This window comes from Triticum aestivum, chromosome 6A (genome assembly GCF_018294505.1).
Source record: "Triticum aestivum cultivar Chinese Spring chromosome 6A, IWGSC CS RefSeq v2.1, whole genome shotgun sequence".
NCBI classification, from domain to species: domain Eukaryota; kingdom Viridiplantae; phylum Streptophyta; class Magnoliopsida; order Poales; family Poaceae; genus Triticum; species Triticum aestivum.
In genome coordinates, this window is record NC_057809.1 from 104,944,579 (window position 1) to 105,088,757 (window position 144,179).

General features: G+C 46.9%; 3 protein-coding genes, 1 long non-coding RNA gene and 1 pseudogene across 10 annotated transcripts; 4 read left to right on the forward strand and 1 right to left on the reverse strand.

Annotated features, from left to right (window-relative positions):
- Positions 1-45,234: 45,234 nt before the first annotated feature.
- Positions 45,235-46,924, forward strand: LOC123130401 (AP2-like ethylene-responsive transcription factor CRL5). The gene has a single exon (XM_044550305.1). The coding sequence runs from the start codon at positions 45,240-45,242 to the stop codon at positions 46,599-46,601; it is 1,362 nt and encodes a 453-aa protein (XP_044406240.1). The 5' UTR covers positions 45,235-45,239; the 3' UTR covers positions 46,602-46,924.
- Positions 46,925-50,646: 3,722 nt separating this feature from the next.
- LOC123132338 (uncharacterized) lies at positions 50,647-55,341 on the forward strand. Of its 7 annotated transcripts, XR_006464647.1 has the most exons (8): positions 50,648-51,062; positions 51,246-51,329; positions 51,450-51,582; positions 52,077-52,224; positions 52,298-53,574; positions 53,685-53,837; positions 54,702-54,794; positions 54,950-55,341. It is a non-coding gene; the product is annotated as an uncharacterized lncRNA (long non-coding RNA). The 7 variants fall into 7 exon arrangements; XR_006464645.1 differs by having other exon boundaries at positions 50,647-51,062; positions 53,685-54,794; XR_006464643.1 differs by lacking the exon at positions 54,702-54,794 and having other exon boundaries at positions 50,649-51,062.
- A 434-nt stretch (positions 55,342-55,775) lies between these two features.
- LOC123130402 (probable coatomer subunit beta') lies at positions 55,776-65,978 on the reverse strand. The gene is made up of 9 exons (XM_044550306.1): positions 65,820-65,978; positions 64,205-64,336; positions 63,976-64,103; positions 63,542-63,610; positions 63,070-63,255; positions 62,617-62,673; positions 59,384-59,417; positions 58,660-59,097; positions 55,776-57,510 (listed from the first exon to the last, which is right to left on the reverse strand). The coding sequence occupies exons 1-8, from the start codon at positions 65,976-65,978 to the stop codon at positions 58,849-58,851; spliced, it is 1,014 nt and encodes a 337-aa protein (XP_044406241.1). The 3' UTR covers positions 55,776-57,510; positions 58,660-58,848.
- Positions 65,979-74,742: 8,764 nt separating this feature from the next.
- On the forward strand, positions 74,743-92,256 carry LOC123129512 (tRNA ligase 1-like; annotated as a pseudogene).
- LOC123132340 (tRNA ligase 1) lies at positions 91,895-94,503 on the forward strand. The gene is made up of 6 exons (XM_044552114.1): positions 91,895-92,051; positions 92,287-92,363; positions 92,571-92,636; positions 92,784-92,877; positions 93,627-93,784; positions 93,951-94,503. The coding sequence occupies exons 2-6, from the start codon at positions 92,359-92,361 to the stop codon at positions 93,994-93,996; spliced, it is 369 nt and encodes a 122-aa protein (XP_044408049.1). The 5' UTR covers positions 91,895-92,051; positions 92,287-92,358; the 3' UTR covers positions 93,997-94,503.
- Positions 94,504-144,179: the final 49,676 nt, after the last annotated feature.

Consider the following 144,179-nt stretch of genomic DNA (forward strand, 5'->3'; position numbering starts at 1 on the left):
TGTGCAGCCTGTCGAAAGTTCTGGTCTTGAGCCCGCGCAGCACTTCAGCATTTGCCCTCTCCTCTTGACCGTTGCTTCTCGGGTGAGCAACAGAAGCGAAGCAGACCTTGGCGCCAAGATCTTGGACGTACTGCATGAAGGTGCGGCTCGTGAATTGCGTTCCGTTGTCGGTGATTATCCTGTTAGGTATCCCGAAGCGACAAACAATCGACCTGAAGAACTTGACTGCTGACTGTGCTGTCACCTTCCTCACTGGTTCCACTTCCGGCCACTTTGTGAACTTGTCGATTGCAACGTACAAGTACTCAAAGCCCCCGACTGCTCGGGGGAAGGGACCGAGGATGTCGAGCCCCCAGACCGAAAATGGCCAGGATAAAGGGACCGTCTGGAGAGCTTGAGCTGGTTGGTGTATCTGCTTGGAATGGAACTGGCACGCTTCACACTTGGTTACTTGTGCAGTTGCATCCTGGAGGGCCGTCGGCCAAAAGAAACCTTGCCGGAATGCTTTGCCGACAAGTGCTCTTGCGCCAATGTGGTGTACACATATGCCTCCATGTATCTCTGCGAACAGCTTTTGTCCGTCTTCCCGGTGAATACACTTTAATTTCACACCGTTGAGTCTTCTTCTGTACAGTGTCTTGTCGACAAACTGGTACATACTTGACTGCCGGGCTACTCTTTCCGCTTCTTCTTGCTCTTCGGGAAGTTCTCCTGTCTGAAGGAAATGGACAATCCGCTGTGCCCATGCTGGAGCTTGTGGCTCGACAACAAGGACTAAAGGCAAATCTGCGGCTGCGGGAACATCCGCTTCTACGGCGAGAATCTGTGGCTCTGCCGGAGCTTGACGTTCCCCGGCAAGCTTGCCGGAGCAAAACTTGTCGGGAGCTTCTGCTTCAACGGAATAAACCCTAGGGCTTACCGGAGCAGATTGCTCCTCAGCGCAGGGTAAATCTTTTGCTGCGGGAAAGTCCGCTTCTATGGCAAGAACCTGCGGCTCTGCCGGAGCTTGACGTTCCCCGGCAAGTGTGCCGGAGCAAAGCTTGCCGGGAGCCTCTGCTTCGACGGAACAAACCCTGGGGTTTGCCGGAGCAGATTGCTCCTCAGCGCTCTTAGCGTTGATCTTGGGGACCTTCTTGGCGGCGGCTTCGGGAAGCTCTGCCGGAAAATAGTCACCAAAAATTAACTTCCTCTTCTTGCTCTGTCCAGTTGGTGGCATTACGGATGGTTGAGTCAGCTTGAGCACAAAGATCCCTGGTTCCACAGGTAACTTAAGTGCAGCGCACTTTGACAGGCCATCGGCAATGGCGTTCTGAGCTCTTGGAACATGTTCCATCTGTAGGCCATCAAAGTGCTCTTCTAGCTTTCTCACTTCGTCGACGTAAGCTTCCATCAACGGACTCTGATAATTCTTGTTCACTTGGCGGACGACAAGCTGCGAGTCACCCCTGACAATGAGCTTCTTGATCCCAAGGTCTGCCGCGATCTTGAGGCCGGCAAGCAAGCCTTCATATTCTGCAGTATTGTTTGTTGCTTGCTCCTTGGGAAAGTGCATCTGGACTACGTACTTGAGGTGCTCTCCGGTGGGTGCGACAAGCAGCACGCCAGCGCCGGCGCCTTGCAGCGAAAAGGCACCATCAAAGTACATCAGCCACTCTTTGTTTGCTTCCTTGACGGGGATGCTTGTTTCTGGAATTTCTTCATCTGGTGTTGGTGTCCATTCTGCTATGAATTCTGCCAATGTTCTGCTTTGGATAGTTGAAGTACTTTCAAACTTGAGGCCAAAGCTTGACAGTTCCAGTGCCCACTCAACAATCCTGCCTCTTGCTTCTGGATTCTATAGTATCCTCTTCAGCGGAAAGCGAGTGACAACCGTGATCTGATGTGCTTGGAAGTAATGGCGCAGCTTTCTCGAGGCCATGAGAAGGCCGAAAAGCAATTTCTGCACACCAGAGTACCTTGACCTAGCCCCCTGCAGAAGGGAACTGACAAAGTAAACTGGGCGCTGCACCATTCTCTTCTGTATCTCCTCGCGAGCCTGTGCAGATCCATCCTTGTCGGGACCAGAGCTTGTCGGGGAAGCCCCCTGCTTGTCACTGGATGCGCCTTCCGTGGTTGCTGGCTCGTCATCTGCCTCCCTCTCTGCTACTAACGCAGCACTAACCACTTGATTGGTTGCCGCTATGTATAGCAGCAACTTCTCTTGTGGCTTAGGTGCGACAAGTATTGGAGGGGAGGACAGGTATCTCTTCAAGTCATGCAGTGCAGCCTCCGCTTTCGGAGTCCATTTCATTGGACCTGCCTTTTTCAATAATTTGAAAAATGGCAGGGCGCGCTCAGCAGACCTAGAGATAAACCTGCTGAGAGCAGCCACGCAACCGGCAAGTCTTTGTACATCCTTGACGCGCTTTGGTGCTTCAATCTGCTCAATGGCCTTGATCTTGTCGGGATTGGCTTCGATTCCCCGCTGAGACACGAAGAACCCGAGGAGCTTGCCGGAGGGGACTCCAAACACACACTTCTCGGGGTTGAGCTTGAGGCTGATCTTGCGCAGATTTGCAAAGGTTTCGTCTAAATCTTGGATCAGGGTTGCCCTGTCCTTGCTCTTGACCACTATGTCATCCATGTAAGCTTCCACATTTCTGTGTATTTGCGGCTCAAGAGCGACATGAACTACCCTTGCAAATGTTGAACCGGCATTCTTTAATCCGAAAGGCATCCGTATGAAACAGTACGTGCCACATGGAGTAATGAATGCGGTCTTCTCCTCATCTTCTTCTGCCATGAAGATCTGATGGTATCCTGAGTATGCGTCAAGAAATGAAAGCAAGTCACATCCGGCCGTGGAGTCAACAATCTGGTCTATGCGCGGCAAAGGAAATGGGTCTTTGGGACAAGCTTTGTTAACATCAGTAAGTCGATACAAAGTCTCCATTTCCCGTTTGCCTTGCGCACGACTACAGGATTGGCCAGCCACGTAGGATGGAGCACTCCTCTGACAAGGCCTGCTGCTTACAATTTCTTGATCTCTTCTGCGATGAATTCTTGGCGCTCCACTGCTTGCTTCCTAACCTTCTGCTTGACGGGCCGCGCATGAGGACAAACGGCAAGGTGGTGCTCAATTACTTTCCTGGGAACACCGGGGATGTCAGACGGTTTCCACGCAAACACGTCGACATCCGCCCGCAGGAAAGCAATGAGCGCGCTTTCCTATTTAGGGTCGAGAGTGGCACTGATGGTAAAGGTACCACCAGTGCCGTCCTCCTTGGCGGACACCTTTTTCGTCTCTGGCGGAGCTGCCATCATCTTCTTACACTTGCCGGTGGAGCTTGATGGTGCCTCCTCGACGGCAGCGCAGCACTCCGAAGAGGTGCGCTTGCCAGAGTGGGCATCAGAACTCTTGCCGGACTTGGTCTTCTTCCCCCCGGGAGCTTCAGCGGCAAGTGACTCGTGTTCTGCTGCGGCTGCTGCTTCCCGGTAGATCTTGTCGGCGCAGATAAGAGCATCCTTCTTGTCGCCAGGGACAGAGATGACGCTCATCGGGCCTGGCATCTTCAGCATGTTGTATGCATAGTGAGAGGCTGCCATGAACTTGGCGAGTGCTGGACGGCCAAGTATCCCATTGTAAGGCAATGGAATATCAGCAACGTCAAAAGTGACCCTCTCAGTCCTGAAGTTCCTCTCGCTGCCAAATGTTACTGGCAACGTGACCTTCCCCTTCGGAATGTGCCGGTCTCTTCAAGCTCGTCGTCAGGGATCTGGAGTTTCTGGAGTACAGCGGAGGAGATCAGGTTCAAGCCGGCCCCGCCGTCAACTAACATCTTAGTGACCTTGAGGTTGCGGATAGTTGGTGAAACCAACATCGGCAAGCACCCGACCGCGGTTGTGCGATCAGGGTGGTCCTCAATATCAAAGATGATAGGCGTGCTGGACCATTTCAGAAGCTTGCGCGATTCGACGGGTGGTTCTGCTGCATTGACTTCCCGCACCCACTGCTTGAGCTGGCGGTGCGAAGTATGCAGAGAAGCACCATCGTCAACGCACAAGACCTCTGTGGCTTTCTGGAACTCCTGCTCACTGGTCTCGACATCCTCCATGTCTTCGTCATCGTTGTCGTCTTCATCCTTGTCGCGGCCGCGGGGAGGTCTGTCTCCTTGCCGCTGCTTGGCCTTGCCGCGGCGCCCTCCCCAGCCGGCGCGCTTCTTGCCGGATTCTCCATCGCCACCTTGGGCCCTCTCCTTGTCGCGTCGCTCGTACTCAGCCTTTTGTTGCTGGACAAGCTGTTCGACCTTCTTGAAACTCTGGAGGTCATGACCCTTGGTGCGGTGGATCTTGCAGTACTGCTTGTCGGAGCCGTCCTGCTTGTCGGCGACCGCCATAGCCTGGCAGTTGGTGCATGCGGCAATCTCCTTGCCGGAGCTACCAACTTTGCCTTTCTTGGCGCCACCTTCGTTGCCGGACTGCTCAACGACTAGCATATCTTTGCCTTTCTTCTTCCTGTTCTTTCGCTGCCGGTTTTTCTTTGCCGGGGCAGCATCCTCGCTGTCAGATCCTTCTGTTCCTATATTCTCTCCGGGGAGTCTCCTCCCTTCCTCAGCACGGGCACACTTGTCGGCCAGGGCATACAGTTCACTGACATCTCTGATCTTGCACATCGCCATCTCCTCCCGCATCCTGCGGTTACGCACGTTCTGATGGAACGCGCTGATGACCACGGCAGGGTGGACATCTGGGATGTTGTGCTGTACACGGCCGAATCTCTGAATGTATTTGCGCAGGGGCTCTCCTTCCTTCTGGGTGAGCAGATGAAGGTCACTCTCTTGGCCATGAGGTTTGTGGCCGCCTATAAAGGCGCCGACAAACTGATGGCAAAGGTCTGCCCAGGAGGATATGGAGTTGTCCGGCAAATGCATGAGCCAGGATCTGACGTTGGGCTTGAGCACCAGCGGGAAGTAGTTGGCAAGGATCTTGTCGTCCCGTCCCCCGGCAGCCTGCACCGCGATGGTGTAGATGCTGAGGAACTCCGATGGATGCGACTTGCCGTCGTACTTCTCTGGTACGTCTGGCTTGAAATTCTTCATGCTGGGTCACTGGACTTGCCGCAGCTCATGGGTAAACGCAGGGCAACCTACCGCGTACAGCAGGTCGCCTGGTTCCCCTGGCGCATGCATGTCGACAGAGGGCCCAGCGTGCTGGCCGGATTGATGTCACGCTTCTCTTCGGCGCTCGATGCGAGTACGAGCGTCTTCTTGCTGTTGTTTGTGAAGAACTTGGCGCTGATCGCGACGAGCTCATGGATCTGATGACGCGGTGGAGTCACTGTCGAGGTGGATCCGGCGAGTCGGCGATCTTGGCCTTCGGGGCGGAGAGTGCACAGTGGTTGCACCCCCACCGGTCTTGTCGCCACCGGCTCGTGCCTGGCTGACTTGCCGCGGCTGCGACGTGCTCGGCTGCCGTTGAGTGTCGCCGTTGGCGAAGCCGATGAGACTCTGAATGGTGGCCCTCCAGTCGTTGATCTTGTCCGCCGCTGGAGGGTAGTCCAGGAGCAGTTGAGCTCGCGCCAAAGCTTCTGCTGCAGTGGCGGGTGGCGGTGGCGAACGGTGCGAGGAGCGGGATATGCTCGGACTTCTAACTACGTTAGAAGGAGCAGTATCCCGTCCAGGCGACCGTGCCTCGCTCGTGCCAGCGTGTTGGCGTGCATGTTGGTCTTGAGCGCTCCGAGATCCACCAGCTCGATCTTGGTCCAGCAAACGCATGGTGCCATGGGTACCATGACGCTGCCGGTCCCGCGCCTCCTGAGATGGGCGCGGTGCATGTACGGACGCCGAGGTCTTGGAGTGCGCCCGGTCGTTGTGGGAGCCGGCTACGCCGCCGATGGGCAACGCAGTCTTGTCCTTGGACCTGGCAGCACCGTGATCTCCCTCGTCGACATGCGTTCTTCCGCCGACACCTGCCCCATCAGCCGTTTGCTCCGGCGATGGTGGGTTCGGCGCGGACGGAGCAGCTGCCTCCGAAGCCTTCTTCTTCAGCGGCATGTCGATGAAGATGATGAAGATGTAGCTCGCGTGAACGCCGGATCTGGTTCACACAACCTCGACGCCCCCTACCTGGCGCGCCAAAGATGTCGGGTGGCTGATCCACGAACACCTATGGGACCGGCAGGCCGAGTCCCTTTCGATTCGGTGAGGGCGGAGGTCGTGCAAAGAGCGGATCGAGGCGAAGCACGTGAGCAGTTTACCCAGGTTCGGGCCGCACGGATGCGTAAAACCCTACTCCTGCTTTGTGGTTTGTATTGAGTTCTTGCTCGGGAGCGCGGAGTGCTACGGTACACTCCAGCAGCTAACGAGACCGAGCGTGGGTGTTTCCTAAACTGGCTAACTAGCTAACCTGCTAACCAGCCAACCACCCCTCTACGTTGCGCATGGGCCTCCTTTTATATGCTCAAGGGGTCACCGACAGGTGGCAACGTAGACAAGGGTAAAAATGTAAAGGTGCTGCGGTAGGTACAGCTACCTACTACAGTGTATCATACCTAACCCGGACGGCAGGGGACAAGGGCATTAAATGCCCATCTGTGTCGCCTAAACAGTGTAAAAGGGACCGTCAGGGACGCCACCGCTCGCCACGATGGCAAACTTGTCAGCGCCGCTTGCCACTGCGCACCGCTGGCTGCACAGCCTCCCGCCATGCACGCCTGGGAGGGTCCTAGAGTGACACGTTGGTGGATGTGCTGGAGCGCGGGCATAGAGTGGTGGCTTGCCGCGGTCGTTGTCTTGTCGCGTCCGGGAGCTTGTCGCTCACCGGGCCTTGCCGGGACTCGAGGTGTGCCGCGACAAGTTCCTTGAGATGCCTTGGGTGGCCTTCCCGGTAAGCTCCTCTTGCCGGGGTCTTGTCTCCTTAAGCGCCTTGCCTTGGTTGGCCTTCCCGGCAAGCTCCTCTTGTCGGGGTCTTGTCTCCTTGGCTTGGATACTTTGTTCTTGAATGGCTCCAAAGGAACCACGGAGGACCTTGGCGGTCACCTGGCAAGCCTTGCCGCGGGATGCTGCGACTGCCCGTGCACAAGTTCGGGATACTAGGGTACCCCTACTCTAGTACACCGACACAAAGTATGGACTTTGGTTGACTTGCCCGTTGATCGGCAAGCAATTGAAAATAAATGGATCTTCAAGAGGAAGACGGACGCTGATAGTAGTGTTACTATCTACAAAGCTAGAATTGTCGCAAAAGGTTTTTCGACAAAGTTCAAGGTGTTGACTACGATAAGAGTTTCTCAATCGTATCTATGCTAAAGTCTGTCCGAATCATGTTAGCAATTGTCGCATTTTATGAAATCTGGAAAATGGATAAACAAAGCTGCATTTCTTAATGGATTTCTTAAAGAAGAGTTGTATATGATGCAACCAGAAGGTTTTGTCAATCCTAAAAGTGTTAACAAAGTATGCAAGCTCCAGCGATCCATATATGGACTAGTGCAAGCATCTCAGAGTTGGAATATACGCTTTGATAAGTTGATCAAAACATATAGTTTTATACAGACTTAGGGTGAAGCCTGTATTTACAAGAAAGTGAGTGGGAGCAATACAACATTTCTGATAAGTATATGTGAATGACATATTATTGATCGGAAATAATGTAGAATTATTCTGCAAAGCATGAAGGAGTGTTTGAAAGGAGTTTTTTTCAAAGAAAGACCTCGGTGAAGCTGCTTACATATTGAGCATCAAGATCTATAGAGATAGATCAAAACGCTTGATAAGTTTTTTCAACGAGTAGATACCTTGACAAAATTTTGAAGTAGTTCAAAATGGAACAATCAAAGAAAGAATTCTTGCCTGTGTTACAAGGTGTGAAATTGAGTAAGACTCAAAGCCCGACCACGGCAGAAAATAGAAAGAGAATGAAAGTCATTCCCTATGCCTTGGCCATAGGTTCTATAAAGTATGCCATGATGTGTACCAGACCTATTGTATACCCTACACTAATTTTGGCAAGGGAGTACAATAGTGATCTAGGAGTAGATCACTAGACAGCGGTCAAAATTATCCTTAGTGGAATAAGGATATGTTTCTCGATTATGAGGTGACAAAAGGTTCGTCGTAAAAAGTTACGTCAATGCAAGTTTTGACATAGATCTGGATGACTCTAAGTCTCGATCTAGATACATATTGAAAGTGGGAGCAATTAGCTAGAGTAGCTCTGTGCAGAGCATTGTAGACATAGAATTCGCAAAATACTTACGGATCTGTATGTGACAGACCCGTTGACTAAAATTATCTCACAAGCAAAACATGATCACACCTTAGTACTCTGTGGGTGTTAATCACATAAACGATGTGAACTAGATTACTGACTCTAGTAAACCCATTGGGTATAGGTCACATGATGATGTGAACTATGGGTGTTAATCACATGGTGATGTGAACTATTAGTGTTGAATCACATGGCGATGTGAACTAGATTATTGACTCTAGTGCAAGTGGGAGACTGAAGGAAATATGCCCTAGAGGCAATAATAAAGTTATTATTTATTTCCTTATATCATGATAAATGTTTATTATTCATGCTAGAATTGTATTAACCGGAAACATAATACATGTGTGAATACATAGACAAACAGAGTGTCACTAGTATGCCTCTACTTGACTAGCTCGTTAATCGAAGATGGTTATGTTTCCTAACCATGAACAAAAGAGTTGTTATTTGATTAACGGGATCACATCATTAGAAGAATGATGTGATTGACATGACCCATTCCATTAGCTTAGCCCCCGATCGTTTAGTATGTTGCTATTGCTTTCTTCATGACTTATACATGCTCCTATGACTATGAGATTATGCAACTCCCGTTTTCCGGAGGAACACTTTGTGTGCTACCAAACATCACAATGTAACTGGGTGATTATAAAGGAGCTCTACAGGTGTCTCTAAAGGTACATGTTGGGTTGGCGTATTTCGAGATTAGGATTTGTCACTCCGATTGTCGGAGAGGTATCTCTGGGCCCTCTCGGTAATGCACATCACATAAGCCTTGCAAGCATTGCAACTAATGAGTTAGTTGCGAGATGATGTATTACGAAACGAGTAAAGAGACTTGCCGGTAATGAGATTGAACTAGGTATTGAGATACCGACGATCGAATCTCGGGCAAGTAACATACCGATGACAAAGGGAACAACGTATGTTGTTATGCGGTCTGACCGATAAAGATCTTCGTAGAATATGTGGGAGCCAATATGAGCATCCAGGTTCCGCTATTGGTTATTGACCGGAGACGTGTCTCGATCATGTCTACATTGTTCTCGAACCCGTAGGGTCCGCACACTTAAGGTTTCGATGACAGTTATATTATGAGTTTATGAGTTTTGATGTACCGAAGGAGTTCGGAGTCCCGGATGAGATCGGGGACATGACAAGGAGTCTCGAAATGGTCGAGACATAAAGATCGATATATTGGATGACTATATTTGGACATCGGAAAGGTTCCGAGTGATTCGGGTATTTTCGGAGGTACCGGGGAGTTATGGGAATACGAGGAAGAAGCAATGAGCCTTAATGGGCCTTAGTGGGAAGGACCAGGAGGTGGCGCGCGCCCCTCCCAAGCCCAGTCCAAATTGGACAGGGGGTTTGGGGCGCGGCCCCTCTCTCCCTTCCTTCCCATCTTCCCCCCTTTCCCCCTTCTCCTAGTTGGACTAGGAAAGGAGGAAACCTACTCCAACTAGGAGTAGGAATCCTACTCCCTGGCGCGCCCCTCCTAGGGCAGGAGGGCCGGCCTCCTTCCCCTTGCTCCTTTATATACGGGGGCAGGGTGGCACCTCTAAACACACAAGTTGATCCACGTGATTGTATTCTTAGCCGTGTGCGGTGCCCCCTTCCTCCATAATCCTCGATAATATTGTAGCGGTGCTTAGGCGAAGCCCTAGGACGGTAGTACATCAAGATCGTCACCACGCCGTCGTGCTCACGGAACTCTTCCCCGACACTTTGCTGGATCGGAGTCCGGGGATCTTCATCGAGCTGAACGTGTGCTAAAACTCGGAGGTGTCGTAGTTTCGGTGCTTGATCGGTCAGGCCGTGAAGACGTACGACTACATCAACCGCGTTGTGCTAACGCTTCCGCTGTCGGTCTACAAGGGTACGTAGATCACACTATCCCCTCTCGTTCCTATGCATCACCATGATCTTGCGTGTGCGTAGGAAATTTTTTGAAATTACTATGTTACCCAACAAGTTTCATATCATAATTTTATTTTATTTCTTGGAAAGTGTTACATGCCCTTTTTTAATGGAAATTCAAATCTAATATTCCCTTCCTTCATATCAATAATCGCACTAACCGTTCTAAGGAAAGGTCTACCAAGAATAATAGGGCAAGAATGATTGCAATCTATATCAAGAACAATGAAATCTACGGGCACATAATTCCTATTTGCAACAATAAGAACATCATTAATCCTTCCCATAGGTTTCTTAATAGTGGAATCCGCAAGATGCAAGTTTAGAGAGTAATCATCAAAATTACGGAAATCTAGTAAATCACACAAAGTCTTGGGAATAGTAGAGACACTAGCACCCAAATCAAACAAAGCATAAAACTCATGATCTTTAATTTTAATTTTAATAGTTGGTTCCCACTCATCATAGAGCTTTCTAGGGATAGAAACTTTCAACTCAAGTTTTTCTTCATAAGATTGCATCAAGGCATCAACAATATGTTCAATGAAGGCTTTATTTTGACTATAAGCATGTGGAGAATTTAGCACGGATTGCAACAAGGAAATACAATCAATTAAAGAGCAACTTTCATAATTAAATTCCTTGAAATCCAATATAGTGGGTTTAGCAACATCTAGATTTTTATTTCTTTCAATCCCACTTTCGTCAATTTCATCATTAAGATCTAAATACTCCGAATTTTTAGAACGCCTTCTAGGTAAAGGAAGATCATATTCAGTTTCATCAATATTAATATTGCAAAATAAAGATTTAATAGGAGACACATCAATAACTTTTAGATCTTCATCTTTATTTTCATAGGTGTTGGAAGAACACGCTTTAATAAAGGCATCTTTGGAAGCACGCATCCTAGCGGTTCTTTCCTTGCACTCATCAATGGAAATTCTCATGGCTTTGAGAGACTCATTGATATCATGCTTAGGAGGAATATATCTAAGCTTTAAAGAATCAACCTCAAGAGAAATTCTATCAACGTTTCTAGCCAAATCATCAACTTTAAGCAATTTCTCCTCAAGCAAAGCATTAAAATTCTTTTGTGAATTCATAAACTCTTTAACACTATTCTAAAATTCAGAGGGCGTCTTATTATAATTTCCATAAGAGTTGTTGTAGGAATTACCATAATTATTAGAAGGATTACTAGGATATGGCCTAGGATTAAAATTCCCTCTATAAGCGTTGTTACCAAAATTATTCCTACCAACAAAATTCACATCCATATATTCATTGTTATTCTCAATCAAAGTAGACAAAGGCATATCATTAGGATCAGAAGAAACACTCTTAGTAGCAAATAATTTCATAAGTTCATCCATCTTTCCACTCAACCAATTAATTTCTTCTATCGCATGCACTTTTTTATTAGAAGATCTTTCGGTATGCCATTGAGAATAATTAACCATAATATTATCTAGGAGTTTAGTAGCATCTCCTAAAGTGATTTCCATAAAAGTTCCTCCCGCGGCCGAATCTAAAAGATTTCTATAAGCAAAATTCAATCCAGCATAAAAAATTTGTATGATCATCCACAAATTCAAACCATGAGTAGGGAAATTACGTATCATTAATTTCATTCTCTCCCAAGCTTGTGCAACATATTCATGATCAAGTTGTTTAAAGTTCATAATATCGTTTCTAAGAGAGATGATCTTAGCGGGAGGAAAATAATTAGAGATAAAAGCATCTTTGCACTTGTTCCATGAATCAATACTATTCTTAGGCAAAGACGAAAACCAAGCTTTAGCACGATCTCTACGCGAAAAAGAAAATAGCTTCAATTTAACAACATCATTATTGACATCTTTTTTCTTTTGCATATCACATAAATCAACAAAGCTATTCAAATGAGTAGCGGCATCTTTACTAGGAAGTCCGGCGAATTGATCTTTCATAACAAGATTCAACAAAGCAGTATTAATTTCACAAGATTCAGCATCGGTAAGAGGAGCAATCGGAGTGCTAAGGAAATCATTATTGTTGGTATTGGTGAAGTCACACAATTTAGTAGTATCTTGAGCCATCGCGAGAAGCAAGCAATCTAACACACGAGCAAACAAAAGCAAACGGGCAAAAGAGGCAAATAGAGAGGGAGTGTCGGCGTTCTGGGAACGGGGGTCCCCAGACTTGCCTGCCTGCGACCTGCGGCGTGGCTCAGGTGGGGGCCCAGTGCGGCCCATCTTCATCAGCCCAAGCTCAAGACCCTCGGGAGGGGCCAAGCCTCGCGGGGCGGACGACAGGAAGCTTCCTCAAGAGCGGCCTCATCAGGCAGGATCACGAGGAGGTGGATAGATCAATGCAAGGGTGCCTCGCGAGGATCCCATGACGCAAGCCATGACGATCAAGGCCAGGCGGGCGCCAGGCGGGCGTCGACCTGCGCAGGGTCCTTGTTTCCCCTTTGGTGCAAAGGGGGCAAGCACAGGCCAAGGTATCAGGCAAAGGTTACCATTCTGGTGCAACGAGACCAAGACCAACCGGACGGCCGGATGGAGGTCACGGTGGAGCCCAAGACGGCGTCATCACCAGTGCTTTTGGCAGCCGAAGACCACCTTTGGTCAGGATAATTTGTACTAAGATGTTCCCCTTCAAAATGGCCAATTGTTGGGGCCCTTCCCACTAAATTATTCGGGGAGAGGCCCAGGGCCTCTATAAATAGAGGTAACCTCCACAAAGGGAGAGAAGAGGGGGAGAAACCCAGTAGACACTAAGTAGAACACACCGCACCAGCTCAAGAACACCCCTCGTGAGGCTGTTCTTCCCTTGTACTGTCCATCATCAGCCCAGAGGCAATCCACCACACCACACATTGGAGTAGGGTATTACACCACAACGGTGGCCCGAACCAGTATAAACCTCGTGTCTCTTGTGTTGTTCATCATTTTCATCTTAGTTCGCACGAGAGGATCGGACGTAGATCAGTAGGGGAGAGATCTCCACGCGCACCCCAGTGTTCGAACCTCAAGGGTCTGCCGGAACCCGAAATCCAACATTTGGCGCGCCAGGTAGGGGTGCGCCGGAGTTCCCTCCTGATGGCCCACTCTCCACCAACACCGCATTCCGTCCTCATGGCGGACAACGTGCCGCCCGCTCCGGTAGCAGACGCCGGCGCTGGGGCCAGGGGGCTCCAGGCCTTGGCCCCCGCCTTGCGACAGGTGAATTTGCCGCGCAAGTTCAAGCCTGAGAAGCCGCCGCGCTACGGCGGCGCGACGGACCCGCTGGTTTTCCTGCTGGCGTATGAGGACGCCGTCCCCAGGGCCGGGGGCGACGACCGGGTGATGGCCAACTGGTTGCCCATGGCCCTCACCAGTGTCCTGCGCATGTGGCTCCTCCACCTACCGATAGCTTCTGTGACCTCTTGGGAGGAGCTACGCGACCTCTTCCTCGCCCGTTTTGCCGCGCCAGCGCCGCCCGTCGTCGCGGCTCTCCTGGGTGGTTCCCAAGCACCACCCTCGAGCCACCACGTCAAGCCATTCACCCGTCAGATCAGCGCTGCATCCAAGCGCCAAGAGGCCCTCCGGGGCTGGGCGGCGCCTGAGGCCGATCTGACTTTCGACGCGGATGATCACCCCTTCAACCCCTCCGGTTCGGGCGCACTCCCGATGCTGTGCACCCCCACCATCTACCAAAGTGGCCGTCACTAGGACCCTCATCGACGGTGGTGCCGGCCTCAACATGCTCTCGGTGGAGGCCTTCAGCCTCCTTCACGTGCCACCGGAGCGCCTCCAGCCCAGCAGGCCCTTCTCACGCGTCGGAGCCGGTTCCACCGCCTCCTTGGGGCAGATCCGCCTCCTAGTGACCTTCGGCACCTACGACAACTTCTGCACAGAGCTGATCGACTTCGACATCGCCCCCATCGGCCTCCCCTACAACGCCATCCTTGGCTACCCGGCCTTGGCCCGGTTCATGGCGGCAACTCACCCGGCGTATGTCACATCCTAGTTAGCCATGCATTAGAGTGTTGCATCATGTCTACTTTTTCATCAGAAACTTGAAATGGGGATGACAGAACCCCCAGTCCCCTCTGAAACCAACTAGGGTTTACTAAAAAACTTTTCAATGAACCTGAAATGCCCTTCTAAAATGCCCATCATTTTTGTCTTGGTTCAGAACCTCTGCCAAAAGTGGTGCACATTTTCCTAGGCCATCTTAGGGTTTTTGAATTAAATCATAAATATTTGAATTTGGGCATTTAAAATTATATAAAATATTTAAGTGCTCAAATATCTCCAAACTAAAATGTTCCATGTTGGAAATAATCCAACTATGGACCAGGAGTAATTTGGTGATTTTAGGAGTTGACTAAGTATTTTATTTAATTCAACAAAGTTGCAGAAATAAAAAAAAACAGAAACAGAAAGGAAAAGGGAAAACTTACCTGGCTCCACCACAGGCCCACCAGCCAGCCCACCTGGCCGGCCCAGCCCGGCCACCGCTCCAGCGAGCTGCTTGGCTTGCCAGGCAGGCAGCCAAGGTGCTCGGCGGCGGCACCGCAGCTCGCCACGCAGCTGCACGCCGCCCTGCTTCCCCTCTCGTCGCCCTGATGGCCTGGACGAGCTCCACGTCGCGCCCCGACCCCCTGGACACCTCCATTCGCCCCCAGTTCCTCTCCCTCGCGCTCCCACGCCATGGCCGACGCCACCGTCGCCGCACCGCCGCCGTAGCTGTGCTCCCGTCATCTCGACGCCGCGCCACCGTGTCCAGAAGCTCCGCCGTCCTCTACTTCTTCGAGCTAGCCGAGCCCCGAGCGCTCGCGTGCCCCGAAGCCGCCGCACCAACCTCGCCCGAACCGCCATCGCCGGAGATCCCCTTCGCCGTCGCCGCCGCAGCAGCTCGTCCCGACCACGCCGTCCTTTCCATCAAGACCGCAGTGAGCTGGGCTAACTTCCCCTTCCTCTCTTTCTCTCTCTCGTGCACCACAGCGAGCACACTAAGCTCACCCGCACGCACCGTCGCGGACCTCTTCGCCGACGTGCTCCCGGCCATCCTCCGGCCACCTCGCCTTGTCCATCGCACTCACCACGCCGCGTTGGAGCTAACCATGCACTCCCCGCACCTCACCGCACACTCTAGCCACGAGTTCGTCTTCAACCGAACTCCGGCGGCCGCCAAAGTCGCCGCCGGCACCAACTCCGGCCACCCCGAGCCCAACCACCACCACCAATAGTCGCGGCTCAACCTCAGCAACATGTAGATGCCTTCCGCCGTCCATTTGGTTGCCGGAATGGCAAAAAGCATTTTCGCCGCCGCGTCGGGCTCGCCGGCGGCTAGACGCCGGCGTGTTTGACTCTGACTTTGACCACGGGTGGGCCCCGGTTGACCCCCTGGGTCTATGACATGTGGGGCCCCCTCTGCTAATTAATCCAGTTAGTTTAAATCTAATTTAATTAAACTAATTGAATACTGACATGCGGGACCCACTGGTCAGTTTGACCTGGACCAGCCCGTTGACCACTGACGTCATCATGACGTAGTGCTGACGCAGTAATTTAATTACTGGAATTATATTTTTACACAGGAAATTCCAGAATATTATTTAAACTTCAAAAATTCATAACTTTTATTCTGTAACTCCAAATTGGACAAATTATATATGAAAAATGATCAGAAAAATCCAATCTATCCATCTGTACTATTTTCATGCATGATCAAACAATTTAAATTGATGTTTCAAGCAGAACAAGGAAAAGCACTTTAAAGGGCCATGTTTGAGTTTGAAATTTGAATCTTTGATTCAAATTTGTTCAAACCCTTCTGGTTTTAGTTGCATTAGCCCAACACACTCATACTGCCATGTTTCATGCATGCATCATATTGTTGCACATTGTTTGGTGATGCCTGTGTATCGATGTCCTTGCGACAGGTTCTGCCCCCGAGGAGTACCGTGATTACCCTAACGAAGAATCATATCCATGCATCGAACCATCAGGCAAGCAACCAACCATTTGATCATATCGATACAATCCCATGTTCTCGCTCCTGCTCTCTTTTACTGCATTAAGACAACGCGTTTCAAACTGCTGTGTGCTACGGTAGTTGAACCCATTTCCTCTGCATGACCTGTCATTGCCACAGTAACTAGATGAAACCCACTAGCATGTGTAGGAGTTGATTGAGCCATATGTATGTGTTGTTCCTACCTTGCTATGCCTGCTATGCTTAGAGTCGTGTCAGGTCTGGTTCATCTGGGTGATGGGCTAGAGTGAAATGATTATGTCGGTAATGAGAGTGGTGTGGTGAACACGATTTGGTAAAGGTATCGATGAGAGGCCATGTAGGAGTACATGGTGGGTTGTTTCATTGAAGCCGACCTTAAGCACTGAGATCTGTATACGTGATTTAAGATACAGCTACTACCATGCATTGGGCCCTGAAATATGACCCCGCTCGACTTCTTATTCACCCTAGCCCTCTGTCCAGGAGTTGCACGTAGTTTCTGGTGTTTGTAGCCTACTGGAGGCCATGGACAGCGCTGACCGTAGGGGTGGGCTGTGATGCGGTAGGTACGTGGCACGGTGTACCGAATACCCGTTAGGTATCTCGGGAACCCTGTTCACATCGTTCGGGGCCGTATGGGAAACCTCGGCCGGACTCCCTGCGGATGGAACCTGAATAGGCGATAAACCTGGACTAGAGGCTTAAGTGTTTAGGTAGGTCGTGGTCTACACCCACGTCGGCTTTCGCTTGAAGTCTGCCGAGCACATGTCGTGTGCAGACGCTAAGTGGTGGAAACATGTATGAATAAGTACACCCCTGCAGGGTTATCATAATCTATTCGAATAGTCGCGTCCGCGGTAAAGGACTACTTGGTTGCCGATACAGTTCATAGACAAGTAAATGGAAACTACTAAAAGCCTCAAGATAAGTGTGAGTGCCGAGGATGGCTCTTCCGTAGGAAGACGGAGGTGGATCCTCGGTAGTGTATTGAAGTGGTGAGTAGTGGACTCGTGTGCGCAAAACCATTTCAGGTTGGAGTACCGTAGGATAGTCTAGCCAAGAGTCAAAGCTGGCTTGCTGCAATAACTCCACCAACCCTTCTTGATAATATGCATGTATGTAGGATCTGATGTAAGTCTTGCTGAGTACCTTTGTACTCATGTTGCTATAATCTACATTTTTACAGAAGACGCTGCAACCCCTTCTGATGGGTTCTATGTAGACGTTGACATCAACGAGTAGGCTAAGGACCCAGGTGGTGACCCTGAGCTTGTGATGGACCACGTAGTATAGCTAGGCTTTCCAAGCCTCTTTTATTTTACTAGTTGTCTGTACTCAGACGATGTACTTCCGCTGCTGGTTTGTATGACTGTATGACTTGTATGTTGGGTCGTGAGACCCGTACCTTTGTGTATGATATGTATGGCTCCCTGGGCCGTAAATAAAGTACTTGTGTCGTAGAGTCATGTTGTGATGCTTCGTTGTATTTGCACATATCGAGCATATTGTGTGTATGATTGAAATGCTTGGTATGTGTGGGATCTGACTATCTAGTTGTTTATCTTTAGTAGCCTCTCTTACCGGGAAATGTCTCCTAGTGTTACCGCTGAGCCATGGTAGCTTGCTACTGCTCTGGAACACTTAGGCTGGCCGGCATGTGTCCTTCTTCGTTCCTGTGTCTGTCCCTTCGGGGAAATGTCACGCTATGAGTACCGGAGTCCTGTTAGCCCGCTACAGCCCGGTTTACCGAAGTCCTGCTAGCCCAGTGCTACAGCCCGGACCCACTTGCTGATGACCGACACGTTCGAAGCTGGGTCATGGATGCCTGTCCCTGTAAGTCTGTGCCACTTTGGGTTTACGACTAGTCATGTCAGCCCGGGCTCCTTATCATATGGATGCTAGCGACACTATCATATACGTGAGCCAAAAGGCGCAAACGGTCCCGCGCAAAGGTAAGGCGACACCCGTGGGAATACCATGCGTGAGGCCGCAAAGTGATATGAGGTGTTACCGGCTAGATCGATGTGACATCGAGTCGGGGTCCTGACAGCGTTGGTATCAGAGCTGAGTTGTCACATCCTAGTTAGCCATGCATTAGAGTGTTGCATCATGTCTACTTTTTCATCAGAAACTTGAAATGGGGATGACAGAACCCCCAGTCCCCTCTGAAACCAACTAGGGTTTACTAAAAAACTTGAGTTGTCACATCCTAGTTAGCCATGCATTAGAGTGTTGCATCATGTCTACTTTTTCATCAGAAACTTGAAATGGGGATGACAGAACCCCCAGTCCCCTCTGAAACCAACTAGGGTTTACTAAAAAACTTTTCAATGAACCTGAAATGCCCTTCTAAAATGCCCATCATTTTTGTCTTGGTTCAGAACCTCTGCCAAAAGTGGTGCACATTTTCCTAGGCCATCTTATGAATTTTTGAAGTTTAAATAATATTCTGGAATTTCCTATGTAAAAATATAATTCCAGTAATTAAATTACTGCGTCAGCACTACGTCATGATGACGTCAGTGGTCAACGGGCTGGTCCAGGTCAAACTGACCAGTGGGTCCCGCATGTCAGTATTCAATTAGTTTAATTAAATTAGATTTAAACTAACTGGATTAATTAGCAGAGGGGGCCCCACATGTCATAGACCCAGGGGGTCAACCGGGGCCCACCCGTGGTCAAAGTCAGAGTCAAACACGCCGGCGTCTAGCCGCCGGCGAGCCCGACGCGGCGGCGAAAGTGCTTTTTGCCATTCCGGCAACCAAATGGACGGCGGAAGGCATCTACGTGTTGCTGAGGTTGAGCCGCGACTATTGGTGGTGGTGGTTGGGCTCGGGGTGGCCGGAGTTGGCGCCGGCGGCGACTTTGGCGGCCGCCGGAGTTCGGTTGAAGACGAACTCGTGGCTAGAGTGTGCGGTGAGGTGCGGGGAGTGCATGGTTAGCTCCAACGCAGCGTGGTGAGTGCGATGGACAAGGCGAGGTGGCCGGAGGATGGCCGGGAGCACGTCGGCGAAGAGGTCCGCGACGGCGCGTGCGGGTGAGCTTAGTGTGCTCGCTGTGGTGCACGAGAGAGAGAAAGAGAGGAAGGGGAAGTTAGCCCAGCTCACTGCCGTCTTGATGGAAAGGACGGCGTGGTCGGGGACGAGCTGCTGCGGCGGCGACGGCGAAGGGGATCTCCGGCGATGGCGGTTCGGGCGAGGTTGGTGCGGCGGCTTCGGGGCACGCGAGCGCTCGGGGCTCGGCTACCTCGAAGAAGTAGAGGACGGCGGAGCTTCTGGACACGGTGGCGCGGCGTGGAGACGACGGGGAGCACAGCTACGGCGGCGGTGCGGCGACGGTGGCGTCGGCCATGGTGTGGGAGCGCGAGGGAGAGGAACTGGGGGCGAATGGAGGTGTCCAGGGGGGTCGGGGCGCGACGTGGAGCTCGTCCAGGCCATCAGGGCGACGAGAGGGGAAGCAGGGCGGCGTGCAGCTGCGTGGCGAGCTGCGGTGCCGCCGCCGAGCACCTTGGCTGCCTGCCTGGCAAGCCAAGCAGCTCGCTGGAGCGGTGGCCGGGCTGGGCCGGCCAGGTGGGCTGGCTGGTGGGCCTGTGGTGGAGCCAGGTAAGTTTTCCCTTTTCCTTTCTGTTTCTGTTTTTTTTTATTTCTGCAACTTTGTTGAATTAAATAAAATACTTAGTCAACTCCTAAAATCACCAAATTACTCCTGGTCCATAGTTGGATTATTTCCAACATGGAACATTTTAGTTTGGAGATATTTGAGCACTTAAATATTTTATATAATTTTAAATGACCAAATTCAAATATTTATGATTTAATTCAAAAACCCTAAGATGGCCTAGGAAAATGTGCACCACTTTTGGCAGAGGTTCTGAACCAAGACAAAAATGATGGGCATTTTAGAAGGGCATTTCAGGTTCATTGAAAAGTTTTTTAGTAAACCCTAGTTGGTTTCAGAGGGGACTGGGGGTTCTGTCATCCCCATTTCAAGTTTCTGATGAAAAAGTAGACATGATGCAACACTCTAATGCATGGCTAACTAGGATGTGACAGCGTACAACCTCATGAAGATGCCCGGGAGCAGCGGCATCCTCACCGTGCCAGGAGACGCGAGGGATGCGCTGCAGGTGCTCCAACTCACCTTCAAGGCGGTCGCGGTGGCACAGCCCACCAGCACCGACGCCCTTGAGCACAAGGGGGCTGCGCCGGCTAAAAAGAAGCAGCTGTTCACCCAGGACAAGGCGGAAACCAAGCAAGTACCAGTCGACGAGGACGGGTCCACCGGCGCCACCTTCACCATAGGGGCCAACCTCGAGCCCGAACAGGAGAAGGCCCTGATCGGATTCCTGCGCGCGAACAAGAAGGTGTTCGCGTGGGAACCTGATCAGTTAGCAGGAGTCCCGAGAGGTATGATCAAGCATCATCTCAACGTGTGCCCCAACGTATGCCCCGTGAAGCAGAAGGCAAGGAGGCAGTCTATTGAGAAACAGGCTTTCATCGTTCAAGAGACCCGGAAACTAGAAGCGGCAGGGGTTATCCGCGAGGTCCGCTACCCCGATTGGCTGGCTAATCCTGTTGTCGTGCCAAAGAAGGGGGGAAGGAGCGCATGTGTGTCGACTTCACCAACCTCAACAAAGCCTGCCCGCAGGACCCATTTCCGCTCCCCCGCATTGACCAAATAGTCGACTCCACCGTAGAGTGTAACCTATTGTGCTTCCTGGATGCGTTCTCGGGCTATCACCAGATCAAGATGGTGGTGGAAGACGTGGAGAAGACTGCTTTCCTAACCCCATGTGGGGTGTACTTCTATATGTGCATGCCATTTGGGTTGCGCAACGCAGGCGCAACCTTTCAGCGGCTGATGCACATCACTTTAGGCCGGCAGCTCGGGAGGAACGCTGAGGCTTACGTCGACGACATCGTGGTGAAGTCTCGGGAGGCAAAAACCCTGATACATGACCTGGAGGAAACCTTCGCGAGAGTCAACGAAGTGGATCTACGGCTCAACCCGGAGAAATGCGTGTTTGGAGTCCCCTCGGGTAAGCTCCTGGGCTTCCTAGTATCCCACAAAGGCATAGAGGCCAACCCGGAGAAGGTCAAGGCGGTCGAGGACATGAGCCCGCCAAAGACCCCCAGGGAGATGCAGAAGCTCACGGGACGTGTAACCGCCCTAGGGCGCTTCATATCCAAGCTAGGGGAGCGAGCACTGCCCTTCTTCAAGCTTATGAAGAAGAAAGGCCCCTCCGAATGGACTGAAGAGGCCGACAAGGCGTTCCAAGAACTCAAGAGGTACCTTACCAGCCCACCGGTGATGGTAGCCCCTCGCCCTCAGGAGCCCCTGGTGCTTTACCTTGCGGCCACACCCTACTCCACTAGCGCAGCTCTAGTGGCAGACAGGGAGGAGCGCCGGGCCAAGGCCACATCGAATGACCAGGCTGAAGCAGAGCGAGGTCAGGAGGGCCTCGCAAGGACCGCGACCACAGCCAGAGAGGGGCAGCCGCAGCAGGAGGGCGCACTCGGCGTAGGGGAGGCCCTTCAAACGATCAAGAGCTGGGGGCTCCGTTGCCTCAGGAGACGCCTCGAACCCTGGAGGACGCAAGCTGCATCAGCACCCTCAACCTCGTCGAGCACCCTGTGTATTTCGTCGGCATAGTGCTACGGGACGCGAGGGCGCGGTACCCCATGCCTCAAAAGCTCCTCCTCACGCTATTGGTGGCCTCACGCAAGCTGTGGCACTACTTCCAAGGCCACCCCATCAAGGTCGTCTCGGCATACCCCTTGGAGAGGGTACTCAGTGTTGGGGAACGTTGCAGAAAACAAAAAATTTCCTACGGTTTCACCAAGATCCATCTATGAGTTCATCTAGCAATGAGTGATCGGATTGCATCTACATACCTTTGTAGATCAGCGCGGAAGTGTTCAAAGAACGGGGATGAGGAAGTCGTACTCGATGTGATCCAAATCACCAGAGATCCTAGCACCGAACGGACGGCACCTCCGCGTTCAACACACTTACGGTCAGCGTGACGTCTCCTCCTTCTTGATCCAGCAAGGGGGAAGGAGAGGTTGATGAAGATCCAGTAGCACGACGGCGTGGTGGTGGATGCAGCAGTCACCGCAGCAGGGCTTCACCGTTCTCTACGGAGGAGGAGGAGGTCTTGGAGGGGTGCGGCAGCCCTCCCTCCTCCCCTCTATATATAGGGTCCCCAAGGGGGGGCGCCGGCCCTGGAGATCCAATCTGCCAAGGGGGCGGCGGCCAAGGGGGTGGAGTGCCCCCCAAGGCAAGTGGGGCGCCCCCCACCCTAGGGTTCCCAACCCTAGGCGCAAGGGGAAGGCCCAAGGGGGGCGCACCAGCCCACTAGGGGCTGGTTCCCCTCCCACTTCAGCCCATGGGGCCCTCCGGGATAGGTGGCCCCACCCGGTGGACCCCCGGGACCCTTCCGGTGGTCCCGGTACAATACCGGTGACCCCGAAACTTGTCCCGATGGCCGAAATAGCACTTCCTATATATAATTCTTTACCTCCGGACCATTCCGGAACTCCTCGTGACGTTCGGGATCTCATCTGGGACTCCGAACAACTTTCGGGTTACTGCATATACATATCTCTACAACCCTAGTGTCACCGAACCTTAAGTGTATAGACCCTACGGGTTCGGGAGACATGTAGACATAACCAAGATGGCTCTCCGGTCAATAACCAACAGCGGGATCTAGATACCCATGTTGGCTCCCACATGCTCCTCGATGATCTCATCGGATGAACCACGATGTTGAGGATTCACGCAACCCCGTATACAATTCCCTTTGTCAATCGGTACGTTACTTGCCCGAGATTCGATCGTCGGTATCCCAATACCTCATTCAATCTCGTTACCGGCAAGTCACTTTACTCGTACCGTAATGCATAATCCCATGACCAGACACTTGGTCACTTTGAGCTCATTATGATGATGCATTATCGAGTGGGCCCAGAGATACCTCTCCGTCATACGGAGTGACAAATCCCAGTCTTGATCCGTGTCAACCCAACAGACACTTTCGGAGATACCCGTAGTATACCTTTATAGTCACCCAGTTACTTTGTGACGTTTGGTACACCCAAAGCACTCCTACGGTATCCGGGAGTTACACAATCTCATGGTCTAAGGAAAAGATACTTGACATTGGAAAAACTCTAGCAAACAAACTATACGGTCTTGTGCTATGTTTAGGATTGGGTCTTGTCCATCACATCATTCTCCTAATGATGTGATCCCGTTATCAATGACATCCCCATGTCCATAGCCAGGAAACCATGACTATCTGTTGATCAACGAGCTAGTCAACTAGAGGCTCACTAGGGACACATTGTGGTCTATGTATTCACACATGTATTACGATTTCCGGATAATACAATTATAGCATGAATAATAGACAATTATCATGAACAAGGAAATATAATAATCATTTTATTATTGCCTCTAGGGCATATTTCCAACAGTCTCCCACTTGCACTAGAGTCAATCATCTAGTTACATTGTGATGAATCGAACACCCATGGAATTCTGGTGTTGATCATGTTTTACTCTAGGGAGAGGTTTAGTCAACGGATCTGCTACATTCAGGTCCGTATGTACTTTACAAATCTCTATGTCTCCATTTTGAACACTTTCACGAATGGAGTTGAAGCGACGCTTGATATGCCTGGTCTTCCTGTGAAACCTGGGCTCCTTGGCAAGGGCAATAGCTCCAGTGTTGTCACAGAAGAGAGTCATCAGGCCCGACGCATTGGGTATGACTCCTAGGTCGGTAATGAACTCCTTCACCCAGACTGCTTCGTGTGCTGCCTCCGAGGCTGCCATGTACTCCGCTTCACATGTAGATCCCGCCACAACGCTTTGCTTGCAACTGCACCAGCTTACTGCCCCACCATTCAAAATATACACGTATCCGGTTTGTGACTTAGAGTCATCTAGATCTGTGTCGAAGCTAGCGTCGACGTAACCCTTTACGACAAGCTCTTCGTCACCTCCATAAACGAGAAACATGTCCTTAGTCCTTTTCAGGTACTTCAGGATATTCTTGACCGCTGTCCAGTGTTCCTTGCCGGGATTACTTTGGTATCTTCCTACCAAACTTACGGCAAGGTTTACATCAGGTCTGGTACACAGCATGGCATACATAATAGAACCTATGGCTGAGGCATAGGGGATGACACTCATCTCTTCTATATCTTCTGCCGTGGTCGGACATTGAGCTGAGCTCAATTTCACACCTTGCAACACAGGTAAGAACCCCTTCTTAGACTGATCCATATTGAACTTCTTCAATATCTTATCAAGGTATGTGCTTTGTGAAAGACCTATGAGGTGTCTTGATCTATCTCTATAGATCTTGATGCCTAATATATAAGCAGCTTCTCCAAGGTCCTTCATTGAAAAACTCTTATTCAAGTAGGTCTTAATGCTGTCCAAAAGCTCTATATCATTTCCCATCAAAAGTATGTCATCTACATATAATATGAGAAATGCTACAGAGATCCCACTCACTTTCTTGTAAACGCAGGCTTCTCCATAAGTCTGCATAAACCCAAACGCTTTGATCATCTCATCAAAGCGAATGTTCCAACTCCGAGATGCTTGCACCAGCCCATAAATCGAGCGTTGGAGCTTGCACACCTTGTCAGCATTCTTTGGATCGACAAAACCTTGCGGCTGCATCATATACAGTTCTTCCTTAAGATAACTGTAAAGGAATGCCGTTTTGACGTCCATTTGCCATATCTCATAATCATAGTATGCGGCAATTGCTAACATGATTCGGACGGACTTCAGCTTTGCTATGGGAGAGAATGTCTCATCATAGTCAACCCCTTGAACTTGTCGATAACCCTTAGTGACAAGCCTAGCTTTATAGATGGTCACATTACCATCCGCGTCTGTCTTCTTCTTAAAGATCCATTTATTTTCTATCGCTCGCCGATCATCGGGCAAGTTAGTCAAAGTCCATACTTCATTTTCATACATGGATCCTATCTCGGATTTCATGGCTTCCAGCCATTTGTCGGAATCCGGGCCCGCCATCGCTTCTTCATAGTTCGAAGGTTCACCGTTGTCTAACAACATGATTTCCAAGACAGGGTTGTCGTACCACTCTGGTGCGGAACGTGTCCTTGTGGACCTTCGAAGTTCAGTAGGAGCTTGATCATAAGTATCTTGATCATCATCATTAACTTCCTCTCTAATTGGTACAGGCACCACAGGAACATTTTCCTGAGTTGCGCCACTTTCCGGTTCAAGAGGTAATACTTCATCAAGTTCTACTTTCCTCCCACTTACTTCTTTCGAGAGAAACTCCTTCTCTAGAAAGGATCCATTCTTGGCAACAAAAATCTTGCCTTCGGATCTGAGGTAGAAGGTATACCCAATAGTTTCTTTAGGGTATCCTATGAAGACGCATTTTTCCGACTTGGGTTCGAGCTTTTTAGGTTCAAGTTTCTTGACATAAGCATCGCATCCCCAAACTTTTAGAAACGACGGCTTAGGTTTCTTCCCAAACCATAATTCATACGGTGTCGTCTCAACAGATTTCGACGGAGCCCTATTTAAAGTGAATGCGGCAGTCTCTAAAGCATAGCCCCAAAATGATAGCGGTAAATCGGTAAGAGACATCATAGATCGCACCATATCTAATAGAGTGCGATTACGACGTTCGGACACACCATCACGCTAAGGTGTTCCAGGCGGCGTGAGTTGTGAAACTATTCCACATTTTCTTAAGTGTGTGCCAAATTCGTGACTCAAGTATTCTCCTCCACGATCTGATCTCGGGAACTTGATTTTCCTGTCACGTTGATTCTCAACCTCACTCTGAAATTCCTTGAACCTTTCAAAGGTTTCAGACTTGTGTTTCATTAAGTAGACATACCCATATCTACTCAAGTCATCAGTGAGGGTGAGAACATAACGATAGCCACCGCGAGCCTCAACACTCATTGGACCGCACACATCAGTATGTATGATTTCCAATAAGTTGGTTGCTCGCTCCATTGTTCCTGAGAACGAAGTCTTGGTCATTTTACCCATGAGGCATGGTTCGCACTTGTCAAATGATTCATAATCAAGAGACTCTAAAAGTCCATTTGCATGGAGCTTCTTCATGCGTTTGACACCTATGTGACCAAGGCGGCAATGCCACAAGTATGTGGGACCATCGTTATCAACCTTACATCTTTTGGTATTCACACTATGAATATGTGTAGCATTACGCTCGAGATTCATTAAGAATAAACCATTCACCATCGGAGCATGACCATAAAACATATCTCTCATATAAATAGAACAACCATTATTCTCGGATTTAAATGAGTAGCCATCTCGTATTAAACCAGATCCTGATACAATGTTCATGCTCAAACTTGGCACTAAATAACAATTATTGAGGTCCAAAACTAATCCCGTAGGTAAATGTAGAGGTAGCGTGCCGACGGCGATCACATCGACCTTGGAACCATTCCCGACGCGCATCGTCACCTCGTCCTTCGCCAGTCTCCGTTTATTTCGTAGCTCCTATTTTGAGTTACAAATGTGAGCAACTACACCGGTATCAAATACCCAGGAGCTACTATGATTAATGGTAAGGTACACATCAATTACATGTATATCACATATACCTTTCGTTTTGCCGGCCTTCTTGTCCGCTAAGTATTTGGGGCAGTTCCGCTTCCAGTGACCACTTCCCTTGCAATAAAAACACTCAGTCTCGGGCTTCGGTCCATTCTTTGGCTTCTTCTCGGCAGCTTGCTTACCGGGCGCGGCAACTCCCTTGCCGTCCTTCTTGAAGTTCTTCTTACCCTTTCCTTTCTTGAACTTAGTGGTTTTCTTCACCATCAACACTTGATGTTCCTTTTTGACTTCTACATCTGCTGATTTCAGCATTGCAAATACTTCAGGAATGGTCTTTTCCATCCCCTGCATATTGAAGTTCATCACAAAGCTCTTGTAGCTCGGTGGAAGCGACTGAAGGATTCTGTCAATGACGGCGTCATCCGGGAGATTAACTCCCAGCTGAGTTAAGCGGTTATGTAATCCAGACATAGTGAGTATGTGCTCACTGACAGAACTATTTCCCTCCATCTTACAGCTGAAGAACTTGTCGGAGACTTCATATCTCTCGACCCGGGCATGACCTTGGAAAACCATTTTCAGCTCTTCGAACATCTCATATGCTCCGTGTCGCTCAAAACGCTTTTGGAGCCCCGGTTCTAAGCTGTAAAGCATGCCGCACTGAACGAGGGAGTAATCATCAGCACGTGTCTGCCAAGCGTTCATAATGTCTTGGTTCTGTGGGACGGGTGCGTCACCTAGCGGTGCTTGTAGGACATAATCTTTCTTGGCAGCTATGAGGATGATCCTCAGGTTCCGGACCCAGTCCGTATAGTTGCTGCCATCGTCTTTCAGCTTGGTTTTCTCTAGGAACGCGTTGAAGTTGAGGACAACGTTGTCCATTTGATCTACAAGACATATTGTAAATATTTTAGACTAAGTTCATGATAATTAAGTTCATCTAATCAAATTATATAATTAACTCCCACTTAGATAGACATCCCTCCAGTCATCTAAGTATAACATGATCCGAGTTAACTAGGCCGTGTCCAATCATCACGTGAGACGGACTAGTCAACATCGGTGAACATCTTCATGTTGATCGTATCTTCTATACGACTCATGCTCGACCTTTCGGTCTTCTGTGTTCCGAGGCCATGTTTGTACATGCTAGGCTCGTCAAGTCAACCTAAGTGTTTGCATGTGTGAATCTGTCTTACACCCGTTGTATGTGAACGTTGGAATCTATCACACCCGATCATCACGTGGTGCTTCGAAACAACGAACTGTCGCAACGGTGCACAGTTAGGGGGAACACTTTCTTGAAATTATTATGAGGGATCATCTTATTTACTACCGTCGTTCTAAGTAAACAAGATGCAAAAACATGATCAACATCACATGTAATCAAATAATAATAGTGACATGATATGGCCAATATCACATAGCTCCTTTGATCTCCATCTTGGGGCTCCATGATCATCTTGTCACCGGCATGACACCATGATCTCCATCATCATGATCTCCATCATCGTGTCTCCATGAAGTTGCTCGCCAACTATTACTTCTACTACTATGGCTAACACGTTTAGCAATAAAGTAAAGTAATTTACATGGCGTTTCTCAATGACACGCAGGTCATACAAAAATAAAGACAACTCCTATGGCTCCTGCCGGTTGTCATACTCATCGACATGCAAGTCGTGATTCCTATTACAAGAACATGATCTCATACATCACATATATATCATTCATCATTCATCACAACTTTGGCCATATCACATCACAAAGCACTTGCTGCAAAAACAAGTTAGACATCCTCTAATTGTTGTTGCAAGTTTTACGTGGCTGCAATAGGGTTCTAGCAAGAACGTTTTTTTACCTATGTAAAAGCCACAACGTGATTTGTCAACTTCTATTTACCCTTCATAAGGACCCTTTTCATCGAATCCGCTCCAACTAAAGTGGGAGAGACAGACACCCGCTAGCCACCTTATGCAATTAGTGCATGTCAGTCGGTGGAACCAGTCTCACATAAGCGTACGTGTAAGGTCGGTCCGGGCCGCTTCATCCCACAATACCGCTGAAGCAAAATAAGACTAGTAGCGGCAAGAAAGTTGACAACATCTACGCCCACAACAAATTGTGTTCTACTCGTGCAAAGAGAACTACGCATAGACCTAGCTCATGATGCCACTGTTGGGGAACGTTGCAGAAAACAAAAAATTTCCTACGGTTTCACCAAGATCCATCTATGAGTTCATCTAGCAACGAGTGATCGGATTGCATCTACATACCTTTGTAGATCATGCGCGGAAGCGTTCAAAGAACGGGGATGAGGAAGTCATACTCGACGTGATCCAAATCACCGGAGATCCTAGCGCCGAACGGACGGCACCTCCGCGTTCAACACACATATGGTCAGCGTGACGTCTCCTCCTTCTTGATCCAGCAAGGGGGAAGGAGAGGTTGATGAAGATCCAGCAGCACGAAGGCGTGGTGGTGGATGCAGCAGTCACCGCAGCAGAGCTTCGCCGTTCTCTACGGAGGAGGAGGAGGTCTTGGAGGGGAGAGGAAGGCGCCAGGGGCATGGGTGCGGCTGCCCTCCCTCCTCCCCTCTATATATAGGGTCCCCAAGGGGGGGGGCGCCGGCCCTGGAGCTCCAATCTCCCAAGGGGGCGGCGGCCAAGGGGGGTGGAGTGCCCCCCAAGGCAAGTGGGGCGCCCCCCACCCTAGGGTTCCCAACCCTAGGCGCTGGGGAAGGCCCAAGGGGGGCGCACCAGCCCACTAGGGGCTGGTTCCCCTCCCACTTAAGCCCATGGGGCCCTCCGGGATAGGTGGCCCCACCCGGTGGACCCCCGGGACCCTTCCGGTGGTCTTGGTACAATACCGGTGACCCCGAAACTTGTCCCGATGGCCGAAATAGCACTTCCTATATATAATTCTTTACCTCCGGACCATTCCGGAACTCCTCGTGACGTCCGGGATCTCATCCGGGACTCCGAACAACTTTTGGGTTACTGCATATACATATCTCTACAACCCTAGCGTCACCGAACCTTAAGTGTGTAGACCCTACGGGTTCGGGAGACATGTAGACATAACCAAGATGGCTCTCCGGTCAATAACCAACAGCGGGATCTGGATACCCATGTTGGCTCCCACATGCTCCTCGATGATCTCATCGGATGAACCGCGATGTCGAGGATTCACGCAACCCCGTATACAATTCCCTTTGTCAATCGGTACGTTACTTGCCCGAGATTCGATCGTCGGTATCCCAATACCTCGTTCAATCTCGTTACCGGCAAGTCACTTTACTCGTACCATAATGCATGATCTCGTGACCAGACACTTGGTCACTTTGAGCTCATTATGATGATGCATTACCGAGTGGGGCCAGAGATACCTCTCCGTCATACGGAGTGACAAATCCCAGTCTTGATCCGTGTCAACCCAGCAGACACTTTCGGAGATACCCGTAGTATACCTTTATAGTCACCCAGTTACGTTGTGACGTTTGGTACACCCAAAGCACTCCTACGGTATCCGGGAGTTACACGATCTCATGGTCTAAGGAAAAGATACTTGACATTAGAAAAACTCTAGCAAACGAACTATACGATCTTGTGCTATGTTTAGGATTGGGTCTTGTCCATCACATCATTCTCCTAATGATGTGATCCCGTTATCAATGACATCCCCATGTCCATAGCCAGGAAACCATGACTATCTGATGATCAACGAGCTAGTCAACTAGAGGCTCACTAGGGACACATTGTGGTCTATGTATTCACACATGTATTACGATTTCTGGATAATACAATTATAGCATGAATAATAGACAATTATCATGAACAAGGAAATATAATAATCATTTTATTATTGCCTCTAGGGCATATTTCCAACACTCAGGAGCCCCAACTCAGCTGGAAGGGTCGCTGAATGGAACATCGAACTACAAGCATTTCAGCTAGAATTTAGTACGACCAGGGTCATCAAGGGAGCCGCACTTGCGGATTTCGTGGCAGAATGGGCAGAAGCATCGGGTCTCGAGGCAGGCGAAGACCGGTCACTTTCCCCAGGAAGCGAAGCGCCGGACGGCTGGGTCATGTACTTTGATGGGGCGTTCTCCCGACATGGTGCGGGAGCTGGCGCGGTGCTCGTATCCCCCACTCAGGACAAACTCTATTACGCCGTGCAACTCTGCTTCCAGCACGGAGAGAAGGTCTCCAACAATATAGCAGAGTACGAAGGCCTGATAGCAGGCTTGAAAGCCACGATCGCCTTAGGGGTAAAGCGCCTCACCATCAAGGGCGATTCACAGCTCCTCGTCAACTTCTCGAATAAGATATACGAGCCAAAGGACGAGCACATGGAAGCTTACCTCGCTGGAGTCCGCAGGATGGAGAAACAGTTCTGGGGGCTAGAGCTGCAGCATGTGCCTCGCGGCACCAATCAGGAGGCCGACGACATTGCCAAGAGGGCGTCTAGGCGGCTACCGTAGGAACCTGGCGTCTTCGAGGAGCGGCTCTTCAAGCCCTCGGCGGTGCCATCGCTATCGGGCACGGCGCAACCAAGGGAGGAGCCTTCTCAGCCGCCTGCCTCGGGAGCTCCGTCTGCGGCCCAGCCTCAGGGGCACGCCTACTCCTGGCGTTGGAGCCTCAGGAGGGATGTTGGATCCCAGAGCTCAAGGACTACCTGATGCAAGGGATTCTGCCGGAGAACGAGGAGGAGGCGGAGCGTGTGGCACGACAGGCCACGACTTATTGCATCCAGGATGGCGAGCTCTACAGGAAGCGACCAAATGACGTGTCCCTACATTGCATTTCCAGGGAGCAAGGAAAGGAACTGCTGGCAGACATACACAGCGGAGACTGCGGGCACCACTCCTCGTCGCGAACCCTCGTCGACAAGGCGTTCCGCAGCTGGTTCTACTGGCCCACAGCACTCAACGACGCCGTTGAGCTAGTGAAGGCTTGCGAGGCCTGCCAGTTTCACGCTAAACAGATCCATCAGCCCACGGGGGGTCTGCAGACCATACCCCTCTCATGGCCGTTCGCAGTGTGGGGGTTGGACATTCTGGGCCCGTTCCCTCGGGCGCCAGGGGGCTATCGCTACCTCTACGTAGCTGTGGACAAGTTCACCAAGTGGGCCGAGGTGGAAGCTATCCGCACAATTCCGACAGGCTCGGCAGTCAAGTTCATCAAGAGCCTCGTGAGCCGGTTTGGGGTGCCTAACCGCATCATCACTGACAACGGTTCGCAATTCACCAGTAATCTCTTCAAAACGTACTGTGCTAACCTTGGAACGCAGATATGCTATGCTTTGGTAGCACACCCCCGGAGTAATGGCCAGGCTGAACGAGCCAACGCCGAGGTCCTGAGGGGCCTCAAGGACAGGACCTTCAAGAAGAAGCTGGAGGCCTGTGGCAGGGGCTGGTACAACAAGCTCCAGTCCGTGCTGTGGTCAATCCACATGAAAGCGACCAAGCCGACTGGCGAGACCCCGTTCTTCCTCGTGTACGGAGTAGAGGCTGTTCTCCCTCACGAGGTCAGGTGTCGCTCCGCACGGGTCCTGGCATTTAACGAGGCTCAGCAGGACGCCATGCGGGGGACGGATCTCGTGCTGGGGGAGTAACATCGTCGGGAAGCCGCATTGCGAGCGGCAAGGTATCAACAGGCGCTACGACGATACCACTGTCGTAACATCCGCCTCAGGACCCTTGAGGTAGGGGATCTCGTGCTCAGACGGGTTCTCTCCAGGGAGGGGCTGCACAAGCTCTCTCCCATGTGGGAGGGCCTGTTCAAGGTTGTTCATGTTTCCAGGCCTGGCTCCGCGCGCTTGGAGACTCCGGAGGGAGTACCCATCCAGAACGCATGGAACATTCAACATCTTCGGAGGTTCTACCCCTGAGCGAGGCCTAGGGCCTAGGAAAGGCCCGGTGCCTGTGAAGAAGGCCAATGCCTGTGAAGCTATCGCGTTTTGGGAAAGGCCCGGTGCCTGTGAAGAAGGCCAATGCTTGTGAAGCTATCGTGTTTTGGGAAAGGCCCGGTGCCTGTGAAGAAGGCCAATGCCTGTGAAGCTATCGTGTTTTGGGAAAGGCCCGGTGCCTGTGAAGAAGGCCAATGCCTGTGAAGCTATCGCGTTTTGGGAAAGGCCCGGTGCCTGTGAAGCAATCACGTTTTGGGAAAGGCCCGGTGCCTGTGAAGAAGGCAAACGCCTGTGAAGCTCGCCGCCCGTGACACTCTCACGTAATAATGAGTGGGGCTGTACATGCCCCGGAGTCTCCGGAGTGCCGCCCTTGGGCCTCGGGGGCTCCCGCCCACGCCCAGTGGCAGCACTTAGCTCCGCGCTGGTGAGAAGACGTCGAAGACTAGAATAGGTGCCGGACGCGGCCTTTTCATTTGCTTTCTGCAGTTGGCGTGTTTATTCCCGTTTGAAGTCTTATTGGAGTTGTTGGCGTTCCTGGCTTGTGACTCTCTGTCTTTTTCATCCACTCGCCTCATTTTCTCTTGCACAAGTCTCGCGAGGGATGTTCGCGGGTGCCCTCGCGAGCGTCTTCTGCCCCGATCGCCTGGAGCTTTCCTGTCTGAGTCCTCTGCGGGAGCACCCCTCCCAGTCCATGCCTCACGGGCATCGCGACACAAACGCAGGACCTAGGCTGATCGCCCCCGCTGCCGGGACCAAAGGTTACCCCTCTAACTAATCCTTGCAGGGCATGAAGCGCACGACGAGGCCTCAGCCTCCGGAGGCGAGGGCCGCGTCAAGCTCCACCAAGCTCAAATGACTCGCGCACATGGACACGCAGCACGGAAACATAGCGCAGAAATGGCAAAGGCAACGCGACACTTGACAGCAACAGTTCTAACATGCCCCCACGGGGCCCTGTACTACCTTCTTCTTACGCAGGAAAGGACGGAAATAAAATGGACACGACCTGTCCAACACCAACCTACAGCAAAAGCTCAAGCTGCTCCTGGGGTTCAGGCGGACGCCTCCTCTCGCTTCACCAGGGCGCAGCGGCGGGTGGATCCGCTGCCTTCACCCAGGCGGGCGCGACGGCGCGGGGGCTGGTCGCGGCCACCGCCGGAGGAGCTGCTGCCTGAGGGAGAGTCGCCGAAACTTGGCGAGCCCCGGGCACTGCCGTCGGCACGCCTGGCGCTGTCTTCATCCTTGTCGGTGCCGGGGCTGGGCAGGCGGCCGCGGTCACCATCTTCGGGGCAGCACCCAGCGCGGCGACCATCTTCCCCAAACACCATCACGTAGAGGGTGGCGTCGCCATCGAACTTGAAGTGCAGGGTGCACCACTGACCCAGGTCGCACGCGCGGGCAAACATTTGCCAGTCGCGAGTCAGGGCCCCATTTCCGGAAGGGGAGACCTCCAGCGAAGCCCAGAAGGCCCTGCTGCAGCAACCATCCGCCTGGAGCCAGAAGCCGCACCGGGCGCTGGCCGGCAGCTCACCTACGAAGAAGCGGGGGAGCTGGAGCCAGGTGCTGGTCGGGTCCGCCGACCACACGACGAACTCCAGCAGCACCTCCGTCGAGCGAAAGCACGGCCTGGGGGGGCGCGCGGTCACGACATGCCTCCCCTCGGCAGCCGAGCGCTCACCATCGCGCAGGGAACCGCCTCCGTGGCCGCGGGAAGCCGCTGCGGGGACCGTGGGATGCTTGCGAGGACGACCCCGGCCGCGCCTGGCCGGGGGGGAGTCGGGCCCTGCCTGGCGGGCCTTTCCCTTCTCTGCGGCCGAGAATCTCTTCGGAGCCATGAGAACCGCGAGTGGCCAAGAAGAAGAAGGGAGTAGCAGAAAGGGGTGAACTGAGGAAGCTCACACGGCCCCGTACTTATAGCCGGGGAAGGCCAACCGCCGAGCACCATGACCTTAGGTAATCATGACCCATATCTCTACATGCAGGGACTTGTCAAGTCATGCAGTTGCCGAGGCGTCGTGGGAAGTGCAGACGCCCACGTCCAATCAACCGCCACGCGGCGCCCAAGGCCGCAGGCTGTTAGGGCCCATGGCGCTTCGCGCTTGCCCCTTCGCTTCTCTGCTAAGCCAAGACCGCGCGCACCTTGGGCCCGGGGGCTACTGTCGGCGTTCTGGGAACGGGGGTCCCCAGACTTGCCTGCCTGCGGCCTGCGGCGTGGCTCAAGTGGGGGCCCAGTGCGGCCCATCTTCATCAGCCCAAGCTCAAGACCCTCGCGAGGGGCCAAGCCTCGCGGGGCGGACGACAGGAAGCTTCCTTAAGAGTGGCCTCATCAGGCAGGCTCGCGAGGAGGCGGAGAGATCAATGCAAGGGTACCTCGCGAGGATCCCATGACGCAAGCCATGACGATCAAGGCCAGGCGGGCGCCATGCGGGCACCGGCCTACGCAAGGTCCTTGTTTCCCCTTTGGTGCAAAGGGGGCAAGAACAGGCCAAGGTATCAGGCAAAGGTTACCATTCCGGTGCAACGAGACCAAGACCAGCCGGACGGCCGGACGGAGGTCACCATGGAGCCCAAGACGGCGTCATCACCAGTGCTTTTGGCAGCCGAAGACCACCTTTGGTCAGGATAATTTGTACTAGATGTTCCCTTCAAAATGGACAATTGTTGGTGCCCTTCCCACTCAATTATTCGGGGAGAGGCCCAGGGCCTCTATAAATAGAGCTAGCCTCCACAAAGGGAGAGAAGAGGTGGAGAAACCCAGTAGAGACTAAGTAGAACACACCGCACCAGCTCAAGAACACCCCTCGTGAGGCTGTTCTTCCCGTGTACTGTCCATCATCAGCCTTAGAGGCAATCCACCACACCACACACTGGAGTAGGGTATTACACCACAACGGTGTCCCGACCAGTATAAACCTCGTGTCTCTTGTGTTGTTCATCATTTTCATCTTAGTTCGCACGAGAGGATCGGACGTAGATCGGTAGGGGAGAGATCTCCGCATGCACCCCAGTGTTTGAACCTCAAGGGTCTGCTGGAACCCGAAATCCGACAGGGAGGATAGGGAGAGAGAGGGCGAATAAAACGGCAAGGGTGAATTGGGGGGAGAGGAAAACGAGAGGCAAATGGCAAATAATGTAATGCGAGAGATAGGGATTGTGATGGGTACTTGGTATGTTGACTTTTTGCGTAGACTCCCCGACAACGGTGCCGGAAATCCTTCTTGATACGTCTTGAGCTTGCGTTGGTTTTCCCCGAAGAGGAAGGGATGATGCAGCAGAGTAGCATAAGTATTTCCCTCAGTTTTTGAGAACCAAGGTATCAATCCAGTAGGAGCCCACGCTCAAGTCCCTCGTACCTGCACAAAGCGATAGCTACTCGCAACCAACGCGATTAGGGGTTGTCAATCCCTTCACGGTCACTTACGAGAGTGAGATCTGATAGATATAGTATTTTTGTTATAAAGATGCAAAGTAAAAAGTAAAGGCAAAGTAGAAAAGCAAAGCAAGATTAAAGTGATGGAGATTGATATGATGAGAATAGACCCGGGGGCCATAGGTTTCACTAGTGGCTTCTCTCAAGAGCATAAGTATTCTACGGTGGGTGAACAAATTACTATTGAGCAATTGACAGAATTGAGCATAGTTATGAGAATATCTAGGCATGGTCATGTATATAGGCATCACGTCCGTGACAAGTAGATCGAAACGATTCTGCATCTACTACTATTACTCCACTCATCGACCGCTATCCAGCATGCATCTAGAGTATTAAGTTAAAAATAGAGTAACACCTTAAGCAAGATGACATGATGTAGAGAGATAAATTCATGCAATATGAAATAAACCCCATCTTGTTATCCTCGATGTCAACGATACAATACGTGCCTTGCTGCCCCTTCTGTCACTGGGTAAGGACACCGCAAGATCAAACCCAAAGCTAAGCACTTCTCCCATGGCAAGAACTACCAATCTAGTTGGCCAAACCAAACGGATAATTCGAAGAGACTTGCAAAGATAACCAATCATACATAAAAGAATTCAGAGAAGATCCAAATATTATTCATAGGTAGACTTGATCATAAACCCACAATTCATTGGTCTCAACAAACACACCGCAAAAAGAAGATTACATCGAATAGATCTCCACAAGAGAGGGGGAGAACTTTGTATTGAGATTCAAAGAGAGAGAAGAAGCCATCTAGATACTAACTATGGACCTGAAGGTCTGAGGTAAACTACTCACACTTCATCGGAGGGGCTAGGATGATGTAGAAGCCCTCTGTGATGACGGCCCTCTTCCGGCGGAGCTCCGGAACAGGCCCCAAGATGGGATCTCGTGGATACAGAAAGTTGCGGCGGTGGAATTAGGTTTTTGGCTCCTGTTCTGATCGTTTGGGGGTACGTGTGTATATATAGGAGGAAGAAGTACGCCGGAGGAGCGATGAGGGGCCCACGAGGCAGGGGGGCGCGCCCTAGGGGGGTGCCCCCCACCCTCGTGACCGCCTCTTTTGTTCCTTGGAGCAGGGTCCAAGTCTCCTGGATCACGTTCGGTGATAAAATCACGTTCCCGAAGATTTTATTCCGTTTGGACTCTGTTTGATATTCCGTTTCTTCGAAACACTGAAATAGGCAAAGAACAACAATTCTGGGCTGGGCCTCCGGTTAATAGGTTAGTCCCAAAAATAATATAAAAGTGGAAAATAAAGCCCAATATAGTCCAAAACAGTAGATAATATGGCATGGAGCAATAAAAAATTATAGATACGTTGGAGACGTATCAACTAGGGATCAAACCCTAACAAAACTAACTCGATTACATGATAGATCCCATCCAACCCATCACCGTCCAGCAAGCCTACGATGGAATTACTCACGCACGGCGGTGACCATCATGAAATTGGTGATGGAGGATGGTTGATGGTGACGATGGCGACTAATTCCCCTCTCCGGAGCCCCGAACGGACTCCAGATCAGCCCTCCCGAGAGGTTTTAGGGCTTGACGGCGGCTCCGTATCGTAAAACGCGATGAATTCTTCTCTCTGATTTTTTTCTCCCCGAAACACAATATATAGAGTTGGAGTTGGAGTCAGAGAGGCACCAGGGGGGCCACGAGGTAGGGGGGCGCGCCCTAGGGGGGCAGGCACGCCCCCACCCTCGTGGACAGGTGGTGGGCCCCTGGCCTTCATCTTTTGCAGGTATTTTTTATATTTTCCAAAAAGTTGCTCCGTGAAGTTTCAGGTCATTCCGAGAACGTTTGTTTCTGCACATAAATAACACCATGGTAATTCTGCTGAAAACAACGTCAGTCCGGGTTAGTTCCATTCAAATCATGCAAGTTAGAGTCCAAAACAAGGGCAAAAGTGTTTGGAAAAGTAGATACGGCAGAGACGTATCAGTGATGAGCAAGCCTCTCACTCGGGGGCTTAGCTGCAGTCCAGTGCTCGCCTAAGTTTGAAAAATCATACCGAGTGATGAGCAAGCCTCACACTCGGGGGCTTAGCCGCAGTCCAGTACTCTCCTAAGTTTCAAAAATCCTATCGAGTGATGAGCAAACCTCACACTCGGGGGCTTAGTTGCAGTCTAGTACTCGCCTAAGTTTCAAAAATCCTACTGAGTGATGAGCAAACCTTACACTCGGGGGCTTAGATGCAGTCCAGTGCTCGCCTAAGTTGAAAAAATCCTCCCGAGTGATGAGCAAGCCTCTCGCTTGGGGGCTTAGCTGTAGTCCAGTACTCGCCTAAGTTGAAAAAATCCTACCGAGTGATGAGCAAGCCTCTCACTCGGGGGCTTAGCTGCAGTCCAGTACTCGCCTAAGTTGAAAAATCCTACCGAGTGATGAGCAAACCTCACACTCGGGGGCTTAGCTGCAGTCCAGTGCTCGCCTAAGTTTGAAAAATCCTACCGAGTGATGAGCAAACCTCACACTCGGGGGCTTAGCTGCAGCCCAGTGCTCGCCTAAGTTTGAAAAATCCTACCGAGTGATGAACAAACCTCACACTCGGGGGCTTAGCTGCAGTCCAGTACTCGCCTAAGTTTCAAAAATCCTATCGAGTGATGAGAAAACCTCACACTCGGGGGCTTTGCTGCAGCCCAGTGCTCGCCTAAGTTTCAAAAAACCTACCGAGCGATGAGCAAACCTCACACTCGAAGGCTTAGCTGTAGTCTAGTACTCGCCTAAGTTGAAAAACCATCCCTATCCGCAAGGACAACGAGGTGAAGGTCGACTGCAATCCTCTCCACGGAGCTGCGCTACAAGTACAATGTGCGCTCCATCCCTATCCGCAAGGACGACGAGGTGCAGGTCGACTGCAATCCTCCCCACGGAGCTGCGCCACAAGTACAATGTGCGCTCTATCCCTATCCGCAAGGATGACGAGGTGCAGGTCGATTGCAATCCTCTCCACGGAGCTGCGCCACAAGTACAATGTGCGCTTCATCCCTATCCGCAAGGATGACGAGGTGCAGGTAGACTGCAAACCTCTCCTCAGAGCCGCGCCACAAGTACAAATGGGCGCTCCATCCCTATCCGCAAGGATGACGAGGCGCAGATCGACTGAGATATCTCCCTTAGAGTTGCATCTCAAAGAATATTCCTGTGAAGAATAAGTTCCGCTCGAAGGCAAACACAAGCACATGCCGAAGATAAACCAAGATTGGATAAAATCTCAAAAGTTTCAGGACGAAGATAAAAGTACTCGGGCGTCAGGCCCGAAGGAGTTTAACGGTTACAAAAACCACTCGGCATTTCGAGGCCAATTTAAAGCAAGTTTAAGTATCAAGTTTGTTCAATCGGCAGGAGGAGGACTTGCGGGCTCGACGAACTCTTCCAAATCAATCCCGTCAGCGATCCGAGTGGCAGCAGCAATGAAAGTCTCCATGAAGGACTGGAAGTCATGTCTTTTTGTGTTGGCGACCTTGATCGCCGCCAGCTTCTCTTCTCAAGCTTCTTTGCAGTGGACCCTGACCAGTGACAGAGCCACGTCAGCACCGCATCGGTCAGAGGACTTCTTCCATTCCTGCACTCGACCAGGGACCTCATTGAGTCGAGCCATCAGAGACTCAAGATCATTCTGAAGCGTTGCCCTTGGCGAGAGTGATCCATCAATGCGCGACACCGCCACCTTCAGACGAGCAAGATAGCTGGTAACACTGGCAACATGAGACTCCAGTCGAAGCACATTCATGGCAGCCTCATTGCCGACTGGAGAAAGGATAGGATCCAAGCCTGTCTCGATCCGTCCAGTCTCCTCTTCAAAGTTTTGGCAGAATTCTGCAGAGTCAAGGAGTTAATGAGTCGACTGGTTAGGACTAACTTGCAAATAGTAAAACGGTCGGGTAAAAAGGGGTACCTTCGAGCATAAGGAAGAGTTTCTTGGCGAGAGCTTTCAGATAAGCCTCCAAATCGTTCCTCCTATGAGTTATGCTTTCCAGTTGGTCGTTCAGAGCCACTTTATTTTTTTTCAGTGAGAGACGACTTCAACTTGTTGATTTCCTCCTCTAGCGCTCCGACCGAAGCCAGTTTCTGGTCAGCAAGGGCAGTCTTCTCCTGAGCCTCCTTCTGCGCAGCTGCAAGGTCCAAGTCCTTCTTCTCCAGGGCCAGCCTCATTTTCTCTGCAAAATACACATTTAGATCAAACAGAAGAACGAAGAGATAACTTGAAGGATGGTCAAGATAAGTAGTCGACAGGCCGTTACCTTCCATACCAGCGACTTCATCTTGAGCCTTCTTTAAGTTCTGCTGAGCCAACTCCAGGTCAAGGTTGAGTTGCCTCTGCTTTTCCTCAAATTCGGCGAACTTGGAAATGAGAGCAAAGGATTTCTACAGTGAGTAAAAGACATGTCAACAGACAAGATCAAAGATTATTTACATCCAAGTGAATAAAGCTTTAAGACTACTGCAGAATCAAACATTCTACAGTACTCTCGGGGACTACACCCAGTGGGTGCACTTAGCATGCCCCCACTGGTTCAGATCTCACTCGACATGGTCCGCCCAGACCGAGTATAAAAAAAGGTGCTCAGACCCCAGCCGACTGCCAGCACTCGACTACGGTCTCGGGGACTACACCCAATGGGTGCACTTAGCGTGCCCCCACTGGTTCAGAACCCACTCGACGTGGTCCGCCCAGACCGAGTGGAAGAAAGAAAAGAGGAAGAAGTGCTCAGACCCCAGCCGACTGCCAGCAGTCGACTGCGGTCTCGGAGACTACACTCAGTGGGTGCACTTAGCGTGCCCCCACTGGTTTAGATCCCACTCGACCAGTCCGAGTGGAAGAACACAAATAATGAAGATGACAAAACACCCAGTGGGTGTACAGATTCGAGGTGCAAGACAATAAGAGATCGCGCGAAGGAAAATTCGGGTAGCATATCCTAATAGAACAAGTTTAGTCGGAAGCCAACTTACCTGGACGTTGGCTCGAAGAGCCGCGCTGGCATCCTAAGCAGCCTAACTACTTTCGTGCACTGCCTTCACCCGCTCCATCATTATGCCAGCCTGACGAATAGCCTCCGCAGCGGCGTCCGACTGGTTTTCTGGAACATGATGAGTGGTGAAGAAGGGGACGGATGGTCCAGACACAGCGGCTTGGAGATCCGAGGCATGAAGTTGGACTGTTGAAGCAAGCACTGGTGCAGTCGACAATGCGGGACGCGCACTCGACATTGGATCAGCAAAGGTTATAGAGACTTTACTCGCATCTTCGGGCTGTTGGACTGCTGGTTCTGTCGCCGGTTCCGACTGGGATGTATTGCTAGCTGTTGCCTTCTTGCTCCTCCTGGGCCTCGGCAGCATGTCCTCATCGTCATCCGGAAGCTCGATAACATTGGGAGGGGCTGCAAAGAAATCAGCCGACCCAGATGAGTCACCAAAATTTAATCGACCAAGTAATCAAGGACAAGATCGCGAGAGTTGTATCTAGGTTAGAGGTGACCGCATCTTCCATCTCCTCGTCTTCGTACTTGCGGGTGGAAGTCCCAAAGGTGGCAGCACTGCAAATGTCAACATTCAGTCGGTCACGTTTTGTTACACCAAGTCAACTAAAGGGTCAGGTCAGACTATTACCCAGATATAGTAGGAATGACCACTTTGATCTTGGGCAAAGCCTTCGGCGGCTTGGAAGATGTAGCCTTCGGTGGTTTCGGTGCTGGAGGCGGTGTAGTCTTGGTTTGCTTCGGTGTCTTCTCAGTCGGTACTGGAATAGACGTCCGGGGGCGCTTCGAAGACTGCCCAGTCGGTACGGCCACCGCGTCAGGGGTGCTTGCCGGTTCGTGAGTGTGCTTGGACCTTTTTTCTCCACGAGGAGGCGAGTCGACCTCTTACTCGTCACTCGGGTCGCCGCTCTCCTCACCATCCTCCTCGTCCGAGTGCCACTCGCCACTATCACCTCCACTCGCCTCCTCCTCCGTCCTACTCCTGCTCTCCGTTGGGCATTGAATACATCTCAGTAAGAGCCTGGAAGATAACAAGCAAAGCAAAAAATAGCCAGTCGTCAGCAAGCGGTTACATGATTAATCAAAAAGGTATTCGGCAATCCAAAGTCAGACCTGGTCTGGCTGGCGCGAATTGTCGAATGGAGCGACCCTCCTAGACCTACTGGGGTTATCCTTGTTACCTGTGATGCCTCTCAGCCACTTCTCCATCGTGCCCTCGTCGATCTCCTCCGGGTGGATCCGAGTGGAATCCTCAATGCCCGAGTACATCCACATTGGATGATCGCGAGCTTGGAGTGGTTGGATGCATCGTTTGAGGAATACCTCCAGCAGATCCATACCGGTCACACCGTCCCGGACGAGCTGGACCACCCGCTTGACCAACACCTTCACCTGCGCTCTCTCCTCTGGGTCACTTTCAATGTGGAAGGCTTCTCGACCCGAGCCATGGAAAAGACAGGGAGCCCGGTCGACTGACCTGGAGTCAGCTGGTCTTTACAATAAAACCAGGTCGTCTGCCAACCCCGGACCGACTCGGGAAGGATCATGGCTGGGAAAGTGTTTTTGTTCCTCATCTGAATCCCAAGACCCACGCACATCTGAATCACGTGCGTTTTCTTGTCACTCGGATTGGCCTTCTTGACCGACTAAGAACGGCAAGGGAAAATGTGCTTGAAAAGACCCCAGTGTGGCCTACAACCTAAGAAGTTCTCGCACATGGATACGTAGGAGGCAAGATATATGATGGAGTTGGGATTGAAATGATGAAGTTGTGCTCCAAAGAAGTTCAGGAATCCCCGGAAGAAAGGATGGGGAGGCAGAGAAAATCCACGGTCGACATGAGTTGCGAGGAGTATGCACTCACCATCTCGCGGACGCAGTTCAGTCTCTCCTTCAGGGAGCCGCGCCGATTCATGGGGAATCAGCCCTCCCTTGACCAGATCATCGATGTCGTCTTGGCTGATTGTCGATCGAATCTAGTCGCCCTGGATCCAGCCGCGCGGCAGACCAGACCTTGATGAGGATCTGCCCCAGCTGGACCTCTTCCCCTTCGCCTTCGCCGTCGCCTTCTTCGCGCGCTCCAGAGCCACAGTCTTCTCCTTTCCCATGGCCGCAGGAGAAACTCGACGGAGCATCGACGCTGGGACTGGAGATGGGATGGCGGAGAAAGCAGAGGAGAAAGGAGAAGAATATGGACACGCTGTGCACAAAACCCCAATCTGGCACACTTATATGGGGCCGCTTCCGAGTGGCTGACCTATGGGTCCGGACGATCCAATCAAATCCTGCAACAGTCGCGCGCGGGGTACGTGGCGAAAAAGGTGGCGCAGTGATCGAGGCGACCTCACCTAATCCCTTCCGATTACTGCGGCCTCCTCCGTCCCGCACGCTTCCCCAAAATCCAAATCCCACGATATCCGCGCGTAGCAAGGCAACCTGTCAGACAGAATATCTTTTTCATATCAGTACTCAAGACATCGCAGTAAAGTTCACTCGGAAGATTCAGGAATGGATCAAGGCGACTGAAAAGAAGTTGAGATCATCATGATCATTCGCTTGGTCGCAATAAGTCACTCCCGAAGCATGAAAATTGAATCGGAGGAATTCTCAACTCCTTCTCCACTCAAGCCCCGAACCATTCGGAGGCTAATGATGAAGCTATGTACCTAGGGTAGGGTCATAGGTCTGGCCTAGACGCCCTCCCCAAGGACATCACCCTAAAGCCAGAAGCATTCGAAGGGTACCATCATCCACTCGACCAGAGACATTCCACTCGGAAGAATCAACGTCACTCGACCGTCACAGAAATCACTCGACAAACAGAAGATCTAAAGTCGCTCTACACAGCAACGGTCGGGCGTTTACTCCTAGACTTAATTATCATTTATAGCACTTTAATACAGACGTTACCTGTAACGCTCCTTCTTTATGGACATTGAACCCCTTGTAACGTGGGCTGGTTGGGGTCCTGGCGCACTCTATATAAGCCACCCCCCTCCTCTGGGACAAGGGTTCGCATCTTTTGTAAACTCACACACACATACAATCCAGTCGACCGCCTCAGGGCACCGAGACGTAGGGCTGTTACTTCCTCCGAGAAGGGCCTGAACTCGTAAACTCGTGTGTACAACTACTCCATAGCTAGGATCTTGCCTCCTCATACCTACCCCCCATTCTACTGTCAGTCTTAGATCCACGACATCACCCTCTCTCTCATTGGACTTGCACGGTGCATGTAGAATAAGTTGCATGCATAACCACTAATTCCCTCTCTCTCATTAAATGTGGCGTGGGACTCAAAACTATTTAACTCAACTAAACTCAAAGTGAGACTAATATAATGAAAATCTGAAAATTTTAAGATGAGCCCTTTAAACCGGAAAGAAGGGAGTATGAATGAAGTTGATTTTTTTTAAAAAGCTACCATGGCATTTTATTGAGCTTGAAACAAGTTTTCATCATTTGCCGAAACCTCTATGATAAAACTAGGAGGATCCACTTGCCACATCATGGAAAAAGGTCCCTCCGCATTGCTAGCTAGCAATGCCACATAATTGCTCTCCCTAGGACAATGGAAGAAAGAAGAACCAGAAAAAAAATGGCTAAAAATTTGCACTCCTCATAGATTGCCGCAGCCTGGGCGATCAAATTGCCTCCTTCCTCACAAAAAAGTAAAACAAAAAAAATGCCTCCTTCTTGCATAACTTGGATAACCTCGATGCAATCACAATTCACCTTCACTTTGTTACACCTCGAATTTCGTGCCACGATCAGTCTTTCACGAAGGGCACAAGCCTCAAGTGTGGCCGCATCCGTTACGTAAGAGATAACACACGAGCTTGCAGAGATGAATCTGCCTTGATCGTCGCAAATAACAACGCCCGTTGCTCTCAACCCTTCATCAACAGAAAAAGCGGCATCGACGTTCAATCTCACAAAACCCTCCGGAGGGAGTTCCCATCCATGGCTTCGAATCGTGTTGTTCGGTTTTAGTGCCCTCGAGTAGTTGAGAACTACCGCCGCCGTAGATTGGACTTGTATCATGAATGAAGTCGAGTTGAATAAAACATGTTATGAATGTTAGGTGAGTGGGAATAACTGAATTTGCGTTTTGACTCGGGGACGTCAAAATGGAGGGGAAGACTCTTCTGGATTTGCTCTTTGCGGATGGTAAACAAGACACCTCTCGCCTCTCTGCTGCAGAGCCTGCCTCCCTAAAACCCCAGGAACCCGACGACGTGCTCCCTCCCTCTCGGGCCGGTGCTCTGATGGCGGTGGAGCACGATGAGGCCGCGGCCTCGGTCACGGCCAGCAGGAAGAAGCGGGCGGCGTCCAGGCCGGCCTCCAACGGAGGGGAGGCGACGGCTTGCCCGGGCTCCTCGTCGCGACCCCGCGCCGTGCACCGGATGCGCCCCGGGAAGCACACGGTGCAGATCAGGGTCCCGGGGCAGCAGCAATCCGCCGGTGAGGCTGCCGGAGCGTACGGCGCGGCGGCCATCAGGCTGCACGCCGCGGCCGCGAAGGCCAACCTCAAGCATCCTGCGGCTGCTGTGACGAAGTCCCGGTCGGGGCTCTTCGGCGTGCACGGGACCCCGAGCGGAGAGCACGGGGCGCAGATCTGGCCCTGCATCGCCGCCGAGGAGGCCGCCCGAGCGGGCGAGGCGGCGGCCGTCGGGCTGCACCGCGCGACGGCGGCCTTCACCGACTCCATCCAGCACGGGGACGACGGGGACGCGCCGCTCCTGCGCGTCTCCTGCGAGGGCGAGGCGCCGGGGAACGCCGAGAGGAATAAGAAGAAGCGGGCCGCGCCCAGGTCGGGGTTCCGCGGCGTGTACCGGCATCCCCGGAGCGGCAGGTACTCCGCGCAGATCCGGGACCCGGAGCGGCGAGCCAAGCAGTTCTGGCTCGGCAGCTTCGCCACGGGCGAGGAGGCCGCGAGAGCCTATGAAGTGGCGGCTGTCATGCTGTACGGCGACAAGGCCGTGACCAATTACGAGCAACCACCCACGGCCGCCATCGGCGGCGAGGAGTCGCCCATGGACCTCTTCCCGGAGCTGCGCTCGAACATTCAGGCCTGGAGGAAGGCATTGGGCGCTCGGTCGAGGCACGCCGGCGTGTACCCGTTTCACGGGGAGTACTCGGCGCAGATCTGGGACCCGGTGCGGCGAGCTGACCAGGGGCTCGGCAGCTTCGGCGCCGCTGAGGAGACCGCCGGAGCATACGACGCAGCGGCTGTCAGGATGCACGGCGCGGCGGCCGAAACCAACTTCAAGCAACCACCACGCTCGGCCGCTGCTGCGGATGACGGTGAGGTGTCGGCCATGGACCTCAACGACTTCCTGGAGATGCCGGCGCTCGACTTCTTCCCTGACAGCACCACCCCAGATGCACAGCTCGACGATCTCTCGACTGGCTTGCCCCTGGTGGAGTTGCAGCAGGTGGATGAGCTCCTCAAGGACATGGGCTTCACAGACATGGTGGCCAGGGCTTAACGTACAGGTGCTCCTAGTCCTCCTACATAGTGAGTTTGATAGTGGCTTCACCATATATGCATGACAAAGTTCAGGCAACACTATGCATGCTATGCTTGGTATTGTTTGTGATGTTAGTTTGGTAGTGGACGTATGTGTCTGACCTGATTGTGCTCTGTTACCATGAAGTCTTGGATAGAGAATTGACAGTAGATGCAAAGCTCCAACATGGTAATTAGGTCTTACTAAATATGCAATGTCAGTTAAGTTGGTCTTAGAAGGTTTTAGGTTTGTACTGTTGAATTCAGCAGGAAAATTTGGTGACATGTGTAACCGACACCACAGACCAACAGCAACAGATCATGGCTAAAGCACATGTTGCATAAACGCGCCTAATTTCACCATGTCGGTGCAGTAAACATACTGAGATGGTCTAGATGAAGAGATAATAATTGAAAATATATCATCATTACTCAGATGGGATTAATGGTTGGGTTCACAGATATGAGATACAGAGCTGGGTGATAAACAAACGTTGTGATTTTAGCTGGTTCAGAATGCTGGTTTCTACATACATTTTTTTTGCGGGGGGGGGGGGGGGGGGGGGGGGGGGGGAAGCCTGGTTTGTACATACATGCTCATAATTCTCTAGAACTTTTAGAAGAAAGTGAAACAAATTTAGTAATTTCAGATAGAAACTACCTTTTGGCCTTGTTCAGTGCCCTGTATCTAATCAGAACCTTGACATCTAATATAGTTATCTCCAATTCTTCATGCATCACTTGGTTTCCATTTTATTTATTTTCGCGAAAAGTGGAGAAACCCTTGGCCTCTGCATCGAGTGATGCACACAGCCCTTGGTTTCCGTTTTATGGTTGATCTAGCTTTATTATAACCTGATTTGTGCACCATTTTGGAACTCTGATATCCATGTTATGTACATGGTATTGTGAAGAACAAGAAGCTAGGAACGTGCTAGTGGTTGGTTAACTAAACCTTACTTCATCTCATATAAGTTACTAGATCAGCAGGTGCCTGTTCGTTACCTATAGTATTGTTATGTTCTTTAGGTTGGACCGTGCCAATCAATCTTCAGCTAAGACCCTGTCCAGAATACCTCCCTTGGCCGTTGAGCAGTTTATAATTCAGGAGTTTTTCCGTATTATTGCATTTGCATGTCATGAGAAGACTTTGATGGTAAAGGCTGGCCGTAGGCAGGCTCACGATTAACTTTGTGTTTTTCTTATTTTTTCTGAATTATCGTGTTTCGAAGTAAGTGTGAAACCTTTGATGGAAAAAGGCAAAGCAATAGGCAGAGTCAGGATTGACTTTGTGTTTTCCATTCCAGTACTTCATCCTTGAAATTGAGTTTGTCTTTTTGGTAGCACATGCCTTTGAGTGCAGCTATGTAATTAAACTATGCTAATTGTTCCAGCAGAAGCTATGGCCACTCCTTGTAATTTGTCTATCCAAATGACTGTAAATTTTGCGCAATTAGTAGGTTATTGTAATCCTGTTGATTCTTGTAGTTTGGGACATGGCATGATTTAACAGTCAAACTGGAAACTGTTTAATGCCTAGTAGCAAGAAGCTAAATCATCATCACTGATCTAAAGTACCCCTACAGTAATTTAAAACCTGAAGTCAAAGTAAATATGGAAGGCATACATCTCTCCCAGATCATGTAACTTCGTCCTATATAGAAGCTTGCCTACCAGACAAGCCTGTAAAATCATCACTGGTCTAAAAGTACCCTTACTCCAAAGAGCACAAGAGAGTCAACCGCAAACATGACCTTGTATACTTGTCCTGTGGAGTCTTGAGTCCCTTCTATTGAGTCACAGCTCTGATTGCGGCGCTGAACTGGGACACATAGTGCTTTGGGTTTCCACCAAAGCTCGCGCCCGAGAACGTGGCGAACTGGCCTTCGACTGGAACAAACCCATCTAAGTAATTGTTGGGAATGCTGAATTTAGAAAGGTAGTGAAGGTTATTCAATGCATCTGGAATTGTATTGGTGATATGGTTGTTGCAAAGGTTTGTGAGGAAAGTGTGATTGTGAAATCTCTCCAGACAAGCTTTTTGGAGCCTAGCATCGACATGAGTGACGAGTGCCTTCAACTTATCTCTGAGGTACCAAACCCGTTAAGTTGTTTTTGTCGCTGGGAATTTGCCGAGAGATGGCGTAGTGCCGGGGGGATGGACAGTTATAAACAGGCAGCTCAAAGCCCTTTGGGTCTAAAAAGGATGTGCTTTCATCTGATTCCAGTCTGCATTGTCATGTCCAACAAGCCTCTGGGAATTCCCCTATAAGGTTGTTGTTTGATAAGTCTACATAGAATAGCAAGTTGAAGGTGCTGACCTAATTTGGAATTGATCCTCTTATCTTATTCTTAAACAATGTTAACATCTCCAGATCTAGATTCTTGAGCATTGATATCCAAAGAGGTATCTCCGGAACAAGTGGCAATCTTCGCAAGAACCTTTAGATTGTCAAAACCATTTATTTTTCTGTGAATCAAGCTAAAAGAAGGTTCATTGTTGTGAAAAACTTTGTACTGTAGCTTATCCGGCAATAGGTTGTTGTGTTCCTAACAAATATATCGATCAGTATGTGAGTAATATGTGTTGCAGTCAGGACATTGTAGCCTTGTGACCGTAGTTTCATCCCCTGTCGTCCGTTCAGCACGGCAGATTCATCCAATCTGACTGTTTCATCCCCTGGTATTTTCTCATTTCTGAATGCTCCTGATAAGCAGAAGTGCACTCGTAATATCTGTAGAATTGTTCCCGGCAAGTTATAGCATTGTTACTGTTAGGGACCTCAGATTATGCATTCTCAGAGGCCGGTGAGGGACAGCGATATGCGCATTCTGGAAAGTGTGCCCAAATACCGGGATCTCACTATACTGTACTATAATAACACACTGAAAACTCATTCTCAAAGAAACAAAAAGAAGACTGAAAGCTTTAGCATGTAGTACTATATCTGACCCCGCACCGCTGAAGCCATTTTAAACACTTTGCTTTGATGCTACAATAACACACTGAAAACCCTCTTCTCAGAAACAGAAAGGCACCGAGCCTGCCTTTATACGACAATATCTTTCTGGTTACTTACCTGAAGAGGAGAAAATTGGTCAGTTTAAATTGCTTTGTGGCAGTGGTGAGAAAAATACAATTGTCCGGTGGCTACGCACCCGGCACCAGGAAAACAATGCAACAGCGAAGGCTTTATTTATGTTGGTGGCTTGGTGCTACTGTCGCTGTATTCGCCTTATCCATATAGCGCTCGCGTGGCCGCCCGGGAAAGAAACACCCAGCTGATGCCTGCCGAGAGAGATTGAGTACGTCTGGTCAGGGTCAGCTAGCCGTGGACACCAGACCAAGACGAATCGCCGCTACGCTGGCACCACACCAGGCTGGTCCTCCAGCTTCGGATTTCCCTGCGTGCGCCAAATCTGATCTCGCCTCACACTGATCTCGTGGACGGCATGCAATGCATGATTTCACTGGAACGAAATTCTGCAGCATGCATGCATTGCATCGTGAGTTGAGGAACATCCTGTTGGATTTGATGGTTATTTTCCGAGAAGAGGCGACGAACTAATCTGCATTCCAACAATATAATTCGCTTCTTCTTTCCCGTCACGGTTTCATTCATGTTCTAGATGGCTAACCCGATTATCTATATCTATACTTCTATACTATTATTAAAAGAGCAAACATGAATTCCCCTAAAATCACACAACAAACTGTACACGGGGTAATCACGACTGTCCGATCAAATCAACTTAAACAGATCCGACTGTTTATATTACGTCAATGGTTTATCATCCAGATCAACGATTCAGATCTAATGTTCTTCTATACTATTATTAAAAGAGCAAACATGAATTCCCCTAAAATCACACAACAAACTGTACACGGAATAATCACGACTGTCCGATCAAATCAACTTAAACAGATCCGACTGTTTATATTACGTCAATGGTTTATCATCCAGATCAACGATTCAGATCTAATGTTCTGCCAGGCAGACGCCATCGTCTGCCACCGTCCTGGCGCACCGCGTCCCGCAGATCCGTGTCCCGCAGTTCCGCGTCCATGATTTACGGAACGATTCCATCCTAAGCGTTGCCTCCGCCGAGCCCTATCGCCTCCACGCAAGCCCAGCGCCCGTCGCACTCTCGGTCCCTCTCTCCGCTGCCCTTGACGTGCGCCTTTCTCCGCCGCCCTCGACTGATCGATCATCTGCATATTTTTTTACAGCAGAGGAAGAAGAGAAATTCCACACAAGGCCTCGGTGGTGGCGGTCGCTGCAACCGCCCCCAATGATGCCCGCGACTCTCGCCTTGGGAGTTCGGTCTACTGGGTCTGGATCCGGGCGGGGGCAGAGGCGGCTCCGGGCCCCGCGGCTCGACAGGAGGAAGAAGGCTTAGTGCGCTACATCCCCGTCAAGGCCTACTTCCTCTCCATCAGGTGAGTTAGAACGCATAGGTGGTTGTATGCTGGGTGTTTGAGGATAGTTCTGCAAGAAAGACCTTGTGGGCTACTGTGTTTTTTCAATCTCTCATCTAACATTGTCGTGGGAGGCCATGGTGATTTGGTGATGAGGAATGAAAAACGACCCTTGTTTGATTTTCTTTATCCAATCTTTTACAGCATGGGAGCGACTTGGTAAATCCATCCACCTGGTCGCTAAACTACATTGCGCTCTGCTACTCTAAATTCCCTCCAGAGATCATGGTAAGTAATTTCAGTGTAGCACCACATATTTTGAGGGCCAACAATTATATTTATGTTTGGTCGTTTGTTGAACATGTTGTATGTACATCATGTAACCTCATTTATTTCACGTTTTTGTAGGGCGTTGGAGGGAAGAACGACATATTTTGCTGTCACTATGTGGTTCTCTTCCAATATGGTTCTGCTGTGCTCTTCAATGTATATAATCAGGAATCATGCTTTTGGGATGGCTTCTGGAGATGAGGAAAGACGGGTATGTCTATTCTATTCGCGAGCTGGTCCGTTATTGTAGAAAACTGCTGGTATGTCCATGCTATTCACGAGCTGGCCGGTTGTTGTGTAATCTACTAAATAGTGTAGTTTTCCTCATTGATTTGTACCTATCTTTCTTCTTTCATTTCCATGTATGTGCACGATCTATCCATTTTTTTATGATAATGATTGCTGATATTTGATAAAGACCATTTTTGAGGATCAAGAGAATTGCTCTGAATTTAATTTGTGTTTGGCTGAACCTTTATATGGCTTCTGGATACTAGCATTCTTAATTGTTTGTACTTCTTAAAATTTACCGTGAAATATGTGCGATGTTGTACAAGGCACGGTGGGCTATGTGAGTGGCAGTCCATGCATAACAGCATAAGTATATAGGCACCCAGTCATATGGCACCTAGCGCCTAATCCACTTTTATAACACTGAACCTGTATTATATTCTCACATGATGACATTTATTTCACAATTTCCAGATTATGCAGTAGTTGAGAAGCCATCCCAGACAACTTGGATGAAAGGATGTCTTGATTATATAGTTCTTAAAAGTTTAGATACGGATGGAATTCGGATCATTTCAAGTGTTCTGGTCAAAGCATCGCTCTTGATTATTGCATACGGCAGGTACTGTGATTGAGCAAAGTGAACAAACTATAGTTGTTGCAAGGTTTCAAGTTCTAAGACACTACTTTAATAGGTTGATGATATGGTTGAGGAGTTTACTGAAATCAATCGTATCATGGAGAAGACTGGGGACTTCACAATGAAAAGTAAGAAGCTCTTTCAACTTATGGGCTAGGCTAATTCTAATCTTGCAGATGTTATCATTAGACATGGCCTTTTTCACCGGTATGTAAGTGTTACACTCTCTCGTGCATATTATATATCATATACCATATATTTTAGCAGTGTATATGTTTTCATTTTCTGGAAAGAAGGAATTTCAATACGCATCATCCCCATGTACTGTGGAGTGTTATGGAAAAGAAGTCATGTAACTGTCAAAAAAATAAGAAGATATAACTTGACATCGTAGCCAGGTAGGACAATATGATATCTATAGACCAGTTCGAGACTCACATGGTACTTCTCTCGGGAAAAATTGAACAGTAATATTTATGCTGTTCAATGAAAAAATTTCCTCGTGCTTTCAAGGAAGTTTGATGTTTTGATCTCCAGATATACAAAATATACAATGCCATAGCTCTTTATGTTTTTAGTGTTTTTATTTACTAGCATTGTGTCCTGCTTTGAGAATCAAAGAACAACAGATGCACACTGAGACTATTACCCCCTGTCGCAGATGTTCCTCCACCCACAACAGCAAAGGCTGCTGCCGTCGCAAGCAAGTGCTGCCCCGCTGTCTCCTCACGTCAAAGACTGAAGCATTGCCGCCGCTGTTTCTTTGCGCACGGCAGACATGCATCGACCCGCAATTTTTTTTTCACGTGCCGGAGAGCCAGAATGTGGAGCTCGACAAATACTCGAAATCCTGGTTTTGGCCATCTACGTGCAGTTCCACCGTTTGTTATGAACAGAAAACTGAGGTGACTTGTGATTTCTGAATCTGCGGAGGGAATTAGAAAAACTTAAGAGGAAGTTGGAGACAGTGTTTAAGTATACTGCCATCAACCTGATCAATATGTTCCTCCTTGCATTTGCTCCATTACATTAACTGTATATCCAGCAATGATGATAGAAGAGATAAATAGTAAACGTACTTGATTTTCATTTGTAGATGCTTTTGACTTTTATAAGTTTCATAAAATATTTTGTCCATCAAACTCTATGTTTCTTATAGACATGAAAAAGGATATGCAACTGTCAAGAGAAGAGAGTGCAGTAACCACTGGAGAGTGGAGACAGTGGAAGAAGGTGGGAACTACATGTTCATTGCAACGCTTTGCTACTTACCATTTGCATGTGGAGGATGCTCCCGGGTGATTGCCAAAGCATGCCAATTACCATTTGCAGGTTAGGCATTTTTACAAATTGTAATAGAAATGGTATGAGTTTCAAGAAGTAGCTGGATATACTTCTTGTTTGTCAGTTTAACTTTTACTAATTTGTAAGTTCAACTGCAGCTACTATGTGAAGTGGCAGCTGGTGAACCAGATCGACAATGGATCAATTAGTAGTGTCGCCATCCTTGGTTCTGAAGCAATTCGTGAGGCGTCTCCTGCCATAACAATCTGGTTCTTACCTGAGTATTGTCTACTAAGACGCCATGTTGCTAGGTAAGTATAAACAGTGGATTATCTCCATTCATGTGTTGCAGCTTCTACCATCCTCCTTTTTTAGCATGTCAGACACTCAGTATACTTATTCATATAGATAGATTTTTTAAGTATAAGAAGCTCATGTTTAGATACTTAATGCTGAAATGTGAACCAACAATGCAACATGAACACAATTATTAGTGCATGATACTTTGATCAATAATTTCTCTGTCATCGGCCGTGCACTAATTTAGACATATTCTGTTTTTCTGAAAGCAATTCATCCCAAATTTTCGTCTAGCCGCATTGCATTTTTATCCTGAATCTCCGTCATCATTCATTTTTGCAAAGATTTATTGCATTTATGAGACACATTTACTCCATTTTAATTCAATTTACCATATATTAATCCACTTCAATTAGCAACAAGATCCCAAGCTGAAACTATTGCGGTCTGGGCTGGTATGCGACTCCCATTTTCCCATTATTGATTTTTTTCACAATGGATACATTCGAGCATTGCATTTTAAAGTCAAGTTTTAGCAATTATTTTTTAGCAGAAATGCAGTGATCTATATGCAAACAATCTCTCTGTTTTAGTAATGTTATGGGACATCAGAGAGCAGATGGCATGTCACATCCCCAATAAATGTGTCAATCATACTAAATCATGGATGATTTTTAATTTTGGATATTGAAAGAATGCTATTTTCTCGAGTATAATATGACAATACTCCCTCTGTAAAGAAATATAAGAGCGTTTTGATCATTAGTAGTGATCTAAACACTCTTATATTTCCTTACAGAGGGAGTACTAATTAACTCTTTCTGTTTGTAAGCTATCTTGATATTTCTTAGCTGTTTTGATGTTTCGCTTGGCAGAAAGTATCACTGTAGTACTGCTTGAGAAGACATAAGTGTGGGTGATTGTGGTTTTAAATCAGAGAATTATGGTTTCAAAGTTATTCGTTAAAGGTACTCCCTCTGTCCCATAATATAAGAACGTTTTTCAAGCTATGTTAGCTTGAAAAATTATCTAATATTGTTGGATGGAGGGGGTAATTCATATTTATCTTAAGGTTACTAACATACTTTCTATGAAATTTATTTTCTTCTTCATTATCATATAGGCCAAGATGTTCTCAATATGCTGCATCTGGAACGTCTCTGAAGAGATTAACCATCTGAAGACTCGGTCACCTGGTTTTATTTTAAATGAAGTTGTGTGTGTGAGGGAGTGAGCAATAAATTTGTGCATGAACTAACGACGTTGGTGAGAGTTTAGGTGTTCGTAGAATTGGTTAGGTGAATACCCCGATCTTGTAGTTAGATGGTTGTAACTAACATCTTACACTCTTTTAATGGTGATCAATAGATTGGTGTGTCCATCGGAAGATAAAACGTGTCAAGAATTGTATGTTGTCGATAATAGACCATCTAGAATTGAACCCCTGTTACTTTGTCCCCATTTATTCGGATGGACAATCCAGACACGAGAGAAAGAAAAAAGGCCACCCAATTGGACCCCCCTACTTCATCATAAGTTTTGGCTGTTCAATTCATATATGGGAAAGAAATGTGGGTGTCTAGGCAGTTCGCTTCATTGAATGCGGTCCACCCCAGACCACTTATTTCTTTCTTCATTCTTTCTTTTCTCTCTTTCTTCATCCTAACCAATCATATGCACTAGATAGGAAGTGCGGCCTGCCGCACCCACCTGGTTTCATTTTAGCTAACCCGGCAGAAAAATTAAAGACAGTATGACGATGCAAAGGAAAACATATACTTCGCAAAATCTGAACTTGATTGAATCATATTCAGCCAGGTAAATCAGAATATATGTTACACATGATACAAAGGTACAAAGTGGATACAACAATTTATATATGCATATGAAGCCATGACATGTACGCACAGCGACTCGACATCATCGATACAACAGTTCATACACCCAAATACATGCTGGAATATGTTCTCTGTACACCCAGTAAAAGGATAGCACATATAACTTGGTCCACTAATTTTGATTTGTTCTCATTCACTATGCCAGGCGAAAGAGAGTACTCAGCGTACATAAAGTTCCTGTCGCTTTTGACCTAATCAGATACCTGCAAAGAAACACACCTCAGGGCGCAGCTGGTAGCAGGAGGCATCCATTTCCCATGGTCGTACACACTTTCACCAATTTTCCACCCAGGATCCTGTCTTCCTCCTAGGGATACTTCTTCCCGTCTTTGACAAATCTGCACCACAATCAAAGATCTTGTGTTTTATGGCAGCTCACGTTACGACAACTATTAAACATTCAATACAACTTAGTCTTATATGCTAACCACAATATTTGCTTGTCCATGGACAGTACAACAGAATAAAATAGGAGGTACAAATTCAGAACAATGTATGTTGGGTGACAGGGCATAATAATAACAAATCCATTGAGAACAAAGGACCAACTCAAGCTAGCATCTGTTGATATGCCCCTACAGCCGAGCCATCATTTCTTTGCACGGTCATGACCAAAATGATAAGGTCATGCATAGCCAATCCTCAAATGCATGTAAGAGGAATGTATAGCATATGGGTTAACTAACTAACGAATATGAGGATCACACGAAACGCACCAAAAGTATGATTACTTTAAGAGATACCCAGTCTAGAGCCTAGGCTTCATGTTCGGAGGGCAAAGCTTCTTTTCCCGTCAGTGTCTCATCTTGTCCATTTTAAGAGAAAAGCAATGAAATAAGCAGACACGACAAAGATAGACACTGTTATAAACTTATGGGGCAAGCGAAAGTACATACCTTGAAATACAATCGATCTCATCTGCTAAGGTAGAAGAATATCCACCCAGCGTTGTACTCTTCTAGAAGAACAAAGCATAAAAGGCACATTAAATCAGCATTCAAATAATGGTCTTTTCTCAAATGAGATATGCAAAAGACCTCAACATTATTAACCCATGGTGGACTCCACATGGCCCCGTTTTAACTAACCCCGGCAATAGACAATATATCTGTATTACTCAATATATCTCATAATGGAAATGTCGAGAGGCGGCAGAGAGATGAAATAATATAACACTTTTTCATAGCTTGCATAATTCCAAGAGCACGTATAGCCTTCTCAAAGAAGAAAACAAAATGGGTAAGAAAACATCCAGCCAATAAGTAGATACAGATGTATAGTAAAAGGAAAAACATTCAGCATCTCAATAGAGGAAACAATAGCACAGGTGCATCAGAAAAGCCACAGTTCAAATAAATATATATGTATAAAAGCAAAATCATGCAAGACGACCCAAGAACTGTTAGCAAACCTACAACTGCAAGAAAATTCAGAAGGGTATGTTAATAATAAAGGGCATAGTTTAGGATCTAAATAGCGACATTAGTGTTGTACCCGACGATAGCTAGTTGTGTGCAAATGAAACAATATCGACAGACGCGGCATTTAACAAAAAAATGTAGGTAGAGCAATACAAAATAAACATTAATACAAATTGACAGGCACAAGCATAATTAGAAAATATCTACCAAGAGCATAACGAATGCATGCCTGTTATTGTTTCATTCACAGGTCCATCCATGACTATTTCAAGTTCTCTATGAGCAACACAAACTCACCAGGAAATGATCATCATCAGGCATCTATGGGCAAACATCACCCTTTTTGCTTTGTGCTCAACTACATTCTGAAATAGAAATATAGAAGTTTCAGCAACAAGCAGCCAAGTAAAGTGACACATCAGTAAGGCTGCTATTTATATCCCATCATAGCAAATCAATCTAAGATACAGTTCCAACTTCCAAATGCAATAGTGAGCCATGGGGAGCAGGATTTAACAACCATGACACCGCGTAGGTTATATGAGCGCACACCTTAATCTTGATTCTGAGCTCTGGTTAACCAAAAAGCAAAAGAATTAAAATCAGACATGAGAAGTTGAGAACAGAAAACCCATGTGTCTCAGATCGTGCTGGACCTCTCTGCACATGACCTGTGTTTTGATTTTCGGCCGCAAAAAGTGGATTTCGGCCGAATTTCGGCCATCTCGGCCTGAGGCGAAAAGTATATTTAGGCCGAAATTGCTCAAATTTGGCAAATATCGATCAAATTTAAGTCAAATTGCAGTCAAATTTTGGTCAAATTTCAGCCAAATTTTTGAAAATGGCCGACATTCGGCCATCTCGGCCTAGGGCGAAAAAAAGCTCAAACCGGAAATCAAAACACAGCACATGACGCACGAAATTAAATTGTTAAATTGCATAGCAGAAAAAATTTCAGAACCAAATGACACAGGCTAGGAAGGCAAATTAAAGAGGCTGCACATGATTAATAAGAGGAAGGGTTGATTCTATTTTTTCCATGGTGGAGACAGAAAGAGATCCTTTATTCCAACTGTTCATCCAAGTCTTGGAACGTTTGAGCAAACATGTATCACATCCTATCCTCTTATGAGCATGTACTGAGACATCTTGTGGGCTACTAAAAGGATCACGTATATGAAGTACCAGAGAGCTCTGTTCCTTGATAATCTCTCATTATTATCCCATTAAAACTTTGTGGGCATTAATTAGTCATATATATTAGTAGTGACAAAATAGCTATGCACCTTTATGTCCTCTGCTCCTCTACCTATAGAGTTCACGGTCACCAAACAAAAAACAATGAAATAAAGAATAATAAAGTACACCAGCAGACATTTGATCAATATGTTCAGCTAGCCTTCTACCTCAATCATCACATCAAATCTCTTTATTTGGGTCAAGAGGAGAAAAACTATCAAACAGGGATAATAAAAATGGATTCACCATGAAAGAGTAAAGAAAAGAGTTGGTACCTCCAGTTCATTATTGATCAAGATGAGGGCGGTGATGCATTGGTGAGGGAGATGGAACTGCTCCTGCTCTACCTAGTCCAAGGCCTGGCCTCTCGTGTGTGCTTGTGGGGGAAGAGGCAGACATCGAGCGCGTTGCAGAATCAGAGGCGACTCGCCTCGGCTCGAGCTCCTCCTGCCAAGCGGTTCTCCTCACCTCGAGTTGTCCTCTTCACGGAAGTGCACAAACGCGACGAAGACAGTCCTTCTCCTCCCGTCGATGGCGATGTCTCCAGGCTTTGCATATGCGCCAGCGGCAACCGCCGCTCCTCCCAGTGGTGGACATGAAATGGTGGATAAGGGGGAGGCGAGGGGGAGGGGGATCCTGCCGGTGGGTGCTAACGGAGGTGACCATAGTTGACCGGGGGCGACGACCACTCCCGTGAGGGCCGTCTCAAGATCCTATCACGTGGCAACAAATAAAGAATTTAGTAAACAACACAACACTCGCAGAGTATCAAAATAATGCTAAATTTGTAGAGTAAGGTTACTATTACTTGAAATGAATACCTGATATTCAAGAATAATTCTAGTAAAATCAACATTGATAAATCATTTAACTCTCCACTTGACATTCATATAGTTTCCACATCCATTATTTGCATCACCAGTCATACGTATGGATACTACTTCAGTGATTAAAAGCCCTTGATCTACCATTTATCCATATGAGATCATCCCAACATACGTCAATCCAAGCCTTGCAGCAGATACCTAGAAACCTGGAAGACAAAATATCATACATTGCCAACGCAAATATGATTGGTGATGCAGACAAAACCGGTAAATGAACACACGTTTTTTATTTCTCATCAAAATTACCAACTTTTAGTCTTGGACCCAAGAAAGAACATGATCCTCTGTTTCTCTCTTTCTTTCAGAACCAAAATATTGACCCTAATCCACTGCACATAATACATATTTGCTTAAGGGGACACCCGACTTTCACATTATAGTCTGCACAACAATCCTATCACTCAAATATTTGCTACAGGGCTATGACACAACTATGAAACAAATAAATAATTCTAATAGGCATGTCGTTGATGATTCTACTCCCAAATCAAACCAGATAAATAAGAGACAAAGGAGCAGCAAGGCTTGACTATAGATTTTCCAAACTCATTGTCCGGGCTCCGTTGACTAATTTTCTTGCTACAAATCCACGTCTGATGGGGGTATATCCTTGATGTAAAAGCATGAACATGTAATGCCAAATAGTAGAAGCTGGAAAATATAAATACCTGCACAGAGCTACAGCCAAAGCAGTAGCAACGACCCAACCTAGAGGAGCAGCAACTACATATAGTGTTTGTTCCAAGCAGAAGAGCGCCACTGGCCATCAATCAGCAACAAAGAACCTAGCTAAAATTAACAAACCCTAACCACATCCCTGATTGCATTGCCTAGGCTTCGTCGTCAAATATTTGAAGGACATCCGGTGGCCCACCATTCTGTAACAATAATCTCCAATTCATTAATGCTGAAACCAAATCATCCTGCAGGGAAAACAACTGTTCATGCTTTGTTTGCTTCAGACTACTCACAGCTCTCTCAAACAGCTCCGCCCTTTCCTTAGCTTCCCAAATTCGCTCTCATTGGCGCAATAAGTGCTTGTCGAGGGTTTCCTTCAATGAATCAACCTCCTCAGATAGCTGCTCCACTTTCCTGCTAGGATGTAACATAAAAGAACATTAAACACTTAGAAGATTGGCCTACATAACTCATATTGAGCTCCATTTCAAGTCGAAATTTTGAATGCAACAGGACAATTTTTTCACAAAAGGAAAATGCATACCCTACAACAATTCTCGAGAGTTGCTATAGCAGCCACAAATATCTATACACAATTTCATTTTTACAAAACAGATGAAACTTAGCATCCTCAGCCAACAGGATGAACCAAGCATGAGCGTCTATCTATCTCAGGATGACGCATGTGGTGTCCTATCTTGAGTGTATTCTATCAGTAGGCTTGCAAAGATAAGATGACTTGCATGAGAACATCAATGCCAAAATCGTCTGCAGCTCACAAAAATGACAGGTCATAGCAAAAGTAAAGTGTCCTGGTGCAAAGCTATATACATTCATGCATTTTTTTCTTATAATTATAGGCAGATTATTAACAAAAGTTCATAGAAAGGTATAGCGGGCAATAGGTAACTTCCGGTGCAGAGTATATGTCCAGGAAAGAAGAGAAAAGGAGGTGCAGCACCACAATACATAATACTAAAGAGCACTACAATATCACAATAATTTGAAGGAGCAATTGTATGCCTAATCATGATCTAAACAGATGTGACTTTGGTACATGTATTTCTTTGATCATTTTTCATCTGAATAATCACGATCTTAAAATTATGATGGTCCAATTTGATTATAATCAAATAAATCAACCAGCTACGCAAGCATGATAGTTATTAACATAGAGACACATCACGCCAGTTCTAAATTTCATGACAGGTGCTTACTGTATTTTCAAAGATTGACTGCATCTTATTAGAATCAAGAAATACATGTATACACGAGCAGCTAGTGCTCCCAGGGAACTTAATTAAGCTTATGCAGCGCCATGAATATCTAAATATACATTATACTGAATATATACGATGGATTTACTTTGGTTTTTCAGCTGTCGTGGTCAAAAGTTCTAAACCTGACTTGTATTCTACAAAAATATTTACCTGGCATGATCCATTGTGTTGTTGCAAATATAAATATATATTTTTAATCAATCATTTGTACATCTCTAACCTCTATGATCTAGCCATGATTACTATGTAATTACAAAGTTCTTAACTTTCTCTTCATTTATAATTAGAACATGACACACTACTTTATAATGCTCTAGTTATCTATGTATAGAAAGCTTATATGCGTGTAGTAAATTTATAATTGTCCACCTCAATCAGTGTTATACAGAAGCATATATGATCCAAGCAGGATAAAGCATCAACGAAAAGAGATGGAATTACCTACGTGATTATGCATAGCAATCAAGGTGCATATTTGTATGTAACTAAAAAATGGGAAATCTTGAATAGACTTGAGGGATTAGAAACCAAACTCAACTCATTCTTGCAAGGAAGTAATTAACAAATTTACTGGGCAGATCCACTTGTGGCATCACTCTTGCTAGCTAATAACCATGATAGATAGTACAGGACAATCCTTCCCAATTGTTGCAACAAACCAAGAGGAAAATAGCTCAATTAGCCAATTCGCTCACCAAAAAGAAGAAACAAGAAATAAAAATCCAAGAACTTGAATTTACATTGCAATGGGTGAATGGATAAAAAAACACAAACGTGTAGCCGCACAATACGCCTCTAAAGTACAGAAGGCGGCTCAATGGTGACCTTAATGAACCATTACAAATGCAGGCCCCATAAAAATAGAACCATCTTCTGATAATTAAATGTGTGCCTTGGCGTGCCCGTCAGGCCAGTGGATTGTTGGGACGATAAAAATGCACGTATGAAGAAACAAAAAATACTAAAGATGACAAAACAGGGAAAGACAAAACAGGGAAAGAAACAAAAAATACTGAAGATACCTTAATGAACCATTACAAATGCAGGCCCCATAACAAACCACAAGTTTTAGTTAAATTATGTGCTTGATGAAGTGCATAGAAAGAAATTATACAATCGTTCTTGTATCAAGTGGGGAGAAAAGCGCCACGATGTACAAACACCAACCTAGGGAAAAAGAGGAGTAAGGAGGAGGAGAAGAGTGGTCGACCAGAAGATCCGTTCACGAAGCCGCGACATGGAGATGATGTCCAGGCACAGATCGAGCAAGCGATCGACCGGAAGAACGTGAAACAAGAGGCAACAAACAAATCTGCAGCAAATCAAAGGTAAAATCAAATATATGCGGTAGACGGCGGCCTAGAAAGGGAGCAGAATGGATGCATACCTATATATCGGCGAAAACAGCATCAGATCCGACGTAGCAGCTAAACTAACGACAGACCTGCAAACAAACCAGATCCAAATCAAGGAAGAACAGACAAACGTACAGGAAGAAAGAACAGGCGACAAGGCAAATCAGCTTAACCTACTGAGAGAATGAAACTATATAAATCCTAGAGGAGCCTATCTCCTAAAGTTTCATGTAAAGGCAACGTGCAAAAACATCAAGGCATGTATGACGTGTTTATCCATAAGTCATAACAACCTCATGCGCACTTCTTTAAACCATCAAAATTTAATTCAAAACCAACACTCAGTTCCATATTGTGCTAATACTAATCATGAACTTATGCATTTCACTTCAGTAGAAGAGCTTTATTATACCACAGTAACTGTAAATGCCGGAAATAATAGGATATCTAAATGTAAAAATGTGGTTACACCAAAAGTAACTCACAATCCTGCACATTTAACATGGCAAAGAAGAAGAACCTCATTGCCTGCACCAACAGTCTTGATACTAACAGTTTGGATTTCATTATGTTTTGCCCATAGGATTTTTTCACTGTTGTCCATGCTAGCAACTGGAACTTCACGGCCAATTTTTATCATAATTTTCCCTAAATCATATCCAATCACAATCCTATAAAAATTAAAATATCATATATCACTACATTAACTTGAAAGGAAAGAACAATAAATAAAAACATGAACTATGCATTTTTAGTGAAGATTTTTTTTGGGAGAAACAGTTTAGCAGATACACAATGTTGTCACAATATAGGAAATTGTGTCGCAGAAAAAGAAAATGGATTGTTAGTGCGTGTGGAGCTTCAGTAGCAGATGAGAAGACATATTCGTGTATTGGCCCTTCACATTGACCATATTACCATAGAACTGAAATAGAGGAAGAGCAAAATATTCATTACCTTCTTGACCCCTTCATGTATCCTAAAGCCCAAACTCGCTCAAGACCATAATGAAGAGTGTTCTCAAGCCTGTAAGTGCATCAAGCAAAGTGTTATTCACTTGTTCTACAAGAAAAGAAATAATTAAATTCTTGGGAGAAATGGAAGAATTAAGAATAGACCACATTCTTGCTCATGATTCATGAACAAGGCACTATCTACACTGCCAATTTAAAGAAATAAACTGGCATGAGTTAGGAAATAACGAATGTATATAGTCCAGTGCAGAAGATATTACTATTATTGCAAACAAAAAACATGTAGAAGAAAAAAACTTCGGCCAGTAACTGTATTTGCGTGTAACTAAATAGATTTTAGTAAAACAAAGCTGGTTTTCGGAGAGCGCACTGTTAGTATCATCTCCAAGCAATATCATAGTATGAGAGAGAGAGTACCTGTAGGTTGTAGAGTGCCACAAGCGAACTGTGCCATCCTCTGAGCCAGTAATTATAATAGGTAGTTCTAGATGGAAACAGACAGCAGACACATTGTGTGCATATCCTTCAAGTGTTTGAACACATCTCTTGGTTTGGTAATCTCAAACCTGATCCAACAAATTGAGTAATAAGTCATATCAATCCCAATATACCCTCACAATAGCACAATTCATTGCAGATGACACACCTTTGCAGTCTGATCATCAGATCCAGTAATAAAAAATGGTCGATCACCACCGGTGAAGTAATCAACACGGTTCACGCCTTTTGAGTGGCCATCTAATGTGAAGTTAGGATCAGGAGAACCAATACTCCATATCTGAAGTTCACGTTCAATATTAGGATATTAGGCAGGGTACAGACCAAGATACAAAACATGACTCAGTTTAACCAGCATCTTTTTGAGGAACAATTACCAATGCATACGTACAAAATATTTTCTTTTCCTAAACCAGTCCATATTCATCTCCTTGTGAAACCAATTGATCATGTTCTTTATAGCATTCAACATGACGTGTAGGTACTATCATGATACGATACTTTGATTGCAGAAGGAAAATCAAAAATCCCTTTTCACCTTAGAATAAAGAACCTTCAGAATGATAAAAAGGTCATAACTAAAAAAATATGTCTAATTTAATATATATTCAAGCATGGTCATTGGTTCAATAGTTGTGTTGTATGCATACTCATCCCATCACGCAGTTTATCTTGAGGGAATAAAGTGCAGAAAGGATGATCTTTCCCCCAAAAAAAAGGTTAAAGCCAAAAACCTTGCATAAGTAGCAAAATCAAGAGCTACAAAAGAATCACTATCTCCTGTAGCCATACTCATCAATACTTTTTAGCAAAGAAATTTATTCTCTATAGGAATATCTAGTCCGTGTGAGCAAAGAATCTAGCCAGACTCATCAATACTCTATTAGCAAAGTAATCTATTTTCTATAGGAATATGTAATCCATGTGAGCAAGGACTCACGTGTTGGTAAATGCAGAAACAGTATACTGCTCTCCAGAGGCGTTTGGTAGCGGCCTAGATCATAAACAATTCATATAAACCATCTCTGAACTGCAATGGGTCACCTGAAAAGCACCAAAAATAACAAACAATTGGATTTTAGAAAACTTCTAACAAGTTCAAAAGATTAGAGAACCACAATGAAAATGTTATCGATCAGTTTTATTGTGCAATGATCTCTGAACCCAACTAAGGAAAAAATGAAAGGAACATGAGAGGGGCGTAGCGTACCCTGGTTGAGTGTTCGTGTTTCAAAAGGAGAGATGCCTTGTTGAATATAGTTTGATTTGCAAAAACCTAACTGAAAAATGTACAACTCTGTGTCTAGCAATGTATTACAACCAACATGAGCAGTCAATTACATAGTTTCTTAGAAGGCAGGAATGAGTACCCTGTTCTTCTAGTATATAGTTTAAAAAACTGTATGACCAAAGCAATGAAAACCTCAACTTCTGTATTCCTGCTACATTGCTTTCTATTCTCAGCAGCTTAACAACACTAATAGTGGAGCTGGAACGTAAGAAAAATTGAGATGACATTAAGCACTCTGTATTCGTGGCTCAACAACAGAAATCCCAAATCGACCAAACCCCGCACACATCATGGTCACGTTTCCAGCCAAATCAGCGTCGGATCATTTCGCTCGTACTGACAGTCGCTTAGCTAAAGCTGCACCGCACAAAACCAATCACCACGAGCTGAAACGATGGCACCCGCAGGTCACAGCGAACCATGACTCGCGGTCGAGTGAGGAGGAGCAGGTTAGGGGGAGGGGGCTGCTCACCGGAATGTAGTAGTCAGCGAGGTGGGGCACGTCGTCAAGGATGTGTCCGAAGTCGCCCTCGGAGATCTTGACATGTGGGGCGTCGGTGAGACCGACATGGGAGGCGTTGCGGAGGGCGCGGAGGTTGGGGTAGGTGTTGCGGGAGATCCGCACGCACATGGCGGAGAAGGGCAGCGCCACCTTGGCCTGCTGCTGCTGCTCCCCACTGCCGCCGTCGTGCTCCTCGTCCTCCCTCCGCTGCTGCTCGTCGTCATTGCTGGGGGGCTCTGTTGCAATCCCATGGGGAGGAGGTCGGAGACGCAGAGGAGGGCGGCGGCTCGGGTCGGAGAGAGGGAGAGGAGAGCAGCGACGGCGTCGCGAGAGCGGCGGCGCTGTAGGGCGCGATGGGTAGCGGCGGCTAGGGTTTTGAGGGAGGGGGCGGGGAGGAGAGGAGAGCGAGCGAGCGGGAGGGGGAGGGGAACGATCCGGTGCTCGCTGTCCACGGACTCACCTCAGCGCTATTGGGCATTTCTCCCACTAGGTGAAATGACGAAAATGCCCTCGTGGGGGCGCTGGAATTACGCGCGGTGGCACGACCGGGGCACACTGAATTTTATCTAACGGCTCACAACGATCCGGTAAATATCCGACGGCCCACGACGACCGAGCCCGAGATCCAACGGCCAAAACGCAATCAAGAAAACGATCGGACGGCCGAGAAGCTCAAATCGCTGAGGAGCCTCCGGCATCCATCCGGTTCATATCTCTTGATGTGAATGACAATTTGGGGCATGGCCGCGTTGATGGACAAAAACAAACACTTCCGAAAACTGCACAGATGTGTCAGTGGACATATAGGGGCGGGTCATATTTGTTCAGTCTGGTTGTAGATGCTCTTACCCCTTAGAATGAGAGGTTAGAAAAGAGCGAACCATAACTTCTTAATGATACACTTACTAGTCACATCAACCAAGAAAACAAGAATTTCGCCACACACAAAAAAAACAAGAAACCAAGAAGAACGATGAACATCACATGGAAAAAACAAGAACGATGAACATCATATCAACGGGAGACGAGGTAGATCGATTGGGCTATCTGTCCTCGGCCGCCAGCGGCGTGGTCGGAGGGCGATTCTTCTCCTCGTCCATCTCGTTCTCCTCCTGGCCGGCGCCGGCGGCCCGGAGATCCTTGTCGACCGCGCGCACGGCGCGGCACAGCGCGTCGTGGCGGGAGGCGGTGGGGCCGAGGCCGGCGGCGGCCGCCTGGACGAGGCCCTCGGCTCGGTCGCAGGACTCGTTGAAGGCGTCGAGGCAGCGGTGAAGGTCCGTGAGCGCCACCGTGCGCCCGGGCTCGCTGACGGCGGCCGCCGCGGCGTCGACCAGCGCGTCGTAGGCGGCCGCCATTGCGTCGACGGTGCTGTCCATGCCGCGCGGCCGGCGGTTAGTGGGTTCTGGTGGCGGGGCGCGCAAGGCTGCCGGTTAATTACTGGCGTCGATCGAGATCGAGTGGTTTGGGTTGAGTCCTCTTCGCTTTTGCATTCTCATCTCCAATAGATCTATGCAAACGTAATTAACTTTTGCATCTTCTATTCTCAAAAACCCATTTTCAACCGACGATCTAGATAAAAACATAATTATATCTTTATCTGACGGAGATGTAAATACATCTTTAAGATGTAAAACTGACGGCCGCGTGTCAACTACCCATTTGTTTTCATTTTCCTTCCGCTCACCCGTCAGTTGCCTGCTCGCCGTCGCTCGGGCCATGGCCGACCCCGCCGCCTTCTTCGCCGTAGCCGCCCACCCCGACGGGGCCTTCATCGGCGAGACCACTGCCCCTAATCCCGCCTCCGCCTCCACGCTGCTGCTGCCAAGCCTCCCTGATTTTGCTCCACCTGGCCGGTCGCCGTCGCGACTACCGCCCCCGCCTCTGGTCCCGTCGCTGCTCCGTTGTCGCCCGCCTCCAAATCGGCCGAATTAGCCGTTTCTCCGCCGTCATATGATTTGAGCTCCCCCCGCCGCCCCGCCGGCGCCGGATTCGAGCCGCACACCCGTTGTCGCTTTTCTGCCGCCGGATCGACCTTCTCGCACCGCATGCCCGTTACCCCGCCGTCTCACCGCGACCAACTCGCCGCTCGATTCACAACTGCGCCGTCGACATTCAAGCTCCCGACGCTGCATTCGACCTCCTGGGTCTCGCCGCTCGGCCGCTGGCGCACCTCCTGCCGCTGGTCGGTCTGCTGGCGCTCCTCCCGGCTCTCGACGCTCGGCCGCCCGTGCTCATGCCGATTAGTTTTACATCTCCATTTGCATCATCGATTGGAGTTACACTTTTACATCACCAATTTACACCAATTAGCATTATCTACTGGAGATGCTCTTACGAGTACCTACTACTCTTTTTCTTTGCAGAATTATAATTTGTACTAGCCCATTGCTTACAACGAGGGCAATAGATTTTGCATGCAATCTCCGTGATTTATTACAAAATAAAAATTAGGTTCATGTTCTTACAACAAGCTAAAAATTACAGTACATAGTTCATAATTCAAATGGTTCAGAGACACCGTACAAATTACTAGTACAATATAAACAATAAATTATGCAAATATAGAAAAACTGAATAATTGACCCAGCAAATAGTGCAGATTCAATGTGGCTTTGTTGGGGAAACATGGGTGGAGATTCATAACTAATCCCAACTCACTTTGTGCAAGAGTCATAAAAGGACGTTATTTTCCCGTCTGTGACTTTATGGAGGCCACCATACCGCACTCTGCTTCAGCGATATGGCGTGCTATTGTGGCCGGAAGAGAAGCTCTTGAGTTGGGTTTGATCAAAAGAATTGGTGACGGGACTACTATCTCCATTTGGAATGACAATTGGATACCGGGCACCCCCTCGCTTACTCCTAGGGTGATGCCGGGAGGAACAACGTTGGGATTTGTCAATCAGCTCATAGATACTGAAAATTGGATTTGGCGATCTCAGCTGGTTCGTGATGTTTTTATCTCATCCGATGCGGATGCAATCTTAAATATTCCTCTACGCAATGGGGGGGGGGGGAGAGGATTTTCGTGCGTGGGCTCATGAAGGCAGTGGCATCTATTCTGTTAAATCAGCTTACCATGCTCTAGTGAATCAGAAAGAGCGTGTCGCTCTAGATGAAGGGGCGGTAACAAATACCTCACAGACCGAAGAACAGATGTGGAAGTTGTTGTGGAAGCTCAAGGTATTGCCGAAGGTTCGTGTCTTTTGGTGGAGAGTGGTGAGGGGCATTCTTCCGGATGAAAGCACACTAAAACATCGGCATATACGACCCATAAGCAGATGCAACGTCTGCCTTGCGATGGATGAGGATTTGATGCACGCTTTAGTGCATTGCTCCCATGCCAAGTTGTTCTGGGAACAAGCACATGCATTATTTGGTGTGAGAAGACCAAGGCTGCACCCAGATACATGGTCTAGAGATATGATTTGTGACAGTCAGTTCACAGAGGTGGAGAGGGCGCAAATGATCTCTTTAATGCGAGCAATTTGGCATTCCAAAAACAGAATCACACATGATGGAGAGAAGCTTGATCCTCTTGCTACAGTGAGACACATCAGAGAAGACTTGGTGGTCCTTGATATTCCTTGTTCACATGCTTCGATCCTTCCTGGACATGGGTGGAGGCCGCCTGAAGGAGAGGTTGTGAAAATTAATACTGATGCGGCTATTAACATGACTCGAACAAGGCGGGAGCAGGAGGTGTGGCACGTTCAGCCTCGGCTTTGTTGGGAGCCTGGAGTAAACCCCACGATGGGGTGACGAATCCATTCATCGGTGAGGCCCTGGCGCTCCATGACGGTGTCATCTTTGCAAGCTTGCGAGGTTTCTCACATGTGATAATGGAGACAGACTGCCTAGAGGTTGTAAACCTTTGGAACACTCGCCACAATAGTCTTTCTATAGTGGCACCTTTATTTTTAGAGATAGAAGAGCTAGCTACCCATTTTACTTCTTTTGTTGTTCAACATATAAGTAGATCTGCCAATGTACCGGCCCATCTCTGTGCAAAGCATGTACCGGCCCATCTCTGTGCAAAGCATGCCTGCTTGTTGATGGTGATCGAGAGTTGGACAGATTCTAGACCTTCCTTCCTACTCACCAGCCTCTTGGCTGATGATGCTAGGAGTTCTTTTGTTGAATAAAAAGCTCTCTATTCGAATGCAAAAAAAAATAGTGCAGCTGTGACCGGGCGGCAGGTTCCGTCAGCAATTTCAAACATTTATATTGATCGAGAAATCTATCCACCAGTGGACTGGTGGTTTGCAACAAATCCGCACGACCTGCGAGCCGTCGGATATTCATCACGCGCATGCATGTCTCTCTGTGACTCCCGATTTTCAGGTGCCTAATTAACTCCGTTAATCTCTCTGATTCCCGATTTTCAGGTGCTGCGTAACTAACTCGCCTTAATCTCTCTGACTCCCGATTCTCAGGTGCATAATTAACTCGCGTTAATTTCTTTGATTCCCGATTTTCAAGTGGTGAGTAATTAACTCGCGTGAATCTTTCTCGGCAAAAAATAGTGTGCCAACAGGATTCGATCCTTGTAACTTTTACAAGGTAACCCACTAGCCAACCACCTCACCTACGTTCCTCTTTTGTAAAAATGAAAGCAAATAGGCTTTTTAACCTGTCTCCTTTTCTATGTTTGCACAAAAGTGAATGCAATATCCGATCTTTTCCGCACTTAAGTAGATTATTTTACCAACTCGTCTTGAGTTGATGATACCATGATAATTTTGGCGGGGGAGGTTGATGAAATATACCGTTGGTAATTTTTGTGTGTGTATAGCATGGTAACTTACACATCACATACCTGATAACTTATGTACTCGGTACTGATTACTTTGACGATCGGGAGGGAAGCGTTGATGAAATATCCCGGGTCATTTTTGTGTGAATATCATGATAACTCACACATCACATACCTGATATACTTATGTACCTCGATCCTGGTAACTTTGAGGGAAGTGGTGTTGATGAAATATCCCCAGTTACTCTGATGTGAACAACATGGTAACTCAGACATCAGAGACCCGATAACTTATGCACCCCGGTCCTGGTAACTTTGGCGAGAAGGGGTGCTGAAATATACCCCCAATAATTTACGCACCACAAACATAATAACTTTTCCCTCCGCCGGAGGGAGGGGTTTTGATGAAATATACTCTCGATAACTTCTGTGTAAATATGATGATAGTTTATGCATCACTATCCTGATAAATTTTATGCAAATAACATGATAACTCATACATCGTAGACATGATAAATTATGTACCCAGTCCTGGTAACTTTGTCGGTGGGGTTAGGGGTGGGGGGAGTCGCTGAAACATACCACGATAACTTCTATGCAAATAACATGATAAATGACACATCATAGACATGATAAATTATGTACCCAGTCCTGGTAACTTTGTCGGTGGGGGTAGGGGTGGGAGGAGTTGTTGAACCATACCACGATAACTCTTATGGAAATAACATGATAACTCACACATCGCAGACTTGATAACTTATGTTATGTACCTGATCCTGGTAAATATGGCGACTATGGCGAGGGGGGGGTGATGCCCCGCTAATTTCTATGTAAATAACATGGTAATAGAAACATACAAAATTGATAACTCCCATACAAACGCCACTGTAACTTTTGACCTGAAACTTTTTTGTTGAAAAACATACACCCGATAATTTCTGTGTAAATAACATGATGATGTATCATCGCAGACTTGATAACTAATATCTTATTTTAAATTACCATACTTTCCCATGCTTTTAACCTTTCTCGTACTGTAGTTACCAGCCTTATCATGGTATAGTTATCATGTTACTCAGACCATAGTTATCACGCTGGTCATTGCCAAAGTTACCAAGCCACACTTTATTTTTTTCTTCTGATATGGCAGAAATAAGAAAGGTTCAAATAACATCGTCATTCTACAATAGACAACAGCAAAAGGTGGCTTAGTTGGTTATTAGGCTCGATAGGTATTACATAGACCTGGGTTTGAATCCTCTTTCAAGCACTTTTATTTTCTTTTCATATTATCAGTGAAAAACTAGAAAAAACCACTAGCAATTTACTACGGTTTTTGAGAGAAGGAAAAAAAATCAGTGGAAGCAGGAGGAACGCCGCAGCGGGACGAGTGGGAAGATCGATCGAAGGTCGTCCGGATCTGTTGCTAACTACCAGTCGACTGGTGGTTAGCACAGTCCTATATTGATATATTGAAATAGTGGAACTGTGAATCTTTCTCAACACATTAAACAAGTCTATATCTATATCTACATCTATCTATGGCCACATCTACGCGTAAACCGGCTGATGGTAGGAGTTTTTAAACCGCCTTGCCAGCCGTTGATCTGCATTAATTTAGGCCGCTTGATCCCTGAACGATAACATCACTTCCATCGCAACAAAGCCTATATCTCTCCAGCACCGATGGGTGCATCCTTGCTCCCGTGCAATGAGCTTCAGTTGGGCAATTGGCCGATATGCACTAGCCGTAGCGCTCAGGTAGCAGCAGCGGCGTCACCTGTCATCTCATGCCAAAAACGCCGACGAGCTCACCATACACGGGCCACGGCAGCAGCAACATCATTGCTGTGACCACCCCTTGAACCACCGTCGAAGCTCCATTGAAGCACCGACAATGCTCTGGCCGGCCGGCAATGCTCCAATACAGCACCGACGATGCTTCGTTGCAGCACCCGCTAAGCTCTGGCGGCCCCGACGATGCTTCATTGCAGCTTCGGCGAAGCTCCATTGAAGCACCGACAATGCTCCGGCGGGCCGGCAATGCTCCAACACAGCACTGGCGATGCTTCGTTGCAGCACCATCGAAGCTCCGGCGGCCCCGACGATGCTTCATGCCAGCGCCGGCTACTACAATAGGGTGGGTGGTTGCATCACCGGCTGCTGCAAAACCCCGACGACATGCCTTGCTGCACAGCACCGCACCGCCGCGTCGATGTGGTGCAGCTCCTCACTATAGCCAGAGGTTACACCATGCGCTGCGAGCGGCACCTTGCGACATCGCCGCCGTCTACAGCACCGGCGACCTCTATCCCCGTGGCCCCCGTAGCACCCCGACCATGAACATCATCGCCGTTTCGCGGCAAAGAGCTCGCCGTCCCTGTGGTCGAATAGCAGGTCGTCGCAGTGCAGCGCTGCCCCTTGCAGCAGCAGCAGCTCCACCGGCCGGAGTGAGATACGGGAGGAAAGGACGGGATGCTCTTCGGGAGAGAGCAGTGCAAAGTTGCAAAGGATTTGGGGAGAGAGCAGCAGCAAGATTTTCCTGATCTAGTTCAGAGGAAGAGGACGACTCGAGAAGAAAGGGATAAGGCTGCGGGATGGATGGCCTGGCTACGAGGACGCATGTCATTCCCTCGAGGCGGTTTACGTGTGCATTAAATCAGTCGGTTGAAAGCAATCGTTTTCCTCTATCTATACCTCACCTACTATTAAATCAAGGTCTATTTCTCTTATCTTTTTTTCATTCATTCATCACTGAATTTGTTTTTTCTATCCAAGGTGGTACTAAATTTTTATGCATCTGTCTACAAGAAAAGAAAAATTGGTTGTCCAGAATTTCATATGTTGGTCGCGCACACTATATCCCAGCAAAGACATCCCACCTATTTTCTATTTGCCACACGCGGGGGGAAATGGTCGGATATTCGCACAGGACGCCCAAGAATGGGCCGGCCTGTTTCCCTTTTTTTTTCTGTGTCATGATTCCAATTTTTTTCTTTCCTGTTTTTTCCCTTTCAAGTTTATTTTTCTGTTAAATTAAAACTTTTAAAAGGAACGTTCATAAATTCAAATTTTCTTCAAAATTTTAGATAAATGTTCAGAATTCCAAAATTTTATTCCTGTTTTGATAAATGTTTGGAACTTTAAAAAAGGGTTCCCATTTTAAGAAAAAATGTTTGTGGCTACCAAAAATGTTCTATATTTTTAAAAAGAAATTTTCATTTTAGAAAATGTTTCAAATTGGAAAATTTTATTGTTTTAATGAAATGTTCACAATTCAAAATAATGTTCTAGTTAGAAAATATGTAATTTCCGTAATTGTTCTGAATGCTCAAAACATGTTCTCGTTTTCAAAAATTGTTCATGTTTTTATAAAAGGTTCATGTTTTCAAATGTTTTTGAATTTTAAAAAGTGTTCTTGTTTAAATTTTGTGTTTGTTTTCCAAAAATGTATGGAATTATCAAAAAAATGTTCACATTTTTGATAATTGTTCATGTTTCCAAGAGTATTCGGCAATTTATAATAATATTTATTATTATTTTAAAAGTTCAAATAAAATCAAAAAAATATTTCAAATCTGACGGTCATTCCAGTGCATGGGATTTTCACAGACCGCAAGTTAGTCGGCCCAACTACTTGCTAAATAAGAGAAAATTAATTTAAGTAGTCGCACATTGCTCATTTACATACAGTCATACCAATTTATATACATGTGCGAAACTACATGTAGCAAGCTAGATGAAAGATGGATTGATTGATACGTGAGCTAGCTGGAAAAAGACTCCGAATTTCTTTAAAAAAGGAATTAACTTCACTATGCGAGCTAGATGGATGGATTGGTACATGAACTAGGCACAAAAGGACCCTGTATTTCTTATACTACCCGAGGAAAAGGGAAGAGAGGACCCGACTATGTGAGAAGACCCGGCGCACTCCCGTATTATGGTATTTCACACCTTAAATCCCCTCAATAAATGTCGACTCAGCCCACGGCCCACGTACAGCAGCGCATAGCCCAGTGCGATCCAGCGGTGGTGTGTAGGGTGTTACAAGAAACCGCGCCGCCGTCGCACCAAGGCGAGATTCGCGCGCTGCGTCCAGCTCCGCACCCCCCCCCCCCCCCCCCCCCCCGGCGCGCGGCCGCCGCCTCTCCCGACCTCATCCTCATGCAGCTGCACGCCCCCGTCTGCCCCACGGCGGGCTCCGCCTCCTGCGAGCGGTCGCCGCCTCCCTCGACCTCCACCACCTGCTGCAAGCCAGGCGCCGCCCTCCGGTCCTCGGAGGTGGCGGATGAGCAGGGTGGCGCGTCGAGGTTGTTCGCGGGGGGCACTTACTTCGCCATGGACAACAACACGTTCGCGGAGGCGCGCATCAGGGCCGCTTTCTACCCCAAATTCGAGAACGACAAGTCCGATCAAGAGGTGCGTGAATTGCTCCTTGCTTCCATCACCTTGACCTTGTGATAAACAATGCCAAGTGTTTCCTGAGCAACTATCGGCAGTTTTCCCCCATGATTATATTTTAGTGATTCTGATCAGACAATACATGTGGAAGTTACCATATTGTGAGTTGTGTTTGCTGTTTCAATATTTTGATTACCTTAATTTGCTGGGGCCACGTTGCTATGCTTATTTTCAAAGTTGTGAAAAAAGAATGTATCAAAAGTCAACTACCCTACATCGTTCTACTCTGTTTGGCAAGGTAGATTAGCTAGACTATCATAGTACACCACATGGCTAAATCCAGGCTTAGTTTCTAAACCATCCATTGCTTAATTGGTGTAGGTTACCATTGTATTGATGAGATTTTTTTTCCCTTTGAGTAATTCTAATGAAATTAGCTGCTACGCACTGTGCGCTCTACTTTTTAGCTGTTGATGAACTCTTGAACATGCTGTCTGCAATCTGCGTGGCCTCAATGTTGTTGGTTAATGTAACCACATTCAGTTTTATCTTATCTTATATTCTTATTGTAGAAATATTTAATGAATTGGCTATAGTACTATGGGGGGGGGGTTCTTACTCACATTTACTGAATGGAGTTGCAATTCAAAACTTTTAGTGGGAACCTTACCCCCATTTTTGTGATGGCAGACAAGAAAACAGATGATTGAGATGGTGTCGCGTGGCTTTGCTACCATGGAGGTATATTTGATACTCTCTCCATTCACAATTACTTTGCGTTCTGGGTTGTTTAGTCAAAGTCAAAATTTGTAAGCTTTGACCAAATATGTTGGAAAAAATATCAACATCCACGATATAAAATCTATTGTATTATAATCTTCATAAAGTATATTTTCTGCATTTGTTATTATAAATGTTGATTATTTTTCTTACATTCTTGGTTAAACTTGACAAAGTTTGACTTTGACTAAACCCAGAATGTGAAGTAAATAAAACGGAGGGATTATCTTTTTTTATCGCCTTTTGATTATTTACTGATTTTATTTTAGCTAACTACTTATAATGATGGTTAAATAAGAAAAAGGGTCTCCCCGCGCTTTGTATTCCAAAGCAACCAACCGATACATTCAAGGATAGGTGCTGGGTGTTGGGGAACGTAGCAGAAATTCAAAATTTTTTACGCATCACCAAGATCAATCTATGGAGTAATCTAGCAACGAGGGGAAAGAGAGTGCATCTACATACCCTTGTAGATCGCTAAGTGGAAGTGTTCAAGTGAACGGGGTTGATGGAGTCGTACTCGTCGTGATTCAAATCACCGATGATCCTAGTGCCGAACGGACGGCACCTCCGTGTTCAACACACGTATAGCCCGGTGACGTCTCCTACGCCTTGATCCAGCAAGGGGAGAAGAAGAGGTTGGGGAAGACTCCATCCAGCAGCAGCACGACGGCGTGGTGGTGGTGGAGGAGCGCGGGACTCCAGCAGGGCTTCGCCAAGCACTACGAGAGACGAGGAGGGAGGGAGGTAGGGCTGCGCCAAGAGGGAGATGATCTCGCGTATGTTGCAGCCCCCAATACCTCAAGTATATATAGGGGAAGGGGAGGGGCTGCGCCCCCATCTAGGGTTCCCTCCCTAGGGGTGGCGGCTGCCCCAAAACCCATCTAGGGTTGCGGCCAAGGGGGGAGAGAGGGGGGGCGCACCTAGGGTGGGCCTTAAGGCCCATCTGCCCTAGGGTTTGCCCCCCTCCCCTCTAGGAGGCGCCTTGGGCCTTGGTGGGAGGCGCCCCAGCCCACCTAGGGGCTGGTCCCTTCCCACTATTGGCCCATGTATGCCTCCAGGGCCCGTGGCCCCTCCCGGTGGACCCCCAGACCCCTCCGGTGGTCTCGGTACACTACCGGTGATGCCCGGAACACTTCCGGTGGCCAAAACCATACTTTCTATATATCAATATTTACCTCCGGGCCATTCCGGAACTCCTCGTGACGTCCGGGATCTCATCCGGGACTCCGAACAACATTCGGTAACCGCGTACATACTTTCCCTATAATCCTAGCGTCATCGAACCTTAAGTGTGTAGACCCTACGGGTTCGGGAGTCATGCAGACATGGCCGAGAAAACTCTCCGGCCAATAACCAACAGCGGGATCTGGATACCCATGTTGGCTCCCATATGTTCCACGATGATCTCATCGGATGAACCACGATATCGAGGATTCAATCAATCCCGTATACAATTCCCTTTGTCCAGCGGTATTGTACTTGCCCGAGATTCAATCGTCGGTATCCCGATACCTTGTTCAATCTCGTGACCGGCAAGTCTCTTTACTCGTTCCGTAACACATCATCCCGTGATCAACTCCTTGATCACATTGTGCACATTGTGATGATGTCCTACCGAGTGGGCCCAGAGATACCTCTCCGTTTACACGGAGTGACAAATCCCAGTCTCGATTCGTGCCAACCCAACAGACACTTTCGGAGATACCTGTAGTGTACCTTTATAGCCACCCAGTTACGTTGTGACGTTTGGCACACCCAAAGCACTCCTACGGTATCCGGGAGTTGCACAATCTCATGGTCTAAGGAAATGATACTTGACATTAGAAAAGCTTTAGCATACGAACTACACGATCTTTGTGCTAGGCTTAGGATTGGGTCTTGTCCATCACATCATTTTCCTAATGATGTGATCCCGTTATCAACGACATCCAATGTCCATGGTCAGGAAACCGTAACCATCTATTGATCAACGAGCTAGTCAACTAGAGGCTTACTAGGGACATGGTGTTGTCTATGTATCCACACATGTATCTGAGTTTCCTATCAATACAATTTTAGCATGGATAATAAATGATTATCATGAACAATGAAATATAATAATAGCAACTAATTTATTATTGCCTCTAGGGCATATTTCCAACACTGGGGCGGAAGCAGCACAATCACACCCAAAAGAAACGAAAGAGAAACAACAAAAGAAAAGAAAAGAATGCCGACAACAGCGGATCGACGGAAACGAAGAAGCTTCACGACCACTGCGCCCACCGAGGATCTCCCACCAAGCTCCAAGGCTCTGAAGCACCGGTACCAATCAGCACCTCCAAGAAGGACCGCGACGAAGACGACGCTGCTGCCAAGGGTTTCCCCCGGTACCCGACGAGGCGAGAGGAAGGGTCGCCCCCGACGCCCTCCAGGAAGGTCAGGCGACACCCACCGGCGTCGCCGCGTCGGTGTCGGACAGGCCGACAGGGGTTTCCCCCGATCCCAACCTTCACCTCGGGTGCTCCAGAGCCTGCCACCAAACGGACCACCATCTTGCGCCACCATGGTCAAGAAGCATCCACGCCGTCTCACCACGGCACCACGAGGTGAGGTCTGCACGACAAGGGATAGGAGCCGGGACTAGGGGCCGCAGCACCGTCGGCACGCGGGAGGGCACAACCTCTACCGTCAACGACGGTAGCCGACCGGACACACAAGCAGGAGCCTACCAGGCCCGTGTGCCCACAGGCCCGGCCGGGAACACCATTCTTGGACAGCTCCCGCTATCGCGCTGCAGCCGGCACGCCATCGGCATCGCCGTCCCCCCATCTGAGCCGCTCCTCCTCCTCACCACACAGACGACGACGAAGCCATGCCGTGGGGCCGGCCCGCTAGGACCCAGATGGGGCCCGCCGGGCCCAGATCTGGGCCGGGGTCGTGACGACGGCCACCCAGCACCACCACGCCGCCCCGCCGCCAAGGAGCGACGTTGACACCACGCCTGCCGCCGGCCGCCGCCGCAGGGCAGTCGGACCGCAGCCACGCCGAGCTGCACCGCCGCCGCCTCCCTGCCCCGGGAAGGGAGCATGCGCGCGCGGGGAAGGGAAGGCCCGCCATCGCCGGAGCCACCCGGGCCAGCGCCGGGGGCGACCACCGGCGGCGGCGAGCGGATAAGGGGAAAGGGGAGGCCCGCGGAGGAGGGGCACGAGCTCCGCCCCGGCCACCTCCCGGGGAGGCGGCGCGAGGCGGGTCTGGACGGGGGAGAGGGGAGGGAGGAAGGGGACGGGGGTGGGGCGCAGGGCCGGCGGCCTGCGGCGGCGGGAGGGCCGGCGGCGGCGGGAGGAGGGGAAGGGGAAACCCTAGTCGCCTATCTCCCGTAGAAGGTTCCCCTGCTTAAAGCAATACATTCACCGAAAAAGGCTTTCGCCCCGCTTTATATTATAAAGCACATGCCCAAGCCAACAATCCACAGAGGTTCAAACACACACACACACACCAAGTTCATACAAAACACAGGATCCATAAGGGTTAATGCTGAGGGCACAACTCAACAAGCCCTAGAACAGAAATAAACGACTGCAACTAGTCGGGCTCCGGGAGGGGGGGGGGGGGGAAGTGGTAGCGCCAGGCGGAAGGCGAGCGATCGAAGGTCGGTGAGGAGGGTGTTGATGACGTCCCGATCCTGAGGGCGGCTAAGCGGCCGCCAAAGCTGCAGGTACCCACACATTTTAAAAATGGCGTCAGTAGCACGTCTGAGAGCAACCTTTTGGATGACAAGCTTATTGCGGACAGTCCAGAGCGTCCAGGCGAGGACCCCTATGCAGAGCCAACGGATATGTCAGTAGCGAGGGGGGGGGGAGAGGCATGGATCTCTGCGAGAAGGTCGGGGAAATTGGAATTGCACCACTGTTCACCAACCGTCTCATGGAAACTGGGCCGTGGTGCACGTGAAGAAGATGTGGTTAGCGTCCTCCACCGTGCCGCACAGGGGGCAAAGCCCATCTCCAGGTCCGTTACGCTTGAGGACTTCGACTCCGGAGGGGAGGCGTCCACGGATCCATTGCCAAAGGAAGATCCTAATCTTCAGTGGCAGGCGGATATCCCAGATCAAACTGAAGGGCTCGGGGGCGGGCGAAGGCGCGATGGCCGCGTATAGGGACTTAGTAGAGAAGCGTCCGGAAGATTCTAGGCGCCAAGAGATGGCGTCCGGGGTGTCGGTGACGTTAATCGGGAGAAGGGCGAAGTCCTCGAGGAGGGCATCCCAGGCGGCCACTTCGGGCGGGCCAAAAGGGCGGCGAAACGCGAGGCGCCCTAAGTCAATAAGGGCCGTCTCAACAGAGACCCGTGGGTCAACAGCAATGGCGAAGAGCTCGGGAAAGCGGGCGGCCAGAGGGGTGTCGCCGATCCACTGATCAAACTAGAACAGGGTCGCGGACCCAGACCCAACCGAGATGGACGTGCCAATGCGAAGTACATGGAGCAGCTGAATGACGGCCTGCCAAAACTGGGATCCGCCCGAACGCTGACAGAAAGCCAGAGGCTGTCCACGGAGGTACTTGTTCCGGATGATGGTGAGCCAAAGCCCTCCATCACCATTAGCAATACGCCATAGCCACCGGGTCAGGAGGGCGATGTTCATGCGTCGGGAGGACAAAATCCCCAGACCCCCCTGGTCCTTGGGTTTACATATGTCCGGCCAACTGACCATATGGTACTTCTGTCTGTCATCCTCGCCAGCCCAGTAGAACCTGGATTGGTACTTGGCAATTTCCGTGTGCAGCGTTTCATGGAGGCTATAAAAGCTCACGAGGTACCAAAGAAGGCTGGCGAGAGAGGAGTTGATGAGAATCACACACGCAGCCTTCGATAGCCAGCGCCCTTTCCAAGGCTCGACGCGATGTTGCATACGGGTCACCGTGGGGCGGAGGTCCGCCACGGTGAGGCGCGAATCACTAATGGGGATCCCCAGGTAGGTCGTGGGGAAAGAACCCAGCCGACAGTTAAGTCGGTCAGCGATAGCCTGAGCTTCCACCGGAGGGTAACCAAGAACCATAACTTCGCTCTTATCGAAGTTGATCGTTAGGCCCGACATCTGCTGGAAGCACAGGGGGAGGAACTTCAGGTTAGCCACGTCCTGAGTAGAACCTTCAACCATTATTATGGTGTCATCCGCGTATTGAAGGAGGGAGACCCCTCCCCCTCCGACTAGGTGGGGGACAATGCCGTGAATATGACCGGCACCCTTGGCTTTGTCCAGGATGGCAGCCAGAGCATCGACCACCATGTTGAACAGGAACGGCGAGAACGGGTCCCCCTGACGCACCCCACAGAGAGTGGGGAAGTATGGCCCAATCTCGCCGTTGATGTTCACCGCGGTCCGCCCACAGGAGACTAATTGCATCACACGAGTCACCCAGCGGTCGTCAAAGCCCTTACGCAGCAGCACTTCCCGAAGGAAAGGCCAGTGCGCAGTATCATAAGCTTTATGAAAGTCCAGCTTCAGGAAGACAACGCGATGTTGTTTCACCCGAACTTCGTGAAGGACTTCATGGAAGACCAACACGCCATCTAAAATAAACCGGCCTTGGATGAAGGCCGATTGGTTCGGGTGAGTGATCGAGTTAGCAAGCAGGGTCACCCTATTGGCGTACCCTTTGGCCAGGATCCGGAATATCACGTTAATCACGGTGATGGGACGGAACTGGCGAATATCAGAGGCGCCCGGAACCTTTGGGATGAGGGTAATGATCCCATAATTGAGGCGACCAAGGTCCATAGAGCCCGAATAGAACTCCTCGAAGAGGGCCATGACCTCAGGTTTGACTGTCTGCCAGAACGTTTTAAAGAACGTAACGGGCAAGCCATCCAGACCCGGGGCCGAGGAGGGGTTCATTCCTTTAATGGCCGCGAGTACCTCTTCTTCGGCGAAGGGGGCAACAAGGGCCGTGTTGGCCTCATCGGAAACCAACTCCACCCCCGTCCAAGTGTCGGGGGCGAGACTAGCCCCACCCCGAGGGGTGGGGGTAAAGAGGGCTTTGTAGAAGCCGTCTACATGAGCCCGAATGGCCGCGGGGCGGACAAGGGGGGCGTCATCCTCCCACAAGCAGTGGATGGAATTTCTCCGGCGTCAGCCATTCGCAACCGCCTGGAAATATGCAGTGTTCGCATCACCGCGGAGCACCCATCTTTGGGTACCACGCAACCTCCAGTATGCCTCCTCATCTGTGTAGATGGAGGAGAGTTGATCCTCAAGATCATATCTCAGCATCCACTCATCTGGGGAGAGCCCGGAGGAGTCGGCCCGGGCGTCCAGAGCCTGAATAGCCAACAGGAGAGATCTTTTACGCTCGCGGAAGTCACGGCCAAGATTAGCGCCCCAGCCCTTCATGAATTGGCGGGCAAGCTTGGCGCAGAAGTGCCACGAGTCAACGGCGGACATGGAGCAATGGGGAGAGGCGCGAGCAAGAGTCCAACGAGCAGAGACCGCATCCCGAAAGCCGACCTGGTTGAGCCAAAAGGACTCAAACCTAAACCGCGGCGGGAGGGGGGGGGGCGCTCGTCCGCAGAGGATAGGAGGAGAGGGACGTGGTCAGACCGAATCCGGGTAATCGCCTGGAGCGAGGTCAGGGGGCACCTCAATTCCCACTCCGGGGAAACTAGGACACGATCCAAGACGGATCGCGTCGGGTCGGCCTGGCGGTTAGTCCAGGTGAATCGCGCCCCCGTCCGCTCGATCTCCCGGAGGCCGAGCTCCGCGATCCAGTCGTTGAACAACTGCATCCGGGGGAGGTTAATCCTATCATTATTCTTCTCGTCCGGAGAATGGATGAGGTTAAAATCTCCGCCCACAACTACTGGGAGGAGGGAGGCGGAGATCTTTTGGTGGAGCTCCGCAAGGAAGGTCGGGGAACGGCGGTGATCCACCGGACCATAGACAATCCACCGGACTATAATGATGGTTAAAACGTGTTTACCCTACAAAGATAAGCTTTTGTTCAGGTTACGCTGAAGCATTCAGGATCTCTATTCATGTATGCTGGTCACCATGGAGCATATTCCAAGAATAGCTTTGGAAATATGTAGGTTCTGCTAGTTTGTCTTGATGTTTGTTGAGTTATTTAACTGAAGTGTAATTCCTGCTTATAGCTACACTGCTGTGGGCGTTTTTGGCCTGGACCGTATGTTTCATGAAGCTTGGGGAAAGGAAGCTCCTCAAATACAAGCAGAATTTAATGATTATCTCCAGGTATTCCATGCCCAGGGCAACTTTCCTCAAGAGATACATGCCTTTGGACTTCCGTATTTTCATATTTTTGTGTTTCTTGTATCGGGATCTTTTGGTATTTGATAGTCGATATAAACATATAGTAATGATGCAGAACCTTCACCTAAAGAGAATATTATTTTCCATTTTATATTTCACTGCTTCTATTTCATTCAGTATAGTTCTTAATTTGGCAGAGCCTCGAACTAAGTAGCTTAAGATCTCATATGAGTAATTAATGTACTAAAATAGTTTATATTTATGATAAATACACACACACCAAGTAATTTCTCTTATTCCCAAGCCGTTAAATCATGGGTACCATGGTCATTTCTCTCTATCGCTCTCTTGGTATCATAGCCACCTTAATCCCTGTGCTTAACCCAGATGCGTTTTAGAAAATGAAAAGGTGGGAGTATTAGGTAACAAACACATTAGGAATCACCATTGTAGGTGTGCTGTTTAATCTTCCTTTGATACATAGTTTATTGGAATTAGACACTCATCAAGAATGTTCAGTTTATTCTTAGGGATTTTCATCGTTCGCATTTCTACTTCTCAGCAGTTTTCTTAAGATTCCTGATTTTACCCATGTTATATGCTTCCAGAAAAACCGGATAAACATTTCAATGGAGCTTGTAACGGCTGAATTAGGAGACCATGGGCAAAGGCCAAAGGATGATTATGGTACTCTCCCTCCTCCCCCTCCCCTGATTCATCTAAATTCCCTGGATTCGTGTAAATTGTCAGTTCCCCTGATTCATGTAAATTGTGCTCTCCATATGCTTTATTCATTGGTATTCATTACTGGAGTAGTGTTTTCTAGTTATAACTTCAAATGTATGACGCATAACTGTTTCTGTACTTGATAGTGGATGAGTGTTGTTTATAAGAATAGTAAAAGGGTCAAATATTATTGGGGGTAAAATCGGGTTTCATTTACACAGATAAAATTATCATTTTGTGATAAGATTGCCACAACTGCTGATATAACTTATAAACTAAAATCATTGGAGTAGAAACATTTTTATGATTCAGGAAACTAACAACTGTAAGAAGCTTCTATTGATATACTTGAAATTTCACTCTTTGCATTCACTTAGTAGCATGGTTCTATTTGGGGTGTTATAAAGACTGAACAAAAGAAGCAGCACAATCCTTTTTCTGCTCATGTTATTCAGCCTACATCATTATCCTGGTATTTTTCTTGCTTCTGTTTTGGAGAGGTTTCTTTACCCATATAATTATGGCACCATTTTTCAGTCCATGAATTTTTACCATTCTTGGCAGTATTTCTTTAACATCTCTTTTGATGCATATTTATATCTTTATGCAGCCGTGGTTACAGCTGTAACAGAGTTGGGTCATGGCAAACCAAAGTTCTATTCTACTCCAGACGTGATTGCCTTTTGTCGAAAATGGCGCCTATCGACAAATAATGTCTGGCTATTTTCCACAAGGTGGCCCATGTGACAACTCTATGTTAAGAAAATTCCTTTGCTAAAGTATTTGACTGCCTTGCTTGATATAAGTTTCCATTATGAAGCTGTTTGATACGAGATGCATCATGAGAGTAAAAGTGTCCGTTTCCATTAATCCAGACTAAATTATTTAATTATAATTCTTGTGTATGAGCATTTTACGGAACACCTTCTGATGATACAAATGCCAATTTCGACTTTTCTTCTCATGTTTGAAATCTTTCGGTGTTTCCGTAACTCAAGTTCAATGTTTCCTGTCTTGTCAGTTTTTTAGTTTATTATTACAATGGATTGTTGCTTCGACACGAATCATACGCTCATCTATGCCAATGCTATTAAATTTATTGAACTTCTTCTCCCATGTACCGTCAACTACTCTTTACATTGGCATGCATCTTTTTGGGGTATAGACTATTGTAGCTAAGTTATTTTACACTGTACATACTGATAGACATTGTTCAACTGCTATATTTTTAGTGTCTATGCAATCATGTCATTCATCTGCTGGAGCCATTGTTTCGGTACCCTCAAAAGTGCGCATCTGTACACTGCTGGTTCTTGTCTTAATATTCTTCTTCTTTCTGTTTACATCTTTGCAAGGAAATCTGCTACTTCTTTTTTCGTTGCCTATGATGCATTGTGTGAAGTGGGGACTGCCACACTGGTTTGCGAAGCCCTTGACAAAATAGCTGATATATCTGTACCAGGTAAGTCTATCTTGAGTAATAATTGTTGTCTTACAGTATCTTTTCTTTTTACCAGCAAACCGTAGGGGAGACCCCCACGGTAATTTTCCATTAGTTGTCTTACACTCTCACTGCTGTTATAATATCTTTTCATGTCTCTCTTCGTTTAGGGTCCAAGGATCATTTAAAGGTACAGGGTGAGATACTTGAAGGTCTGGTTGCCCGTATTGTTAGTCATCAAAGTTCAGATCAAATGAAAGAAGTCTTGAGAAGCCTCTCACAGGCTCCATTACATGGAGGTAAGCTAGTAAATGACATCCCCTTGTTATTTGAGTGAAATAGATGAGCCATACAAGAGAGTTTCTCTTTGTTTGCAAACGATCTCAAATAAGTTTTCATCTCAATAATAAGTTTCCTGTTCAATTAGAGCTACTCCCTCTGGCTCCAGTTTGTTGTCGTGGCCCATTCACATATGTCCTTTTACAAAAAAAAAGCTCTGCTATTCAAAACTTTCGAAAATCCCCTCAGATTCAAAACACGATCGGATCGATCGATCGTTTCGCTGTCCTTCTTCCTCCCGTGACTCCATCCTCCGTCCAGCAGCTCGCCCCATTAGCGGCAGGGGGTTCCCCCAGTAGCTCGCCCCACGCAGTAGGCTGCTGCTCCCCTCCGCTCGGGAGTATATTTTTTTAATGTCAATAGGTTCACCATAAAGTATATTTCCTTAATGTGTCCATTCAATATTATAGATTTAAATATTTTTTCCTAAATATCTGGTCAAAGTTAGTAAGATTTGACTTTTGACTAATTTTTAGGCGCCTTAAATTTTGGGACAAAGGGAGTAGTAAATAATTCTCAATGCAGTTGAGTTGTGTAGCTGTAAATACATTAGTTTTTATCGTTGATGTACAAAGTAACTTTCCTATGCAGTTGAATCTGATTTAGGACCAAGTTTACGTGAAATATGTGCCGCTAATAGGTCAGATGAAAAGCAGGTATCGTTTAATGTTGTCAAGTGGTATTCACCCTTTTCATGATTTTTATTAGTTTTGTATTGGTTCTATGGTGCTGTAACTTCTTATTACTTTTACATGAACAGAAAATTAAAGCAGTTCTTGAAAATGTCAGATCTTCAATGTGTCCAGACCACTCTGATTGGTTTGGAAACAGTAGTCTTGATGCTCAGTCTCGAAACACTGATAAATCACTTGTCACTTACTTTTTGGAAGCACATCCTACAGACTATGCAACTAAGAAATTGCAGGTTAGTAGTTTCTATTTGTTCTATTCCAAGAATAAGTCTTTTTACAATTGCTGTAGATAACAGGCATACTTACATGGCAGATGTTTTATAACTGCAAATGCCAGCTTCCAATAACTAGAACATGATAATTTATTTCTTCTGCACTGTTACAGGAGATGTTTCGTTTGATGAAGCAGAGACATTTCCCTGCAGCGTTCAAATGTTACTTGAATTACCAAAATGTTGATTCTCTTTCATACAAGATGGTTATCCATGTGCGCAATGATTCTATTTGTAAACGTTATCAGCAAGAGATGAGGTACGATTGTAAAGTCAATCTCGCGTAGCTTAATTCATAGCAGTACCTTTTTTGATTTATTATTTGCTATTAGATTTAATCGGTCATGTATATTTTTAGGAAAAATCAAGGGTTATGGCCACTGTACAGGGGTAAGATGGACGATACAACAACAACAACAACAACAACAACAACAACAACAACAAAGCCTTTAGTCCCAAACAAGTTGGGGTAGGCTAGAGGTGAAACCCATAAGATCTCGCAACCAACTCATGGCTCTGGCACATGGATAGCAAGTTTCCACGCACCCCTGTCCATAGCTAGCTCTTTGGTGATACTCCAATCTTTCAGGTCTCTCTTAACGGACTCCTCAGGGGTAAGATGGACGATGTGACTCAAAATTCTTTTCAATAAAATAAGTCAGCGTGACTTTTGACGGACGTAATGTTTCATGGTTAGGTTTCTTCATTCATATAAACCTGTGCAAGGCGAACAATAAGAAGGGCGCTGAACTTTCCGAAGACAGTAACACTTCACTGGAAATTATTGATGGTGCCGTGGATTCAAGTTCGTCAGCTCAGGATGGTCTGGCTGGTGAGGATTCAAGTTTGATGCTCAAACTAAAATTCCTGAAATATAAGGTACTTCATTGTCATTGTTTGCAGCTTCTTTTAGAGCTTAGGTGTTCGTTGGTCACTTCTTGATGTATGAGTACAATGCTGTTTACTCTGGATTGCTTGCTTTCATTTTAACATCCGATGCACATGTAAAATAAGTATGACACTGTCATTATAATGCTTATATGCTTGGCATATCTATGTGGACTTCTTTTCTTTAGAAGCTTTTTTATTCTTGCACGCTGGAGAGGACTGCAATCACAAAAGTTTGAACTGGTGGATATGTATCTGTATCTTCTAACAATTCTCTTACATGGCCACCTGACAGATCAGGACCTTTTTAATTCGGGATGGCCTCTCCACCCTTTTCAATGATGGCCCATCTAAATATCGAGTTTATTACCTGAAGTATGTCATGCATTCAAATCTCAAATTTTCGTTCTCACCTTTCCACAGTTCCTTCTGCGGTTGGCTGAAACAGATGAGCATTGTAGTTACTAGTCTTGATTTAGTTTTATTCTGCCCATAATTGTTGTAACGCCAGAAACATAGCTAATGCATCCTTTGGACATCTACTTAGTTGATATGCATATTAGTAGGAAATGTTAATACCTGTAAGCGAGGCCGCTACCATGTTGGGGTCCCCTTCTATGCTATTCAAGAATTTGTCTTCATCAAATGATGATTTGATGCTTGAAGGTTTCAGCCATGTGAAATATTTGAGCTTAGTTGTCGATTGTGACTACATTAAGTTTTGGTTGGTGCTGTTGTATTAAATACAAACAGTGTTACCTCTGATATCAGTGGTCCTGAATGTGTTAATAGGCACATGGGGAATTGGGGAACATCAGCACGTAAACAGAAAGAGCTTTGCAAACTGTTGGATCAATGGTATATTACTAACTTCTTTCTCTTCATAGGAGGAATTGTTTTAAGTGTTGTGTTGCCAAACTACAGATGTTAATTTTATTTTTTATTTGGTTTGCTAAAACAGGGCTGTCCACATTACATTAAAGTGTGGCAATAAGCCACTCTCGTCCTCAGCGTATCTTGATGAGGCAGAGCCTTTCCTTGAACAATATGCTGACCAGGATCTGGTAGGGGCGAAGCAGAAAATTTGAGAGATGGAGAGGATGATCTTCAGCCAGAACGTGGGACAGCACCTTGTAGTCCTACAACGTCCCTCGACGTTGTTTCCAAAACTGAGGGCCTCGTTGTCTTCTTTCCTGGTAAATCCTATTTTCTTTTAACAGATTCTAAGGTTTATGTTTCATAAGCATTCTTCATCTTGAGTTGTTTCAAATCATTGGAATAACTGGTTTTTAATATTCTCAAGATTAAAGAACTTGATAATCATTTGTACCGCCCTTGCCCGGCAGTGTCTAAACTATCGACCTAACTATGCTGTATTTTTTGCTGTTTGTGTGAGGTTGGGGGAAGATTATACTGCTTCAGATGATAGACCATTCGATTCATTTGGATTTTCCCAATAGCTATAGATCATTGTACAGATAGAATGTTGATCATGAGCTCAGAACTTGCAAGTAGGGTCTAGGTGGCCATTGTTTAATGCACCTATTTGATGCCTAAATTAATCCAGGTCTCGCAGAAAAAAACCCTGAAAATAAAAGAAGATAACTTGTCTAACACTTTTTTGGTGGGCGTCGAATCTGACGTTCAGCCAGAAACTGAGGTGCCACACCAAGCTAGTGGACAGTCCACACTTAAGCTATATTTTTTTCTTGAAAAACGCAAAGATTGCTTCTAGATGGGTTGAATAAATAGAAAGAAATATTTTGAAGCCTAAAAATGATGGTTACGACGCAACACCAAGCTAGTGGACAGCCCAAGTACAGGGGAGACACTCTGTAGCTCCTGCGTGACCCCACGCAATAGCTTCATCCTTGATTTGCTCAAGTAGGCGGTTGAGGCTTGGCTGCTCACAGTTAAAGGTGCAGCCGTTCCTGTGATTCCGCATCATCAAGGGATGATCGCAATGGATGCCAGGCCCTTCCTCAGAGGCTTAGAAGTAGCTGCAGGCATAAAGCCACCAATGATTGGTAGAGTAAGCGAAGAAGTCTTCACCAGGCGCCTAAGGGCGGCAGGTTGCTCGCACCCTGGATAGGACCTCAAACCAGGTCTGCTGCACCTTGGGACAGTCAACCAGTAGGTGGGGCGTAGTTTCCAAGCAGAGGAAGCAAACAGGCGCATGTCGCTACCTTCGATTCTGTCCACGCTGGTCAGTCCAGCATCCATCAAGACTGGCAAGCCATATGAAGAACTTGACTTACTTTGGCACCCCCCAGTCTTGCAGATGAGTTTCTAAAGGGAAGTAGTCCTGCGGTAGGGTCGCAACGGCACATCCCTGCCGGACCAGGGTTCGAATCATATTGGGAGAGAATTTTTGGTATCTCACCCGGGTGGGCTCTCCCTTAAACAAAAATATCCTGGGTGCTCGTGCCCATGGATCTCATTTTTACCAACATAGGTCTAGAGACCATCATTTTCAGGTAACTTTAGGCTTAATTAATTATATGTCCTAAATTTGTTGGTTCTGGATTTTTCTTACCCTGTGTGAGCATTCATAATATTTGTGAACCTATTAAGTGTATCTTGGCCTTCTCTCAATTCTCAAACATTAGCTTATCAAGCTTACAGCTTATAAACCTGATTGTCAGGACCCAGTTGCATCTCTGAAGAATTGCCCTGCCAAACAGACACTTTCAGTTAAGTTTGAATGAGGAAGATCGCGTGCGAAGCAAGGGTGGCCCTCTACTCGTGATCCAACGGCCCGCCTTCATCCGTACCGCTTCGCTGTGTTAAGTTGAAGCCGATGCCATTGATTCACGATCGGACTGTGCACAAGCTCATGCGCGTCGCTGTTCCTTTTCCGACAAGGCTCCAAAGAGATCAATACTCTTTTACTTTTCATTTTCACTTTCTTACCAATTTGTAAGGCTATAAAGCCCACTCTCCTGGTCGGAGGAGACCATCGAACCATTTCTAGGGTTTCCCCCTTTCCGCCGCCAGTGTTCCTGGCCGGCTTTGTACCCATTGTAGCTCTTGCAAGAACTCGAAGCATTCCTCTGAATTTGCTAATAAAACTGCTAGTTGAGCTGCAATTCTGAAGATCTTGTCTGTCAGCACCACTCGGGTCTGACAATGATAAACTAGAGAATTAAGTCATGCAAGCAGCTTCTCAACGGATGGTTGCTTAAGCAATATTAACTGTAAGCCTCAGACCAACTGGCACCTTGGGTTGCTTGACTTGAACCTGTAAACCCTGTGAGCCTAAGCGTATACCAGACAGATCAGATTCTAAGACCATTGTCAATATACCGCAATTGTCTAGCTAGTAAATATCCTTTGTCAGTATTATGATTTTCTGATTGCCATTATGTTCTCTTGGTCCTCATTATATTGTTTTGCTCACCGTCATGTTTATTCTTCTTTCAGGTATACCTGGTTGTGCAAAGTCTGCTCTATGTAAGGAAATATTGGAAATGCCTGGTGGCCTTGGTGATGATCGCCCTCTTCATTGTTTGACAGGAGATCTTATTGGAGGTACGGAACATTTGGCAGTATTCTTTGGTTGCTATGTTCATAGGACCAAAACATGGGTTCGGTGGACGCGGTCCACTTGTTCTTAGATTTTCTGATGCAAATAGAATACAAATTTACATGTGCTTATGAGAATGATGAATACAAATTTGATTATTCTGGCAGCATGTAGCAATACTTCCCAACTTTGAATGTTTGATATTCCTTGTTCAACAATAAGAACTGGCAAAATTTGCTTTTCCTGATGTAGCTTATTTTCGAGAATTGCGCTAGTGACAAAAGACTTTCTGTCGCTAGTGTGCTTTCTAAATTTGGTAATTATGTATTATGAATATTATCCGTAAGCGCATAGGTTATTTTTGGTACTCTGATTTGGTTGCAAGGCCCTAATTTGGAAGTCATCATTAGTGGACAACAGAACACATTTTTTATAATTACGGGGACAAACAAGCTTTCACTCACTCACTCACATGTTAGAGACACTGGACCATTAGGCTATGTAACAGGTGAGGTAGGGGTTTCTTCCTGCTAAAAATGGATCCGAAGTTTGCAGGGACAAAATAGGACCACATTTCTACTCAATAGGAGGCTGCTGTACTGATAAATTATAGTCGATATCCTGCTGTAGATGCAGTTTCTTGAAAACTAAGGGAATATGATTTTATAGTACTTTTAGCAGTATATATTTATAGCATCAGTTCTATTGGTACTTTGGTAGAGTACTGCATAAATATATACCTGTATGCCTGTTATTCAATTTTGTTTGCTATTTTAGGTGCTATATTTCAGCCAAACTGATTAATTGTATAGAGTTACTCTTCTAGAGTGAGGCTGTTTTGACCTTTTTATAAACTGTTTGCCCTTGCAGGAAGATACTGGCATAAGGTTGCTGATAAGCGAAAAGAGGAACCATTTAGAATAACCCTCGCCGATAAAAACGCACGAAATGAGAAAGTGTGGCGGCAGGCAAGATTACTTTCAAATTAGATAGAGTATACCTATCAATGTTATTTCTTTCACATGCTACAGTTTAGAAAGAACGGAACTGATGGTCTATTTATTCTAGATTGAGGATATATGCCGGACCACAAAAGCAGCTGCTGCTCCTGTTATTCCTGATTCTGAAGGTAACGTATGCTTCATTATATTTTGCTCTATTTTTCTTTTGCCACTTTATGAAGAACTCAAGAGGAAAGCAATTATTTGGAGATTATTTACTAAGTCAATACAAAACCCCTTGCTTGGAGATTATTTAGATTCTAGAATGTTATTCCCATCTTCACTGTCTATCTGTATTTATGAAGTGCTTATATTCTTGGATAGGATCACTGAGTTGCTTTGTAATTTTTCTTCAAACTGCAGGCACCGATACAAATCCATTTTCTTTGGAAGCTCTTGCTGTTTTCATGTTTCGTGTGCTCCAACGGGTCAATCATGATGTACACAATATTTACGCTTTACACAAGCTTGTAGATAGTGACTGCTGTATATATTTTAAATTGTCTAACATGTTATGACTACGTATAAAGGGACATCTGGACGTGGCATTATGGAATGCTGGTTATGTTTTGATGAGATCGCGTTGTGGAAAAATTTGTTGGTAAAAAACATGTATCTACTGAACTCTTACTTGGCTTTTGTTCCAGATCTCCATTGCCTGGTGATGTTAAAACTATCTTAGATGAGGTGCTTAGCTTATTCATTCATGGAAGGTATGTAACTGTTACCCCCCCCCCCCTTAAAACCCAAGAGTACCAAGTTAATGATGTGTTATCTGATAATGTTCACCAAAAAAGTAAGTACCACGAATAGTCAAAATCATGATATACTGGCTGATTTGACTAATAATGTCGAAACAGAGCGGAGCTATTAGAAGGTTGGGCACAGTCACAGTGGGAGAAGAGGTTGCGTGAGATCTTGTTCGGGAATGCTGATTATCTTAAATCCATTCAGGTAAACATATCACATCTATTATTTGTTGAAAATATGTATCCTTAACTCTTGGTCGATTGAGAAAATTTAACGTGTGGACAATTAGAACAATAAAGTATCAAATAGTCAGTAAGGATAGGTGGTTGTGGTTTTGCACTACCCCATGTCGTTTTGTCACAAACTAATAATAAAAGAGAAATTTCTAAGCTTAGCTCAAGACAAAGAAGTTTGTGGTAGATGAGCCTTCCAAACTCACTTTACCCTGTTGCCACTGTTTAACTTTATGAACTGGCGTGCTATGTTTATTTAAGCCAAAGTAGGCAATGTAGTGCAGAAGGCTTACAAGAGAAGACACACAAACCCTTAACTTAGTGTGAAATATATACAATATAAGTATATACCTACCTTTTTTCGCACATCATTAATTGAATTACCTCTTCACTTTGGGGGTCCTACGTTGACACATTTCCTACCAACCTCATCCATTGGGGTAATACCCTCATTACTCTCTTTACAGTCACAATTTTGAAATGGGACCCACTCTTAATCTTAACACTTATCTTTGATTTGGCAATAGCAGTAGAGATGACTTTACATTGCTATGTGATGTACTTTAATCAGGGAGTTATTGGCTAGCATGCACTGCCTACTAAAAGTCTGAAACCATAAAAGGCTTTGAGTTACAATTTCGGTGCACATTAAGATGATGCTTTTGTTCCATGAGGACAAAAGTATTTGATTTTTTATGTTATAATGTTTATTTTGTTTAGGTTCCCTTTGAGGTTGCTGTGAAAGAAGTAGTGGAACAGTTAAAGGCTGTGGCAAAAGGTGATACCAAAACACCTGATACTGCGAAGCGGAGGTTCGGCAATATCATTTTCGCTGCTGTGACATTATCCCAGGCAGATATATTGGGCCTTGTCCATCAGTAAGAATTGTATGCTAAGTTTAGTCTCCAAAGCAAGATTCTTTGCACAGCTCATGTGATCCTTAGGCATAGACTTGTTCTATGTGACCGCTGCTTCTAGGTTATTTCATTATATGAAGCGTTGCTGTAACTTTAATCACATCGTGCATATTGCACAACTGAGCAGGTTGCGGAGAACGACACTGATGTCAACAATTTTCTTAACGGCATAAAATTAGAGGATAACCTGATGAACGTGCATGTCACCCTCGCCCACAAAAGAGCCCATGGTGTAGCTGCAGTTGCAAGTTACAGCGTCTACCTGAACCAGAAAGTCCCCGTATCGTTTAATGCATTCTTCTACAACGACAAGATGGCTGCGCTCGGAGCACATCTTGGAATGGTAAATGGCGAGGCTATTGTCTCTAAAAATGATTTTCCACATTGTACTCTATGGACAGTCGGAGGTGTTGCACCAAAGGAAGCAAACACACTGCCACAGTTGGTTTCCGAAGGAGAAGCAAAGCGGGTGTTGATCGACTCTCCTATCACCATCTCTGGAGTAGTAAACTTTTATTGATTCGTCATCTTGTTTAGATTAGATTGATGCATAAATAACGATAAGAGCATTGTAAATGTTAGTTTAAACTTCATAAAGCTTCGCCCTTGTTCTAATAATGGAGCAATGGATGCCTCCGTGTGTTGTCCCCGAATTTCTTACTGGACCAGTTTCAACTGTTCCCAAATTCCACTTTTGATGGCTTCACACGAAGCAGTACAGCCGTGTAGTGGTGGAGCGAGGATGAAGACTATCCAGTATCCACACATTACCGTACCAGTTTGTAAAATTAGTACTCCCTCGGTTCTGAAATATAAGTCTTTTTAGATATTCCAATGAAAGACTAAATACATATCATAATGAGTGAATCTACACTTTATAATATGTCTATATACATTCGTATGTAGTTTATAATGAAATCTCTAAAAAACTTATATTTAGGAACAGAGGGAGTACCATTTAGCTTGTTTTTCTAGGATTGACCTCAAAGCAACTGAAGTGCAGCGTTAGATGCGACTGATCTACAACCGAAAATGCACAAAAAACTGTATATTTTTCATAAATTAGCGAGCATATTTAATACTCCCTCCGTCCTGTCCTATAGAACATTTCTGAGGTTTGTCAAAATTTTGATGTATCTAGATGCTAGTATTTAGTGTCTAGATACATCCGAATTTTCATGGAACGGAGGAAATACTTGTGCTCCAAGTAGAGTCAACGCCACTAGGATTGAGTGAAGAGTTTCCCAATAACTAAAATTTTCGCTCCAAATACACAAAAATCCCCAATCTTGACTCACACCAAAATCCCCAAATCAGCCGTCTGACCTTAGCCTCCTCCTCAAGCACCCTCGCCCGCCGCCGCCTGCCCTCCGCGGCTGCCGGCCTCCCAGAGTAGGCCTACAGGAGCCTCAGAGCAGTGCCACGTCTTCGTCCTCTCCCCCCAAGAGCACCGAATACAGCCTCTTCCCCGAGCAGATGCCTCTTCCACGTTCTTTCACACGAGCAGTGCGGCGTCGACTACATCGCGGTCTCCTCTACTTCCTCACCCCACCTCGTCAGATTTCTCTTCGTCTTATGAGTTTTATTAGTCTCAGGTATGTGTTTTGTGATGTGTGATCTGTGGACAGAACAAGAGGCATAGTTTTTGAAAATTTCTTGAATCATTTGATAGAAACTACTTTAAAAGAGAGTTTAAAGAAATAAGGTTAAGAGGGTAGACTCAAAAATGAACGAGGTTTAATTAAATCATCAGATAGAAAGTGAGGTTCTGAAAGTAGATCATAACCATATGTGTAGGCGTTTCAGAATTCAATCTGTTACTTGCATCTTAGGATTTATGGAATGCAGATTGCTCTGCTCTGTACTTTTATGAGCAAGTCAGTGTTATTACACACTGCAGCCTTTTCAGTTAAAGCTAGATCAAGAAAACCAAAGTGGCATGCTCTGCCTCTAAATTTTATTTTCCAGTCAATAAATTAGAAGTGGCTAGTACCTTTAATAACATGAATGTAGACTTTGTAAGCTAGCTAGGCCATACTTACACTTCCTATCTCAGTCATACATTGGGCAAACTTTTTGTTTGGATATGTGTACTGCACTGGTTGTGCTTTGGAAGTCACTACAGAAAATTGTAACAATTGTGAGTTTTGTTTTGAGAAGATTTGTGAATAGTTTGTAGTTCTAGGCCAATTGTTTGGGCTATCTCAAAATGTGGCATTTAGCTTGGATGCGTTTTGTTAGGGGCTTAGCCCAAGTTATTTTATTTTTATTAGCATCGAGATTATATAAACAGCTGTAAGACCCCCTTTAGAAATTAAGCAATAAGACATATTCTATTGCCTGGCTCCCTAGGAGCCGGAACCCTAACCTAGTTGCCTCCTCTCCCGTCGCCGCCGCCTCTCCTCCCACGCGAGACGGCGCCAGCACGCCGGCCGCCGCAGTCACGTCCTCGCCATCCTCCCTCTTTCCCCTACAATCTCCGGCCAAGACCCGATAGGGCCCTAGCTCCTACCAATTTGGTATCATGTAGCTTAGGTGGGATCATGTCTTCGTCGCCGCCCACCCCAACCATTGCACTGCCGACCGCCACCACCTCCCCGCTGGCCACCACGGCCAGCGCCCCTCCACCGCCGATGCCGATCACCTCCGCCGCGCCGGTTCCCACCGTCTTCACCATGGAGGAAGTCACCGGAGCGCTCCGTTGCCACTGTGGTCCAGGGGATCCGCCTCTACTTGGCCGGTCCCTACGGGCCGCCGCCGGCCGCGCCCCCAGCCGCCGCCACCGGGCCGCTACTTCTGCCGTGGCAGCCGCCACACCCGGCGGCCTTCGCTGCGCTCGCTGGGCCGCTGCAGCTGCCGCCGCCACTCACCTCAACCCCGCCCTGGCTGCCGTGGCCATCGCAACCCCTGGCGGCCCCTGCTGCGCCCGTCGCCCCGCTGCAGCAGCAGCCGCAGCTTCCGGCGCCACCGCCGATCAGCTCCGGGACGGCTACGACTACGCCGGCGGAAGTCTCGATCCACCAGGTCCGGTTGCCGTCCTCGCCGTTATCGGCCTGGTTGGCCGAGTCGTCGCCGCAGCTGGTCTACACGATGGCCTCGGAACCGCCGTACTCCACTCACAGCCGGCGCCCACCATGCAGTACGACAGGTCCTCTAGCGCCGCGGGCCACTACGCTGGCCTCGACGGGCAACCGTTCCATAGGGGCCCCCCTATGTCCACCGAATCGGTGCCGGCCTCCTCGTTGCTCCGCACCGATGCGCCGTACTCCCACGACGGTCATACTCATACACCGTCACGTTTCGCCAAGCTCGACTTCGCCACCTACGATGGCACCGAGGAGTCCCTCAACTGGCTTAATCAGTGTGAGCAGTTCTTCCGGGGGCAATGCACACTCGCGTCGGACCACACCTGGCTCGCCTCATATCACCTCCGAGGCACCGCACAGACGTGGTATTACGCCCTCGAGCAGGACGAGTGCGGGAGCCACCGATGCGCGGGAGCCGGCTGGCGGAGCTAGGCCGCCTCCCCTTCACCTTCACGGTGCAGGACTTCGCCGACCGCTTCCAGGCCCTGGCGTGCCACGCGCCCGGCGTGACGGCCCGTTAGCAGGCCGAGCTCTTCGTCGGCGGTCTACCACATCATATCCGCGTGGATGTGGAGCTTCGGGGACCCCAGGACCTCCAGACGGCGATGTACTACGCCCGCGCTTTCGAGCATCGCGCGTAGGCCTTGCAGCAGGCGGCACCGTCTCGGGGGGCCCGACAGCCAGCCAGGCCGCCCCCGACACCACCTGTGTTGTTCTGCCCGCCTTCGGCCGCTCCAGCGACTACCACTCCGGCCGCGACGCGGCCCTTCCGCCTGCTCACCCCGGCCAAGCAGCTCGAGCACCGTCGCCAGGGGCTTTGCTATAATTGCGACGAGCCCTACATGCCGGGCCATGTATGCCCGCGACTCATCTACTTGGAGGCGGCTGACTACGTCAAGGAGAACACGGCCGCCGACGGGCTCGGCGACTTGCCCACCCCAGTTGCTGCGGAGGTCGCACCGGCGCCCGCTCCGGCGACGGCTCTTGTGGTCTCCCTCCATGCGCTCGCGGGCATCTGAGACGAGCGGACTATGCTCTTGCCGGTGATGATCCACGGTGAGCGCCTGGTGGCCCTCCTTGATATGGGCTCCACGCATAACTTCCTGCCCGAGGCAACCATGCGCCGCTTAGCGCTCCAGCCGACGGGCGGGGAGCAACTCCGGGTCACCGTGGCTAACGGCGACCGACTCTGCTGCCATGGGCTGGCGGCCTGGCGCGGAACGTGCCCATCACCATCGGCCACGGGCACTTCACCATCACGTGCGACGGCATCGACTTGGGCTGCTTCGACTTCATCCTCGGCGTCGACTTCTTGAGGACCCTCGGTCCCATCCTCTAGGACTTCGACGCCCTGAGATGGCCTTCTGGCGCCAGGGGCACCGCGTTCGGTAGGAGGGCGTGGGTAGCGCCTCACTGGCAGTGCCGCAGCTATAGCTGGCCGCGATTGCTGCAGGGCCCGAGCACCCTCTGTTGGATCATCTTCTATAGAAGCACCACGACCTCTTCTACGAGCCTCAGGGCCTTCCGCCAGCCCGGGTGTATGACCACCGCGTTCATCTCCTATCAGGCACGGCGCCGGTGGCAGTGTGCCCCTACCGCTACCCCCAGCTGTAGAAGGACGAGCTGGAGCGGCAGTGCACGCTCATAATCGCCTTGGGCATCATTCGGATCTCTACTTCGCCGTTTTCGGCGCCGGTCCTCGTCCATAAGTCGGACGACACATGGCGCTTCTGCATCGACTACCGTGCCCTTAACGCCCAGACGCTCAAGGACAAATTTCCTATTCCTGTCGTCGACGAGCTCCTGGACGAGTTCCATGGGGCGCGCTTCTTCACCAAGCTCGACCTCCGTTCGGGCTACCACCAAGTGCGGATGCACCTGGACGATGTTGCGAAGACGGCGTTTCGGACTCATCACGGCCACTTCGAGTTATTGGTGATGCCTTTTGGCCTCTCCAACGCCTCGACGACCTTTCAGGCCTTGATGCACGACATCCTCCGCTCCTACTTGCATCGGTTTGTGCTTGTTTTCTTTGATGACATTCTTATCTACAACGCCTCGTGGGCGGAGCACCTTCAGCACGTCGCCATCGTCTTCAACGAGCTTCGAGCGCACCATCTTCATCTTAAGCGCTCGAAGTGCTCGTTCGGCATGCCCTCAGTCGCCTACCTCGGCCACGCCATCTTGGCCGAGGGTGTTGCTATGGACGCCGACAAGGCGGCGGCTGTCGCGGCATGGCCGACGCCGCACTCACCGCGGGCTCTCCCCGGCTTCCTGGGCCTCGCAGGGTACTACCGAAAATTTATCCGGGAGTGCGGCCTCATCGCTTCCCCGCTCACGCACTTATTGCGACGCGACGCCTTTGCCTAGGATGCGGAGGCCACCGAGGCGTTCGAGGCCCTCAAGAGGGCCCTCACGACGGGTCCCGTCCTCCAGATGTCCGACTTCGACCATCTGTTCATGATGGACTGCGACACCTCCAGTGTGGGGTTCGAAGTCGTCCTCCATCAGGGCGACGGGCCGCTTGCGTTCTTCAGCAGGCCCTTCGCCGCGCGCCATCATAAGCTCGCGGTCTATGAGCGGGAGCTCATTGGCTTGGTGCAGGTCCTGCGCCACTGGCGGCCATATCTTTGGGGGCAGCCGTTCCGTATCCGCATGGATCACTACAACCTCAAGTTCCTATTGGACCATAGGCTCTCTACCGTGCTGCAGCACTAGTGGATCAGCAAGCTCTTTGGCTTCGACTTCACCGTCGAGTATCATCCGGGCCATCTTAACACCGTGGCCAACGCCCTGTCCCACCGCGACACCGACCATGACGCGGACGCCGGCGACGCCGACGGGGCGGCCCTATGCATCCGCTCGGGGCCCTCCTTCGCTCTCATTGATGACATCCGCAGGGCCACCGCGGAAGCGCTGGACGCTCAGCTCCTTCGGCAGCGCCTCGATGCCGACGACTTGGAGGACCGTGGTGTTTGGCGAATGGCTTGCTCTGCATGGGCTCCGCCTCTTCGTGCCGGATCACGGCGAACTCCGTCACCAGGTTCTGCTAATGGCACACTCGGCCGGCCACGAGAGTGTGCAGAATACCCTCCACTGTCTCCGTGCCGATTTCTACCTCCCCGGCGATCGGGCCCTGGTCCGAGATTGGGTGAGGTCTTGTCTCACGTGCCAGCGTAACAAGACGGAGACACTGCGCCCGGCTGGGCTGCTACAGCCCCTAGAGGTGCCCTCTCAGGTCTGGGCCGATATCTCTATGGACTTCATCAAGGGCCTTGTTGGGGAACGTAGTAATTTCAAAAAAATTCATACGCACACGCAAGATCGTGGTGATGCATAGCAACGAGAGGGAAGAGTATCATCCACGTACCCTCGTAGACCGTAAGCATAAGCGTTATGAGAACGCGGTTGATGTAGTTGAACGTCTTCATGATCCGACCGATCCAAGTACCGAACGCACAACACCTCAGAGTTCAGCACACGTTCAGCTCGATGACGTCCCACGAACTCCGATCCAGCAGAGCTTCACGGGAGATTTCCGTCAGGACGATGGCGTGATGACGGTGATGATGTTGCTACCGACCCAGGGCTTCGCCTAAGCACCACTACGATATGATCGTGGTGGATTATGGTGGAGGGGGGCACCGCACATGGCTAAGGGATCAATGATCAACTTGTTTGTCTATGGGGTGCCCCTGGCCACGTATATAAAGGAGTGGAGGAGGGGGAGAGGCTGGCCCTCCTAGGCGCGCCCCAAGGGGAGTCCTACTTCCATGTGGTAGGAGTAGGAGAGAAGGAAAGGGAAAAGAAAAGAGAAGGAAGGAGGGGGCGCCGCCCCTCCCCCTAGTCCAATTTGGACTAAGCCTTGGGGGGGGGGGGCGCAACCTCCCCTCTCTCTTTCCCCTAAAGCCCAATAAGGCCCATATACTCCCCGGCGAATTCCCATAACTCTCCGGTACTCCAAAAAATACCTGAATCACTCGAAACCTTTCCGATGTCCGAATATAGTCGTCCAATATATCGATCTTTATGTCTCGACCATTTCGAGACTCCTCGTCATGTCCGCGATCTCATATGGGACTCTGAACTACCTTCGGTACATCAAAACACATAAACTCATATTACCGATCGTCACCGAATGTTAAGCGTGCGGACCCTACGGGTTCGAGAACTATGTAGACATGACCGAGACTCGTCTTCGGTCAATAACCAATAGCAGAACCTGGATGCTCATATTGGCTCCTACATATTCTACAAAGATCTTTATCGGTCAAACCGCATAACAACATACGTTGTTCCCTTTGTCATCGGTATGTTACTTGCCCGAGATTCGATCGTCGGTATCCTTATACCTAGTTCAATCTCGTTATCGGCAAGTCTCTTTACTCGTTCCATAATGCATCATCCCGCCACTAACTCATTAGTCACAATGCTTGCAAGGCTTATAGTGATGTGCATTACCGAGAGGGCCCAGAGATACCTCTCCGACAATCAGAGTGACAAATCCTAATCTCGATCTATGCCAACTCAACAAGTACCATCGGAGACACCTGTAGAGCACCTTTATAATCACCCAATTATGTTGTGAAGTTTGGTAGCAAACAAAGTGTTCCCCGGTACTCAGGACTTGCATAATCTCATAGTCATAGGAACATGTATAAGTCATGAAGAAAGCAATAGCAACAAACTAAAAGATCATCGTGCTAAGCTAACGGAATGGGTCAAGTCAATCACATCATTATCTAATGATGTGGCCCCTTTAATCAAATGACAACTCATGTCTATGGCTAGGAAACTTAACCATCTTTGATTCAACGAGCTAGTCAAGTAGAGGCATACTAGTGACACTCTGTTTGTCTATGTATTCACACATGTACTAAGTTTCCGGTTAATACAATTCTAGCATGAATAATAAACATTTATCATGATATAAGGAAATAAATAATAACTTATTGCCTCTAGGGCATATTTCCTTCAGGCCTCCCCAAGGTGGGCAGCAAGTCCGTCATCCTCACGGTGGTCGACCGCTTATCCAAGTACGCACACTTCATCACGCTCAGCCATCCCTACACCGCCGACTCCGTGGCTCGTGCCTTCTTCGACGGCATTGTCCGCCTAACGGATTTCCCTCTTCGATCGTCAGTGACCGGGACCTGGTGTTCACGGGGCATGTCTGGCGCGATCTCTTCTGGATGGTGGGCGTGAAGCTCTCCCTGAGCACGACCTTCCATCCTCAGATGGACGGCCAATCCGAGGTGGTCAACAAGGTGATTGCCATGTATTTGCGTTGTGTTACAGGTGATCATCCTAGTGCTTGGGTGGACTGGCTCGCATGGGCGGAGTACTGCTACAACACCTCTTATCACTCCGCCCTACGCGCCACGCCGTTTGAGGTGGTCTATGGACGACCGCTCCGCCCATCCTGCCGGTTGACCCGGAGACGGCTAGGACGGAGGCAACGAGCGACCTTCATCGCAGCCGGGACGAGATGCTTGCGGAGGTGCGGCAACGCCTCATTCAGGCTCAGCACCTGGCCAAGCACTACTACGACGGCCACCACCGCGAGGCGGAGTTTGCGGTGGGCGACTGGGTGTGGTTGCGCCTTCTTCACCGCTCTACACAGTCCCTTGACCCGCGCGCGAAGCACAAGCTGGGCCCTCGCTACGCCAGGCCATTTTCCGTGCTGGAGTGCATCCGAAAGGTGGCCTTCAGCTTCCAGCCAGTGCTCGCATCCACGACGTCTTCCATGTGGGGCTGCTAAAGCCCTTCCGTGGGGATCCGCCGGCGGCCACACCAGCGCTTCCTCCGACCTCCGACGTGCGCCTCCTTCCTGGACCAGTAAAGGTGTTGCAGGCCCAGCTGCATCGCGGGGTGTGGTACTTGTTGATCCAGTGGGAAGGCCTTCCAGAGGAGGACGCCACTTGGGAGCAGTGTGACGAGTTCCGTCAACACTATCAGACTTCCAGCTCGAGGACGAGCTGTTTGCGTAGGGCGGGAGAGATGTTATGACCGACGTCACTTATAGTCGGAGGAGGCCCAATGGGCGCATTTAGTTAGGGGCTTAGCCCAAGTTATCTTATTTTTATTAGCGTCGAGATTATATAAACAACTATAAGACCCCCTTTTAGAAATTAAGCAATAAGACATATTCTATTGCCCGGCTCCTTGAGGAGCCGGAACCCTAACCTAGCCGCCTCCTCTCCCATCGCCGCCGCCTCTCCTCCCGCGTGAGACGGCGCCAGCACGCCGGCCGCCGCGGTCACATCCTCACCAGCCTCCCTCTTTCCCCTACAACCTCCGGCCAAGACCTGGTAGGGCCCTAGCTCCTACCAATGATACTGTATCATGTGCAGAGTTTTAGGCCCTCTGTTCTAATTTCTTCCATAGTTTAGTTATTATTGCTTAGATGTGATGTGAACGAGAAATGATGTGTCGTGCCCACTCACGCCCATGCACATATTGTTGGCGAACATAGTAATTTCAAAAAAATTCCTACGCACACGCAAGATCATGGTGATGCATAGCAACAAGAGGGGAGAGTTTCGTCCACATACCCTCGTAGACCGTAAGCGGAAGCGTTATGAGAACGTGGTTGATGTAGTCATACGTCTTCATGATCTGACCAATCCAAGTATCGAACGTACGGCACCTCCGAGTTCAGCACACGTTCAGCTCGGTGACGTCCCATGAACTTCGATCTAGCAGAGCTTCGAGGGAGAGTTCCGTCAGCACGACAGCGTGATGACGGTGATGATGATGCTACCGACGCAGGGCTTCGCCTAAGCACCGCTACGATATGACCGAGGTGGATTATGGTGGAGGGGGGCACCGCACACGGCAAAAAGATCAACTGATCAACTTGTGTCTTAGGGTGCCCCCTGCCCCCGTATATAAGGAGAAAGGGGAGGTCGTCCGGCCTCTCTAGGCGCGCCAAGGGGTGAGGAATCCTCCTCCTAGTAGGAGTAGGATTCCTCCTTTCCTAGTCCTACTAGGAGGGGGGAGGAAGGAAAGGGGGAGGAGAAGGAAAGAGGGGGCACAGCCCCTCCCCTAGTCCAATTCGGACTAGGCCCATGGGGGGCGCACGACCAGCCCTCGTGGCTTCTCCTCTTTTTCCCTTAAAGCCCACTAAGGCCCATATGTACTCCCGTATTCCCGTAACTCCCTCGGTACTCCAAAAAATACCCGGATCACTCGGAACCTTTCCGATGTCCGAATATAGCCTTCCAATATATCGATCTTTACGGCTTGATCATTTAGAGACTCCTCGTCATGTGACTCCGAACAACCTTCGGTACATCAAAACACATAAACTCATAATACCGATCGTCACCGAACGTTAAGCGTGCGGACCCTACGGGTTCGAGAACTACATAGACATGAACGAGACTCATCCCCGGTCAATAACCAATAGCGGAACCTGGATGCTCATATTGGTTCCTACATATTCTACGAAGATCTTTATCGGTCAAACCACATAACAACATACGTTGTTCCCTTTGTCATCGGTATGTTACTTGCCCGAGATTCGATCGTCGGTATCTCAATACCTAGTTCAATCTCGTTATCGGCAAGTCTCTTTACTCATTCCGTAATACTACATCCCGTAACTAACTCATTAATTACATTGCTTGCAAGGCTTATAGTGATGTGCATTACTGAGAGGGCCCAGAGATACCTCTCCGACAATTGGAGAGACAAATCCTAATCTCGATCTATGCCAACTCAACAAGTACCATCGGAGACACCTGTAGAGGACCTTTATAATCACCCAGTTACGTTGTGATGTTTGGTAGCACACAAAGTGTTCCTCCGGTATTCGGGAGTTGCATGATCTCATAGTCATAGGAACATGTATGGTTATGGAGAAAGCAATAGCAACAAACTAAACGATCATCGTGCTAAGCTAACAGATGGGTCGAGTCAATCACATCATTCTCTAAGGATGTGATCCCGTTAATCAAATGACAACTCATGTCTATGGTTAGGAAACATAACCATCATTGATTCAATGAGCTAGTCAAGTAGAGGCAAACTAGTGACACTCTATTTGTCTATGTATTCACACATGTACTAAGTTTCCGGTTAATACAATTCTAGCATGAATAATAAACATTTATCATGATATAAGGAAATATAAACAACAACTTTATTATTGCCTCTAGGGCATATTTCCTTTAGTCTCCCACTTGCACTAGAGTCAATAATCTAGTTCACATCGCCATGTGATTTAACACCAATAGTTCACATCACCATGTGATTAACTCCCATAGTTCACATCGTCATGTGACCAACACCCGAATAGTTTACTAGAGTCAATAGTCTAGTTCACATCGCTATGTGATTAACAACCAAAGAGTACTAAGGTGTGATCGTGTTTTGCTTATGAGAGAAGTTTAGTCAACGGGTCTGCCACATTCAGAGCCGCATGTTTTTTGCAAATATTCTATGTCTACAATACTCTACACGGAGCTACTCTAGCTAATTGCTCCCACTTTCAATATGTATCCGGATTGAGACTCAGAGTCATCCAGATCGGTGTCAAGGCTTGCATCGACATAACTCTTTACAACAAACTCTTTATCACCTCCATAACCGAGAAATATTTCCTTAGTCCTCTAAGGATAATTTTGACCGCTGTCCCGTGATCTACTCCTAGATCAAAATTGTACTCCCTTGTCAAACTCAGGGCAGGGTATACAATAGGTCTGGTACACAGCATGGCATACTTTGTAGAACCTATGGCTGAGGCATAGGGAATGACTTTCATTCTCTCTCTATCTTCTGCCATGGTCGGGTTTTGAGTCTTACTCAACTTCACACCTTGCAACACATGCAAGAACTCTTTCTTTGACTGTTCCATTTTGAACTACTTCAAAAACTTGTCAAGGTATGTACTCATTGAAAAATATATCAAGTGTTTTAATCTATCTCTATAGATCTTGATGCTCAATATGTAAGTAGCTTCACCGAGGTCTTTCTTTGAAAAACTACTTTCAAATGCTCCTTTATGCTTTATAGAAAATTCTACATTATTTCTGATCAACAATATGTCATTCACATATACTTATCAGAAATGTTGTAGTGCTCCCACTCACTTTCTTGTAAATACAGGCTTCACCACAAGTCTATATAAAACCATATGCTTTGATCACTTTATCAAAGCATATATTCCAACTTCGAGATGCTTGCACCAGTCCATAGATGGATCGCTGGAGCTTGCTTACCTTGTTAGCACCTTTAGGATCGACAAAACCTTCTGGTTGCATCATATACAACTCTTCTTTAAGAAATCCATTAAGGAATGCAGTTTTGACATCCATTTGCCAGATTTCATAAAATGCGGCAACTGCTAACATGATTCAGATAGACTTTTAAGCATCGATGCGACTGAGAAAATCTCATCGTAGTCAACACCTTGAACTTGTCGAAAACATTTTGCGACAATTCAAGCTTTGTAGATAGTACACTACTATCAGTGTCCATCTTCCTCTTGAAGATCCATTTATTCTCAGTGACTCACCGATCATCGGGCAAGTCAATCAGAGTCCATACTTTGTTCTCATACATGGATCCCATCTCAGATTTCATGGCCTCAAGCCATTTTGCGGAATCTGGGCTCATCATCGCTTCCTCATAGTTCGTAGGTTCGTCATGGTCTAGTAACATGACTTTCAGAACAGGATTACCGTACCACTCTGGTGCGGATCGTACTCTGGTTGACCTACGAGGTTTGGTAGTAACTTGATCTAAAGTTTCATGATCATCATCATTAGCTTCCTCACTAATTGGTGTAGTAATCACTGGAACTGATTTCTGTGATGAACTACTTTCCAATTCAGGAGAAGGTACAATTACCTCATCAAGTTCTACTTTCCTCCCACTCACTTCTTTCGAGAGAAGCTCCTCCTCTAGAAAGGATCCATTCTTAGTAACAAAATATCTTGCCTTTGGATCTGTGATAGAAGGTGTACCCAACCGTTTCTTTTGGGTATCCTATGAAGACACACTACTCCGATTTGGGTTCAAGCTGATCAGTTTGAAACTTTTTCACATAAGCATCGCAACCCCAAACTTTAAGAAACGACAGCTTTGGTTTCCTGCCAAACCATAATTCATACGGTGTCATCTCAACGGATTTAGATGGTGCCCTATTTAACGTGAATGCACCTGTCTCTAATGCATAACCCCAAAACGATAGTGGTAAATCGGCAAGAGACATCGTAGATTGCACTATATCCAATAAAGTACGGTTATGACTTTCAGACACACCATTATGCTGTGGTGTTCCAGGTGGCATGAATTTGTGAAACTATCCCACATTGTTTTAGTTGAAGGCCAAACTCGTAACTCAAATATTTATCTCCGCGATCAGATCGTAGAAACTTTATTTTCTTGTTCCGATGATTTTCCACTTCACTTTGAAATTCTTTGAACTTTTCAAATGTTTTAGACTTATGTTTCATCAAGTAGATATACCCATATCTGCTCAAATCATCTGTGAAGGTCAGAAAATAACGATACCTGCCGCGAGCCTCTACACTCATCGGACCGCATACATCAGTATGTATTATTTCCAATAAGTCAGTTGCTCGCTCCATTGTTTCGGAGAACGGAGTCTTAGTCATCTTGCCCATGAGGCATGGTTCGCAAGCATTAAGTTATTCCAAAAGCCCATCAGCATGGAGTTTCTTCATGCGCTTTACACCAATATGACCTAAACGGCAGTGCCACAAATAAGTTGCACTATCATTATTAACTTTGCATCTTTTGGCTTCAATATTATGAATATGTGTATCACTACGATCGAGATTCAATAAACCATTTATATTGTGTGTATGACCATAGAAGGTTTTATTCATGTAAATAGAACAACAATTATTCTTTAACTTAAATGAATAAACGTATTGCAATAAGAGAGAAGCACATATTTCAACCCCGAACTCTTGCCCTAGTCTAATTTACAACCCCAAACTTCAATACTGTCTAAATTACAACCCCCAACTCTCAAAACCGGTCAGGATTCAACCCTTCACTACCTCTTGACCGATTTTGACCAAGTTGACCGGTTTTGACCCATTGACTAGGTGAACAGTAAATTAAAAAATCTATTTCTTATTTCTTTTCACATGGTGAATAGTATTTTTTTTAAGTTACAATTTTTTAGCTTGTTTGGACATTTGAGTAGCTCTCAGAAAAAAGATAAATGTTGAGTCTGTGAAACAGTTAACTGTCGTGCACTGTTCGGGCTGATTTTGTTTTTTTGGCTGAGAGCTACTCAGATGTCCGAACACGATGAAAATTGGCACGGACCTCACACATTGATACATCTTCCATGCAAAAAATATTTTTTTTTAATTTTTTTGTTTTTTGAATTTACTGTTTAGACGGTGAAAAAATCAAAATTATTTTTTGAATTTTTTTACTTTTTAAAATTTACTGTTCTCCTTGTGAAAAAATAAATTATTTGTGATTTTTATATTTTTATTTTTTAAAATTTACTGTTGACTAGTCAAGGGGTCAAAACCCGGTCAACTAGGTCAAAACCGGTCAACAGGGAGAGAAGGGTTGAATTCTGACCGGTTTTGAGAGTTGGGGGTTGTAATTTAGATGGTATTGAAGTTCGGGGTTGTAAATTAGACTAGGGCAAGAGTTCAGGGTTGAAATATGCACTTCTCTCTTGCAATAAACATGATCCAATCATATTCATGCTCAACGCAAACACCAAATAACATTTATTTTAGGTTCAACACTAATCCCGAAGGTAAAGGGAGTGTGCGATGGTGATCTTATCAACCTTGGAATCACTTTCAACACACATCATCACCTCGCCCTTAACTAGTCTCTATTTATTTTGCAACTCCCGTTTCGAGTTACTACTCTTAGCAACTGAACCAATATCAAATACGAGGGGTTGCTATAAACACTAGTAAAGTACACATCAATAACATGTATATCCAATATACCTTTGTTCACTATGCCATCCTTCTTATCCGCCAAGTATCTAGGGCAGTTCCACTTCCAGTGACCATTTCCTTTGCAGTAGAAGCACTCAGTTTCAGGCTTGGGGTCTAGCTTTGGGCTTCTTCACGGGAGTGACAACTTGTTTGTCATTCTTCTTGAAGTTCCCTTTCTATCCCTTTGCCCTTTTCTTGAAACTAGTGGTCTTGTTAACCATCAACACTTATGCTTTTCTTGATTTCTACCTTCGCCGATTTTAGCATCGTGAAGAGCTTGGGAATTGTTTTTGTTATCCCTTGCATATTATAGTTCATCACGAAGTTCTAGTAACTTGGTGATAGTGACTAGAGAACTTTGTCAATTACTATCTCATCTGGAAGATTAACTCCCACTTGATTCAAGCAATTGTACTACCTAGACAATCTGAGCACATGCTCACTGGTTGAGCTATTCTCCTCCATCTTGTAGGCAAAGTACTGTCAGAGGTCTCATACCTCTTGACATGGGCATGAGTATGAGATACAAATTTCAACTCTTGGAACATCTTATATGCTCCATGGCATTCAAAACGTTTTTGAAGTCCCAGTTCTAAGTCGTAAAGCATGGTGCACTAAACTATCAAGTAGTCATCATACCGAGATTGTCAAACATTCATAACGTCTGCATCTTCTCCTGTAATAGGTCTGTCACCTAGCGGTGCATCAAGGACATAATTCTTCTGTGCAGCAATGAGGATAATCCTCAGATCACAACCTAGTCCTTATCATTGCTACTCTCATTTTTCAACATAGTTTTTCTCTAGGAACATATCAAAAATAAACGGGGAGCTATATCGTGAGCTATTGATCTACAACATAGTTATGCAAATACTATCATGACTAAGTTCATGATAAATTAAAGTTCAATTAATCATATTACTTAAGAACTCTCACTTAAATAGACATCCCTCTGGTCATCTAAATGATCACGTGATCCAAATCAAATAAACCATGTCCGATCATCATGTGAGATGGAGTAGTTTTCAATGGTGAACATCACTATGTTGATCATATCTACTATATGATTCATGCTCGACCTTCCGGTCAATACAATTCTAGCATAAATAATAAACATTTATCATGATATAAGGAAATATAAATAACAACTTTATTATTGCCTCTAGGGCATATTTCCTTCACATATAGCTTCAGGATATGAATGTGATTATCCGAGGATCCATGTTGCTTAAATTCTTTCATTTATGATGGTTGTACCCTTGATTTGGTCCTTCAATTTGTCTGTTACATTACGTAATTGGTCTGTCTCCTTTGAGAAGCGCACCTCCTCTCCGTGCTCTCCACCAAGTAGCGCTGCTTTGACTATGTTGTCTGCCCTTGGTAGCACCTCGTCTACATCCTCACCCCGAAGCAGTGTTGCCTTACCTCTAATTCTTCACCCGAGCAGCGCCGCCTACGTCCTCTGCTTCATCAGCTGAGCAGCCCCGCCACCTCTCCTTCTCAATCGACGATGAGATTTCTTTGCTATTTCTATCATTCAGCCCTAGTAATCATGTAATGGGCACTGTTCTGGTGTTGAATTTTTGTGGTTAGCTTCAATATCTTAAATCTCTTCATGTTCACTTGATTAATTCAGTGCATGTTAAACTATTTTTATGTGTGTTCCTGTTATAAGTACTACAGTGGAATACGTTATTTGCCAAAATGTAGAGCATCTAGACAATTTTGTGTAAAACGAGAAATCTATGTGCTTCTCCAATGATTTTTTGCCAAATGGTACATCTTGAATACTGTATCGGATTATAGATGACACTGAAGGAAATATGCCCTAGAGGCAATAATAAAGTTATTATTTATTTCCTTATATCATGATAAATGTTTATTATTCATGCTAGAATTGTATTAACCGGAAACATAATACATGTGTGAATACATAGACAAACAGAGTGTCACTAGTATGCCTCTACTTGACTAGCTCGTTGATCGAAGATGGTTATGTTTCCTAACCATAGACATGAGTTGTCATTTGATTAACGGGATCACATCATTAGGAGAATGATGTGATTAACTTGACCCATTCTGTTAGCTTAGCACTTGATCGTTTAGTTTGTTGCTATTGCTTTCTTCATAACTTATACATGTTCCTATGACTATGCGATTATGCAACTCCCGTTTACCAGGGAACACTTTGTGTGCTACCAAACGTCACAACATAACTGGGTGATTATAAAAGTGCTCTACAGGTGTCTCCGAAGGTATTTGCACTAGTAGAAAAAGGGTCAAACGTGAAGCACATTAGTGCCGGTTTGTATTTGAGCCAGCACTAATGTATACATTAGTGCCGGTTCCAACGGCTAGCCGGACCGCTTTCATTAGTACCGGTTCATGGCGAACCTTTAGCACCGGTTCGTGCCACGAACCGGTACTAATGAGAGTGGTGGCAGGATGTTGTCAGACTGGGCCCCTCCAGCCCCTTTAGTACCGGTTCTTGGCACGAACCGGTACTAAAGGTCGTCCTACATAAACCCGTCGTCCACCCGAGCTCGCTCTGTTCTTCCCCTTTCCCCTCTCCTCTCTGTTATTCTCCTCTTCCTCTCGAGCTCATCACACATTTTGCCCAAAATTTGTCAAGATTTGAAGGCCCCCATCCATTCAAATGATCACAAAGGTTAGCAACTTTGTCCTTTCATCTCTCATTGCTAGATTAGCTCTTGCAATGCTTTATATAGTGATTAATTTGTGAGTTTAGTAATTTGGGAGGATATATATATGTGCTAGTATTTGATTTATATGCAATTTGAGGTCAAAAATAACACTTAGTTTGCATATGTAGGTGTGGTTTACTTAGTGCCTTCTAAATCTCCGTCGTAACCACCGTCGATCGCCCGCACTGTCCCGTCACCGGCACCACCTTGTGGTGAGCCTCTTGTTCATGAAATTTTATATAAAAATTGATGTTTGTGTGATTTGGATATATAGTTACTCGTATAATTATCTTACCCGTACGTTGTTTGTTATACATATAGTGCCATGGTTTTGATATCCGTCCCCGTCGGCCCTCGTCCTTGTTATGATTCGGATGTGGTATATATATATTCTCTTTTAAAACTAGTTGCATTTCGTGTTTATGACAAATTATGCCCATCAAGTTGACATGGAAATTTTTTCTAGGAGGTATGTGAACCGGAAATTCCAACCGACCCTATTGTCGAGAGGTTAAATTTAGTTGAAAGAGAAAACGAGTACTTGAAAGAAAAATTGAAAAGAATTGAGGGGGAGAAGATGGAATTGGAGTTGCATGTTGCCGATGTCGTCGATGATCACAAGATCAAGATGGAGAAAATGCGCTTGAAGATTAGAAAGATTAGAAAATATGCCATCGATAGTGAGACTTGCTATCATTATGCTGTTGGATCCATTGTTACCTTAGTTGCGATCTTGATCGTATTTGTTGTTGCATTTAAATGCTTTAGCTAGAGAGTTATTTGTTTGTTGCATTTAAGTGTTGTATGAAATTGTATTAATTTGGTCTATTCGGTGTTGTGTAATGAAGATGAGCCGGCAATGGATGTACGATGACCGATGCTCTCCCCAGTTTGTTGAGGGCGTGCATACTTTTCTGCTTGTGGCTAAGGCAAACAAGCGGGCGGATGGTTTTATGCCTTGTCCATGTGCTCGCTGTAAGAATGGTCACAATTACTCTACGTCAAGAACCATTCACGTCCACCTGTTTAAGTCCGGTTTCATGCCCCACTATAATGTTTGGACCAAGCACGGAGAAAGAGGGGTTATGATGGAAGATAATGAAGAAGAAGAGGACGACGACAGCTATCCTGGCCATGGGTTCCCTAAATACGATGATACAACAATGGGGGAAGAAGCTGAGCCGGTAATGCGGGAAGAAGCTGAGCCGGCAATGCGGGAAGAAGCTGAAGAAGAGGCATCAGATGAGCCCGTTGATGATCTAGGTCGGGCCATTGCCGATGCAAAGAGAAACTGCGCAAGTGATTTGGAGAAGAAGAAGTTGCACCGCATGTTAGAGGATCACAAAAAATTGTTGTACCCGAATTGCGTAGGTGACAAGAAAAAGCTGGGCACCACACTGGAATTGCTGCAATGGAAGGCAGAGAATGGTGTATCTGACAAGGGATCTGGAAAGTTGCTGGTAATGATAAAGGATATGCTTCCAAAGGACAACGAATTGCCCGAGAGTACGTACGAAGCAAAGAAGGCTGTCTTCCCTCTAGGGTTAGAGGTGCAGAAGATACATGCATGCCCTAATGATTGCATCCTCTACCGCGGTGAGTACGAGGATTTGAACGCTTGCCCGGTATGTGGTGCATTGCGCTATAAGATCAGCCGCGATGACCCTGGTGATGTCGAGGGCGAGCACCCCAGGAAGAAGATTCCTGCCAAGGTGATGTGGTATGCTCCTATAATACCATGGTTGAAACGTTTGTTCCAAAACAAAGAGCATGCCAAGGCGATGCGATGGCACAGAGAAGACCGTAAGAAAGACGAAAAGTTGAGAGTGCCCGCTGACGGGTCGCAGTGGAGAAAAATCGAAAGAAAGTACGGGAAGGAGTTTGCAGATGACGCAAGGAGCGTATGGTTTGGTCTAAGTGCAGATGGCATTAATCCTTTTGGGGAGCAGAGCAGACCTGGCCTATGACTCTATGTTTGTATAACCTTCCTCCTTGGTTGTGCATGAAGCGGAAGTTCTTCAACTAACCTTCCTCCTTGGTTGTGCATCCAAGGCCCTAAGCAACCCGGCAACGACATTGATGTGTACCTAAGGCCATTAGTTGAAGAACTCTTACAACTGTGGACTGGAACAGGTGTACATGCGTGGGATGAGCACATGGGGGAAGAATTTGACCTAAAGGCGTTGCTGTTCATGACCATCAATGATTGGCCTGCTCTCAGTAACCTTTAAGGACAGAAAAACAAGGGATACCGCGCATGCACGCACTGTTTGGACGATACCGACAGTATATATTTGGCTAATTGTAAGAAGAATGTGTACCTGGGACATCGTCGATTTCTTCCGAGCAGGCATCCCGTAAGAAAGAAAGGCAAGCATTTCAAATGTGAGGCGGATCACCGAACGAAGCCTCGCCACCGTACTGGTGCTGATGTACATGATATGGTCAAGGATTTGAAGGTGGTCTTTGGAAAGGGTCCTGGTGGACAACCTGTTCCGAATGACGCTGACGGACGCGCACCCATGTGGAAGAAGAAATCTATATTTTGGGACCTGCCCTATTGGAAAGACCTAGAGGTCCGCTCCGCAATCGACGTGATGCACGTGACGAAGAATCTTTGTGTGACCCTGCTTGGCTTCTTCGGCGTGTATGGGAAGACAAAAGATACACCTGAGGCACGAGAGGACTAGCAACGTATGCACGGAAAAGACGGCATACATCAGGGTCATGCAAGCTACGCTCTTACCAAAGAAGAGAAGGAAATCTTCTTTGAATGCCTGCTCAGTATTAAGGTACCGTCTGGCTTCTCGTCGAATATAAAGGGAATAATAAACATGGCAGAGAAAAAGTTCCAGAACCTAAAGTCTCATGACTGCCACGTGATTATGACGCAACTGCTTCCGCTTGCATTGAGGGGGCTTCTACCGGAAAATGTTCGATTAGCCATTGTGAAGCTATGTGCATTTCTCAATGCAATCTCTCAGAAGGTAATCGATCCATAAATCATACCAAGGTTAGAGAATGATTTGGTGCAATGTCTTGTCAGTTTCGAGTTGGTGTTCCCACCATCCTTCTTCAACATCACGACGCACGTCCTAATTCACCTATGCGAAGAGATTAACGTTTTGGGTCCTGTATTTCTACACAATATGTTCCCCTTTGAGAGGTTCATGGGAGTCTTAAAGAAATATGTTCATAACCGTGCTAGGCCAGAAGGAAGCAACTCCAAGGGCTGTCAAAATGAGGAGGTCATTGAGTTTTGTATTGACTTTATTCCTGACCTTAAGTCGATTGGTGTTCCTGAATCGCGGCATAAGGGCAGCCTGGATGGAAAAGGCACGCTAGGAGGGGAACAAATAATATGTATGGACGTACATTCTCTCACTGAAGCACACTACACAGTTCTACAGAATTCCGCCTTGGTGGCTCCGTATATGGATGAACACAAGAATTTGCTACGCTCCAAACACCCGGAGCGGTCTGATGACTGGATTACACGTGAACAAACTAGGAGTTTCGCCAGCTGGTTGCAGACACGTACCATGCATGACACCTCTATTGAAGATGACATGTACTTGCTGTCCCAGTTACCCTCTTCGAATATAATGACTTTAAAAGGGTACGAGATAAATGGTAATACATTTTACACGATCGCCCAAGATAAGAAGAGCACCAACCAAAATAGTGGTGCCGCTTTGATGCAGAAACCAAGACGGGAAAGGAAACATATTATGGTTATATACAGGACATATGGGAACTTGACTATCGACATGGTTTGAAGGTCCCTTTGTTTCGGTGCAAATGGGTCAATATGACACGAGGCGGGGTAACGGAAGACCCGTAGTACGGAATGACAACAGTGGATCTCAACAATCTTGCGTATGCAGACGAACCATTCGTCCTAGCCAATGATGTGGCACAGGTTTTCTATGTGAAGGACATGTCTACCAAGCCAAGAAAAAGAAAAGATAAGGAAGCAAATGCATCGTACGATGAGCCAAAGCGGCACATAGTTCTTTCTAGGAAGAGAAACATCATGGGAGTGGATGACAAGACAGACAAGTCAGAAGATTATGAAAAGTTTGATGAAATTGCTCCATTCACAGTGAATATTGACCCGAGCATCCCGTTAAATGATGAAGATTTTCCATGGTTACGGCGCAAAGGGACACACGCGAAGAAAAAGTTTCACACCCAAAGATCTGGGATGTGATCGGCTTCACTATCATCACTTTCTTCTATGTTTCACACCCAGAAGGGAATCTCTGTAATAGTTAGGGTAGTTAATTATGTGTTTTGGCATTTGAAACGCGAAGAAATTTTATGTGCAAACAAATTCTTTCATGCCTTTACTGATTTTTAAAGTTAAGTTATTCACAAACTAGTGATTCACACTAATTTCAAATAATTCAAAATTTAAACTATTCAAATTTGAAAACTACGGGCACTAACAGAAAGTTTGTAATTTTTTGTACCTAAAGCAAAAATATTCACAAAGAAACTCTAAATACACAAAAAAACAACTCAAAAATAAATAAAGCAAAAAAAAGCCCGCCTACTAGGCCAGAGCGGCCTGCATACGACTAGAAACCCAACCTGTTGTTGGGCCAGGATGCAGGCCCACAAAGGCCCAGTAGGCCAACAGGGCAGCACAAAACATGTAGGCCCAGTAGGCCTGCTTTGGAGAGGAGCTCGAGAGATCTACCGCACGGGGGTTTATAAACCAGTGCGGTTGCCCCTCGGCTAGCGAGGTGGGACTAAACTTGCGCACCGCACCTGCGCCAGCGCACCCCCTTTAGTATCGGTTCATGGCACCAACCGGTACTAAAGGGGGGCCTTTAGTACCGGTTGGAGCCACCAACCGGTACTAAAGGGGGTGCGGTTCCCGCCGCTTGGCCTGGCCAAAACAGGCCTTTAGTACCGGTTGGTGGCTCCAACCGGTACTAAAGGTGCCTTCTATATATACAACACTTACGAAAATTTCATTCTCCCTCTGTTTCTTCCTCTGTTTCCCCATTGAAGCACCACCCGCGCGCCCCGATCGATCGACGCCGTCGCTGTCGCCGCCCCCGTCCCCGTCGCCGCCCCCGTCCCCGTCGCCGCCCTCGTCCCCATCGCTGCCCCCGTCCCCGTCGCTGCCCTCGTCTCCGTCGCCGCCCCCGTCGCCGTCGCCCCGATGTGAGCTCTCCCCCTCTAACCCCTCTCCCTCGCCCCCGGCGGCCACCATGGGCGCCGCCCCTCCCCGAGCCCATACACACACACAAGCATGATGAACACACACACACACATGTACATATGTATGAATTAATGCATGTATATATTAGTATATACGTATTTTGTATGTTTAATTAGTTTAGATTTTTTAGATTATTATTTTTTCACTAGTATATATGTATGAATGCATGTTAGATGGATATAATTAGTGTTTAATTAGTATGGAAATTTTTTATATAATGTTGTTTTTCAGTTTTTTAATGGATGTATAAAAGTTGTGTTTTCTATTTTTAGTGTTAGATGCTTAATTAGTATGAAATAGCATATAGAATTTTGACATATGCAATGATAGCATAATTAGTGTTATATAGAAATGTTAGAAATTTTAGTTATCAAAATCCAATCATTAAAAAATGTTACTTTTTGCGAGCATATAGCTAGTATTTGTTCTCGACGATGCCCGGCCCGCATCCTCGCCGTCAACCCGTCCGCGACGACGTCCGACTGACCCATGTCCAGGACTGGGCTCCGCCAGGCTAGCACTGGGAGGTGCTGCCTGGAGGGGCGCGCCGCTTGATGAGGAACCCGGCCCCGGGTCCCGTCGTCGACCCTGATCTCATTTGGTGGCGTTCGCGTGGGCCAGTTTCGGTGCGGAGGGAGCCGGCCCCGCCGGAGGTGGTACGTCGCCGTGTCAGAGAGGAGGACTAGCACGTCCATCGCTACATGGTTGCATGAGAGGGCGGTAGGTTCTCCAATACCTGGCAGTTTCTTCAGGGATCTCACTTTAGCTATGATCCTGTGAGGGTTCCTTCTCTTTGGGTGTCTCCGCCCGCGCCGCAGGAACCGCGAGTGTCCTAGATTCTTCTGTAGTATTCGATCTTTATTAGCTACCTAGCCAGTGATGTACTCGATATATAATATTCAAGACGATGTATTCGAGATTATATATTATTCGAGACGATGTATTCGAGATTATATCTATTATTCGAGACGATGCATTCGAGATTATATCTATTATTCGAGACGATGTATTCGAGATTATATCTATTATTCAAGATGATGTATTCGAGATTATATCTATTATTCGAGATGATGTAATTTGAATACTAAATTGTTTTATATTTCTTTTGGCATAGTTAAATAAAAGCTATGGCGGACAATACCGACAGAGAGGGAGAACAAACCATGTTCGATATAATACGCGGGCCAGATGATGATCAGAATGAAGAAGATTATGATGGCTCCGAATTTCCAAACAACACCGGAGAGGGTGATATGATATTCGATCGCGACGACCGAATTGATGAAGTCATGAACTACGATTATGACAACACCGGAGAGGTATATATATTTATATAAGCAGGCATCTGGTGATCATCACATGTTTTAAATGAGTTGAAGATATATTAACGAATCGATCTTTCTTCTTCCAGCCATCCGGATTGAGCAAATCTTCAGGCAACAGGACGAAACGAGGCCCAAACAAAAAGTTCAAGGAGGGCGTAAAGTATAATATCGAGGCAATCAAACCTAATGGCGAACCATTAGCGCCTAAGAAGATTGCGGACAAGTTCGTTCGTTAGTGCGGAGTTCTTGTGAAGGACCAACTCCCGATCTCCCTTCAAGAATGGAGAGAGCCAGCAAAGCCACGTCCATATCTTACTTTTGTCGATGACAGACAAAAAAGTTTGCTTTGGGATACTCTCATGGAACATTTCACCCTACTAGATCATTTCACAGAAGCAGATGTGCAGAAAGTCAAGGACGCTGCTCTTAGGAAGATGGCGGTTGCATTCAAGAACCACAAGAATCGTGAATGGGACAAGTACGTCAAGGGAGGAAGGAAGACTCCAGTATTCGAGGGAACACTAGAGAATCAAAGTGCTCATTGGGACGATTTCGTGAAATTCAAGGATTCAGAATTAGCTAAGGAACGGTCGAGAATAAACAAGAAGAATGCCGAAAAAAGGATAAGTTCCATAAGCTGGGGCCAGGTGGCTACGCGGTGGCAATGCCTAAGTGGGATAAGTCTGAGAAAGAGATGGAGGATGCAGGTGTCACTCCGGTTACTAAGAGCTGGCCCCCCAGGTGCAGGACTTGGTTCTATGCGCATGGGGGGGAGTTGGACCCGAAGACAGGCAAAGTTTCGACGAAGGCATGTCTGAACGGAGCCGACGATAATATACTTGTTGCAATAGAAGAGGCTCGAACGGGGGTGTTCCAGCCCAACAGAGAGAACGACGAGCTTACGCGTGCCCTGGGAAATCCTGAACACCCGGGAAGAACACGAGGCAAGGGCGCTATTCCATGGTATGAGGGGTTTTCGGACTGGAACGCCGACTATAGAACCCGTGCGAGAAGGAAGATTGCGGAGGAGAAGCAGAGGAAGATGGAGGAGGAGAAGAGGAAGCTGGACTATGAACGCCTTCAAGGCCTAGAATCAGCGCAAGCGGACTTGGTAGTCAAATTCTAGAGGCAGCAGGAGCAGATCGACTCACTTAGCCAGCAAAGGGGGTCTCAGCAGCTGCAGCAGCTAGCGGATGATCCAGCATTGGATACCACCGCCCCATCCATGCCGAGAAGCAGCGTGGGTTCCGCCCCGTTTGATGCAATGCTGGATAGATACCCCGTGGATGACATCGTGGAGAACACTAATTGCGAGCTACACTTCAAAATTAAGAACATCCTTGAAGGTGGCGGACGGCATTGCTTATACAAATTCCCCCGATGCAACCTTCCATTGCAACCCGATTCCAGCAGGCTATGCTCGTGTCGTGGTTGATGAGGTGGTGGACCAATATTCGGGGCTAGAGCTTGACATTCCTAGAGGTGACGAGGAGCACACACTCGGAGATGCCAAACATCGTATCATCCTATGGAGAAAGGATTGCATCATCTTTCGAAGGCCACCGACACCGCGTCACCCGACTCCTTGTCGAAGTCCGCCACCGAGTCAGCAGACTCCCGCTCCTCCAAGTCCACCAACGCGTGAGGCCACTCCTCCTCCTCCAAGTCCGGCAAAGTGTCAGGCCACTCCTCCTCCAAGTCCGACACAGCGTCAGACATCCACTCCTCCTCCAAGTCCGGCACAACCTCAGGCCACTCCTCCTCTAAGTCCGGCACAGCTTCAGGCCACTCCTCCTCATCCAACTCAGCCCCGTCAGCCGTCTCCGCCGCCTCAGCAATCGCAGAAGAGACACCCCGCAGCTATGGTGCATAGCGGTACGAGTCGAGGTCATAGTACAGGAAGTACAGGCGGAGGCAAGCGATATAAATATGGTCCAAACCTCACTACTCTTCTCGAGAGGGCTTACGATAGGACTGAGGAGCAAACCAATGCCATAGTGCGGACAGAAGTCGACGCCCATTTTGGACCGAAACCGCCACCGCCGCCAAGGGAGAAAGTGCCTGTGGAAGTAGTTGACCACTTCATTCGTATGGCTCATCCACCAGCTCCTAAGCCTGTTGACACAGACTATGAGCGCCACATCAGGAAGTTACATCGACAACATCTACAGAAGGAGGCAAGCTCGAGCTCGAGCAAACAACAAGAAGCTGTCAAAAAATGTGGGAAAACCATTGCCCAGCTGGGAGAACAGGCGGCACAATCGATCCCCCCGCTTGTTGTGCCGCCAACAACACGTGACAGTACGCGCGCCCAATATTATTGTGGGCAAACAGTTTACGTTCCCGAGGTGGGTGATGTGGTAATAACCCAGGAGCATATAATGCAGGCTGAAACTCTCAACATCACTGTTGGACAACTCCTCGAGATCGAGGACATGCCTGTGCTTACAGAGGAGGAAATAAAACAGAAATATGCCCGGGGCCAACCTTTGGTCAAGCCAGAAGAGGTCAAGAAGCTCCCAACGAGAATGTATGAATTGCATCAATGGTACATGGACATTACCAAGAGATGCGATCGAGAGTCCCTCATGGTGCAAGTCAAGAAGGATCATTACTACCATGAGAAACCTGTGACCGTTGAGTATTCTGAACTGTTTCAGTTATACAATCAAGACGCACTCGACAAATCTATCGTCAGTTGCTATTGTCTGTAAGTGATTTCTTTCTGTAATTTAAGTCTCAAGCTAGCTCTAGTGATCCTTTTGATCAATCATTACCTGTAATTATCCTCACTATATTCTTTTCTGTGGCATTATGCAGGATGAAGATGTATGAAATGAGAAAAGGTGGACGCTATGGCATTGGGTTCATTGACCCAAACACCGTTAATGAATACACAATGAAAATAAACAAGCATCATGAAAAGCAGGTAGAGGACAGCATGCTAGAGTTCTTGAAGCGCCTCAAATACAATGAAGATATACTACTTCCTTACAACTTCCAGTGAGTCACACTTTCTTGTACTACAAATTCTCTATTTTTGCTTACATATGCCCGCTTAATTAAGACATGCAAACGTGTGTGCATGCAGATTTCACTGGATCTTGTGTATCATTAAAGTTGACGCCGGAACAGTTCAAATACTGGACTCACTACTCAAAGCAAATAGTGACTATAACATCTTGTTTGGGATAGTCAACAGGTAATTTCAATCATTATTAACTATATATCTCGGCCTATTTAGTTCGTCATTTCATGATATGAACTATTTGATAACCCCTTTATTCATTTTCTTTGTCGGCGGGCAGGGCTTGGGCAAGGTTCATCAGCGTCACGGAAGGCGAATGGAAACGACAGCTGAAATGGTTTCGACCCAAGGTAAGTAATTAAGTAGTACTAGCTAGCTAGCTAGCTACCATCTCTTTAATTATCATGCTTGATTAATTATTATCTGATCAAATTAAATTCCATTCTCGTAATAAAGGCCCTGAAGCAGGCGCAGGGGACTGATCTGTGTGCATTCTGCGTTTGCGAGAACATTCGCATGATGGCGTCCGAAAGGAGCAGATCTCAAAGACAGGAATGGGTATGCTTGTCAGAACACTATTCACAATTTTTACACCATTATCGATATCTAGTCACACAACTAATACACATGCATATTGATCTCCTTCTTAACAGTTCAAAGAGGTGCGGGACAAGCTCCTAGAAACGGAGCGCGTAAAAGCACTTCAAGAGGAAATAGCGGGATTTTTGCTCGACCAGGTCATAAATCCGAAGGGAGAATACTATTACCCGCTACCGCCCCCATCGACCAGGTCATGAACCACTTCCAATTTTCATCGTGCTCCGAAGGCACCAATTAGGCTAATGCCACTGGCTCTGAAGGCAACATGCATATGTAGGAGAAATTGTATATAGCTATACATATGTGTATGTGAATTAATATGGTGGTTTGTGAGACATTGATGATACATATATGATTGGTTCTACTAGAAATTCTATATATATATGCATAACGTGTACAATGTGTAGTATCGTAAAATACCAGCAAACAAAAAAGAATTAAAATGGAAAACACAAAATTAAATGAAAAAGAAATCATAAAACCAAAAACCCCCCAAACATTTTAGTACCGGTTGGTGTTACCAACTGGTACTAAAGGGCTCCCGGCCCCCGGAGCTGGCTCGTGCCACGTGGTTGCCCTTTAGCACCGGTTTGTGCTGAACCGGTACTAAGGGGGGGGGGGGCTTTAGTGACCACACTTTAGTGCCGGTTATGGAACCGGCACTAAAGGGCCTTACGAACCGGTGCTATTGCCCGGTTCTGCACTAGTGTTGTTGGGTTGGCGTATTTCGAGATTAGGATTTGTCACTCCGATTGTCGGAGAGGTATCTCTGGGCCCTCTCGGTAATGCACATCACTCAAGCCTTGAAAGCATTGCAACTAATAAGTTAGTTGTGGGATGATGTATTACGGAACGAGTAAAGAGACTTGCTGGTAATGAGATTGAACTAGGTATTGAGATACCGGCGATCGAATCTCGGGCAAGTAACATACCGATGACAAAGGGAACAACATATGTTGTTATGCAGTCTGACCGATAAAGATCTTCGTAGAATATGTAGGAGCCAATATGAGCATCCAGGTTCCGCTATTGGTTATTAACCGGAGACGTGTCTCGGTCATGTCTACATATTTCTCGAACCCGTAGGGTCCGCACGCTTAAAGTTCGGTGACGATTGTAATTAGGGTTTTTGTGTTTTGATGTACCGAAGGTTGTTCGGAGTCCCGGATGTGATCACGGACATGACGATGAGTCTCGAAATGGTCGAGACATAAAGATTGATATATTGGAAGCCTATATTTGGATATCGGAAACGTTCTGGGTGAAATCGGGATTTTACCGGAGTACCGGGGGGTTACCGGAACCCCCCCGGGGTTAATGGGCCTACATGGGCCCTAAGGGAGAAGAGGAGGGCCGGCTAGGGCAGGCCGCGTGCCCCCTCCCCCTAGTCTGAATAGGACAAGGAAGGGGGGTGGGCGCCCCCCTTTCCTCTTTCCCCCTTCCCCTTTCCTTCTCCAACAAGGCAAGAGGGGGGAGTCCTACTCCCGGTGGTAGTAGGACTCCTCCAGGCGCACCCCTAGGGGCCAGCCGCACCCCCTCTCCCTCCTTTATATACGGGGGCAAGGGGGCACCCCATGACACACAAGTTGATCTTCGTGATCGTTCCTTAGCCGTGTGCGGTGCCCCCTTCCACCATATTCCACCTCGGTCATATCGTAGCGGTGCTTAGGCGAAGCCCTGCGTCGGTAGAACATCATCATCGTCATCACGCCGTCGTGCTGACGAAACTCTCCCTCAACACTCGGCTGGATCGGAGCTTGAGGGACATCACCGAGTTGAACGTGTGCAAAACTCGAAGGTGTCGTACGTTCGGTACTTGGATCGGTCGGATCAGGAAGACGTACGACTAATTCCTCTACGTTGTGTCAATGCTTCTCTTGCCGATCTACGAGGGTACGTAGACAACACTCTCCCCTCTCGTTGCTATGCATCACCATGATCTTGCATGTGCGTAGGAATTTTTTTGAAATTACTACGTTCACCAACAGTGGCATCCGAGCCTGGTTTTATGCATTGATGTTATGCACAAGTAGAACAGAAGTGAGTTGTGGGTGATATAAGTCATACTGCTTACCAGCATGTCATACTTTGGTTCGGCGGTATTGTTGGATGAAGCGGCCCGGACCGACATTACGCGTACGCTTATGCGAGACTGGTTCTACTGACGTGCTTTGCACACAGGTGGCTGGCGGGTGTCAGTTTCTCCAACTTTAGTTGAACTGAGTGTGGCTATGCCTGGTCCTTGCGAAGGTTAAAACAACACCAACTTGACAAACTATCGTTGTGGTTTTGATGCGTAGGTAAGAACGGTTCTTGCTAAGCCCGTAGCAGCCACGTAAAACTTGCAACAACAAAGTAGAGGACGTCTAACTTGTTTTTGCAGGGCATGTTGTGATGTGATATGGTCAAGACATGATGCTAAATTTTATTGTATGAGATGATCATGTTTTGTAACCGAGTTATCAGCAACTGGCAGGAGCCATATGGTTGTCGCTTTATTGTATGCAATACAATCGCGTTGTAATGCTTTACTTTATCACTAAGCGGTAGCGATAGTCGTGGAAGCATAAGATTGGCGAGACGATAACGATGCTACGATGGAGATCAAGGTGTCACACCGGTGACGATGGTGATCATGACGGTACTTCGGAGATGGAGATCACAAGTACTAGATGATGATGGCCATATCATATCACTTATATTGATTGCATGTGATGTTTATCTTTTATGCATCCTATCTTGCTTTGATTGACTGTAGCATTATAAGATGATCTCTCACCAAATTTCAAGATAAAAGTGTTCTCCCTGAGTATGCACCATTGCCAAAGTTCATCGTGCCCAGACACCATGTGATGATCGGGTGTGATAAGCTCTACGTCCATCTACAACGGGTGCAAGCCAGTTTTGCACACGCAGAATACTCAGGTTAAACTTGACAAGCCTAGCATATGCAGATATGGCCTCGGAACACTGAGACCGAAAGGTCGAGTGTGAATCATATAGTAGATATGATCAACATATTGATGTTCACCATTGAAAGCTATTCCATTTCACGTGATGATCGGTTATGGTTTAGTTGATTTGGATCACGTGATCACTTAGAAGATCAGAGGGATGTCTTTCTAAGTGGGAGTCCTTAAGTAATATGATTAATTGAACTTAAATTTATCATGAACTTAGTACCTGATAGTATCTTGCTTGTCTATGTTTGATTGTAGATAGATGGCCCGTGCTGTTGTTCCGTTAAATTTTACTGCGTTCCTTGAGAAAGCAAAGTTGAAAGATGATGGTAGCAATTACACGGACTGGGTCCATAACTTGAGGATTATCCTCATTGCTGCACAAAAGAATTACATCCTGGAACCACCGCTAGGTGCCAGGCCTGCTGCTGGAGCAACACTAGATGTTATGAACGTCTGGCAGAGCAAAGCTGATGACTACTCGATAGTTCAGTGTGCCATGCTTTACGACTTTAATCGGGACTTCAATGACGTTTTGAATGTCATGGAGCATATGAGATGTTCCAGGAGTTGAAGTTAATATTTCAAGCAAATGCCCGGATTGAGTGATATGAAGTCTCCAATAAGTTCTACAGCTGCAAGATGGAGGAGAATAGTTCTGTCAGTGAACATATACTCAAAATGTCTGGGTATCATAATCACTTGACTCAACTAGGAGTTAATCTTCCTGTTGGTAGTGTCATTGACAGAGTTCTTCAATCACTGCCACCAAGCTACAAGAGCTTCGTGATGAACTATAACATGCAAGGGATGGATAAGACGATTCCCAAGCTCTTCGCAATGCTAAAGGCTGCGGAGGTAGAAATCAAAAAGGAGCATCAAGTGTTGATGGTCAACAAGACCGCCAGTTTCAAGAAAAAGGGCAAAGGGAAGAAGAATGGGAACTTCAAGAAGAATAGCAAGCAAGTTGCTGCTCAGGAGAAGAAACCCAAATCTGGACCTAAGCCTGAAACTGAGTGCTTCTACTGCAAGCAGACTGGACACTGGAAGCGGAATTGCCCCAAGTATTTGGCGGATAAGAAGGATGGCAAGGTGAACAAAGGTATATGTGATCTACATGTTATTGATGTGTACCTTACTAGAGCTCGCAGTAGCACCTGGGTATTTGATACTGATTCTGTTGCTAATATTTGTAACTCGAAACAGGGACTATGGATTAAGCGAACACTGGCGAAGGACGAGGTGATGATGCATGTGGGAAATGGTTCCAAAGTCGATGTGATCGCAGTCGACACACTACCTCTACATCTACCTTCGGGATTAGTATTAGACCTAAATAATTGTTATTTGGTGCCAGCGTTGAGCATGAACATATATCTGGATCTTGTTTGATGTGAGACGGTTATTCATTTAAATCAGAGAATAATGGTTGTTCTATTTATATGAGTAATATCTTTTATGGTCATGCACCCTTGAAGAGTGGTCTATTTTTGATGAATCTCGATAGTAGTGATACACATATTCATAATGTTGAAGCCAAAAGATGCAGAGTTGATAATGGTAGTGCAACTTATTTGTGGCACTGCCGTTTAGGTCATATTGGTGTAAAGCGCATGAAGAAACTCCATACTGATGGACTTTTGGAATCACTTGATTATGAATCACTTGGTACTTGCGAACCGTGCCTCATGGGCAAGATGACTAAAACGCCGTTCTCCGGTACTATGGAGAGAGCAACAGATTTGTTGGAAATCATACATACAGATGTATGTGGTCCGATGAATCTTGAGGCTTGTGGCAGATATCATTATTTTCTCACTTTCACAGATGATTTAAGCAGATATGGGTATATCTACTTAATGAAGCATAAGTCTGAAACATTTGAAAAGTTCAAAGAATTTCAGAGTGAAGTTGAAAATCATCGTAACAAGAAAATAAAGTTTCTACGATCTGATCGTGGAGGAGAATATTTTAGTTACGAGTTTGGTCTACATTTGAAACAACGCAGAATAGTTTCGCAACTCATGCCACCCGGAACACCACATCGTAATGGTGTGTCCGAACGTCGTAATCGTACTTTATTAGATATGGTGCGATCTATGATGTCTCTTACTGATTTACCGCTATCGTTTTGGGGTTATGCTTTAGAGATGCCTGCATTCACGTTACATAGGGCACCATCGAAATCCGTTGAAACGATGCCTTATGAAATGTGGTTTGGCAAGAAACCAAAGTTGTCATTTCTAAAAGTTTGGGGCTGCGATGATTATGTGAAAAAGCTTCAACCTGATAAGCTCGAACCCAAATCGGAGAAATGTGTCTTCATAGGATACCCAAAGGAGACTGTTGGGTACACCTTCTATCACAGATCCGAAGGCAAGACATTCGTTGCTAAGAATGGATCCTTTCTAGAGAAGGAGTTTCTCTCGAAAGAAGTGAGTGGGAGGAAAGTAGAACTTGATGAGGTAACTGTACCTGTTCCCTTATTGGAAAGTAGTACATCACAGAAACCGGTTTCTGTGACACCTATACCAATTAGTGAGGAAGCTAATGATAATGATCATGAAGCTTCAGATCAAGTTACTACCGAACCTCGTAGATCAACCAGAGTAAGATCCGCACCAGAGTGGTATGGTAATCCTGTTCTGGAAGTCATGCTACTAGATCATGATGAACCTATGAACTATGAAGAAGCGATGGTGAGCACAGATTCCGCAAAATGGCTAGAAGCCATGAAATCTGAGATGGGATCCATGTATGAGAACAAAGTGTGGACTTTGGTTGACTTGCCCGTTGATCGGCAAGCAATTGAGAATAAATGGATCTTCAAGAAGAAGACTGGCACTGACGGTAATGTTATTGTCTACAAAGCTCGACTTGTTGCGAAAGGTTTTCGACAAGTTCAAGGGATTGACTACGATGAGACCTTCTCAACCGTAGCGATGCTTAAGTCTATCCGAATCATGTTAGCAATTGCCGCATTTTATGATTATGAAATTTGGCAGATGGATGTCAAAACTGCATTCCTGAATGGATTTCTGGAAGAAGAGTTGTATATGATGCAACCAGAAGGTTTTGTCGATCCAAAGGGAGCTAACAAAGTGTGCAAGCTCCAGCGATCCATTTATGGACTGGTGCAAGCCTCCCGGAGTTGGAATAAACGCTTTGATAGTGTGATCAAAGCATTTGGTTTTGTACAGACTTTTGGAGAAGCCTGTATTTACAAGAAAGTGAGTGGGAGCTCTGTAGCATTTCCGATATTATATGTGGATGACATATTACTGATTGGAAATGATATAGAATTTCTGGATAGCATAAAGGGGTACTTGAATAAGAGTTTTTCAATGAAAGACCTCGGTGAAGCTGCTTACATATTGGGCATTAAGATCTATAGAGATAGATCAAGAGGCTTAATTGGACTTTCACAAAGCACATACCTTGACAAAGTTTTGAAGAAGTTCAAAATGGATCAAGCAAAGAAAGGGTTCTTGCCTGTGTTACAAGGTGTGAAGTTGAGTAAGACTCAATGTCCGACCACCGCAGAAGATAGAGAGAAAATGAAAGATGTTCCATATGCTTCAGCCATAGGCTCTATCATGTATGCAATGCTGCGTACTAGACCTGATGTGTGCCTTGCTATAAGTCCAGCAGGGAGGTACCAAAGTAATCCAGGAGTGGATCGCTGGACAGCGGTCAAGAACATCCTGAAGTACCTGAAAAGGACTAAGGATATGTTTCTCGTATATGGAGGTGACAAAGAACTCATCGTAAATGGTTACGTTCATGCAAGCTTTCACACTGATTCGGACGGTTCTAAATCGCAAACCGGATACGTGTTTATACTGAACGGTGGAGCTGTCAGTTGGTGCAGTTCTAAACAAAGCATCATGGCGGGATCTACATGTGAAGCGGAGTACATAGCTGCTTCGGAAGCAGCAAATGAAGGAGTTCATATCTGATCTAGGTGTCATACCTAGTGCATCGGGTCCAATGAAAGTCTTTTGTGACAATACTGGTGCAATTGCCTTGGCGAAGGAATCCAGATTTCACAAGAGAACCAAGCACATCAAGAGACGCTTCAATTCCATTCGGGATTTAGTCCAAGTGGGAGACATAGAAATTTGCAAGATACATATGGATCTAAATGTTGTAGACCCGCTGACTAAGCCTCTTCCACGAGCAAAACATGATCAACACCAAGGCTCCATGGGTGTTAGAATCATTACTATGTAATCTAGATTATTGACTCTAGTGCAAGTGGGAGACTGAAGGAAATATGCCCTAGAGGCAATAATAAAGTTATTATTTATTTCCTTATATCATGATAAATGTTTATTATTCATGCTAGAATTGTATTAACCGGAAACATAATACATGTGTGAATACATAGACCAACAGAGTGTCACTAGTATGCCTCTACTTGACTAGCTTGTTGATCGAATATGGTTATGTTTCCTAACCATAGACATGAGTTGTCATTTGATTAAGGGGATCACATCATTAGGAGAATGATGTGATTGACTTGACCCATTCCGTTAGCTTAGCACTTGATCGTTTAGTTTGTTGTTATTGCTTTCTTCATAACTTATACATGTTCCTATGACTATGAGATTATGAAATTCCCGTTTACCGGAGGAACACTTTGTGTGCTACCAAATGTCACAACGTAACTGGGTGATCATAAAGGTGCTCTATAGGTGTCTCCGAAGGTATTTGTTGGGTTGGCGTATTTCAAGATTAGGATTTGTCACTCCGATTATTGGAGAGATATCTCTGGGCCCTCTCGGTAATGCACATCACTCAAGCCTTGCAAGCATTGCAACTAATAAGTTAGTTGCGGGATGATGTATTACAGAACGAGTAAAGAGACTTGCCGGTAACGAGATTGAACTAGGTATTGAGATACCGACGATCGAATCTCGGGCAAGTAACATACCAATGACAAAGGGAACAACGTATGTTGTTATGCGGTTTGGCCGATAAAGATCTTCGTAGAATATGTAGGAGCCAATATGAGCATCCAAGTTCCGCTATTGGTTATTGAGTGGAGACGTGTCTCGGTCATGTATACATATTTCTTGAACCCGTAGGGTCCGCATGCTTAAAGTTCGGTGATGATTGTAATTAGGGTTTTTGTGTTTTGATGTACTGAAGGTTGTTCGGAGTCCCAGATGTGATCACAGACATGATGAGGAGTCTCGAAATGGTCGAGACATAAAGATTGATATATTGGAAGCCTATATTTGGATATCGGAAATGTTCCGGGTGAAATCGGGATTTTACCGGAGTACCGAGGGGTTACCGGAACCCCCCGGGGGTTAATGGGCCTACATGGGCCCTAAGGGAGAAGAGGGGGGCCGGCCAGGGCAGGCCGCGCGCCCCCTCCCCCCTAGTCCAAATAGGACAAGGAAGGGGGGGCGCCCCCCTTTCCTCTTTCCCCCTTCCCCTTTCCTTCTCCAACAAGGCAAGAGGGGGGAGTCCTACTCCCGGTGGGAGTAGGACTCCTCCAGGCGCACCCCTAGGGGCCGGCCGCACCTCCCCCTCTCCATCCTTTATATATAGGGGCAAGGGGGCACCCCATGACACACAAGTTGATCTTCGTGATCGTTCCTTAGCCGTGTGCGGTGCCCCTTCCACCATATTCCACCTCGGTCATATCGTAGCGGTGCTTAGGCGAAGCCCTGTGTCGGTAGAACATCATCACCGTCATCACACCGTCGTGCTGACGAAACTCTCCCTAAACACTCGGCTGGATCGGAGCTCGAGGGATGTCACCGAGTTGAACGTGTGCAGAACTCGGAGGTGCCGTACATTCGGTACTTGGATCGGTCGGATCAGGAAGACGTACGGCTACTTCCTCTACGTTGTGTCAACGCTTCCGTTGCCGGTCTATGAGGGTACGTATAAAACACTCTCCCCTCTCGTTGCTATGCATCACCATGATCTTGCGTGTGCGTAGGATTTTTTTGAAATTACTACGTTTCCCAACAGACACTGTTGTCCATACTTTGTTTAGATGATGCCAGGCTCATTGTTTGCTTTATGACAAGTTCTATCTTAGGCCATTCCCTCAGAAAGCCCTTTATTTGACCTTAATCCTTTCAATAAATCATCCTTATATGCATCTAAATTTGTACATATTGAAAGAAATTAAGTGTACATTGTAAAATTATGTGAATTTGTATTCAGGCTGAAACAGCACAGCCTGCTGTTTGTATCAGTGTTTCTCTTTTCCTTATAACTGGTTCATAATTTCAAATTTCAAGTTTGGTTCGTAATGACTTGTCTTTCAAAAAAATGAGCGCACAATCCAGTGAGCATCTAGTTTCTTGTTCGTTAAATGCACAACATATAAAAGACTAAACAATGACTTATCTATGGACTGAAGTTGCATGATTCTGATTCTAAGCTGACAGAGCAGGCAGAGAACATGGCTCTTCTAATAGTGTGTATTCAACGGGTAGAACGCAGGCAAGCTACCAAAGAGAAGGAGCAAGATGCCGAGGTCCATGCGAGCGACACGGGAGTGAGTGACCAAGAACCAAAAGATGCCGACAGTCTTGAGTACTCAGATCAGCAAACCCGTCTTGGTATTTCCATCACTGAAACGAGGTACCATATGGATTTGCCCTCTCTTCTAGTAGATAATCCAGACTGCTTTCATTTTTCGTGAGCTTTTGTGCTGATGTGTGATCCATAATTTGGACGCATATCAACTGTTTGACCCATGTGCTACAAGGATCTAGTGTAATTTGTTTAATCAATGCTATACCAGTTTACATGTACTTCTGAATTTTTCATCGGCTGTACTTGCATACTGGAATGAAGGTGCTAAAGTTTACAACTCATACAGTTTATTTCTTTATTTTTGTAAGTTGTGCCTTTTGGATTGTGTAAGTTGTCAATTGTTACAATTAGAATCAAAGCAATGCTACTTTTACCCCCTCCATGAAAAACGGCTACTTGTACTGAATTTATGGGGCACTATACTCTGTATAGATAAGTGTAGTATCTTGTAGATTGTTATGAAGATGACTTCAATACTTTCTGGGTAATTAAAAAAATGAACCACTAAACTGCATCTCATAGATGGACACAACTATTTACTGTCTCACCCGACTGGGTTCCTAAGTATAAACATGCTATATTTGGCATGCAATTTTAGGGAAAAAGGAAGCATCTCATGTTTACAAATTGTTTGACCTTGCATTTTACTGTTTGCTATTTACTATACATCCAGAATTGTACTTGGAAGTGTCAAAATTAGTCATTTGTAATCATCGATAGTAATATTGCTATAGATATATACACAATGAAAGTCTGAAATATTCTAGAAAAGGTACAACTGTCATATCTTTTGCTTTGTCTTGTATTCAGTTTTTTTAATCTTCTCCTGGTTTGGTGTTAATATTTTGTTAGTTCGTAGATGCTGCTAGTTTGTACTTAGAGAATTTTAAACTTGATTTTGTTTTCTCTACAGATCAGCAAGTTTTGACTCAGGCTTGCAAGTTTTGTCACAAGGTGGAGATTGTTAGAATGATACAAAACTTCTACATGATAGTAGTTTTTACCTGTCAACTAGGATGTCTACATGATGTTTCTTGTATTCATAGAAACAACACAATCATGTGGGGGCGCGATTAAGCTACGATCTTCAAAAGCATTGCAAGTTTGGTGACTCTTCTACGGGAGACATGAGGCCCTCATTGAAGAATGCAGTTTCGCAAGATGGTGGCGAGTCTGTTATTCACAAGACATCTGATGAAGCCATCCAACAAATGGTTGCAAACAAGAAATTTGTCTTCTTGGACATGGCTGCAACTGTGTGTCAAGCTCAAACGATTTGTTTATCTTAGTTTGAACAAAATAAATTTTACTGTCTTATGTAAATTCTTTTTACTGATGTAGTTGGATGCTACTGAATGGATCTATGGATGTTGAAATACTGAATTTTTAGTCATTATGTGTTTGAGATCTGCTACTGAATATTGAGCCAATTCCTATATGAGTAGAAATAAAAGGAAATATATATATGCTACCAGGATCAAGAAAATTGCTGGGGTAAGTAAAAGTCAAGGGCAGGCCATCTGCCGAGCATTGTTGTAACTGCGGGCAATTATATTACTCGCATATACTCCTATCTGCCGGGAAAACATGGCTTCCTGGCAATGAACTGCCGGGAGATCTATTTCCCGGCAACCGTTCTTGTGGCAGTTCTATCTGCGGGAGAAACTCTGTCCTCGCAGTTTGTCTGCCCTCTTAAGGGCCTTCTCCCTGCTAGATTACATGCCATTGCATTCATGTTGTGGTGTAGTCAACGAAAGGTCCATATTAACGGAAACAAAAAATTCCATTTCCGCACTTGTCCCACCAGAAAATGTTGTTTCGTTTTTGTTTCCATTTATGCATAAAAAATTCACTTTCGTTTTGTTTTGCAAAATTCCCTTTCCATTTTCATTTTCGTTTTTTCAGAAAAGCGGAAAGTTTCCACTCCATTTTCATCCCTAGCTACAAGAATTTGATTTGCATATCACTGATAGAAAGGGAGCTGAGAATCCCGTAGTTGATAACTTGTCTAGGTTGGAAAATATTCTTGATAACCCACTACCTATTGATGATAGTTTTCTGATGAGCAACTAGCTGTCATAAATGCCTCTCGCAGTACTCCTTGGTATGTAGATTATGCTACTTACACTGTAACTAAATTTATACCATCTAATTTCACATACCAACAAAAGAAAAGGTTTTATTTGATTTAAGACATGACTTCTGGGACGACCCACATCTTTATAAAGAAGGGGTAGACGGTATTATTAGAGTTTGTATACCTAAGCATGAATAGGAATAAATCCTATGGAAGTGTCACTCCGAGGCTTATGGAGGACACCATGCGGGAGATAGAACTGCACACAAGGTATTACAATCTGGTTTTTATTAGCCTACAGTTTTCAAGGATGTTCGTAATTTTTTCTTATCTTGTGATGAATGTCAAAGAATTGATAATATTCGTAGACGGCAGGAAATGCCTTGAATTATTCACTTGTTATTGAACCATTTGATGTTTGGGGATTTGATTATATGGGACCTTTTCCATCCTCTAATAGGTATACACATATTTTGGTTGTTGTTGATTATGTTACTAAGTGGGTAGAAGCTATTCCAACTAGTAGTGCTGATGATAACACCTCTATTAAAATGCTTAAAGATGTTATTTTACTGAGGTTTGGAGTCCCTAAACATTTAATGATTGATGGTGATTCACATTTTATTCATGGTGCATTCCGTAAATTGCTTGCTAAATATGATGTCAACCATAGAATTGCATCTCCCTATCACCCTTAATCTAGTGGTCAAATTGAATTGAGCCATAGAGAAATGAAGTTAATTTTGCAATTGACCGTCAATAGGCCTCGAAAGAATTGGTCTAAGAAATTAGATGATGCATTATCACTATAGGAATCAGGCACTTTGCCGTCTGCGATGGCTGACGGTAAAGGCATGCCTGGCGGACGGCAAAGGCCTTTGCCGTTCGCCAGCAAATGGCCCCACGTCCGGTTGAACGAACTATGACAAAGGCCTGCTTTGCCATCTGCTTTATTAAAGCGGACGACAATGGAGTTTGCCATCAACCATCCAGGGCAAGCAGACGACAAAGGGCATGGACAACAGAGGGTAAGGTTAGGTCCGTTAAGGGGTTAACGGTGTGCTTTGTCGTCTGCTAGCAGATGGAAAATACCTTTGCATCTTTGCTGTCTGCCAGCAGATAGCAAAGTGCCCAAATAGGCCAGCCCAGGTGCCCCCAGGTATCTGCCATGTGGCTTGCTATGCCGTCTGCTGGCGGACGGCAAAGATGCAAAGGTCTTTGCCGTCTGCCACCTCCTTCTTTGTCGTCAGCCAGTTCTTTGCCGTCTACTAGCTGACGGCAAAGAAGGTCTTTGCCATCAGCTTACAAAAAACTGACGGCAAATAAAGGGCTGACGGCAAAGAAGGTCTTTGCCATCAGCTTACAGAAAACTGACGGCAAATAAAGGGCTGACGGCAAAGATCCTGATTCCAGTAGTGATACCTAGTTATCCCCGTACTCAAACATGTTGGAGCTCCCTTGATGGTGTGGCACACCTTGCATTTGGGCACGCTTATCCTTGGCCTTGTTGTGGACGGCTAGCCATTGGGGAGAGCACCACTCATCCACCAACTCTTCCTAATAGTCCATCCTATCCGCACACCATCTCGGGTGAACCTAAGTTAATGAAGATAAATTTCAGTGCTACGCCTACGAATCAAATCAAGAAAACTAAGTACAAGGCCTTAATAATAGGTAATTACCTTCATGTACTTCTCCTTACTCAGAAACTTGACGCGCACTTCATCTTGGACCTCTTAATACCAGTCGAGGCGTAGTAGTCTCGAACAGCCTGCACCCAAGCCTCGTGCCGTAAGTTTTGAAGTAGGCGCTTGCACTCGGCTTTGAAAACCATAGCCGCGGCCTCCTCCTATTCCTCAAGACACCTGTAGAAGGTCTGCAATCAAACAAGACAACATTGATTAGTACAATCACTAGGTACTGTTGATTTTTAATTCTGTAAAGGAGAAATTACCCAAAACATCCGGATCACAATGTCGGCCACCGTCTCGCACAAGAAACCGTCCACCCTCTCCTCCGGCAGGGCCGGGGCAACCAAGTACAGCTCCCAGCTTAGTGCTAGCTGTGGAACCTGGCCCTCACCAGGCAACGTGACAAGCCCCGGGAAGTTCTGCCGGCAAAGCACACCAAGGGCCTAGTTGGGCCTGCGGACACCAGGGGCATGTTTCCAACCCCTGCAGTATGACAAGGCCAACAAATTAGAGATTAATTGAAGAAACGTGAAGGCAAAATGTTAAAAAAGAGTAAATGCACTTACTTATCCCCATTAGGCGCAATCAACCACCTCTGCTCGTGGGTCGTCGGCACGGGAGGGATCTTTGTACCACCATGCTGGTAGACCTTGCCCCCCTCAACCAGCTCGTCGTCGCTATAGCTATCATCAGAAAAGCTGTCCTCTCCACCATCAGCATGGCCACTAGCCTGTGGAGTCACGTGGGATGAAGACTCTGGGAATGGAGTCTCGTGGGACGAAGACTCTGGGACCGGAGTCTCGTGGGACGAAGGCTCGGCGACCCGAGCCTCATCGGCCCGAGGCTCGTGGACCGGAGTCCGAGAGGGGTCCATGTCAGACGGAGCAGTCCCGTGGTCGAGTGAATCGGTTGGGGGTGGCGGCGAGGAAGGCGTAGCAGCCTTCCTACCTCTCTCGCCGCCACGTCCACCTCTAGCATCCCTCTTCGTCCTCCCCCAACCTCTCCCGGCCGAAGAAGAAGCGCTCACCGGTGGTGTCGACATACTATCTAGAAGCGTTCTCTGGAGGTACTAGGGTGGAATGGAAGCACCCCTCTCATCACACACCGAGGAAGGAGGCTCGGAGCGCTCTCGACCCATGCCCACCATCTGTCAACAGCTGCAATGACAAAGAGTAGATGAAATTAGTACGACATAAAAAAATTGAATACTTGACATGAATAATATGTATATAATTTAAGTGTATCATCATCATGAACATAATAAAAATTGAATGCCTAATAACATGAACTAATTAATAATATATATATATGTACATAATAATAATTGAATACCTGACATTACTAATATTACTGTTCATCATCTATATATGCTTCGAGATCAATAAATGCATCATCATCATCACTATCAGTAATGACATGCTCATCATCATCATCATCATCAATAAATGCATCAACATGTGGAAGGCCTCCTTTACGTATCGGTCAAGCATTGACATGTCATCTGCAGTACTAACCTCTTCTTGTTCCGGCTCAAGGGTGAAGTTAGATTCATTGTTGCCGTCTACTTCAATGTTCTGGGGTGAAGTAGAGCGGTTCTTGAAATGTTTTTTTGGAAAGACGTGTTTCTTGGAAGAATTCTCCTTCATATGTGTCTGGGTTAATATGAGGTTCATAATCCTCTTCATTGGGGGGAGGTGGTCTAACACGTGGCGGCACTTCATAAATGACATCCCAACCATTGAGATTTGGATCACTTTGAGAGGCCCACGGTAGATAGAAAACTTGGGTTGCCTGTTGAGCCATAATATAGACATCGAGAACATCCAAATGGGTGCTTTGTTTGATTTCCACTAGCCTATATGTTCATGAGTCCTTCTAGTCTCCTTCGGCTGGAACCAATAACATATGAAGACTACGACGTTTGGTGGGTTTGCACCATAGAATTGAAGTTCACAAATTGCTTTAACTCTTCCATAATACTCGGTATCTCCTTCGCCGATAGCAGAGACACAACAATTTGTAGACTTCCGGTCAGCCATAGGTACGAAAGCGATATCCATTGATGTCGTATTTATCAAATGAACAAACCTTAAAGTCAAAACCATCAGGGACTTGTATCAATTCGGCGTCCATAAACTATGAATTAGCCTACAAGTTTATTAAGAAAGGATTGTTGCATTAGCCGCAAATTAGATGAAGAAATGAAATGGTCTAATGGAAATTACCATTTGTTTGAACCAAGAGATGAAACCGGGATAGCTGCCTCCATGCTTTGCTAGAAGCTCATACTATTTGACAGAATCCTTTTGGATTACCGCTCCATACGAGAATTTGGCGACGTATCGACTGTATCAAATATCTGGGAATAAGAGCAGTTCAAAGGAATTAGAAGTTGCGAAACAATGTACCGAGAACTTACTCGATGTACGGCCACACTTCTGTTAGGCCGTTGAAGATATACAATGAAATGGTCCGCCATTCTTCGACATCCAGCGATAAGGAATTAGAAGCACTGGCTGGTGCGAGATTCCCTTTGAATAGGCTGAGGTTGGATCCACCATTTTTTGGGTCGCCAGCATTGTACCGAGGCTTCGGATTATGCAAATGATGATTTTTAGTTTCGTAGTGTGCTGTCACGAAGTTTACTGCCTCCTCAGTAATGAATGCCTCGGCCATCGATGCTTCAATTCTACGTTTATTTTTACATTTTGCTCGAAGCGTCTTCTACATCCTCTTAGTTGCGTAGCACAAACGATTTTGCACGCCCCTCCAATCTTGCCTCGATCGGGAGATGCAAAATCAAGTGCTGCATTGGATTAAAGAAGCCCGGCGAAAAGATCTTCTCTAACTTGCAGATCAACTCCGGCGCCAACTATTCCATTTCTTCAAGTAGGCCAGGCGATAGGTCTTCCGCACAAAGAACACGGAAGAAATAGCTTAGCTCTGCCAGTACTAGCAATTCATCATCAGGGATGAAGCCATGCAACATCACTGGCATTACCCTCTCAATCCATATGTGCCAATCATGACTCTTGAGACCAAATGTTTTCAATTTTTCAAGACTTGCTCCCCTCTTTAGATTCGCTGCATTCCCATTGGGGAACATCAACTGCATTTTCACCCACAAGATAATTTTCCTCATAGTTGGCCTTCCAAGATTGAACCATGCCTTTGGCTTTGTCCAGTTCTGCTTTCCTTTAGGTGGTTGCATGTTTTGTAACGGTCTATCACATAGTGCCTCCTGATCGACTCTAGCCTTAGTATTATCATTTGACTTCCCCTTTATGCTGGACAATGTACCAAAAAGTGCCTCGGTGATATTCTTTTTTTACTGTGCATCACGTCGATGTTGTGTGGGTAAAGGAGGTCTTTGATGTAAGGCAGATCCCACAAGCATGTCTTGTGAGTCTAGGCATGTTTCGAATTATACCCCTTGAAATACCCTAGACGCTCTAGATCTGGCTCGACAGCGTTTAACTGATCCATGGTCTCTTGGCCTGTCAATGCAAGTGGTGTAGAGTTTTTGACAACTCTAGCTTTGATTAAGTTCTTCTTGTCTTTCCTGAACTTATGGCGAGGATCCAGGAACTGCTATGCAAGTCGAAGCAAGAAAACTTGGAACCGGCCTGAAGCCAACGAAACTCAAGAGCTTCCTTGCATGAGGGGCATAGGAACCTTCCATGCACACACCAGCCAACGAACACTACAAAAAATACACTTCCGTGATGATACATGTTTGTCACAGTAGGTCGCTTTTTTTGTCATGCATGTACATCCATGAAAAATTTATGACAGAATCAAGATAGTCATACCTGTGCTGTCGTAGAAGTGTTCCATGGCATTACCAAAATTATCATCACGGAAGTGTCCACTTCCATGACGATAAATCGCGTGTCACAGAAGTGCTTTCGTCAAGGGTGACCGACACGTGGCATCCACCGTAACGGAACGCCGTTAAGCTATCGGGTCGGGTTTTGAATCCGATAACCCATTAACAGCCCTGACCAATGGGGATTTTCCACGTGTAAAATCATCATTGGCTAGAGGAAACACGTGTCGGCTCATCATCGGGACAGATGTCATCCACTCACTGGACAGAAGGCACCTATGATACGTCGACACGTGGCACGACCCAACAAGTTTAAATGGGCCGGCCCAACTAGAGGCCCACAAAATTTTGCGGACCATAATGGGCCGGCCCAGCTAAAGGCCCATGAAATTTTGCGGACCATAATGGGCTGGCCCAGCTAAAGGCCCATAAGATTTTGCGGGCCATAATGGGCCGACCCAGGTAAAGGCCCACAAGATTTTTTTGTGCCATAATGGGCCGGCCCAGGTAAAGGCCCACAAGATTCTTGCGGATCATAATGGGCCGGCCCAGCTAAAGGCCCACGAGAATTCGCCGACATTAATGGGTCGGCCCAGCTATAGGCCCACAAGATTTTGAGGACCCTAGTAGGCCGGCCCATTAACTGGCTGCCATGTTTTGGGCCAAATGCCGACCCATATTTGATCCGGTCCATTAATGGACTGCCACGCTCCGGGCCTAATAGTGGCTCATATGAGATCCGGCCCGTTAAAAGCCTACCACGTTCTGGGCCAAATTACGACCCAGATCAGGTCCGACCCTTTAAAAGGCTTTGGGCTCAATTATGGCCCATATCAGATTCGGCCCGTCAACTGGACACTATGCTTTTGGGCCCACTTGCTAAAGGCCCACTTAGTAATTCGGCCTGATATTAGTTTTGGCCTGTTAAGGGCCCGTTTAACATTTCGGCCCTATATTAATTTCGGCCTGTTAAAAGCCCATCATATAGTTGGGCCTAACTATGGCCCGGTTTGCATCCGGCCTGCTCGCAGCCGATATCTGATTGGGTCAAACAAGGCAATTTTGGCCTGTTAAAAGCCCGTGATTTGATTCGCACAATCATGGGCCGGGGTTCATTTCGGGCTGCTGCCGGCCCGTGAGCTGATCGGCACGTTTGAGGCCCAACCTGCATCGTGATTGCATGACGGCCCGATTATGTACCATAATTTTACGGTTTGGTCAGTTTACTGCGAAGACATGATATATATACAGTAAAATAACTCCAGCATCATGAATAAGAAAAAACCTACACTATACAATAAAGAAATTACATCATATTACATCCACTGGGCATCAAAGTTCGCCACTATGATAATAGAGCACAAGCAGACAGCAGATTACATACACTGGGCATCAAAGATCGCCACGAGCGCAAATAAACACGCCGACAAAATAATATACAAAACCGACAACACTTCAATAGAGTTCAAGAAAGGTTAGCCCTGCTGGGGAGCTGCAGCGCAAGCAGCTGAGCAAGATGATGAGACTGCGCTTGTTCAACACTTATATCTTCCTCACTCTGAAAGACAAACAAGCAGACATATGACAGGTTTTGCACATTAAAGTATCAGTGCGGACAATTCATCACATTTCTTACTGACGAATAAAGTGACACAGTTTAAATTTGCATTAACACAATATGGTATTGTTCAGGTCAAGACATGGCAGGAAATGACATTGTGAAGGAGTTGGCAGCTTCACGACACCACTAGATTACAAATCAAGAACTCATAAGTATCAATGGTTAGTGTGCTGTCAATTTATACCATTTCAGATTGGCAAATAAAGAGACGGTTTAAATAATAGTAGAATGATATGACATTTTTCATAGTTAAGACATTGCAGAATATGACATTGTGCTGTAGTGGGTAGGTTCACCACACCGATGGATTACAGATGAAGAACAGAAGCATAAATGCAGTGCAAAAGAAGATCACTTGCTCTGTATAGTTTAATTTACATGGTATGAAGAAGGAACTTGGTTGTACAACTGAAAACTTAAATTGAGAAAGGACGAACTTTTGTTTATGAACTACATATAATAAACTTTAAACAAGAAATTTGATGCAAACACCAAAAAATAAACAGCTGTTGCAGTCATGCCTAACTAAATATATACAACAAAGTTTGAAGGCTTGAGATGGACAAACTTACATTATTGGTGAAGACAGACTCTATAAAGGCCTTGTCGATGCTGATGGGGGGGGGGGGGGCAATTCAAGAAGTTTACCATAGAATCTTCTTCAAAAGCATCGCGTTTATTCTACATTTTGTTAAGAGTAAATATAGATGTGATAATATACGGGAAAAATGGAGAATATTTAAGATAAGATGAAGAGTGATGCTACATAACCAAGTAGCTATAAATGTAAGTGCAGCGACACAGGCAAAAGGTACAGCCAAGAGCAATGCATAGCTAAACTTCTTCAGTACCAACCTTATGGTAAGAGTAAATATAGATCTGATGTGTAGAAAATGGAGGGCAAAGGAAAATAAGTTGCAGAGTGATGGTACATGAACAACTACTTGTCATTATAAGTACAATGATAAAGGACATCATGTACTTACAAGAACCATGCAGAGCTAAAAAAACATTGACATTGGATATATTCTATACTAATGTAACCATTCATACAGATCAGATAATTTGGAGCGAACAATTGATAAGCAAGCTATCATGCATACTGCTGTCACATAATGAACCAGGTATGTATGCAACTACAATGATACAGGACAACAGGTACTAACAAGAGCAAAGCAGTGGGCAGCATATTTGAGATATCCTGTCGTTCTTGTCAAACCAGAATTCTTCTTCGAGCAGATTTCCTGCAAAAAAGATCCATAAGGCACATGCGGAAAAGTAGAAGTTCAAATTGTCCTGTGATTTCATAGACAGTACCTCATCCTGGGAACGAGACCAGTGCATAACAAGGTTTTTCCATTCAATGTCTTCTAAATTTAGCACATGAGACTTCACCAGAAATTCGTTTATAGACTTGCTATCAAAGTGTGATTTCCTCAGGTAACACCGATACTGCTGCAATGCTTCCTTGAAAAGCACAAGAAAGCTTTGCTCGTCATGACTATCCAGATTGACCCTCGCCTAGTTACAACAATGTAATGTAAATCATTGATGTGTTCAATCAGCAGAAAACAGGAAAATAATAGCCATGAATAATAGCACTTACACGTAAGTTGGACAGGAAGATGTGAAAATGGTGTTTGTCTTCACAATAATCTTCCCATGATGGGAATATATGCACGTAGTCCCTAACAACATTGAAAGCATTGTCTTTTAAACTGGGAATAAATGGAATGGGGTTCCAATCTACAGGAATTGGCCGTCTTTGCAGTTGGGATAGGTCTTTGGCCGGTGGACTTGCTGTACTTTTTGCTGGAGTGGGATTTTTCTGTGGTACAGCTGGTGCTATGGCAAATGAAATCGGTATACCTTTTGCTGGAGTGCAGGTCCTGTGTGGTGGGGCTAGTGGTGTGGCCAATGAAGTATGGGTACAGTCTGCTGGAGTCGGTCCTACGTTTTGTGTCATTGGTTGTACAGCCAATATAAGTGGGGTGCTGTCTAATTTCTCCGGCACCACCACGTTTTTCAAGGACTTTGCTGGTGCTCCTTCAGGTTCGACAATCACCCTCTTCCTTTTTGATGTCTAATGCACAAGAACATCATTTGAGTGAAAAAACATGGTATGATGACAGATGGAATATGTATTGATAATGGATGGGCATGGCATCTCGACATATATGATGAGTAAACTAAGCAGATGGTGGTGGAACAAAGTAGAAGAAATGCAAGACAACATATGCAAGATACCCGCAATCAATAAAACATTGCCAAATTAGAATAGACACCTTGATGGGTGAACAGGACAGGCCATCTGCCTTTGACTCCTCGAGGTTAGAATAGTCATTAGGATGATATTCTGAACAAGAATCAACAGATGGGGAGCGTATTAGTTTCATTGCATCCAGAATGGCACTCAATGCCTTGGTGCCAATTTTGTAAGTCATTGTAGTGTTTAGCTTTAAGAGTGGACTGCTGCTAGTGTGACACAAAGCAGCTACACAGATCATAGTGTAGATATAACGGGAAAACCTTAAGCATCAGAGTAAAATCAGCAAAGTGGAACTTGCTGGAATATATGTGCTAGTATTGCCGGCACGACTAGAAAGGCTTCGGATACCAGCTCTCTTCAAGTGAAGGTGCGGTACTGTTAATATCAATGTAACTCTCAAAGGCGACACAGCTCCCCACATTTCCTTGCTATTCTTATAGGATTCAAGTGGGCAGGCCACTACAAATCCTATTCCTATGTTTACAAGATCCTACGAATCAAAGAGGCTCAAAGTGTCCATCACAACCGACCGTATAGACCTCTACACTGCAAATGTCCCTGCTCATCTTCAGTACAAGGAACATACTGTACTACTATCATACTCCCTCCGTTCCAAAATATAAGTCTTGGTAGAGATTTCCACTATGGATCACATACAGATGTATTCAGGTACATTTTAGAGTGTAGATTCACTCATTTTGCTCCATATGTAGTCCATGGTGGAATCTATACAAAGACTTGTATTTAGGAACTGAGAGAGTACATATTAAAGAAGAACAGAAGACGAACATGGTAAAGAAGAGCAAGCAGATTTTGGATAATAAAATGTTGGTTGCATAGTGCCCACACATGATGAACCAGAGCACATTAAGAATGCAACTCCTAGCTGTCTCTAGACCATTTCAGGTGGTTGGATGAAGATCCTACGTCTCCTAACCCTTCTTCTTCCTCGTCTCTGATTCTTCCCATACGGAACACCGCACGGGCTGCCGGCTGGACCACCGGCTGATGAAGCTATGTACCTAGGGTAGGGTCATGGACCTGTCCAGCATACCCTCCCCGAGGACATCTTTACAAAGAATCAGAAGCAGACGAAGAGAAAATATCATCCACTCGACCATGAAGATGTGCTCACTCGACTTCCTTGAAGACACTCGACCACCTTGAAGATACTCGACCACCAGAAGACGAGAAGCCCTCCACTCTGCAACGGTCGCGACTTAAACCATAGCATTATCGGCATTTATAACACTTTATTGTAGACGTTACCAGTAACGCCCCACCTTTATGAACATTGAACCCTGTGTAATGGAGGGGAGCTGGGGTCCTGGCGCACTCTATATAAGCCACCCCCTCCTCTGGGACAAGTGTTCGCACTTTTGTAAACACACACACACACGTATAATCC

Coding starts and splice junctions, on each gene's coding strand:
- LOC123130401 (XM_044550305.1), top strand. CDS start 45,240: ATGGAGGGGAAGACTCTTCTGGATTTGCTCTTTGCGGATGGTAAACAA.
- LOC123132340 (XM_044552114.1), top strand. Junction 92,637..92,783: donor AGCTTATTCATTCATGGAAG/GTATGTAACTGT, acceptor ATGTCGAAACAG/AGCGGAGCTATTAGAAGGTT. Junction 92,878..93,626: donor ATTATCTTAAATCCATTCAG/GTAAACATATCA, acceptor TATTTTGTTTAG/GTTCCCTTTGAGGTTGCTGT.
- LOC123130402 (XM_044550306.1), bottom strand. CDS start 65,978: ATGTGCGTGCGGATCTCCCGCAACACCTACCCCAACCTCCGCGCCCTC. Junction 64,337..65,819: donor TCGCTGACTACTACATTCCG/GTGAGCAGCCCC, acceptor CGTGAACTTCAG/ATATGGAGTATTGGTTCTCC. Junction 63,611..63,975: donor TGGCACTCTACAACCTACAG/GTACTCTCTCTC, acceptor ATGCACTTACAG/GCTTGAGAACACTCTTCATT.